The following is a 144,179-nucleotide window of genomic DNA, read 5'->3' as shown; positions in this document are numbered from 1 at the left end:
GTCCCAGAAGCTGAGGGCAAGGAGAAAGGGACAGAAGGTTTATTTCAACAAATTATAGCTAGCTGAGAAACTCCCTAATCTGGGGAAGGATACTATCATTCAAGTCCAGGAGGCACAGAGAATACCCCTCAAAATCAGTAAAAATTAGTCAACGCATAGAAATATAATCCTGAAGTTTGAAATTCAAAGACAACTAGAAAATCCTCAAAGAAGCTTGCCACAAGACGTCCTTCACCTCCAAGGGTAGGTACATGTGTCTGGTAGCAGACCTGTCCACAGAGACTTACCAGGGCAGGAAGGACAGGTAGGATGTACTTAATGTGCTATATGAGGGAAAAGAACATGCAGCCACAAATAGTGTATACACCAAGGCTATCATTCAGAATGAAGGGAGAGATAGAGAGTGTCTAGGACAAACAAAAAAGAAAGGAATTTCTGAACAATAAACCCTCCCTGCAAGAAATATTAAAGGAGCTCCTTTGAGTAGAGAGTGAGGGAGCCCAAATTCGAAAAAAAAAAAAAAAAGAAAGAAAGAAAGAAAGGAAGAAAGAAAGAGAAAAACAGTACACAGACGACATAAAGAAACAGTGACATTTCACGTTCTAAATGGCACTAACATCATACCTTTCAATAATTATTTGGAATTTAAAAAGACAAAATGCTCCTACCAGAAGACATAGGGTATAAGAATGTAATGAAAAAAAAAAAAAAAAAAGGAAACAAGAAGACCCTTTGATGTGGTCTGTACAAGAGACTCCTTTTAGAAAAATAAACTCTTCCAGATTCAACATGAGGGTTGGAGAACCATTTATAATGGTAGTTTACGTTAAAAGAGCATTGGATTATCCACCCTTATATCAGATAAAGAGACTGTAAACCCATAAAAGTAATAAGAGGTAAAGGAAGACCCTATATCATAATAAAGGTATCTATGCAATAAGAAGATCTATCAATTGCAATTGTTGATTCCCCTATCCTGAAAGCAGAACAAAATATAAACTAATTAATAACTAAATTAAATACACACTTTGATAAAAAAATACATGAAGAGTGGGATACTTTAACACCCTACTCACAGCAAGGGACATGTTGTCTAAGCAGATCGCCAAGGAAAAAAGGGCTTTAAATGACACATTGGACCAGATGAACTTCACAGAGATGTTCGGAGGATTTCACCCTAAAGCAAGGGAGCATACCTCCTTCTCGAGTGCACAAGGAACATTCTCCAGAATAGATCACGCACCAAGTCAAAAATCAGTTATCTTCTGGTTCACAAATATTGAGATCATACCCATACTTTTCTCAGGCCACATGGCATAGATATCTGAAGTCAACAAAAGGAAACATGTAGAAGGGCCACAAATACATGGAAGCCAAAGAACATCATACTAAAGAATGAATGGGACAACCAGAAAATTAAGAAGACTATTTGAAATACTTGGAAGGGAATGAAAAGTAAAACCATGACAGTGCAAAAGCTTCGGGGTGCAGCAAAGTCTGTCCTAAGAGGGAAGTGTGCAGCAATACAGGCCTTCTTTTAGAAACAAAAGTCTGAAATACACAATGTAACATCAAGGATCTGGAAAAATGACAGCAAAGAAAGCCAAAATCTAACAGATGGAGAGAAATGATAAAGATTAAAGCACTACACAATATATAGATGTTAAAAATATATATATATATATCATTGAAACAAAGAGCTGATTCTTTGAAATAATTAACAAGATTGAGAAACCCCTAGTCAGACTTATCAAAAAGAAGGAAAGCACACAAAATCAGGAATGAAAGAGGAGAGATAAAAACCAACCCCATAGATATAGAAACAATTGTGAGAGAATATGATGACCAATTTTGTCCCAACAAACCTTCCAAAGTCATTCCAAGAGGCCAGGAAAACCTGGATCCCCAAAGCAGATGAATACTCCACCAGAAAGGAGAATTATAGGCCAATATCCCTGATGAATATGGGTGTAGAACTTTTCACAAACATACTAGCCAAGGAGATCCAAGAGTACATTAGAAGGATTCTTCAACACGACCAAGAGGGATTAATTCTTGGTCTGCAGGAATGCTTTGATATCTGCAAACCCATCTGTGTCTTACTCATTAACATAAGAATGAACAAGAGCCATATGATCCTCTCCATAGATGGTGAAATGGCACATGAAAAAACACAGCATCTTTCTTGAAAAGATCCCACTGTGTGTTGGAATAGAGGGAAAACACCTCAATATCCTAAGTCACAGAGGAAAGGATGAGAGGTAATATCATTTTCCATGAGAAAACACTAAAAGCTTTCCCCCTAAGGTCAGAAACATAACGGGAATGTCCTCTCTCACCACTGTTGTTCCACATTGTACTGGAAATCCTAGCCTCAAGATTCAGACAACAAAAGGAAATAAAAGGAAACCAAATCGGCAATGAAGGAATTGACATTTACACTCTTCTGTCCTCATGAGAAGACAGATTGCTGGGTGTAGAGGACCGAAAAGTTTCCACCAAACATGGCAAGAAATGACCAAGGAATCCAGCAAAGCCATGGGGTATGACATCAATGTACATGGTATTGTGCTTGTATTTTTACTGTAGTGTATTTCTATACACTTACAATGAAGCAGCAGAAAGAGATATCAAGAAATTGATCCAACTGACAGTTACATAAAAACCTCGAAGATACTGAGGCATAAACCTACCAAAGCAGTCAAGAGATGGATTCTGAAAACTATAGAACACTTATGAAAGAAATGGAGGAAGACGCATACATGGGGGAAAACATTACATGCTCATGGGTTGGAAGATAAATTTTGTTAAAATATCATTATTACCCAAACATTCTAGGCATTTAGTGTAATCTCTATCAAAATGCTGTCAGCATTTTTCACAGAGCTGGAGAAATAATCCTCAAATTTTATGGAATCAGAAAAGACCCTGAAGGGCTAGAGGGACACTGAAAAATGAAACCAAACCCGGGGCGTCACAATGCCTGACTTCAAGGTGCATTACAAAGCTGTAGTCTGCACAACAATATGTTATGTGCACAAAAATAGACACAAAGATCCATGGAACTGAATGGACAACCCAGAAATGGACCCTCAACTCGATGGTCAACCAATCGTCAACTAAGGAGGAAGGAATTGCCAAAGGAAAAAGAAAGACATTCTCTTCAACAAGTGGTGTTGAAAAAGTTGGAAGTCCCATTCAGAGGAATGAAACTGGAACATTCTACTAGCACATACACAAGTTAAACACTAAATGGATGATACACATAAATTTGAGACACAACTACATCAAAATACAAGAGCAGAACGTAGGCAGCAACCACTTTGGGCTCACCTGCACAAACTTCTTGATAGATATATATTTGGAGAAAGGGAAAGACAACCAATAATGAACTATTGAAACTTCCTCAAGATTGAAAGCTTTTTCACAGCTAAGGGAACAGTCAACAAGACTAAAAGAAAAGCCATGACAAGGGAGAAGATAATTATAAATAACTTCTCAGATAAAGGGCTAGTATCCAAAACCTATAAAGAACTTCTCAAACTCAACAATAACAACAACAGAAACAACTACAATAATCATAATCAACTCAAGAAATGGGTTTAAGACTAGAACAGACATTTCCCGGGGAAGAGGTACAAATGGCCTACAGACAGATGAGAAAATGCTCAACATCGCGTATCATGAGGGAAATCCCAATCAAAACCAGAGTGAGATATCAACTCACACATGTCAGAGAGGCTAAAATTAACAAGTAAGGAAACAACAGATCCTGGCAATGGTGCAGAGAAAGGGGAGTCCTCTTACTGAATGGTGGGAATGCAAACTGGTGCAGCCACACTGGAAAACAGAGTAGAGGATACACAACATTTAAAAACAGAACCACCTTACAACTGAAGAATTGCCCAATTACCTTTCCAATGGATACAGCCTACTTATTCCAGTAGGCACCTATACCCCAAAGTTTATAGCAGAATTGTCGACAGTTGCCAAAATATGGACAAGTCCCAGGTGTCCATTGACAGATGTTTGGAACATATGTAACCGATGAATCACTAAAGTCTACCCATGAAATTTAAAATACACAATATGTAAACTAATTTGAATATCAATTAAAAATGATAAAGTCCCAAAAGTTCGTTTTCACACTGGTTTCTTTTGCCTTTGGAGACATGTCTTGAAAGAAGTTGCCCCAGCTGATGTCGAAGAGGTTAATGCCTATGTTCTCCTCTAGGATTTTGATAGATTCCTGTCTTACATGGAGGTTTTTCATCCATTTCAAGTTTATCTTTGTGTATGATGTGAGAGAATGGTCTAGTTTCATTCTCCTATATATAGCTGTCCAATTGTCCCAGCACCATTTATTGAAGAGACTCTCTTTTTCGCACTGGATATTTTTTCCTGCTTTGTGAATGATGATTTGACCATAGAGTTGTGGGTTCATATCTGGGCTCTCTACTCTGTTCCATTGGTCTATGTGTCTGTTTTTCTCCAGTACCATGCTCTCTTGGTGATCATAGGTTTATAGTAAAGCTTGAAATCAGTTAACGTGATGCACCCAGCTTTGGTTTTCTAATTGAATATTTCCTTAGTGATTTGGCATCTTTCCTGGTTCCAAACAAATATTAAGATTGTTTGTTCCAGCACTTTGAAGAATGCCACTGGAATTTTTATCGGGATGGCATTGAAAGTCTAGATTGCTCTGGACAGTATAGAAATTTTAACAATGTTTTTTCTTCTGATCCATGAGCATGGAAGGTTTTTCCAATTTTTGTGTCTTTTTCAATTTCTTTCATGAGTGTTCTGTAGTTCCTTGAGTACAGACCCTTTACCTCTTTCATTAGGGTTATTCCAAGGTATCTGATGGTTCTTGGCAAAGGAAACAAAAGCAAAAATGAACTTTTAGAACTTCATCAATACCAAAAACTTCTGCACAGCAAAGGAAAGGGACAAAACAAAACAAAACAAACAAACACAAACAAACAAACAAACAAAACACAAACAAACAAACAAAAACAAAGTGGCAAACCATAGAATGATAGAAAATTTTCGCAAATGACTCTTCAGAAAATGGGCTGATCTATAAAGAACTCCATAAACTCAACACCCAAAAAACAGATAATCATATCAAAAATGGGCAGATATCATGAACACATACTTCCCCAAAGAACACCTACAAATGGCTATGAAACACATGAAAAAAATGTTCATCGTCACTAGCCACCACGAAAATTCAAATCAAAAGCACTTTGAGTGGCACCTGAGTGTCTCAGTGTGTTGAGCCTCTGCCTTCAGCTCAGGTCATGGTTGCTGGGTCCTGAGATGGACCCCGCATTGGTCCGCTGCTTGGTGTGGAGCTTGTATCTCCCTCTCTCTCTGCCTTTCTCCATGCCTACTTGAGATCTCTCTCTATCTGTGTCTCTGTCTGTCCCTCTCTTTGTGTGTGTGTGCATGTGTGTGTGTGCGTGCGCACGTGTACCAAATAAATAAATAAATAAAATCTTAAAAAAAGAAAAAAAACATTGAGATACTACTTTAAACGAGTAAGAATGGCCAATATCAATGGGACAGGAAACAAAGGATGGAGGGGATGTGGAGAATGAGGGACCCTCTTACATTGTTGTTAGAATGCAAGTTTGTGGGGCACATGGGTGGCTCAGTGGGTTAAAGCCTCTGCCTTCGGCTCAGGTCATAATCCCAGGGTCCTGGGATTGAGCCCTGCATCAGGCTCTCTGCTCAGCAGGGAGCCTGCTTCCCCCGCCCCCTCTGTCTGCCTCTCTGCCTACTTGTGAACTCTGTCTGTCAAATAAATAAATTAAAAAAAAAAAAGAATGCAAGTTTGTGCTGCCACATTGGCAAACAGCATGGAGATTCCTCAAAAAAATTAAAAATAGAGCTATCCTATGAGCCTGCCATTGCACTACAGGGTATTTACCCCAAAGATACAGATGTAGAGAAAAGAAGGGCCATCTGTACCCCAATGTGCATAGCAGAAAAAATACTATCTAGCCATGAAAAATGCAAATGATAACCTGACTGAGTTGTCAGTACTACCCGCCTTTTAGGATAGTTGGTTAATATAAAACACAGTACAAATATCAAACATTGAAAAGAGCCAGCTCTCCTACATTGAAGGAGGAAGGGTCAATGGAAGAGCAGATCTGGTAAGACCATGTGTTGGGTTCTACAGAAACAAAACCTAAACCATGTAACCCAGCAAGCACTTTCCTGAACACAGAGAATGAAAATTTGAGATGCCATGAAACACAGTGCACAAGTTTTCACTTCATATTCTTTTGTAACTGCTGAAAAGAATGGAAGCAGCCAAAATGGGTGATGATTGCCTCCGTGAAGGGACCTCCTGAAGTACCTGCAGCTTCTCGGAATCTAGAAATCTACCTCTCTACCTCCCCCTTCCTATCTGTAGTAGTACTCTACCGGTCAGCACACCCCTAAGTCTAGTATCCCCCACCCTGGCTCACTGGAGTTGGAAATGTCCCTAAAGGCCCCAGAAACTTAAGGTGTGGTTGTCAAGCAACAGTGAAGGAGGCAGGATGGGTCTGGTGCTGGTCAGTGACTTGGCAGATGCTGTCCTGTGATGCCCTATAGCCCAAAGGGGCAGTGAAGTCTTGGTATGGGACAGAGCCATCTCACACACTGCCTTCCCAAAGCTGATATTTTGCTTTTGGGGTGAAAAGGCCGGAACAAGGACCCGGCTCACAGTCTACCATCTCCTCTTCCCTCAGTCCTCTAGACTGCATCTGTCCATGCTTTGTAGATCCCCTCCCCAAACCTGCCTTCTCCTGCCTCCTGCTCACACAATCACCTCCTACGAAATTTGCCCTCATTTTTGACATGAAGGAAGAGGGACTGAAAAGATGAGCAGCTCTGGGGTGCCAGCCCACGCAGGGGCCTGATGTTTGTGGAACTGTTGGTTCTGTGAGCATGATCTGAGCAGATAATCACAGGAATTTCTGAGTTCTAGCATCACATAAGCAACCCATACCCCCCTTACATTTAAGTGTCCTGGACTTTACCAGCCTCCACACAGGCTCCTGGAAGCAGCCTCCACCAATCAGCTCAGACATCATCCATCTTATGGTTGCAAGTCTCCCACTTTCCAAGTTTCCTTGAAGTTCATTTTGACCCCCAGAGGAAACTTCCTCATGGTTCCCATCTCTGTATGCCCAGGTGCTATGAGCACACTGTCTTTACTGAGCCCAGCCCAGGAACCACAGATCTAGACACTTCCCCTACAATCTCAGTTGGAGTCAAATGTAGATGCCAGATTATTTGCTCCCCACCTGCATTCCCACTTCACATCCCTGGAGCTAAAATGGAGCATAGCCCAGGAGGGGTCAGCCAGGAATCTCACCTTCCAACTCCATTCTGACCCCCTCCCCCATGTCCAGTTTATCAGAAGAGCAGCACTGACTCTTGGAAGCGGGCTCATTCTTTATAACCAAGCAGACCCTAAAGTCTCCAAAGGGCAACTTTTCCCACCTCTGTCCCACTGTGCCTTAATCTGTGCAAACCCCAATGCACATAAAGCACCTAATGTGAAACTCTCTTGACTCCCCAATTCCTGCAGTTCCTCTTTGGTCAGAATGGCACCCATCAGCCTGGCAACTCATACCATTCTGCTTCCTGCTTTGACCCCAAACCTATTCACCCAGAGACAGGGAATCATCCCCCACCTCTGGAGTCACTCTATCCTTCTTACCTGGTCTTGTCACATTTGTTCTTCTAAGGACTGCATCACAGATGAATCTCTCCTAGACCAACAGCTGTTTTCCTGGCCAAAATCTGAAGCCATAACATCAGGGGCCAACCTCCAACTTAGTAAAAATCTGAGAAATTGGTCTCTGCCAATACTTTAGGCAGAAATACCTGTGAAGAGACACACAGATTCTTTATTCCTTCCAATCAGAATGCTGCTGAACTTAGGTCCTCTGCTTTGTTTCTAGAGTTTAGTATATCTGAAAGTGGTGATGAGGTCAGGCAGTTTATACTCAATTTCAACTCTGCATACTTTATCGACATATTCTCAGAGCCATGGACACCCCAACCTCAGAAGAATGCAATGGATCTTAAGGGATAATAGTGACTCTAAGACAGGCTGCCCTTTATAATCACACAGAGTTTGTTTTTTGTAAATCAGTTATTTAGGAATAATCAATTTTGTAGTTTATTTTTAATCTTTTTTATTTTAAATGGCTTATTTCCTTAATATTTAAATTCATAATATACAAGCAATTGGGGAGATGAAAACCTATTTCCAAACTCCCCTTCAATGCTATAGTAGGTGGGTGCACAAACATTAACATTTGGGACCGTGTGTAAGGCAGAAATATTTAGGAAGACCTTCATTTGAATGAAGAAACTCTCCACATCATGGAGCTGAGCCTACCCCTAAGTGCACTGCTTGACTTCTTGCTTTAAGGCCTCCACCTCTCCCTTGAGGATGGAACACTACTCCTTCAACTGGAGGATTTCTGCAAGGACTCCACATAGTTCAGGGCCTAGGTCTCCTGCTCTATTTCCTCCCATTGCCCCTCTTCATTTCCTGCCATGAATTTGAAAACAACGTTTTCATACTACTGGCCTGTTTCATCTCCCTGGGCATGGCATAGTTTTCTTCTCAGGAGTAGACCTCCCCACAAAATGAATAATGCGGAGATAGCAGGCCACATGGACCTCAGGTGGAAGGACATCAAAAGTGAGAAGAGATTGAATGCTCACTTTTCTGCAGAGGTGGAAAGCATGCAGTCGTAGATTTTTGGACCAAGCTGGTGTCCCAGTGTCTTCTCAGCCCCGTGCTTTCCTAGGATGGATGGTTCATGGTTTGGAGACTTCCAGGTCTCCATGGCTGCATTCGACAAATTGGTGCAATGCTGAGCAGGTTTGCAGGTCTCCTAATCTGATGCCAGCTGGAAAGCCCAGTGTTTGAGTGCCCTGTACTCTGGGGAGAAGGAAGGATCTGTGTCCAAGACAACATGCTGAACTCACTGTCTAGCTGCCTTCTTGGCCTAGTGCAGAGCTACATTGTTGGTCTCCAGATCCATGGAAACACAGCGAAACTGCCATCCAGGTGTCTGCTAGGCCTATCAGACAGCTCACTTCTTTGTCTCCAGATCCAAGGGTATAAGGTGAACCCACTTTCATCATGCCAACTTCGCCTAACACAAAACTTATTTTTTTGATCTACTGGTTCAAGTTTCCATTGTAAGCCTGCTATCAACATTCCTAGTTGCTTGAGCACAGAGCTCAGCTGTTGGTTTTGAGGTCTAAGGGCCCATGGTGCAACTGTTTACCAGGAGCCTACTTGGCAAATCAGACAGCTGAGTTTGTCCCCAGGTCCAAGGGCACATGATGAGCCTGCTGTCCAGGTGTCTGTTTGGCCTACCAGGCAGCTCAGTTGTTGTTCTCCTGGCCCAAGGGCACATGGTGATCCCACTATCTATTTGCTTGGCCTGGTGCAGAACTGTTTGTTTCTTATCGCTGTTAAAGAACACATGGTGAGCCTCCTAATCAGGTGACTTCCTGGCCTAGCAAAGTCCTGTGTTGTTAGTTTCCAATTCCAAGGGTACATGATGATCCCACTCTCAAGATATGTGCTTGGCCTAGCCAAGAGTCCCTTTATGGTTGCTAGGTCCGAGGTCTATGGTAAGCCTGCTGTCCAAATGTCTGCTGGACCTAATAGAGAGCTGAGTTATTGATCTCGAGGTCCAACGGCACATGGGGAACCTGCTGGCCAGGTTCCTGATTGGCCAAGTAGAGAACTGATTTTGTGGCTTCCAGGTCCATTGGCACATGTTGAACCAGCTGTGAAGTTTCCTGCTTTGTTTGTCACAGAGCTTTATTGTTGGTCTACAGGGCCAAGGGCACATCCTTATCCCAATGCCAAGGAGACAGCTTAACCTAGCAGACAGCTCAGTTTCTGGTCTCCAGGTCCATGGGCCCATGATGAGCCTGCTGTCAACGTGTGCCAAGCTACGAGCTGAGATGTATGTCTTGAGGCCCAAGGGTACATTTTGAGCAACCTGTCTGGGTGTCTTGTTGGCCTAGCCAGAGTTCCTTTATTGGTCTACAGGTCCATGGGCACATTGTGGGCCAGCTGTCCAGGTGCCTGCTTGTCCTAGGGGAGAGCTGAGTTCTTGTACACTGGGAATAAAGGCCCATGGTAATGCTTCTGTTGAGTTGAATCATTTTCCCAATACAGTGCTGGGATGCATGACTCATGGTTTTTGGCACTTGGCAAGCCTCTTCTCGGGGCTTACTTGTCTTGTCCTACACTGGGCTAGCCAACTTGAGGTATGGTGGCTCTTTGTCCACCAAGTGTCTGTGTGACTCATTGGCTCAGTGTCAAATGGGATCAGAAGGATGCCAGTCTTTGGGTTCCTGACAGGTGCTCTGTTCTGAGGTCTGAATTTCTCTTTGTTAGTCTGTGTTTGAGGATTTATGGTCTGTGGTCTCAGGGTTAGCAAGATTTCTGGGGAATTATTTTGTCCACTGCTGAGCTGTTTTAGGCAGTCCATGGACTGAGGGCCAGTGTTGCAATGACTAACACTGCATACAGAGACGTGGTGATTCCTTTTCCCAGTACCTACTTGTTTCATAAAATTCCCTCTCTGCCTGATGTCTCCAGACATCCCCCACACTGTGCATTTCTGGGTTGGCTGGATGTTCAGAGGATTCATGTGCCCTGTGCCCAGTGATCCATCAGGATGTGGACTCAGCTTTCTTGTAATGAACATGCCTGTGACCGTGGGGGGCGGGGGCAGTTGGCTGAGAATCCATGGTACTCTGGTAGCCAGTGTCCCACTCCCACGTGCCAAATGAGAATGCCTCCCTGAGGACCTGGTTCATCCTCTTAGTATGAAATGGGTCTAGGAGTAGCTGTGGACAGGTTTGAGGACACTCCAGAACACAGAGGGGCACAAACATAGGTGCTAACATGAAGGTGGTGCATTGCATATTGGGGAGAGGCTCAGGGCAAGAGGAGTGGGCAGGATGCTTGCCATGGGCAGGGGCAGGGAACAGGACATAGAAGTCAAGGAAGAGCAAGAAGAGCTGTGAGTGAACTGCCATCACTCTCCTCACTGGAGCCTGGGCTGTTGCCAAGCTTTTATAACTGCCCTGGGATATCACAATGCCTTCTTCATGTGATGTCACCACCATGTGTTGTCACTAATGTGCGCTGGCCAATCACCAGGGATTTCTCAGATTGGCCTCATACTGGTGACCAACCACCAGGCAGGTCAGCTGGCCAATTACTGATGGCTTTCTCAGTGACACCCTTGATTGATATCATCACCTGGAAACTATGTTTTAAAGGAAAAGAGGTAAACAGTCCTTCAAGAAGAAAAAAAAATAATATTTTTAAATATTTATACTGATGGTCATAGTGAGGCTAAAAGACTCAAATACTACAAAGGTAAATGTGCCACACAGAGGCACCATAAATTAGAACACTGACATGGATATTAATGAAGACATGGTTCATTAGACCTCATGAAATGTCACAGTTGTACGTAAGTCAGACAACATGGCCGTAGAAAAAATGCTTCTCTCAGCTCGTCCATCAAAGCTTTTATAACACGTGGAGAAAATGGTAGGGATTATGTTTAGTACATCTTCCCACAATAAATGTCAACCTGGAAGGGATGAAGCAATGTCACCAGTAACTAAATGCTTGCCAATATCATAGTGGCATTAAGCTCTCATAGAAGGGAAACAACAAAATCCATCCTGTCACCAAGTTCATAGTCTTCATGTCCAATAACCAATCTGAAAATTCTGGGGTGTGTGTGGGGGCGAATTGCATTGTTCTCCTCTCACAAATACAAGTACATACTTACCAGATCATTCTGAACACTCAAGAAATCAATCAAATTTTTGATCATATAATTGCTGCAGGGGTACAAGTAGAAAAATTATCACCATTGGGAAGGCAGGATGATGGAAACTTGAATCTGTTGTGGTATAGCTGACGATAACATGGACGGAAGTGAGTCTGCTTCAGGAAGATACCACAAAGTATTATAAAGAGCTGGGTGCAAAAGCAGAACTTTTTAAAGTCTGGATAAAGAAGAGGTGGTACATAGATACAATGGAATATTACTCAGCCCCCAAAAAACTGACATCTTGTCATTTGTAAGGATGAGGATGGAGCCAGAGTGTATAATGCTAAGGGAAAGAAGTCAGTCACAGATGGGGCGCCTGGGTGGCTCAGTGGGTTAAGCCGCTGCCTTCGGCTCAGGTCATGATCCCAGGTCCTGGGTTCGAGCCCCACATCAGGCTTTCTGCTCAGCAGGAAGCCTGCTTCCTCCTCTCTCTCTGCCTGCCTCTCTGCTTACTTGTGATTTCTCTCTGTCAAATAAATAAATAAAATCTTAAAAAAAAAAGAAGTCAGTCACAGAATGCCAAATGTCATATGTTTTCTATCATAAGCATAGTATAAGAAACAAAACCAATGAACACAGGGGAAGGGGAGAAAAAAATAAAACAAGGTGCATATAAAGAGGGAGGCAAACCATAAGAGACTCAACATCTGGGAACAAACTGAGGGCTGCTGGAGAGGAGGTACCTGGGACATGGGGTAACCGGGTGGTGGGCACTACAGATGGCATTTGATGAAATGAGCACTAGATATTATATACAACTGATGCATCACTAAATTTCATCCACAAAACTTAAAAAAATAAGAATGTTTTCAGGGGCATTCCATAGCTCTTCCCCACCAGCACATAGGAAGTTCCTATAAAGTACTTGTTGAATGAATGAGCGGTCAGATGGAGCCGTCTCATCTGTGCAGATACACAGGCTCTAGAGCTCAGGGTAGAGAAGAGAAGAATATGAACAGAGAAGTACTCTCAAAAAAATGGGACCAGATGGACTTCCTCCATGTGGACCATAAAGAGAAGCAGAGCATGTGGCCTGGGACTGAACACCAAACAAAGAGGCACACAGGGAAAAGCTGGGAACAGATTCTGAAACAGAAATCTGCAAAGAAGTGAACTAGAAGTAAATTACCTCAGATGTGAAGAGTGGGGTCTCCCCAAGAGACCAGTTACCTGTCGCTGCTAGAATGGTGGAGTGAGGATAATTCCAGCTGGATTGCCTTTAGGTTGCTGTCACTCTGAGACAAACCCATTCCTGTTATATATGTATATTCTCTGACTCATTATTTTTTGAAGCATAGCTGACCTGCAATATTTTATTAATGTCAGTTGAACTTTATAATGACTGGGAAAGTTTTTATATTATATTATAATCACCAGAAGTGTATATACCATCCGTCACCAGAGACACTATACCAATACAATTGACCAAATTCCCTAAGCTGTGCCTTTCATTCATGTGACTTATTCAAACCACAATGGTAAGACAGCATCTTCTACACCCCTTCACCTATTTCTTCCTTGACCCCTCATGTCCCTTCTTAGAAACATCTTTTTGTTATCTATATTTACATTCTGATTCTGCTTTGTGTTTGTTTGTTTGTTTATTCATTTGTTTTGCTTTTCAGAATCCAGACATGAGTGAAATCCTCTAGTGTTTGTCTGTCATATCTTACCCATTTCACTTTAGTGTGTGCACTCTGGGTCCATCCATGTTGAAAAGGGCAAAGAATCTCATCCTTTTTTATGGTGGAGTAATTTTCCATTTCTTCCTTGTTGCTTAACTTATTGGCATATAGTCATTGATAATAATTTCTGATAATCGTTTCTATCTCTTTGGTATTAGTCCGAGTTCTCCCCTTTCATTCATAATTTTATTGATTTGAAACTTTTCTCTTCTCTTTTGGAATAGTTTGGCCAGTGGTTTATCAATGAAATATATTTTTTCAATGAACCAGCTTCTATGTTTGTTGATGTATTCTACTGTATCTTTAGTTTCTAACTCATTGTTCTCTGCTTTATTCTTGATACTTTCTGTGCCTTTGCGTGGTTTTGGCTTAATTTTTGTTGATTTTCCAGTTCTTTAATGTGTAAAGGAAGTTGCTGTATTTAAGGTTTTTCAATTCTTTTGAGTGAGGCTTGGACAGGTACCTATTTCCCCCTTAGGATTTGGACTAAGGACTGCCTTTGCTGGATCTCATAGATTTTTGACAGATATGTCTTTATTCTCACTGGTTTCCATAAATTGTTTAAATTCTCTTTGATTTCCTGGTTGATCTGGACATTATTGAGAAGGATGATCCTTAGTTTTCAAGTGTTTGAATTCCTTCCAAACTTTTTCTTGTATTTGAGTTCCAGTTCCAAAAAAATGTTGTCTGAGAATATGCATGGAATGATCTCAGTCTTTTGGTATCCATTTGAGCCCTGTCTTGTGACCTAGTATGTGATCTGTTTTGGCAAAAGTTCCTTGTGTGCTCAAGAAGTGTATTCTGTTGTTTTAGGGTGGAATGTCCTGTATATATCTATGATGTCCATCTAGCCTTATGTGTCATACAATGCTCTTGTTTCTATGTTGATTTTCTGCTTAGATGATATGTCTATTGCTGAAAGTAGTGTGTTACGATCCCATACAATTAACATATTCCTATCAATATGACTATTTATTTTTAAAATTTTTATTTATTTTTTTAATTTCTTTTCAGTGTTCCAGAATTCATTAAGCACAGCACCCAGTGCTCCATGCAATACATGCCCTCCACAGTACTCACCACCAGGCTCACCCAACCTCCCATAACCCTCCTCTCCATTACCCTCAGTTAGTTCCTCAGAGAAAATGACTTCTTATTTTGATTAAGAATTGGGTTATGTAGTTGGTTCTGTCATGTTGGGGTCATAAATATTTATAATTGTTAGATCTTCTTGGAGAATAGACACTTTCAGAATGATGTAGTGTCCTTCTCTATCTCTGACTACAGTCTTTAGCTTAAGATCTAATTTATCTGATATGAGAATCACTATCCAAGCTTTCTTTTGAGTTCCCTTGTTATGGAAGATGGCTCTCCATCCCTTCATTTGCAGTATGGATGCATCCTTAGGTTCCAAATGTGTCCCTTGTAGATAGCATATGGACAGGTCCTATTGTTACATACAGTCCATACCCTGTGCAATTTTGCAAAAGCCTTTATGCCATTCATGTTGAGAGTAATTATTGAAAGATAAGATTTATTGACATCCTGTTGCCTGTGAAGTCTGTTTCTATAGATTGTCTCTGTAAATTTATGTTCTATGTCACTCTTGCATTCTTTCTTCTTTTAAAGAATCCCCCTTAATCTTTCCTGTAGTGCTGGCTTGGTGGTCGTATAGTCTTTTAAACCTTGCCAGTCTTGAAAGCTCTTTATCTCTCCATCCATTCTGAATGTCAGTCTTGTTGGATAAAGTATACTTGGCCTTATGTTCTTCTCATTGAGTGCCCTGAGTATGTCTCACCAGGTCTTTCTGGCTTGCCAGGTTTATGTGGACAGGTCTGACATTATTCTGATGGTCCTTCCTCTGTACATAAAAAATCTCTACCCCCTAGCTTCCTGTAACACCTCCTTTCTAAAATGATGATTAACAAATTTCATAATTAAGTGTCTGGAGGACTTTCTAGATTTGCTGACCTTTGAGGGGGTCTCATTTCAGACTCTAGGACATGAGCACTTGTTCCATTCCCCAGATTGGGTAAATTTTCATCATGAATTTATTTAACTCTATCTTATAGTCTTCCTCTCCTTCTCCACCCCTTACGGGATCCCATTAATTCTTAGGCGTGGGCAGGGGTGTGTGCAGCCCTCACATAGGTGCAAACAGCAACATGCTGCATCCTCAGGGGCCACTCACAGGAGCCCCTGATGGTCACTCTCAGGTATGGTGGGTGCTGGTTGTGATTACCCTGGGCCATGGGCTTAGGTGCGTGCTTATGGCTGCCCAATTCCACCTAATGCCCCTTAAGAACCTTTGTTCCTTTTGGGTGCTTTTAACTAGGCTCTAAGTAAATGCTGGTCCTCAAGCACAGTGCACAATACAGTGCATTTTCGTATTGGAGTATTACTTTCCAGTGGGTCACTTCTGGTGTCTCTCTTCCCCTTCTGATATCCTTTCCTGTATCATTCCAAATGCTCTCACTCCATTGTACCTCTCCACTGAGGATCTCCTGCCCCTGGAGAGATCCAAAAGTGTATAATCCTACATTTCAGTCTGATTTCATGGGTGTTCACAATGTGCTGTTAAATATTTAACTCACCTCAGGGGACAAATTGGAACAGGGTCTCCTATTCTCAGCCATCTAGTCCCTCCCTCATTTTTTTTTTCATTTTTTAAATTAACATATAATGTATTATTAGCACCAGGTGTACAGGTCTGTGAATCATCAGGCTTTCACACTTCACAGCACTCACCACATCACACTAGTCCCTCCCTCTTTAACTATTATCTTCTTTTTGGTGTATATATGTTATAGAGTAGTGCTCCATAGCAGACCAGGTTTCATTCTACTCAACTTTATTTTGCTATATATCTAACTTCTGACTTCTTTGCAGTTTTGGAATACAGTAACTTCTAACACCAAAAATCAAGCAGGGACTGGCAGATCACCCTGCTCTTTCTACCCTGAGAGATTATAATTTCTCTTGTGGCTCCCCTTTGTCTCTCTCTCTCTCTCTCTCATTTATTCTTTCTTTTTTATTGTTTTGGGTCGTGTTAGCTTTGATGTTGTATTGGTTGTAGGTTGGGATAACATTGGAGTCATTTCATGGGTATATTTTGCTTGCATTGTCTTTGATATTTTGGACTCTGTATATTCCTTCAACCAGCCCTCAACAGAATGACAAGAGGAAAGAACACCTCTGCTAGGTCAGAACAGAAAGCCACCAGGGATGATGTTCACAATGTTCTCAATGAGTTCCAATCTAATCTAAATTCTCTAAAAGCTAGGGTAACTGAGACAGAAGACAGAATTAGTGATCTGGAAGACAGATAGAGAGAAAGGATCAGGAAGAATCTGAACAAACAGCTTAGAAGCCACAAAAACAGAATTAGGGAAATAAATGATGCCATGAAATGTTCCAAAGCCATAATTATTGGAATCCCTGAAGGGGAGGAGAAAGAAAGAAATCTAGAAGATATAATGGAACAAATTCTCCATGAAAATTTTCCCCATCTCGCAAATGGATCCAGCATTCATGTACTAGAGGCAGAACGGCCTTCCCCCAAGATAATAGAATCTCGAAAGTCCTCAAGACACGTGATAGTAAGAATGAGGAACCATAATTGTAGACAGACTCTCTTGAAGGCAGCTAGGGCAAAGAAGCTCCTTACATACAGAGGAAAGCCCACCGGAATAACGTCAGACCTCTCCACAGAAACATGGCAATCCAGAAAGGGGTGGCAAGATATATTCAGGGCACTAAATGAGAAGAACATGCAGTCAAAAATACTTTATCCAGCAAGACTGACATTCAAAATGGATTGAGAGATAAAGAGTTTGCAAGAACGGCAAGGCTTAAAAGAGTATGTGACCACCAAGCTGACACTGCAGGAAATATTAAGGGGGGTTTTATAAAAGACGAAAAATCCCAAAAATACCATTGAACAGAAATATGGAGACAATCTACAGAAAGTCTTTCTACAGAAAGTCTTTCTGTAGACTTTCTGTGGAGGTAACACGATGTCAATAAAAACGTATCTATCAATAAGCACTCTCAACGTGAATGACCTAAATGTGCCCATAAAACAACACAGGGTTGCAGATTGGATAAAATGACAGGACCCATCCTCATGTTGTCTATAAGAGACCCATTTCGAACCTAAGGATACACCCAGACTGAAAGTGAAGGGATGGAGAAGCATCTTTCATGCCAATGGGCCTCAAAAGAAGGCTGGGGTAGCACTACTCATATCAGATATTAGATTTTAAACTAAAGATTGTAGTGAGAGGTACAGAAGGACACCCCATAGTTCTTAAAGGGCCTATCCACCAGGATGATCTAACAATTGTAAATATTTATTCCCCCAATATGGGAGCAGCCAATTACATAAAAAAAAAAAACTATAAATCAAGATAAAGAGTCATACTGATATGAATAAATTAATATTAAGTAATCTTAATGTACCTCTCTCAGTAATAGATTATTCAAGCAGAAAATCAATAAAGAAACAAAAGCAATGCATGACACATTGAACCAGATGGGCCCCATAGATATATACAGAACATTCCACCCTAAAACAACAGAATACTCATTTTTCTCAAGTGTACAGGGAACCTTCTCCAGAATAGAGCATATGCTGGGTCACAAATCAGGACTCAACCAAGACCAAAAGACTGACATTATTCCCTGCATATTCTCAGATCACAATGCTTTCAAACTGGAGCTCAATCACAAGGAAAAGTTCGGAAGGAACTCAAACTCCTGGAAGCTAAAGAACCCTTAGCTTAAGAATGCTTGGATCAACCTGGAGATCAAAGAAGAACTGAAACAATTCATGGAAACCAATGAGAATGAAGAAGCTTCAGTCCAAAAAGTATGAGATACAGCAAAGGCGGCCCTAAAGGAGAAATACATAGCCATCCAAGCCTCCCTCAAAAAAAAAAAAAAAAAAAAAAAAAAAAAAAAAAAAAAAAATTGAAAAATCCAGAATACACCAGCTCTCTCTACACCTTAAAGAAGTGGAGAATCAACAACAAATTAAACCAACTTCACACACAAGAAGGGAGAAAATCAAGATCAGAGCAGAGGTCACTGAGATAGAAAATAGAGATACAGTAGAATGTATCAATGAAACTAGAACTGGTTTTTTGAAAGAATCAATAAGATCAAGAAACCATTGGCCACACTAGTCCAAAAGAAAAGAAAGAAAGCTCAAATTAATAAAATAATGAATGAAAAGGGAGAGATCACAACTAACACCAAAGAAGTAGAAACAATCATCAGAAGTTATTATCGACAGTTATATGCCAATAAGCTAAGCAACCTAGATGAAATGGATGCATTCCTGGAAAACTATAAACTCCCAAATATGAACCAGGAAGAAAGTGGCAACCTGAGTAGACTGGTATCTAGCTACGAGATTGAAGCAGTAATCAAAAACCTCCCAAAAAACAAGAGCCCAGGATCTGATGGATTCCCTGGGGAATTCTACCGAACTTTCAACAAAAAAAGAACACCCATTATCCTGAAGCTATTTCAAAAAATTGAAGCAGAAGGAAAAACTTCCAGACTCTTTCTATGAAGGCAGCATTACCCTGATCCCCAAACCAGGCAAAGACCCCACCAAAAAGGAGAATTTCAGTCCAATATCACTGATGAATATGGATGCTAAGATTCTCAACAACATACAAAGAAACAGGATCCAACAGCACATTAAAAAGATTATCCACCATGACCAGGTGGGATTCATCCCTGGGCTACAAGGATGGTTCAACATTCGCAAATCAATCAGTGTGATAGAACAAATCAATAAGAGAAGAGAGAAGTCCTCTCCATTGATGCAGAAAAAGCATTTGACAAAATCCAGCATCCGTTCCTGATTAAAACGCTTCAAAGTACAGGGATAGAGGGAACATTCCTGAACTTCATAAAATCTAGCTATGAAAGACCCACAGCAAATATCATCTTCAATGGGAAAAAGCTCGCAGCCTTCCCGTTGAGATCAGGAACACGACAAGGATCCCCACTCTCACCACCCTTGTTCAACATAGTATTAGAAGTCCTAGCAACAACAATCAGACAATAAAGAGAAATCAAAGGTATTCAAATGGGCAATGAAGAAGTCAAACACTCTCTCTTCACAGATGACATGATACTTTATATAGAAAACCCAAAAGACTCCACCCCAAACTACTAGAACTCATATAGCAATTCAGTAATGTGTACAAGTCAATGTACAGAAAACAGTGGCTTTCTTATACATTAACAATGAAAATACAGAAAGGGAAATTAGAGAATCGATTCCATTTACTATAGCACCAAGAACCATAAGATACCTGGGAATAAACCTAACCAAAGAGGTAAAGGATCTGTATTCGAGGATCAGAATACTCATGAAAGAATTGAAGTAGACACAAAAAGATGGAAGACCATTCCATGCTCTTGGATCAGAAGAATAAACATTGTTAAAATGTCTATACTGCCTAGAGCAATCTATATTTTAATGCCATTCCGATCAAAATTCCACTGGTATTTTTCAAAGAGCTGGAGCAAATAATCCAAAAATTTGTATGGAATCAGAAGAGAGCCCGAATCGCTAAGGAAATGTTGAAAAACAAAAATAAAACTGGGGGCATCACGTTACCTGATTTCAAGCTTTACTACAAAGCTGTGATCACCAAGACAGCATGGTACTGGCATAAAAACAGACACATAGACCAGTGGAACAGATATGGACCCTCAATCTATTGTCAAATCATTGTTGACAAAACAGGAAAAAATATATAGAGGAAAAAATATAGTGTCTTCAATAAATGGTGCTGGCAAAACTGGACAGGTATATGTAGAAGAATGAAACTTGACCATTCTCTTACACCATACACAAAGATAAACTCGAAATGGGTAAAAGACCTTAATGTGAGACAGGAATCCATCAGAATCCTAGAGGAGAACATAGGCAGTAACCTCTTCGATATCAGCCACAGCAGCTTCTCTCAAGATATGTCTCCAAAGGCAAAGGAAACAAAAGCCAAAATAAACATTTGGGACTTCATCAAAATCAAAAGCTTCTGCACAGCAAAGGAAACAGTCAAGAAAACAAAGAGGCAACCCACAGAATGGGAAAAGATATTTGCAAATGGCAGTACAGACAAAAGTCTGATATCCAGGATTTATAAAGAACTCCTCAAACTCAACACACACAAAACAGATAATCATGTCAAAAAATGGGCAGAAGATATGAACAAACACTTCTCCAATGAAGACATACAAATGGCTATCAGACACATGAAAAAATGTTCATCATCACTAGCCATCAGGGAGATTCAAATTAAAACCCCATTGAGATACCACCTTCCACCAGTTAGAATGGTCAAAATTACCAAGACAGGAAACAACATGTGTTGGAGGGGATGTGGAGAAAGGGGAACCCTCTTACACTGTTGATTGGAATGCAAGTTGGTGTAGCCACTTTGGAGAACAGTGTGGAGATTCCTCAAGAAATTAAAAATAGAACTTCCCTATAATCCTGCATTTGCACCACTAAGTATTTAGCCCAAAGATACAGATGTAGTGAAAAGAAGGGCCATCTGTACCCCTATGTTTATAGCAGCAATGGCCACGGTCTCCAATCTGTAGAACGACCAAGATGCCCTTCAATGGCTGAATGGATAAGGAAGATGTCCATATACAATATGGAGAATAATGCCTCTATCAGAAAGGATGAATACCCAACTTTGATGGGACTGGAAATGATTATGCTGAGTGAAATAAGTCAATCAGAGAGAGTCAAGTATCATATGGTTTCACTTATTTGTGGAGTATAACAAATAACATAGAAGACATGGGGAGATGGAGAGGAGAAGGGAGTTGAGGGAAATTGGAAGGGGAGGTGAACCATGAGAGACTATGGACTCTGAAAAACAACCTGAGGATTTTGAAGAGTTGGGTTGTGGGAGGTTGGGGGAGCCAGGTGGTGGGTATTAACGAGGGCATGTATTGATTGCACGGAGCACATGGTACATAAACAATGAATGCTGTTACACTGAAAAGAAATTTAAAAAATAGAGCAGAGTGTAGCAGGAAATAAAAATATATAAATGCATAAATACATAAATACATAAATCTGATTGGCTCTAAGAACAGTTTAAAGTATGCTTTTATTATAGAACTGTTGAATCACTATATTGTACACTTGAAACTAATATAACAATATATGTTAAGTAAACTGCAATTAAAATTAAAAATGAAATAAACTTAAAAATAAAATTAAAAAATTAAAAAAATAAAAAAATATTAAAAAAATACTTTAGAATATACTTAAGGTACTCAGCAATATCATCAAGTCTAATATCATTATTATGGGGATCTCAGAAGAAGAATATAAAGAAGTGGCAGAAAATGTATTTGATGAAATAATAGGTAATAATTTCCCAAATGAGGGAAAGAAAACAATTACAGATGCAGGAGTAACAGAGAGCACCTAACATAATCATTCCAAAATGTCCACATTAAGAAATGTGGTATTAATGGGGATCCTGGGTGGCTCAGTGGGTTAAGGCTTCTGCCTTTGACTCAGGTCATGATCCCAGGATCCTGGGATCAAGCCCCGAATCGGGCTTTCTGCTCCAAAGGGATCCTTCTTCTGCCTCTCTCTCTCTGCCTGACTCTCAGCCTACTTGTGATCTCTGTCTGTCAAATAAAGAAAACCTTTAAAAAAAGGAATGTGGTGTTAAAAATGGGATAAAGTAGTAAAAATTAATTAACAATTAATTAAAATGTCCAAAAGTGGTGATTGAAAATTTTAAACAGAGTAATCAGTATGTGATGTATATGTAAGTGATGACTCATTAAACCATATTAATGAAATCAATACTGAAATGTATATTAACCAACTAAAATTTAAATAAAAATTTGAACCAAACATTAAGTAAGTAGAATAAAGTAGAGTAAATAAATAAATAAATAAATAGCAGGAAGAAGAAAGAAAGCGGTTACATGCAGGAGACACCCCATCAGGATATCTGTTGGTATTTCAGCAGAAAAATTGTTGTCCCGAAGGGAATGACCTGATACATTCAAAGAGCAGAAAGGAGGAAAAATATAGCCAGTAATACTGTAACCATGAAGGGTATCATTCAGATTACAAGGAGAGATAAATAGTTCCCAGACATGCAAATTTAAAGGAATCAATGACCACTGAAATAACCCTACCAGAAAAGTTAATGGAGACCTACTGAATGGGAATGAAAAACTATAATTAAAAGTAAGAAAAGAAGAAAGCACAGAAGCATGAAAGATAAGTGTATTTCAAAATATCAGTCAGCTGTCTCAGAAAATTAAAGGATGTAAAATATGACCCCATACACCTAAACTGTAGAGGGAAGGGAAGTAACAAATTATATACCTGCATTACCTCACCTTAATATAGACTGGTATATGCTGAACAAGTTATAGAAAAACCAAAAGGTAACCACATACAAAACGACAATAATCAATATGCCAAAAATAGAGAAAATGAATTCACTGAAGAAAGCCAGTGAACTGTGAAAAGAACAAAAGAAAAAGATCAGAAAAGAACTGCAAAAAAATAAGATGACGTGGAGTAGGAGGACACTACACTTGCTTTGTCCCAGGTAAACAAAAAGATAAATATAAAATCATCATAAATACCCCAGAAATAGACACAAAGACTGAGAAAACAACTCCATGTCTAAAAGGACAGAGGAAACATCAGACATTGCTTAGAGGAGAAGTGGATCCTGAGTACTGTGTAGGAGAGGAACCTATGATCATAAACAAGAGAGGCTCTCACAGGATAACTCACAGAAATACTTCCCCCAAGACTCTGGCTTGCAAAATGAGAGGGGCTGAATATCTTGATTTCCTTCAACCAGTGAGACTTAAAGCCTGGAGTTTTAAAGGTCAGTGCGCTTGGCTGGGATGGAGCCCTGAGGGCACTGGAGTGCCACTCAAAGTAAGGTAGGCAAACAGCCTAGGACAAACACACATGCCTCTCCAGGAACAAAGGAGCTGCCTGGCACCTCACATAAACACAGAGCACCTGCAGGAAGGAATGCAGCCCCAAAACAGGTTGCCTAACTTGCTTACAATAAACTCCACACCCTGGTGTTCTGCTGTGATGCTCATATTTGTCCTGCTTTTCTCAGTTTCAGCATCATTGCCCCTCAAGCAGAAGACAAGCCCATGCCCCTGCCCACACCATGTTTCTTTACAACAGAGTTCCTCAGGTCCTCAGTTTTTAAAGAAGTGGTGTCAGTTCTCATCTCACAAGTAGACAAGGGAACACCCAGTTAAAACTCAGCACATTCAGACCCAGTACTGAACACTGCCCACTGCAGACAAGGAGCTCCTCTGGAGATGACTGGTCTGAAGGATGGATCAGCCAAAACAAAAGAACAGCATTCACAAAGCACACAACTGTATACGATGGCATAAAAAACCATGAGATACACAGGAGTAACCTTAACTGTCAGGGTGAGGTACCTCTACTCTGAAAACTACAAAACACTGATGAAGGAAATTGAAAAAAACACAAAGAATTGGAAAGATACTCCATGCTCTTACATAAGAAGCACTAAAATTCTTTTTTACTTTCTCATGTTTTTTATTGAAATTCTAGTTAGTTAACATATAATGGAATATTGGTTTTAAGAGTAGAATTTAGTAATTCATCCCTTATATTTTGCACCCAGTGCTCATAACAAAAAGTGCCCTTCCTAATAACCCTTTATACATTTGGCACATCTCCTGTCCACCTTCTCTCCAGAAACCCTCGGTATGTTCTCTATAGTTGTCTTTTTTTTTTTTTTTTTTTTGCCCATACCCCTATGTTCATCTGTTTTCTTTCTTAAATTACACATATGAATGAGATCCTATGTACTTATCTTTCTATTTCACTTAGCATAACTCACTCCAGCTCCATCCATGTTTTTGCAAATGGCAATATTTCTTTTTTTTTTTTTTTTTTATGGCTGAGTAACATTTCATTGTGTACATATACACCACATCTTCCTTAACCATTCATCAGTTGAAGGACATTTGGGCTTTCTCCATAATTTGGCTATTATTGATAAAGCTGCTATAAACGTCAGGGTATATGGACACCTTTGAATCTGCATTTTTTATCCTTGGGTAAATACCTAGTAGTGCAATTGTTGGATTGCAGGGTATTCCTGTTATTAACTGTCTGAGGAATCTTCATAATGTTCTCCAGAATGGAAAAACCACTTTGCATTCACACCAACGGAGTAACATGGTTTATAAACAATGGTATATAAATAATAAACATGTTGTTTATTATGTTGTTCATTTTTGCCATTATGACAGGTGTGATGTGGTATCTCATTGTGGTTTTCATTTGTATTTCCCTGATGATGAGTGATGTTGAGTATCTTTTCATGGGTCTTAAGACATCTAGATATCTTCTTTGCAAAAATGTCTATTCATGTCCTTTGCCCATTTCTCACCTGTATTATTTTTGGGGAACTGTTGAGTTTTATAAGTTCTTTACAGATTCTGTATACTAACCCTTTATTAGGTATGTCATTTGCAAATTTCTTCTCCCATTCTGTAGATTGCCATGAAGTTTTGTTGATTGTTTCCTTTTCTGTACAGACACAGTTTTTTGTTTGTTTTTGTTTTGTTTTGTTTTTCTGAAGAACTTTCAATAGATCATTTCTGCTTTGGTTTCCTTTGCCTCCGGAGATGTGTCTAGTGAGAGTTGCTATGGTGAATGTTAAAAATATTGCTCTCTTTGCACTCCTCATTTGATGGTTTCCTGTTGCATATTTATGCCTTTCCTCCATTTCAAATTTATTTTTGTGTATGCTGTAGGAAAGTGGTCCAGTTTCTTTTTCAATTGAGGATTTTATTACTTTATTTGCCAGAGATAGAGCACAAGCAGGGCAAGGAGCAGACAGAGGGTGAAGCAGGCTCCCTGCTAAGTAAGGTACCAAAAGCAGGGCTCAATTCCAGGACCCTGGGATCATGACCTGAGCCAAAGGCAGACCTTAACCAAAAGAGCCACCCAGCCATCCCCAGTTTTTTTTTTTTTGTTGTTGGTGTTTTGTTTTGTTTTTTAATGTATAGTTGATTAATTTATTTGAGAGAGAAATTGAAGGGGGAGGAGCAGAGTGAGAGGGACCAGCACACTCTCCGCTGTGCAGAATGCCTCATGCAGGGCTTGATCTCAAGATCATAACCTGAGCCAAAACCAAGAGTCAGATGCATAATTGACTTAGACACTCAGGTTCCCCAAAAAAATGATCCAGTTTCATTCTTCAGCATGTTGCTGTCCAGTTTTCCCAACACCATTTGTTAAAGAGACTGTCTTGTTTCCACTGGGTAGTCTTTTCTGTGTTTTCATAGATTAGTTGACCATAGAGTTGTAGGTCCATTTGTCGGTTTTACATTCTGTTCCATTGATCTATGTGTCAGCTTTTGTGCAAGTACCATGCTGCTTTAATGACTTCAGCTTTGTGATATATCTTGAAGTTGGGATCTTGATGCCTCCAGCTTCATTTTTCTTTTTAATGTTGCTCTCACTGTTAGTGGTCTTTTGTAGTTCCACACACATTTTAGCAATGTTTCTTCTATCTCAAGGGAAAACTGATATTTGTATTCTGACAGGGACTTTATTAAAAGTATTGTTGAGTTTTGGTAATATAGACCATTTTAATAATATTTTTTCTTCTATGAGCATAGGATTTTTTTTTTCATTTCTCTGTTTCATCTTCAATTTCTTTCATGAATGTTCTATAGTTTTAGAGTATAATTTTTTTACCTCTTTGGGTAGGTTTATTTCTAGGGTTCTTATGGTTTTTGTTGCAAATGAATCCTTAATTTTTCTTTGCTGCTTCATTATTGCTGAATAGATACATAACAGATTTCTGTGCATTGATTTTGTGTCCCATGACATTGCTGAATTCATGTGTTAGTTCTAGCAATTGTTTCGTGGTGACATTTGGGTGCTCTGCATAGAGTAACTTGTCATATGTGCATAGTGAATATTTGACTTCATTCTTTCCAATTCAAGGAAATTTACATAATTTTTGTCTGATTTCTGAAGTTAGGACATCAGTAATATGCTAAAGAATGGTGATAGTGGGCATCCCAGTGTTGTTCTGGACTATAGAGGAAAAGGTCCTAAAGTTTCCCCACTGAGGAGGAATTTAGTTATGAGGTTTTCATATATAGCCTTTGTGATGTTGAGGTATATTCTCTCTAGCTCTTCTTTTGGAGGGTTTTTATCAAGAATCAATGCTGTCAGGGTTCCTGGATGGCTTAGAGGGTTAAAGTCTCTGCCTTCACCTCAGGTTGTGATCCCTGGGTCCTGGGATCAAGCCCCACATCAGGCTCTCTGCTTGGCAGGGAGCCTGCTTCCTTCTCTCTCTGCCTACTTGTGATCTGTCTGTCAAACAAATTTTAAAAAAATCTTTAAAGAATCAATGCTGTATTATTTCACACATTTTTCTGCATGGATCGTGTCATTCTTATCACTTTTTAAAAATTAATGTGGTTTATCACATTACTTGATTTGCCAGTATTGAATGATACTTACAGTCCACGAATATATCCCACTTGAGCATGGTGAAAAAATCTTTAATTGTACTCTTTGATGTAACTTGTTAGTGTCTTTTTGAGAATTTTTGCATCAGTGTTCCTCAGGGATAATGGTCTGTAATTTTTAGTTTTTGTAGGATCTTTGTCTGCTTTGATAAGGGTGGCTTCACACAATGAGTTTGGAAGCTTATCCATCTCTATATTTTAAAACAATTTGGGAAGAATAGTTATTAAGTCCTCTTTCAATGTTTGTTAGATTTCTCCTGATAAATCATCTGGCCCTGGACTTTTGTTTGATCAGAGATTTTTGATTACTGCTTCAATTTATTTGCTGGTTATGAGTCTGTTCAATTTTTCTATTTTTTCCACTTTCAGCTTAAAAGTTTATGTATTTTTAGGATTCTATCCAATTCTTTCGAATTGCCAAATATGTTGGCAAAAAAACGTTTCCTAATGTTCACTTTGATTGTTTTATTTCTGTGGTGTTGGCAGTGATCTCTCCTCTTTCATACATGACTTTATTTATCTGAGTCCTTTTTTTTCTTTTTGATAAATCTGGCTGGGTTTTATCAACTGTATTAACCTTCTAAACTAACTAGCTCAGAGTTTCATTGATTTGTCCTTCTCTATTTTCTGTTTTTCTTTCATTTATTCCTGTTGTATTCTTTATTTTTTTCTTCTTTCTCCTGGATATAGGCTTCGTTTGCTGTTCTTTTTCTAGTTCCTTGAGGTATAAGTTGAAATTGTGTATTTGAGACTTTTCTTGCTTCTTCAGGTAAGCCTGCATTGCAATATCCTTCATTCCTTTGACCACTCTTGCTGCATCTCAAATATTTGGGGGTGTTGTATTTTCCTCTTTAATTTGTTAAATGTAATCCTTTAAAGATTTCATTCATTCATTCATTCATTCATCAGAGAGAGCACAAGCAGAGGGAGCAGCAGACAGAGGGAGAAGCTGGTTCTTTGCTGAGCAAGGAACCTGATGTGGGACTCAAACACAGGACCCTGGGATCATAAACCCAGCCAGAGGTAGACCCTTAATGATCTGAGTCACCCAGGTATCCCAAATTTTTTTTTTTAATTTCTTCTTTAATTTTGTGGTTAATTCCTTCATTCTTTTGTACCATGTCCTTTGATGCTCATTTATTTGTGGTCTTGTGGTTGGCCTCATATTTCATACTGTTGTGGTCTGATAATATGCTTGGTATGATCTTAATATTTTTGTACTTATTGAGAAATTATTTGTGACTGTGCAATCTATTCTGGAGAATGTCCCATGTACACTAGAAAAGAACATGTATTCTGTTTTGAGTCCATCTGTTCCAATGTGTCAAAGTCATCATTTCCTTGTTGACTTTATGCTTAGATTATCTTTCTGTTGTTATAAGTGGGGTTTTAAAGTCCCCTACTCTTATTGTATTTTGATCCACGACTTTTGTTATATTTGTAATTATTTTTTTTTAAATTGGGAGCTCCCAAGTTGGAGCACAAATATTTATAATTGTTAGATCTTCTCGTTGGATAGGCCCCTTAATTATGAATAATGCCCTTTTTCATTTATTTATGCTCTTTCATTTAAAATCTAGTTTTTCCAACATAGGTATGGCTACTCCAGCTTTCCTTTGACATGCATTAGCATGTTAAATTGTTCCCTATTCCCTCACATTCATTTTGCAGTTATATTTAGCTCTAAAAGGACTCTCTTCCAGGAAACATTATAGATTGGTCCTGCTTTTATATCTATTCTGACACACCATGTCTTTGATTGGAACCTCATCCATTTCCATTCAGGCCAGTTATTAATAGATCTGAATTTAGTAAGATTGTATTACCTATAAATTCATTGTTCTAGAGATTTTCTTTGTTTCTTTCTGAACTTTGTTAGTTTTGGTCTTCTTTTCCCACTCAAAGAGTCACCTTTACTCTTACACGACTGATTTAGTGGTTCTAAATCCATTGTAATTGTCTCAGAGAATCTTTATCTCATATTCTATTTTGAGGGACAACATTGTTGGATAAGATATTCCTGGCTGTATATTTTTCCCCTTCAGCATGTTGAATGTATTAGGCCACTCTCTCTTGGCCTGCCAAGTTTATGTGGACAGATCTGTTGCTACCTTTACGGGTTTTCCTTTATGAGTTTGGGGCCTCTTCTGTCTTGCTACTTTCCTTATCTCTGTATTTTGTAAATTTTACTAGACTGTCATCTTTCTGTTGGCTTTCTTTTGTTGAATTTGATGGGAGATCTCTGTGCCTCCTGGATTGGGATGTCTTCCTTTTCCCAGATTAGAGGTTTTCAGCTATAATTTCCTCAAATAAACCTGTCCTTTCCCCCTCCTCTTCTACTTTTGGGACTCTTATCATACAAGTATTAATTATTTAATGGAGTTGCTGAGTTTTCTAAGTTTTCCTTCATAATCTCTTTTTTTGTCTTCTTCTTTTCAGCTTCATGTTTTCCATAACGTTATCTTCTGTGTCAATTACCTTTTACTTATCTTTTTCAATCCATGTGTTCATTACATGCAGTCAGCTTTGCATCTCAGTTATAACATTTTATTTCAGCCTGACTTGTTTTTGAATCTTATAATTCAATAATAAGGGCCTCCTGGTATCTTCTTTGTTTTTATAAAGCCAGATTATATCCCTTTGATTGTTCCTTTAAATTCTGCTTCACATATATTACTTATGTCTATTTTGTTTAGATCCCTGTCCCTGATCTTGTATTCTTTCTATTGGGATGAATTCTTCCATCATATAATTTTGTATACGTGTCTGTCTTCTTTTCTATGTTAGGATAATGTATTATATTTCTGGCTCTGTGAATAATAGTTATATAAAAAAGAGGTCATATACTGTCTAGGACCTGACACTGGTGACTCCAATATTTCTGGTGTATGCTGTGCACATGCTGTTTCTGTGTTTTGATTGCTCTTTCCCTCAGGTCAGTCCTCTTCAGAATTCCTCTTTCCTATATTCATAAGTGTTTGACTGTGTGGCAAGTTTTAACTAAGTGTGTTTTGGTCTTCCTGCATAAGAGACATTATATCCTATTTCCCCTAGAGCCACAGCTCAAACAGCAGTCTTAGTCAGTACACATGGTACAAGGGTGGAGGGGGGTGTTGTGTTCTTCTTCTTGGGTGGGGCCTACTGCTACTCTGACTCTTAGGCACGCTTACCTAGTAAAAATGCTCCTGCAGACCACAAGGGGGCAGGGCTTTTTGTAAGGAACCCAAGCCTCCCACATGTGTGCTGTGGTGCTCCCTGAAGTCTGTCCTACTGATACATAAGGGTAAAAATGACATCGCCCAACTATATGGTCCCTAGAGAGGGGCGTTTGTGACCCCTGCTGTTCAGGAAGGCCTCACAGAACAGTGAACAGTCTCACCTTGTTCCTCCCAGTCTTCCCTCAAATTCCTGCTTGTGTCCTAAATTACTTCCCATCCAGTGGTCCAGTGTTACCATGTTTTATCTCAGGCTTTCTGGATGGATTTACCCTCCAAGTCTGACGGACTCACCATGGTGAGGATCCATGCTGATCCTCTTGGGGAGGGTCTTATCGTGCTATGACATGTGCCAGTTTTTCCCAGAAGAGCAGTCATCTGAACATACAGGGGCTCAGACTTTATGGTAAAGCAGAGAAGAAAGCTGTGTCCAGTTTAGCTGTCTCCAGTAGCTGCTTCTGTTACTCTGCTATTGGACTGGGCAGCTCAATGGTGTCTCTTGGTTATTTTGCCACTGGAGAAGCAGTCCACCCCTCTCAAATGCACACTAAGAAGGGAAGTTATGTCTCCCAGTGTGACACAGGATACTTCTGACCACACAGTACAGTCACTGGCCTCTGTCTTACTTCTCCACTATAGTACCTCTAGCACCACTAAGTTCCACACAGTTGATTGTTGCAAGCAATTTGGAAAACTATGGAGGTTCCTTAAAAAGTTAAAATTAGAATGGCCCTACTATCCAATCATTGAACTACTAGGTGCTTATGCAAGAATATAAAAGTACTAATTCAAGAGAATATAGTCATCAAGGAACTTATGGCATCATTATCTACTGTACTTAATTCTGGAGATAGCCCACCTGTCCACCAACTGGCGAATGGATGAATAATATGTCATATAGAGGGATATTACTCACTATAAAAAGAAAGACGTCTTTCCATTTACAACTGCATTTACAGTCTGCCATGCAACCATGGAGCTAGAGATTATAATGTTAAGCAAATAAGTCAGTCAGAGAATAGCAACTATGTTACCATTTCACTCATATGGAGAATTTAAGGGGAAAATGAGCAAACTGGAGAGAAAGAAAAAGAGAGAGAGAGAGAGAAAGGAAAACCAAGAAACAGACTCTTAACTCTAGAGAGTGAATAGATAACAAAATGGAGTTGGGTCGTGTTTTGGTAAACACAGGAGGCAGAGATTAGATAATGCATTTGCTGTGATGAATATTTTTTTAAATTTTAATTTATTCTTTCACTTCCAAGATTCATTGTTTATGCACCACACACAACACTGGGTGTTTTATGGAAATGTTCAAACCCTGTATTGCACACCTTAAACAAATTACACTGTTTATTAACTAACCACAATTTAAATGAAAACTTAAAAATGGGATAGTACTACAAATACAGCCATAATGCAATGAACAAAATGGCAATAAACACATATCTATCAAGAATTACTTTGAATTTAAATGAACTAAGTGCTTCAGTCAAAAGACATATGGTGATGGAATGGATTTTTAAAATAAGAAACCCAATCTATTTACTGCTTATAATGCTCTGATTTTGGATCTAAAGACTCATGCAAATTTAAATTGTATGGATTAAGAAGCATTTACTATTAAAATGTGTGTTAAAAGAAAGTAATGTTGGCAATTGTTATAAGGACAAAGGGTATAAAAGAAAAACTGTAAAAAGAGGTATAGAAGGAAACTATATAATTATGAAAGGGACAATCCAATGAGAAGATTAAAAAAATGTAAACATTTATGTACTCAACATGGGAGTACCTAAATACATAAAGTAATTAATAACAAACATAAATAAGCAATGAAGAGTAACACAATAATAATGGGGACACGAATTACTAAGGAAATGTAGAAAAACAAAAATAAAACTGACAGCATCAGGTTATCTGATGTCAAGCTTTACTACAAAGCTGTGATCACCAAGACATCATGGTACTGGCATAAAAACAGACACGTAGACCAGTGGAACAGAGTAGAGAGCCCAGATATGGACCCTCTACTCTATGGTCAATTAACATTTGACAAAACAGGAAAAAATATACAGTGGAAAAAATGAGTCTCTTCAATAAATGGTGCTGGGAAAACTGGGCAGCTATATGTAGAAGAATGTAACCCGACCATTCTATCACACCGTCCACAAAGATAAACTCAAAAGGGATAAAAGACCTCAATGTGAGACTGGAATCCATCAGAATCCTAGAGGAGAACATAGGCAGTTACTTCTTCGATACCAGCCACAGCAACTTCTTTCAAGATATGTCTCCAAAGGGAAAGGAAACAAAAGTGAAGATGAACTTTTGGGACTTCATCAAAATCAAAAGCTCCTGCACAGCAAAGGAAACAGTCAAGAAAACAAAGAGGAAACCCACGGAATGGGAGAAGCTATTTGCAAATGACAGTACAGACAAAAGTTTGATATCCAGGATCTATAAAGAACTCCTCAAACTCAACACACACAAAACAGATAATCATATCAAAAAAATGGGTAGAAGATATGAACAGACACTTCTCCAATGAAGAAATACAAATGGTTATCAGACACATGAAAAAAATGTTCATCATTACTAGCCATCAGGGAGATTCAAATTAAAACCACATTGAGATACCACCTTAGTCCAGTTAAATGGCCATAATTAGCAAGACAGGAAACAACATGTGTTGGAGGGGATGTTGGGAAAGGGGAACCCTTTTACACTGTTGATTGGAATGCAAGTTGGTGTAGCCACTTTGGAGAACAGTGTGGAGATTCCTAAAGAAATTAAAAATAGAATTTCCCTATGACCCTGCCATTGCACTACTGGGTATTTACCCCAAAGATACAGATGTAGTGAAAAGAAGGGCCATCTGTACCCCAATGTTTATAGCAGCAATGGCCACGGTCGCCAAACTGTGGAACGAACCAAGATGCCTTTCAACGGCCGAAAGGATAAGGAAGATGTGGTCCATATACACTATGGAGTATTATGCCTCCATCAGAAAGGATGAATACCCAACTTTTGTAGCAACATGGATGGGACTGGAAGAGATTATGCTGAGTGAAATAAGTCAAGCAGAGAGAGTCAATTATCATATGGTTTCACTTATTTGTGGAGCATAACAAATAGCATGGAGGAAAAGGTGAGATGGAGAGGAGAAAGGAATTGAGGGAAATTGGAAAGGGAGGTGAACCATGAGAGAATATGGACTCTGAAAAACAAACTGAGGGTTTTGAAGGGGCGGGGGGTGGGAGGTTGGGGGAACCAGGTGGTGGGTATTGGAGAGGGCACGTATTGCATGGACCACTGGGTGTGATGCAAAAGCAATGAATACTGTTATGCTGAAAAGAAATAAAATATTAAAAAAATAATGGGGACAATAAACACCCATTTACATCAGAGGATTCATCATCCAAACAGAAAATGAACAAGGAACCAATAGCTTTTATTTTTGGACTAGATAGATTTTACAGATAAATTCAGAACTCTACATCCTAAAACAGCAGAATGCACATTATTTTCAAGAGCATATGGAATACTCCCCAGAAGTGGTCACATGTTATGCCACAAAACATTATCTCCAAAATTTTAAAAAGATCAAAGTCATACCATGGAACCTTGAAGACCACTAGAAATCAAGCAAAGAATAATTCCAGGAAGAGCTCAAGTAAATGGAGGTTTAATAATGTGATTCTAAACAATGAATGGCTTTACCAAGAAATCAAGGAGGAAGTCATAAAACGCATGGCAACAAATGAAAATGAAAAGATAATGGCCCAAAATCTTTGGGGGGTAGGAAAAACTGTTTTAAGTGGAAAGTATATAGCAATACAGGCCTACATCATATAGCATTAATAAATCTCAAGTACAAACGATAACCTTACTTATGAAGGAGTAAAAAAGCAAAACAAACAACTAAAAAACAGTGGAAAGAAATAAAAGGGGACACCTGGGTGGCTAGGTGGTTTAGGCCTCTGCCTTTAGCTCAGGTCATGATTTCAGGGTCCTGGATTGGAGCCCCACATCAGGCTCTCTGCTCATTGGGGAGCCTGCTTTCCCTCTCTCTATGCCTGTCTCTCTGCCTACTTGTAATCTCTGTCTCTCAAATAAATAAATAAAATCTTTAAAAAATATATAAAAATGTAAAAAAGAAATAAAAGAATTAGAACAGAAATAAAGACAGAGAATGTAAAATTTAAGAAAGGAAAATATGGGACAGAACAGTAAAATTTGTGGGTAGTACTTTGAAAAGATCAACAAAATTGATAAATCCTTACCGAACTAAAAAAATAAATAAATAAATAAAATAAAATAAAGGACTAAAATGAATGAAATCATAAATAAAGGAGAAGAAATAACAACTGACATCACAGATATACAAAGAGTAACAAGAGAATATAATGAAAAATTATATACCAAGAAGTTGGAAAACCTAGAAGAAATGGTTAAATTCCTAAGGAGGCAAAATCTTCCCAAACTGAGTCAGGATGAAATAGAAAAATTTACAGACTGGTTACTAGCAATAAAATTGAATGAGCGTGGGGGGGGGGGGCAAGATGGCAGGGAAGTAGGAGGAGGCGCCTTTCCAACCTGTACCCTAAAGTGAGCTGATTACCTACCAAAGAACTCCGATCACCCATGAAATCAGCCTGCGATCAGAATTATACACATCTGGATCTCTACAGGGGCAGAAGACGCCAGTGGGCAGGGAAAGCTGAGTGGGAAAGGTGAACTGATATCAGAAGATAAACAAAAGGGGGAGGGAGCCACCAGAGGTGACCCTTTGGAAAGTAATACCCCTAATACAAGCGAGAGTGCCCTGTGACTGGGAACCAGCATTAACTTGGAGACTGGTTGAAAGCACTCCAAAACACCAAAAAATCACGGGGGGAAATTGTGGGAATCGGGGCGGGTAGGGACAGGGGCTTAAATCCCTGGTCCAGGACAGCCTCCCCTGGCGCTGAGCAAGAGAGAGTGCGGTGGAGAAACCAGGTCTTGTCCCTGAGCCGCCAGCATACCCGAGATTGAGTGGGTTCTGGCCCCTGTGAGGGGATGGGAGCCACGCCGTATGGCAGAATGTGCGAGCCCTGCTACAGAGCCTGAGATGAGCATGTCCCTCATCCTCCCCTGAGAGAGGTACAAAGGCCCAGCTGGCTCTCTTTGACACGCGCCATTGTTTCAGGCCTAAGACACGCGCCCAAAACTCTCCCCTGAGAGAGGTGCGCAAAAGCCCAGCCTGGTGCTTTCATACCTGCACCCCATTCTAAGAGACTGAGACTCACGCGTGACCCACAGCCTACCTTGAGGGTGCGCGAAAGCCCAGCCTGGTGCTTTCCTACCTGCACCCGGTTCTAAGAGACTGAGATTCACAAGCGACCCACAGCCTACCCTGAAAGAGGTGCGCCCAAGCCTGGCACTCTTAGACCCAGAAAGACCAGGCACTCACATCCCGGGCCAGCTGGAAAATTTCAGTGTGCGATTGCTCCTTGGAACCTCTCTGGTGGTCTGGAGCTGCCCAAACAGCTGCCACTGCTGCCCTGGTTTTGGGTACAACCAGAAGATCCTGCGTCCCCAGGGACCACGACTTGAAACCTGCTCTGCCAGCGGCCAAGGGGGGATTTATATGGGCTCTGCAACACCCACAGAAGAACAGACTGAGGATTTTCTCCGAGAGGGAGGTCAGGGTGCTGTTTGCTTTCCTCTAAACCTACAAAACCCAACAAAAGCAGTCAAGGTGAGAGGGAAAAAAAAAAAAAGGTGAACAAACATAAAAACCTCCAGAGAACAAAAGCCTGAAAAAAACTGTTTCCTCATAGCCTACCCCCTTGAGGGGTACTGGAGGACACAACGCAGGGAACATCATTGACTGAAAACCCACGTGGCAGGCCCCTCCCTCAGAAAACCAACCAGGAAAGAAAAAAAAAAAAAAAAGACTACAAGAGAACCACCACCACTAATTCATAGGACAACTTTTATTTTTAATTTGTTCCCACTATTCTGGCTCATTTTTTTATAGATAATTTTTTAACCTATTTACCATCACAGTGAGCAGTCCAGTACATCAAATTCCATAATAACATTCTAACCTGAACTTTTTGATACGTACACCCATGTTTTTCTTTTGCATTTCTATTTTTTGAATTTTTTAAATTTTAGTTTAGTTTAGTCTAGTTTATTCCTTTTTTATTTTTATTTTCTAATATTCATATAGAGTTAAACTTGAAAGTAATTCCCTTTCCCCAGTCAATACTACCCCTATAGGTAAACCAATTTTTAATCCCCCTTTAGCCTAGGAAAGTTGAATCCTTTAACAAAGGTATCAAGATACATCCAGGAAGAATCAAAACAACCTTCCTCGCCCACACTGAGAATTTATAATCACTCTCCCAACTTTTTCTTCCACCAGTGTTTCTGTGTTTTTGTGTTTGTCCTGATAGTATTTAAACCTTACACTTGGGGTACTTTTCGACAAGGTTCTTCATTTATTTGCATATATATATTTTTTCTCTTGTTATACACTTTTATCAGTTTTTTTGTTAGTCTGTTTTTGTTTCTATACTTCATAAATCTTACCTTGGGGCCCATTTGGGCTGAAACTTCTTTTTCATCTTCCCTTTCTTTCCTGTCTCTCTCTCTCTCTCTTTTTCTTTTCTTTTTTCTCTCATTTGGGTGGGGAATCCTGATTGCTCAGACGTGTTCCAGGGTGCACCCAGACTGCACCACGGTTGATACAACCAGCTACATCTGTTCAGTCATCTCTCATCAAAATGACTAGGAGGAGGAATGCCCAACAGAAGAAAAATACAGAGGATGGCCCTTCTGCAACAGAGCTAACGGCTATCAACATAGACAATATGTCAGAAAGAGAATTCAGGCTAACAATTCTCCAGGCAATAGCTAGGTTGGAGAAATCATGGATGACCAAACAGAATTGATTAGGGCCGAGCTGAAAGCAACCAGACAGGATGTTCACAATGTTAGGGCAGAGCTAAAAGCTACCAGGGCTGAGGTTCACAATGTTCTCAACGAATTCCAATCTAATCTAAATTCTCTCAAAGCTAGGGTAACTGAGACAGAAGATAGAATTAGTGATCTGGAGGACAAACAGATAGAAGGAAAGGATCAAGAGGAAGCCTAGAACAAACGGCTTAGAAACCATGAAAACAGAATCAGGGAAATAAATGACACCATGAAATGTTCCAATGTCAGAATTATTGGAATCCCTGAAGGGGAGGAGAAAGAAAGAAGTTTAGAAGATAGAGTGGAAGAAGTTCTTCATGAAAATTTTCCCAATCTCGCGATTGGAACTAACGTTCATGTACTAGAGGCTGAACGGTCTCCACCCAAGATTATAGATTCCAAAAAAACATCAAGGCACCTGATAGTCAAATTGGGGAATCATAATTGTAGGTATAAATTGTTGAAAGCCGCGAGGACAAAGAGGCTCCTCACTTACAGAGGAAAGCCCATCAGAATAACATCAGACTTGTCCACAGAGACCTGGAAAGTGAGAAAGGGCTGGCAAGATATATTCAGGGCACTAAATGAGAAGAACATGCAGCCAAGAATACTTTATCCAGATAGACTGACATTCAAAATGCATGGAGAGATAAAGAGTTTCCAAGACTGGCAAGGCTTAAAAGACTATGCAAACACCAAGGCAACACTGCAGGAAATATTAAGGGGGTTCTATAAAAGAGGAAAAATCCTAAGAGTAGCATTGAACAAAAATATAGAGACAATCTACACAAAGAAACACTTCAAAGGTAACACGATGTCAATAAAAACGTATCTATCAATAATCACTCTCAATGTGAATGGCCTAAATGCGCCCATAAAATGACACAGGGTTGCATGTTGGATAAAACGACAGGACCCATCCATATGTTGTCTACAAGAGACCCATTTTGAACCTAAAGATACACCCAAACTGAAAGTGAACGGTTGTAGAAGCATCTTTCATGCCAATGGGCCTCAAAAGAAGGCTGGGGTAGCGATTCTCACATCAGATAAATTAGATTTTAAACTAAAGACTGTAGTCAGAGATACAGAAGGACACTACATCATTCTTAAAGGGACTATCCACCAAGATGATCTAACAATTGTAAATATCTATGCCCCCCAATATGGGAGGAGCCAATTACATAAGAAAACTGTTAAGCAAGATAAAGAGTCATATTGACATGAATACATTAATAGTAGGAGATCTTAACACGCCTCTCTCAGAAATAGACAGATCATCCAAGAAGAGAATCAATAAACAAGAGCATTGAATGACACATTGGACAGATGGATCTCATAGATATATACAAAACATTCCACCCTAAAACAACAGAATATTCATTATTCTCAAGTGCACATGGAACCTTCTCCAGAATAGACCAGATACTGGATCACAAATCAGGACTCAACCGATACCAAATGACTGAGATAATTCCCGGCATATTCTCAGATCACAATGCTTTGAAACTGGAGCTCAATCACAAGGAGAAGGTCAAAAGGAACTCAAACACCTGGAAGCTAAAGACCACCTTGCTTAAGAATGCTTCGATCAACCAGGAGTTCAAAGAAGAACTCAAACAATTCATGGAAACCAATGAGAATGAAGATACTTCGGTCCAAAACCTATGGGATACAGCAAAGGCGGGCCTAAGGGCGAAATATATAGCCATCCAAGACTCCCTCAAAAACATTGAAAAATTCAGAAGACACCAGCTGTCTCTACACCTTAAAGAACTGGAGAATCAACAACAAATCAAACCACCTCCACACATAAGAAGGGAAATAATCAAGATTAGAGCTGAGATCAATGAGATAGAAACCAGAGATATGGTAGAACGTATCAATGAAACTAGAAGCTGGTTTTTGGAAAGAATCGATAAGATCGATAAACCATTGGCCACACTAATCCAAAAGAAAAGAGAGAAAGCCCAAATTCATAAAATTATGAATGAAAAGGGAGAGATCACAACGAACACCAAGAAAGTAGAAACAATCATCAGAGTTATTATCAACAGTTATATGCCAATAAGCTAAGCAACCTAGATGCAATGGATGCATTCCTGTAAACTATAAACTCCCAAATATGAACCAGGAAGAAATCGACAACCTAAATAGACTGATATCTAGTAACGAGATTGAAGCAGTGATCAAAAACCTCCCAAAAAACAGAGGCCTAGGACCTGACGGATTCCCTGGGGATTCTACCAAACTTTCAAAGAAGAAATAACACCCTGTTCTCCTGAAGCTGTTTCAAAAAATTGAAGCAGAAGGAAAACTTCAGCCTCTTCTATGAAGCCAAGCATTACCCTGATCCCCAAACCAGGGCAAAGACCCTACCAAAGGGGAGAATTTCAGACAAATATCACTGATGAATATGGATGCTAAGATTCTCAATAAGATCCTAGCAAACAGGATCCAACAGCATATTAAAAAGATTATCCACCATGGCCAGTTGGGATTCATTCCTGGGCTACAAGGAAGGTTCAACATTCGCAAATCAACCTATGTGATAGAACAAATTAATAAGAAAAGAGAGAAGAACCACATGGTCCTCTCCATTGATGCAGAAAAAGCATTTGACAAAATCCAGCATCCATTCCTGATTAAAATGATTCAAACTATAGGGATAGAGGGAAAATTACTGAACTTCATCAAATCTATCTATGAAAAACCCACAGCAAATATCATCCTCAATGGGAAAAAGCTTGCAGCCTTACCATTGAGATCAGGAACACAACAAGGATGCTGACTCTCACCACTCTTGTTCAACATAGTATTAGAAGTCCTAGTGATAGCAATCAGACAACAAAGAGAAATAAAAGGTATCCAAATTGGCAATGAAGAAGTCAAACTCTCTCTCCTCACAGATGACATGATTCTATATATGGAAAACCCAAAAGACTCCACCCCCAAACTACTAGAACTCATACAGCAATTCAGTAACATGGCAGGATACAAAGTCAATGTACAGAAATCAGGGGCTTCCTTATACACTAACAATGAAAATACAGAAAGGGAAATTAGAGAATCGATTCCATTTACTATAGCACCAAGAACCATAAGATACCTGGGAATAAACCTAACCAAAGTGGTAAAGGATCTGTACTCGAGGAACTATAGAACACTCATGAAAGAAATTGAAGAAGACACAAAGAGTTGGAAGACCATTCCATGCTCTTGGATCGGAAGAATAAACATTGTTAAAATGTCTATACTGCCTAGAGCAATCTACACTTTAATTCCATTCCAATCAAAATTCCACCAGTATTCTTCAAAGACCTGGAGCAAATAATCCAAAAATTTGTTTGGAACCAGGAGAGACCCCGAATCTCTAAGGAAATGTCAAAAAAAAAAAAAAAAAAAAAAAAAAAAAAAAAAAAAAAAAACCAGAAATAAAACTGGGGTCATCATGTTACCTGATTTCAAGCTTTACTACAAAGCTGTGATCACCAAGACAGCATGGTACTGGCATAAAAAACAGACACATAGACCAGTGGAACAGAGTAGAGAGCCCAGATATGGACCCTCAACTCTATGGTCAAATAATCTTCGACAAAACAGGAAAAAGTATCCAGTGGAATAAGGGCAGTCTCTTCAATAAATGGTGCTGGGAAAACTAGACAGCTATATGTAGAAGAATGAAACTCAACCATTCTCTTACACTGTACACAAAAATAAACTCAAAATGGATCAAAGACCTCAATGTGAGACAGGAATCCATCAGAATCCTAGAGGAGAACATAGGCAGTAATCTCTTCGATATCAGCCACAGCAACTTCTTTCAAGATATGTCTCCAAAGGGAAAGGAAACAAAAGCCAAAATAAACTTTTGGAACTTCATCAAAATCAAAAGCTTCTGCACAGCAAAGGAAACAGTCAAGAAAACAAGGAGGCAACCCACAGAATGGGAGAAGCTATTTGCAAATGACAGTACAGACAAAAGATTTATATCCAAGATCTATAAGGAAGTCCTCAAACTCAACACACACAAAACAGATAATCATGTCAAAAAATGGGCAGAAGATATGAAGAGACACTTCTCCAATGAAGAAATACAAATGGTTATCAGACACATGAAAAATGTTCATCATCACTAGCCATCAGGGAGATTCAAATTAAACCACATTGAGATACCACCTTACACCACTTAGAATGGCCAAAATTAGCAAGACAGGAAACAATATGTGTTGCAGAGGATGTGGAGAAAGGGGAACCCTCTTACACTGTTGATTGGAATGCAAGTTGGTGTAGCCACTTTGGAGAACAGTGTGGAGATTCCTCAAGAAATTAAAAATAGAACTTCCCTATAATCCTGCATTTGCACCACTAAGTATTTACCCCAAAGATACAGATGTAGTGAAAAGAAGGGCCATCTGTACCCCAATGCTTATAGCAGCAATGGCCACGGTTGCCAAACTGTGGAAAGAACCAAGATGTCCTTCAACAGCCGAATGGATAAGGAAGATGTGGTCCATATACACTATGGAGTATTATGCCTCCATCAGAAAGGATGGATACCCAACTTTTGTAGCAACAGGGACGGGACTGGAAGAGATTATGCTAAGTGAAATAAGTCAAGCAGAGAGCGTGAATTATCATATGGTTTCACTTATTTGTGGAGCAAAACAAATAGCATGGAGGACATGGGGAGTTAGGAGAAGGCAGTTGGAGGAAATTGGAAGGGGAGGTGAACAATTAGAGACTATGGACTCTGAAAAACAATCTGAAGGGTTTGAAGAGGTGGGGGTGTGGGAGGTTGGGGAACCAGGTGGTGGGTATTAGAGAGGGCACAGACTGCATGGGCCACTGGGTGTGGTACAAAAACAATGAATACTATTATGCTGAAAATAAATTTAAAAAATGAGTAAAAAAAATTGAATGAGCAATCAAGTAACTCACAAACAACAAAAGTACAGGTCCATATGGCTTCACAGGTGAATTCTACCAGCACTTAAAGAAAAGTTAATACCTAGTCTTCTAAAACTATGCCAGATATCAAAAGGAAGTGAAATGGCCACATTCATTTTATGAGGCCATCATTACCTTGATACCAAAACCAGATGAAGAAACAGTAAAAAATTAAAAAAAATAAACTAAAAAAATAAGAGAGAGAGAAAGAGAGATCGATCTACAGGGTAATGATTCTGGTGAACACATATGAAAATATTCTCAAGAAAATATTAGTGAAGATAATCTAAAAATACATCTAAAAACTAATTCATCACTATCAGGTTGGATTGATTTGTGAACTGCAAAGGCAGTACAATGGTTTCTAATCACTCAGTGTCATACATTACATCAGTAAGAAAGGAAAAAAGCCCTATGATTATTTCAATAGATGAAGGAAAAGTGTTTGACAGAAAATCACCTCGAACAATGGTGGTTTTGAGGAAACATAACAGTAGCTAATAAAGGATATATATGAAAAAAGAAAATAAAATAACAAATAAAAACACAGCTAATATCATACTCTATAGAAAAACTGAGAGTTGTTACCCTACAGTCAGGAATAAGACAAAGATATCCACTCTAAACACTTTGATTCAATGCAGGACTTGAAGCCCTAGCCACAGTAATGAGACAAGAACAAATAAATAAATGCATCATAATTAGTAAGGAAATAGTAAAACTTTAAACATTCACTGGAGACATAATATACATAGGAAACCATAAGGACCTCAGCAAACCATTACTATAAAATCACTAAACATCACAAAAAATGATAAAGGAATTCAATAAGGTTGTTGGACACAAAATAACCACACAGATATCCATTTCATTTCCATAAACTAATAACACGTAAGCAGGAAGCAAAAATTAAGAAAAAAAATTACATTTGCGATTGCACCAAAAATCACGAAATACCTAGGAATATATTTAAACAAGGCAGTGAAACACCTGTTCTCTGAAAGCTATAAAACATATACAAAAGAAATTAAAGATGACACAAACATAGGGAAAAACATTCCATGTTCATGGATTAGAAAAACTAATATTGTTAAAATGTATACTACCCAAAACATCTACACATGTAATGCAATCCCTATCAAAATGCCAGCAGTTTTTCCTTTCCCAGAACTTGAACAATCTTCAAATTTATATGGAATTAGGAAAAAGGATGCAGGGTAGGCAAAGCTGTCTTGAAAAAGGAGAATGGGGGTGCCCGGGTGGCTCAGTGGGTTAAAGCCTCTGCCTTCATTTCAGGTCATGATCCCAGGTTCAAGCCCCGCATCGGGCTCTCTGCTCAGCAGGGAGCCTGCTTCCCTCTCTCTCTCTGCCTGCCTCTCTGCCTGCTTGTGATCTCTGTCTGTCAAATAAATAAATAAAATGTTAAAAAAAAAAAGAAAAAGGAGAACGGAGTTGGAGGTATCACAATTCCAGATTTGAAGTTATCTTTTAAAGCTATAGTAATTAAAGACCATGGCACAGTTGGTCTGGAATTCTCCCTTTTGATGGTGTCTTTGTCTCATTTAGGGACCAAGATAATGCTGGTTTCATAGCAAGAGTCTGGACATTTTCCTTCTGTTCCCATTTTTTTAGATCTACCGGAGTTTAGGTATTATTTCTTCTTTAAATGTTTGGTAGAACTCCCCTGGGATGCCATGTAGGCCTGGACTCTTTTTTTTTTTTTTTTTTTCAGGGAGGTTTTTGATTGCTGCCTCAATTTTGTTACTGGTTATTGGTCTATTCAGATTGTCAGTTTTTTTCCTCTTTCAGTCTTGGTAGTTTATAAGTTTCCAGGCAGGCATCCACTTCCTCCAGGTAGCTTAATTCATTGGAATATATTTGCTGATAATAATTTCAAACAATTGTTTCTATTTCCTTGGTGTTAGTCGTGAACTCTCCATTTTCATTCATAATTTCATTAATTTGGATCCTTTCCATTTTCTTCTGGATGAGTCTGGCTGGAGGTTTATTGATCTTATTAATTCTTTTGAAGAACCAGTTTCAAGTCTTGTTGACCTGTTTTAATGTTTCCTTTTTCTGGTTTCTATTTCATTATTTTCTGCTCTCTTTATTATTTCTCTCCTGCTTCCTTTATGTTTTATTTCTTGTTCTTTCTCCAGTTCCTTTAGGTGTATGGTTAGCTTAGGGATCTTTTACTATTTTGAGTGAGACTTGCATGGCTAAGTACTTCTCACTTGGGACCGCCTTTGCAATATCCCACAGATTTTTGACCAATGTGTTTTGTTCTGCTTGATTTCCAAGAATTATTTACATTCTTCCTTAACTTCATGGTTAACCCAAACATTCTTTAGTAGGATGGTTTTTACTGTCCTTCTGTTTGAATTCCTTCCTTTTTTGGGGGAGGAGGGATTGAGTTGCAGTTTTAAAACACTGTAGTCTGAAAATATACAGGGGATATTCTCAATCTTTTGGTATTAGTTGAGACCTGATTTGAGACCTAGTGTCTGTTCTTTTCTGGGGTAAATTCTATGTGCATTTGAGAAGAGGACGCTTTGTGTTCTTTTAGGGTGGAATGTCCTGTATATATCAATGAAGTCCATCTGGTACAATGTGTCCTTCAAACTCGTTTCTTTGTTGATCTTCTGCTTAGATGATCTGACCATTGCTGAGAATGGAGGATTGAGGTTAAGGTATTAAATTAAAGTATTATTATCAATACGATTATTTGTTTTGGTTAATATTTGGCTTACGTAGTTAGCTGCTTCCACTTTGGGGACATAGATATTTCCAATTGTTAAATCTTGTTGGAGCAATCCTTCAAGAATGATATAGTGTCCTTCTGTATCTATAGTCTTTAGTATAAATCTAATTTGCCTGATATGGAAGTTGCTGCCCTAGCTTTCTTTTGAGGTCTGTTGGCATAAAAAATGGTTCTGTATCCGCCTACTTTCAGTTGTGATGTTTCATGGCATTATTAATCTCTCTCATTCTGATCTCTTTGGCTTTTAGGTGTTTATCCTAGGCCTCCGTAGTTTCCTTCTTTTCTATGATCTTACTTTTTGGTTCACTGATTCGTTCTTCTGGCCCATTTATTCTGGCTGTCAGAGTATCAATTTTAGACTGCATCTCATTCATAGAATTTTTTAAATATTTTATTTATTTATTTGAAAGACAGAGATCACAAGTAGGCAGAGAGGCAGGCAGGGAGAGAGGGGGAAGCAGGCTCCTGCTGAGCAGAGAGTCCAGACCGGGCTTGATCCCAGGACCATGGGATCATGACCTGAGCTGAAGGCAGAGGCTTTAACCCAGTGAGCCAGCCAGGTTCCCCTCATTTATAGAATTTTTAAGTTCAGCTTGAGTTGATCTCATTTCTGCCCATAAAGATTCTATATTGTCACTAACATATTTCTCAAGCCTAGCTATTGACGTCATGATAGCTACCCTGAAATCTATCTCTGACATCTTGCTTATATTCATATCCCTTAGGTCTGGGGCAAAGGGTCTGAATATTCTCTTTGTCTGGGGTTCATCCTCTTAGTCATTCTGTTGAGGGCTAATTGAGGGAATATACAGAATCCAAAGTATTAACTATGACCCAAGCAAGATGCACCATTTAATAGGGACCCAAATGTTTTTGTCCTCTTATTCTTCCAGACTGTATTCTGGGGGAGGGGCCTAGCATGCCTTTAGTCATGCAGCATTGCCTGGGCAGTTGCCCTGCCCCCTGTTTCTGGTGGTGGTCCAAGTGGAAACAAATTTTCTGTTCTCTGCTGGCTTTCTGCACTTCTTACATCTCTTACATCTCTTCTGAGAGATAAATTGTAGTCTGCTCTTCTGGAGACCTCCAGACCACACAGGATCCATTTCTGTCTGCACTGCTAAAAAGCAGCATCCTTCCTGCTGGTGAAACCCAACAGGTTTTCCCAAAATTCAATCCCAGAACTGTGGCCTGTCTCTTTGCCTTTGTGCTTCTAAACTGAGATGGCCTCAGTTCGTGCACCCACACCCCAACTTCTGGATCCCATCTGGGGACTGCACTAATGTCCTTTTCCCAACACATCCAGTCTGTCAATCTGTGCCGTGTCCTGTGTTCAGGACTCTTTTGTGCTCTGGTGTTACATCACCTTCCTGGCACCAGCTTATGACATCTCCCCCACCTCCTTCTGTTTGTCTTCTGATATGTGCCCACAGAATCATGGCTCCACCATTCAACCACATGACCGCCAGATATTTTCTGTTTGTAGAGATACAGATATATATTCTGACATCTTGGGCTGACTTTGTGGGTGTTCAGAATGGATTGGTAGATATTCAACTAGATTCAGGGAACCGGTTGAAATAGGGTACCCTACTCTTCCGTCTTGCCTCCCTCATCAATTTTATATAACAAAGAGTGCTCATTAAACACATACCTTCACAAATATCCATTACCAGTTACCCCATGCCATGGCCCCTCCCCTTCCGGAACCCTCAATTTGTTTCCTAAGATGAAGTATCTTGTTGTTTGTCTCCCTCTCTACTTTCATCTTGCTTCATTATTTTGACTCTTCCCCTATGATCCTATGACTTGCTTCTTATCACTGAGATCATATGATAATTGTCTTTCTATGACTAACTTATAATTCATATGGACCATTCTCCAGGATTGACCATATATAAGGCCATGAAATAAGTTGAAATAAGTTTAAAATAAGTTTAAAATATAAAAGCCATCTTTTCTGATAAAAGGCAATGAGACTTAGCAATGAATAACAGAAATACAGTAAACATAATATTATTTTAAATATTTTACTTCTTTTTTGTGAGAGACAGATCACATAAGTAGTGATAGGGGCAATGTGAGGGGTAGACAAAGATCCATCACATGCAGGTAACGCAATGTGGGGATGGATCCCAGTACCTTGGGATTTTGAGCTGAGCTGAAGGCAGACACTTAACTGACTAAGCCACACACTTGCCTCCAGAACTCATACTAAATTGATATTAAAGAATACACTATTTTAAAAATAAAATGCTTAAGAACTTACAATGGATATTAAAAAGAAAAGAAAACAGCTTGAGGCATACGGAAAAAGACAGAAATATACTGAAACCTATGAAGTTCACATAAATCTTTTTTAAAGAGAATTGCAGTAAAGATTTACATTTAACAAACAAAAAAGTTCTCAAATCAATAAATAAATGTTAGAATTTAATCAACTAGAAAATGGAAGTGAACGTTAAACCCAAAGCGTGAAAAGGGAGAAATATCAAAGATTACAGCAGAGATGATAACAGTATAGAAAAAGCAGCATAGAAAGATATCAAAACTAATAAAGGTTCTTTGAAAATTGACAAAACCTTAACTAGATCAAACACAACAACAACAAAAAAAAAAACACAAAGGCTCATGGGTGCCTGGGTGGCTCACATGGTTGAGCATCCGCCTTTGGCTCAGGTCATGATATCCAGGTCCTGGGATACAGTCCAACATCTGACTTCCAGATCAGCGAGGAGTCTACTTCTTTCTTCCTCTCCCTCTGCCTCTGCCCTCCCTGTGCTTGTACACTCTCTGTCTCTCTATCAAGCAAACAAATAAATAAATCTTTATAAAAGACGTCTCAAAATAGCAATATCAACAATTACACTGGTTAAATTATTATAAATTTTATAGATAGAAAACAAATATGAATGGGATTTGAATAATCATATATTAACAAATTGGATAACCAAAAATAAATGGATAAATTCCTAGAAGCAGGCACAAGACCAAGACTGAGGTATGAAGAAATGTAAAATTTGAGAAGTCCTACAATTTGTAAGAAAATTGAACAAGTAGTTAAATCCATGCAACTAAAAAGATCATTATGCCAAAATGACTTTACTGGTAATTTTTCCAAGTGTACAAACTATATTAACACATTTTTCTCAAACTTGCAAAAACCAGAGGAGAATAGAATACCTACTAACTCTTTCTTGGAGGTCAACATTGTCCTGATGCCAAAGCCATAAATGATATCAGTCTGGATATCCATCTTTATAAAACAGTTTCATAAAACACTGGCACTCCTGGGGCGCCTGGGTGGCTCAGTGGGTTAAGCCGCTGCCTTCGGCTCAGGTCATGATCTCGGAGTCCTGGGATCGAGCCCCGCATTGGTTTCTCTGCTCAGCAGGGAGCCTGCTTCCTCCTCTCTCTCTGCCTGCCTCTCTGCGTACTTCTGATCTCTCTCTGTGTCAAATAAATAAAATATTAAAAAAAAAAAAAAACAACACTGGCACTCCTAATTCATTAGTACATGAAAATTATTTTGCAGTATGACCTAGTTGGATTTATCCCTGGAATGCCAGGATTGTTCAACATATGAAAGTGAATATATACAATGCACCACAGGAACATAATAGAGGAACTTTCGTGCACCAAAACAACTTTGAAAAACAATAAGACGGAAAGACTTAAAGTTCCTGTTTAGAGAAATAAAAATAAGGCAATAGTAATCAAATAAGAATGGTACCCCATTAGCTAAGGCCATCTTGAGATAACAGAATGAAGCTGGAGGTATCACAATCCCAGATTTCAAGCTACCGCAATCCTAAATTAATAAAACAAAATAAAACAAACAAACAAACAAAAAACTATGGTGCTGGAACAGAAACTGACACATAGATCAATACAACAAAATAGCTCAGAGATAAACCCACACTTATAGGGTCAATTAATCTACAAAAGAGTTGATACGAATGCATGATGGGGGAAAGGATAGACTCTTCAGTAAATGGTGCTGTGAAACCTAAACAGCTTAATACAAAGGAATTAAACTGAACCACTTCCTACACCATACACAAATATAAACCCAAAATGGATATTCTCAAGTCTTCCTTAAAAAGGAAATTATTGCCTTGAAATTGACCATAAAAAACATATTTCTAAATGAGACTTCTCTGGAGAGAGAAGCAAAAATCCACACTAAACTCGTAGGACTACAGCATTTTTTTTCCTTATATGCAAAGTGAAAGAAACCATAAACAAAGGAAGAAGCCTAGCTTCTGTTTGGGAGAACGTATTTGCAAATGATATCTTCAATAAAGGACTAACATCCAAAATATATAAAGAACTTACACATGAGAGACATAATATTCAAAAACTCTGAATATATTTGTTTGCCCACTGACTTGATGTTTAACACAACTATTAAAACAGCTACAGAAATTATCAGAACTCATTTCTAAAACTTTGTCCTAAGGACATGCTGAGCTATTGGTGATTTAGCCTGCATTGTTCCTGTCTCAGTGGACATTCCCAAGGAAATATACAGAAAACACAAAACACCAGGTGTTATCCTTAATCTCCAAAGAGGTCCTGAAATCATGATTGTTGCTCAGTCTTTACAGAGTTATATAAAATGTCAAGGGCAGGGGTGAGAGATAAGTATAAACAGATTTGAAAAATACTCAGATCTATTAAGATAAATGACTTCATGCATATGATGATGGGAGGACCAATGTCAGTTATTCAAACCCGTAAGTTTGCAATTATGCATGTTAATAAAAGCACATGTCTTCCTTGTTTTTTATTTTTATTATCATTTTAAGTTGAGATACTTCTGTAATGGTTAAGACAATTTTTATTAGAATTAATAAAAAACTATTTTAATAAACTATTAGAATTAACAATTGATACATTCTAGCATTTAATTAACTGTGGAAATTCTGTGTTTGCTTCAGCAGCACATATACTAATTAAATATGGAAATTCAATGGGAAGTTTTATTTGACTGAAATTAATTTAAAAGATATATATATTATTTATATTTTTGTATATTTCATATGTATTAGATATATATTAAAACTTAAAATATAAATATATTGCTTACATACTGTGTACTTTGAAAAAAAACATGAAGCTCTCAAAACACAAAACAAAATATTATAGAATTCTTGAAAGAATTGGTGTACCTTATAATCTATTGTGAAATGGTAGTAAATACGATGGAATTGATATTCTAATCAACAGGTAATATTATCTACAAGCATTATGAACTTCTCTTCTGGATCTATGGTAAATAAAACTAAGGTGTACACTAAATGATAGTATATTCATATAAATAGGGTCACTTTAAAATAATAATTATTGGGTGCCTGGGTTGTTCAGTGGGTTAATGCCTCTGCCTTTGTCTCAGGTCATAATCTCAGGGTCCTGGGATTGAGCCCCACATTGGGCTCTCTGCTCAGCAGGGAGCCTGCTTTCCCCTCTCTCTCTGCCTGCTGCTCTGCCTGCTTGTGATCTCTCTCTCTCTGTCAAATAAATCAATAAAATCTTTAAAAAAGTTAAAAAATGAAAAAAAATAGTAATTCTCTCTCGGAAAATATATACTAAATATATGAATGCAAATTAAAGTGAAAATGTGAGAATTTATTTGATCCAAGGGATTTTTTAGAAAAATAATCATTGAATTTGTAACATACATATTATTCATTGAGAAAGGAAATGTATATTGAGTCCAGAGCCTGTAATAAACCCCCTGAATATGGGGGAGATTACAGCTGAATAAAGAATACTTTAGTATGGCTTATGTAGAGTAAGTTTTATTTTACAGAACAAGAAATGTTTTCATGCAAGCATAGGTTGTGGTCACATAGCTGTTGATACTATTGGGTTAATTCTTTTGGCATTATAGATTATTTACTGGACTGAAATCATCCCTAATTTAGATTTTCAGTTTAGGCAATGAGTGATGTAATCTATGTAAGAGTTGGAGAAGTTTGGAAATATAAGATTTTAACTGGAGTTTGAGTGAGAATAGCTGAACTGTTTACAATAGAAAATGATTTAAGGAGTCTCTGGTTGGGAAGGAAATGAAGGTCTTCATAAGACAGTGTTGAGTTATATTGGATAGGCTTTAGGTGGGCTCAGTGAAAAGAATAAAGCTAGCATGTAGAAATCCAAATCATCAATAATACTTATAGGGGGAAAAAAATTCCTATTTCTTTCCTGGATTTGAAATGGGGGCTATTTTGCCAATGAGTGCAAAGTGGCTAAATGATTCCCAGTACAAACATCAATTGCTTGTGCAGGGCTTTTCCTTATATGAATCTGGCTTTTCTAATTAAATGACTTCTCGCCTATATTTTACTGAAATGTGTAAGATGGAATTTGCAATAATAGTCAAATGGTAATGGCTATATCTGTGTATGGAGGCAACTTTTTTTAAGATTCTATTTATTAATTTAACAGAGATAACAAGTAGGCAGAGAAGCAGTCAGAGAGAGAGGGGAAGCAGGCTCCCTGCTGAGCAAAGAGCCCAATGTGGGGTTTGATCCCAGGATTCTGGGATCATGACCTGAGCTGAAGGCAGAGGCTTTAACCCACTGAGCCACCCAGATGCCACTGGAGGCAATATTTTTTAATGCAAATTACACTTTCTGGAAATAATTCAGGCATTCATAGGAATAGTAATACGTTATGATTATTTTTAATACAAATTTTGCCCAATTGTACTGCTCTCTGTATTTACCTATTGTATTTAAATAAATTTGTCTTTGGGCACACCCAGGTGGTTCAGTCAGTAAAGTGTCTGCCTTATGCACAGGTCATGATCCCAGGGTCCTGATATTAAGCCTTGCATCATTAACCTGATTGGCAGTGTGCCTGATTCTCCTTCTCCTGCTCCCCTTAATTGCGTTTCAAATATACAGTGTTCTTAACTATATTTAAACTGCTGTACAATAGATCTTATTCAACATGTATACTGGGAGGTATAGCATTTGACTCACATCATCCCTTTTTCCCCTCCATTTAGACACTGACAACCCCCATTCTAATCTGTACCCCTGTGTTTGGCTTATTTCACTTAGCTTCGTGTCCTCTAGGTTGATCCATGTTGCTGTTGTTGTGAGGTATATATATATATATATATATATATATATATATATATATGCACATTTATCCTTTTGTCAATGCATACATAAAATTAATATTCATATTTTATTTATTATTAATAATACTGCAATAATGATTATAAGAGTACAATTATATGTTCAAACTTGATTTAATTTCATTTTCTTTGGATGTTTATCTAGAAGTGGGATTGTTGGATCATATGGCAATTTTACTTTTAATTTCCTCAAGAACATCTATACTACTTTCTTAATGGCTGTACTAATTAGAATTAGTGCATATATATATGCACATTTATCCTTTTGTCAATGCATACATAAAATTAATATTCATATTTTATTTATTATTAATAATACTGCAATAATGATTATAAGAGTACAATTATATGTTCAAACTTGATTTAATTTCATTTTCTTTAGATGTTTATCTAGAAGTGGGATTGTTGGATCATATGGCAATTTTACTTTTAATTTCCTCAAGAACATCTATACTACTTTCTTAATGGCTGTACTAATTAGAATTCCCATTAATAGTGTTCAAGTGTGTGTTTTTCCACACTCTCCCAAACACTCATTTTTTTTTTTAATAATAGACATTCTAAAAAGTGTCAGGTCATATCTTTTGATTTTGATCTGTTCTAGTGATGAGGTAAAATCTCAGAGAGCTGAATTCACTAATTCAAGTTTACACATCTAGTACATGACAGAACTAGAGTTAGATCTAGAATTGTCTACAATCTGCAATTTGTTTCTTTTTCTTTTTTTTTTGCAACATGTTTCTTACAATAAAGCAAAATAAACTTCCCTTCAATCTTAATCTAAACTCAGAGTATATACTGATCAATCAGATATCTCTCAAAATATGTGTCTGCCCACTTTCCTATTTATCTATCAATGCTGATTCACCTTTGTTGTATTTCATGCAGGTATATATAGAAGCACACAGATATGTGCACATTCTAAAGTCTATACTGTTGGTCCTTTCTAATAGAATCTGTTTTGGAAACTTGAGAAGGCATGAAAAATTCTATGTATGACTCATTGCAGACATAGTGTAGGGAACTGTCATTGGCTAGTCTCTAAGGATTCTTCTCTCAGTAATATGGTTATTCTAGGAAAGTCATTTTACCATGGTGTGAAATCCAGACAATGGATAGCAATGCAAATAATTATTATCTATGAACATACCAATACAATTATGAATGAAATTTTCTAAGAACTGAGGTAGACTTTGTGGATCCAATAGTTACAAGGTAGTCCTGGGGGGTGAGTGGGGAAGATCTGATAGGTCTTTTATAGAATTCTTCCCCTAGAGGTGAGTAAAGGAAGTTCCTTTTTTTGAAGTTCACTCAAAAATATGACTGGGTTCTTGAAAAGAAAGGAACCCAAATTTACAAGGAAAAGGTGGCGATTATTTGTAACATTCAGATGGTTTTGAACATTTAGTCTGAGATTTCTTAAAAATTTTCAGTAAGACATAGAAAGCTTCTAAATGTACATTCTTGTTGCATCTATGCAACAATCACACAAAATCTAATGTGAACAGACTCATTTAATTATCTGAAAGAGATTCCACAGAGATTCATTTGCTTCAGAAGAAAAGTCTATATTGTCTGTTACCTAGAGGACACATTTCTACATTGCCACTAGATCACTAAATGGCATTTTATTTTATTTTATTTTATTCTTTCAGTGTTCCAAGATTCATTGTTTATGCAACACATCCAGTGTCCCATGCCGTGTGTGCCCTCCTTAATACCCACCACCAAACTCATCGAACCCCCCACTCCCTCCCCTCCAAAACCCTCAATTTGTTTCTCAGTTGCCAAAGTCTCTCATGGTTCCTCTCCCCCTTCAGTTTCCCCCAACTCACTATATAGCTTTAAGCAATCTATTTCTCATCACATGGAATCCATTTTTCATCTTTATGATAGTGATCTTATATATGAAGTATCTCTTTATTTTCTAAATATGTGAATCACTACAGTGATTTTTTTATGTATTATTTGCAGTTGAATAGGAACATGGGAAACATGGGAAAAAGAATATCTGCAATATTAATATTGCTTATTACATGTTATTAAACTAAATTAAATATGTCAATATGCAAATTTAAAACTGGATACTATTTAGAGAATCTTCCTTATTATGATGTAGGAATGAGCTGAGTATTTGCATAAACGGACCAATTTACATCGGTGATAAGACAGAGGAGAATGCTTCTTTGTAAGCAAAATCACCAAGGGAAACTTTGGTATTAGAGCAAGACATTGTTTAGAGTTCATCTAGAGGATCTCTGAGTGATGTGTGTATTTTCTACACCATTGATTAAAGTAGAATTGTTGCAGAGAACAAGAGAAGATATTAAGATTCCAAATAGGAGGAAACAATAAGCATCTTGAAATGAAGAAAATATAAGCACTCACCCGATTTATTTAGGCATGAAGGAACTTAAATACATTCTTGAATCTGTTTCATCTACAGTAAATTTTTAATTAATAGATTTACATATTTTTTCATTTCTACTTAGGTTTGATTGTTAAGAATAATCATTTTTATTTCTTAATTTTTGCCTAAACATATTTAGTGTTAAGTTAGGATTATTTTAAACACAAATTTAATGCATAAAATCTGCATCTATCTAGCATCTAAGTTAAGATAGGAAATCCAAAGAATTTCCTTAAATGTCTGAGACTTCATTTAATGTCTGCAAATATCTATAGCCATTTTGATGGTTGTGTCAACCTCAAGAGCATTGCTTCATATAGACCCAGAGCACTGCTGTAGGTATTTCATAGTAGGTTTGAAAATTCACATCTGCAATAATTTCAGTATATGCACATTACTAACTGAAATAACTTTTATATCACTTTAATATATTATTCCAAGAATGCATGGACATGCCATCCAAAAACCACAGGATAAAATGTTGGTCCCATAATCTTGTCCTCTAAACACCCAAGGCAATTACTTCAAATTCTTTATCAATTTTTCCCAGAACTTCCTCAATATTTTTTTAAAGCTTTTATTTATTTATTTGAGAGAGAGACATTGAGAGAGAGCATGAGAGAGGAGAAGGTCAGAGAGAGAAGCAGACTGCCCATGCTGGGAGCCCAATGCGGGATTCGATAACCTGGGATAATCTGGGACCATAACCTGAGCCAAAGGCAGTCGTCCAACCAATGAGCCACCCAGGCGTCCTGAACTTCCTCAATATTTTAAACAATATGCTCATCTTCTAATGCTTGGTTCTTAAATCCTAAATATCAGGTCATAATTTGTAACTCAGGGCAATGTGGATGAAGTGTCATTTGCTCCCTATATCATTAACATTTTCTCCTCCCCTCCTTATTCTGTCAACATAGTTACATCCCATGCTATGTTTGAGGATATGCATTGATAGCTTTCTTCCATTTCCTAGAATTTATTGTTTGCATATAAAATATATAACCAATTTCAAAACATTATGTTATTTTATATACATTACATCATATATTTATTCTCATATTACCATAATTTCCCTCAAGGAGAATTTAGGACATCTATCCACCTGATATTGGGAATTATCAACACATTCTTTTCAAGACAATACTTGATATTTTTTTTAAAGATGCACTCTTCCTTGTTAATTCAATTTTTTTTTAATTTTATTTTTTATAAACATATATTTTTATCCCCAGGGGGACAGGTCTGCGAATCGCCAGGTTTACACACTTCACAGCACTCACCATAGCACATACCCTCCCCAATATCCATAACCCCACCCCCCCTCTCCCAACCCCTCTCCCCCCATCAAACCTCAGTTTGTTTTGTGAGATTAAGAGTCACTTATGGTTTGTCTCCCTCCCAATCCCATCTTGTTACATTTATTTTTCTCCTACCCCCTTAAACCCCCATGTTGCATCTCCTCTCCCTCATATCAGGGAGATCATATGATAGTTGTCTTTCTCTGATTGACTTATTTCGCTAAGCATGATACCCTCTAGTTCCATCCACGTCGTCGCAAATGGCAAGATTTCATTTCTTTTGATGGCTGCATAGTATTCCATTGTGTATATATACCACATCTTCTTTATCCATTCGTCTGTTGATGGACATCTAGGTTCTTTCCATAGTTTGGCTATTGTAGACATTGCTGCTATAAACATTCGGGTGCACGTGCCCCTTCGGATCACTACGTTTGTATCTTTAGGGTAAATACCCAGCAGTGCAATTGCTGGGTCATAGGGTAGTTCTATTTTCAACATTTTGAGGAACCTCCATGCTGTTTTCCAGAGTGGTTGCACCAGCTTGCATTCCCACCAACAGTGTAGGAGGGTTCCCCTTTCTCCGCATCCTCGCCAGCATCTGTCATTTCCTGACTTGTTAATTTTCGCCATTCTGACTGGTGTGAGGTGATATCTCATGGTGGTTTTGATTTGTATTTCCCTGATGCCGAGTGATATGGAGCACTTTTTCATGTGTCTGTTGGCCATCTGGATGTCTTCTTTGCAGAAATGTCTGTTCGTGTCCTCTGCCCATTTCTTGATTGGATTATTTGTTCTTTGGGTGTTGAGTTTGCTAAGTTCTTTATAGATTTTGGACACTAGCCCTTTATCTGATATGTCATTTGCAAATATCTTCTCCCATTCTGTCAGTTGTCTTTTGGTTTTGTTAACTGTTTCCTTTGCTGTGCAAAAGCTTTTGATCTTGATAAAATCCCAATAGTTCATTTTTGCCCTTGCTTCCCTTGCCTTTGGCGATGTTCCAGGAAGATGTTGCTGCGGCTGAGGTCGAAGAGGTTGCTCCCTGTGTTCTCCTCGAGGATTTTGATGGATTCCTTTCTCACATTGAGGTCCTTCATCCATTTTGAGTCTATTTTCGTGTGTGGTGTAAGGAAATGATCCAATTTCATTTTTCTGCATGTGGCTGTCCAATTTTCCCAACACCATTTATTGAAGTGGCTGTCTTTGTTCCATTGGACATTCTTTCCTGCTTTGTCGAAGATGAGTTGACCATAGAGTTGAGGGTCTATTTCTGGGCTCTCTATTCTGTTCCATTGATCTATGTGTCTGTTTTTGTGCCAGTACCATGCTGTCTTGATGATGACAGCTTTGTAATAGAGCTTGAAGTCCGGAATTGTGATGCCACCAACTTTGGCTTTCTTTTTCAATATTCCTTTGGCTATTCGAGGTCTTTTCTGGTTCCATATAAATTTTAGGATGATTTGTTCCATTTCTTTGAAAAAAATGGATGTTACTTTGATAGGAATTGCATTAAATGTGTAGATTGCTTTAGGTAGCATAAACATTTTCACAATATTTATTCTTCCAATCCAGGAGCATGGAACATTTGTCCATTTCTTTGTGTCTTCCTCAATTTCTTTCATGAGTACTTTATAGTTTTCTGAGTATAGATTCTTAGTCTCTTTGGTTAGGTTTATTCCTAGGTATCTTATAGTTTTGGGTGCAATTGTAAATGGGATGGACTCCTTAATTTCTCTTTCTTCTGTCTTGTTGTTGGTGTAGAGAAGTGCAACTGATTTCTTTGCATTGATTTTATATCCTGACACTTTACTGAATTCCTGTACAAGTTCTAGCAGTTTTGGAGTGGAGTCTTTTGGGTTTTCCACATATAGTATCATACCATCTACAAAGAGTAAAAGTTTGACTTCTTCTTTGCCGATTTGGATGCCTTTAATTTCCTTTTGTTGTCTGATTGCTGAGGCTAGGACTTCTAGTACTATGTTGAATAGCAGTGGTAATAACAGACATCCCGGCTGTGTTCCTGACCTTAGCAGAAAAGCTTTCAGTTTTTCTCCATTGAGAATGATATTTGCGGTGGGTTTGTCATAGATGCTTTGATAATATTGAGGTATGTGCCCTCTTTCCCTACACTTTGAAGAGTTTTGATCAGGAAGAGATGCTGTACTTTGTCAAATACTTTTTCAGCATCTATGGAGAGTATCATATGATTCTTGTTCTTTCTTTTGTTAATGTTTTGTATCACATTGATTGATTTGTGGATGTTGAACCAAACTGCAGCCCTGGAATGAATCCCACTTGGTCGTGGTGAATAATCCTTTTAATGTACTTTTGAATCCTATTGGCTAGTAATTTGGCGAGAATTTTTGCATCTGTGTTCATCAAGGATATTGGTCTGTAGTTCTCTTTTTTGATGGGATCTTTGTCTGGTTTTGGGATCAAGGTGATGCTGGCCTCTTAAAATGAGTTTGGAAGTTATCCTTCTATTTCTATTTTTTGGAACAGTTTCAGGAGAATAGGAATTAGTTCTTCTTTAAATGTTTGGTAGAATTCCCCCGGGAAGCCATCTGGCCCTGGGCTTTTGTTTATTTGGAGATTTTTAATGACTGTTTCAATCTCCTTTCTGGTTATGGGTCTGTTCAGGCTTTCTATTTCTTCCTGGTTCAGTTGTGGTAGTTTATATGTCTCTAGGAATGCATCTATATCTTCCAGGTTGTCTACTTTGTTGGCGTAGAGTTGCTCATAGTATGTTCTTATAACTGTCTGTATTTCTTTGGTGTTTGTTGTGATCTCTCCTCTTTCATTCATGATTTTATTTATTTGGGTCCTTTCTCTTTTTTTTTTGATAAGTCTGGCCAGGGGTTTATCAATCTTATTAATTCTTTCAAAGAACCAGCTCCTAGTTTCCTTGATTTGTTCTATTGTTTTTTTTTTTTTTTTTTTTTTTTTTGGTTTCTATTTCATTGATTTCTGCTCTGATCTTTATGATTTCTCTTCTCCTCCTGGGTTTAGGCTTTCTTTCTTGTTCTTTCTCCAGCTCCTTTAGGTGTAGGGTTAGGTTGTGTACCTGAGACCTTTCTTGTTTCTTGAGAAAGGCTTGTACCGCTATATATTTTCCTCTCAGGACTGCTTTGTTGTGTCCCACAGATTCTGAACCGTTGTGTTTTCATTATCTTTTGTTTCCATAAATTTTTTCAATTCTTTTTTAATTTCCTGGTTGACCCATTCATTCTTTAGAAGGATGCTGTTTAGTCTCCATGTATTTGGGTTCTTTCCAAATTTCCTCTTGTGATTGAGTTTTAGCTTTAGAGCATTGTGGTCTGAAAATATGCAGGGAATGATCCCAATCTTTTGATACCGGTTGGGACCTGATTTAGGACCAAGAATGTGATCTATTCTCGAGAATGTTCCATGTGCACTAGAGAAGAAGGTGTATTCTGTTGCTTTGGGATGAAATGTTCTGTATATATCTGTGATGTCCATCTGGTCCAGTGTGTCATTTAAGGCGTTGATTTCCTTGTTGATCTTTTGCTTGGATGATCTGTCCATTTCAGTGAGGGGAGTGTTAAAATCCCCTACTATTATTGTATTATTGTCGACGTGTTTCTTTGATTTTGTTATTAATTGGTTTATATAATTGGCTGCTCCCCGTTAGGGGCATAGATATTTAAAATTGTTAGATCTTCTTGTTGGACAGTTCCTTTGAGTATGATATAGTGTCCTTCCTCATCTCTTATTATAGTCTTTGGCTTAAAATCTAATTGATCTGATATAAGGATTGCCACTCCTGCTTTCTTCTGATGTCCATTAGCATGGTAAATTCTTTTCCACCCCCTCACTTTAAACCTGGAGGTGTCTTCGGGTTTAAGATGAGTTTCTTGTAGGCAACATATAGATGGGTTTTGCTTTTTTATCCATTCTGATACCCAGTGTCTTTTGATTGGGGCATTTAGCCCATTAACATTCAGGGTAAGTATTGAGAGATATGAATTTAGTGCCATTGTATTGCCTGTAAGGTGACTGTTATTGTATATTGTCTCTGTTTCTTTCTGATCTACTACTTTTAGGGTCTCTCTTTGCTTAGAGGACCCCTTTCAATATTTCCTGTAGAGCTGGTTTGGTAAATGCAAATTCTTTCAGTTTTTGTTTGTCCTGGAAGCTTTTAATATCTCCTTCTATTTTCAATGATAGCCTAGCTGGATATAGTATTCTTGGCTGCATGTTTTTTCTCGTTTAGTACTCTGAATATATCATGCCAGCTCTTTCTGGCCTGCCAGGTCTCTGTGGATAAGTCTGCTGCCAATCGAATATTTTTACCATTGTACGTTACAGACTTCTTTTCCCGGGCTGCTTTCAGGATCTTTTCTTTGTCACTAAGACTTGTAAATTTTACTATTAGGTGACGGGGTGTGGACCTATTCTTAGTGATTTTGAGGGGGGTTCTCTGAACCTCCTGGATTTTGATGCTTGTTCCCTTTTCCATATTGGGGAAATTCTCTCCAATAATTCTCTCCAACATACCTTCTATTCCCCTCTCTGTTTCCTCTTCTTCTGGAATCCCAATTATTCTAATGTTGTTTCGTCTTATGGTGTCACTTATCCCTCGAATTCTCCCCTCGTGGTCCAGTAGCTGTTTGTCCCTCTTTTGCTCAGCTTCTTTATTCTCTGTCATTTGGTCTTCTATATCGCTAATTCTTTCTTCTGCCTCATTTATCCTAGCAGTGAGAGCCTCCATTTTTTATTGCACCTCATTAATAGCTTTTTTGATTTCAACTTGGTTAGATTTTAGTTCTTTTATTTCTCCAGAAAGGGTTTTTATATCTCCCGAGAGGGTTGCTTTAATATTCCATGTATTTTTCAAGCCCAACTAGTACCTTGAGAATCATCATTCTGAACTGTATATCTGACATATTACCAATGTCTGTATTGATTAGGTCCCTAGCCTTTGGTACTGCTTCTTGTTCTTTTTTTTGTTGTGAATTTTTCCACCTTGTCATTTTGTCCAGATAAGAGTATATGAAGGAGCAGGTAAAATACAAAAAGGGTGGCAACAACCCCAGGAAAATATGCTTTAGCCACATCAGAAGAGATCCCAAATCATGAGGGGGGATAAAGGGGATAAAAAGGGGTTCGAAAGAAAAAAAAAGAAACTTTAAAAAAAAGAATGCCAATAAAAAATATAAAAAGGAAAAAAAATATATATATATTAGATAATCTATTTAAAAAACGTTAAAAAAGAAAACGGTAAAAGTTAAAAAAAATTAGCAGAAGAGAAAAAATATTGAAAATGAAAAAAAAAAATTAAATTAACTGCAAGGCTAAAGAATCATGGGGAGAAAGCCATGAGTTCCATGCTTTGCTTTCTTCTCCTCTGGAATTCCGCCACTCTCCTTGGTATTGAAACTGCACTCCTTGGTAGGTGAACTTGGTCCTGGCTGGGTTTCTCGTTGATCTTCTGGGTGAGGCGCCTGTTGTAGTGATTCTCAAGCATCTTTGCCCCAGGCGGAGTTGTACTGCCGTTACCCCGGGCCGGGCTGAGTAATCTGCTCGGGTTTGCTGGGTTTGCTTTCGGGAGCTTTTGTTCCCTGAGCACTTTCCTTAGAGTTCTGGAAGATGGGAATGAAGATGGCGGCCTCCCGGTCTCTGGCCCGGAGGAGCCGAGAGCCCGGGGCCCCACTCCTCAGTGTGCCCTCAGAGAACAGTGCCCAATGACTCCCGTCATGCTGGCCTCCGGCCATGCTCCGAGCTGACCGAGCCTGCGACCGGTTCAAGGTAACCCCGAGTTTAGAGCTTACTCTTCAGCTCCTTCTCTGTAGCTGGCTTCCCCGTTCTAATACCGGTAAGCTCTGCGACACTCAGACACCCCCGATCCTTCTGTGACCCTGTGGGACCTGAGGCCACGCTGACCCCGCCTGGGCTTCACCCCAGTTAAGCCTCTGGAGCGATGTCCCTCAGTGGAACAGACTTTTAAAAGTCCTGATTTTGTACTCCGTTGCTCCACCACTTGCCGGGAGCCGGCCCCTCCTCCCGCGGTCTATCTTCCAGTCGCTTTGGAATCACTTCTCCGCCAGTCCTACCTTTCAGATAGTGGTTGATTTTCTGTTTCTAGAATTGCTGTTCTTCTTCTCTTCAATCTCCCATTGGATTTGTAGGTGTTTACAATCTTTAGATAAGCTATTTAGCTGATCTCCCGCTACCTGAAGTAGTCTCAGCCTGCTACTTCTCCGCCATCTTGACTCCTCCTCTGTTAATTCATTTTAATCCAACTACTAATTCCTTCAAAGTACTTTTAAACCAATGCGTGCTCTTTATTTTAGAGATGAATTCTCTTTCTTCTCCTCCAGCGCCAGACTCGCCGGGAAGTGCGCGGCCAGCAGGACCAGGAGCGCAGCTCCCGCTGTCCCGGAGGGTCACCAATACTTGGTATTTTTAAGGAAGAACCATTTTTTTATTTTTTTAAGATTTTATTTATTTATTTGACAAACAGATCAGAAGTAGGCAGAGAGAGAGGGTGAAGCAGGCTTCCTGCTGAGCAGAGAGACACACCCTGGGATCATGACCTGAGCCAAAGGCAGAAGCTTTAACCCACTGAACCACTCAGGTGCCCCTAAGGAACCACCATTTAATAGATTATTTATTTTATTTTCCTGGTTTTTTTTTTTTTTTTTTTGCATCCTATTTGAATATTGTAGCTCATAAATAGTGGTTCTGAAAAAGTTTATTTTTTTCTTTTAATATTTTATTATTTTTTAATAAACATATAATGTATTTTTATATCCTGGGATACAGGTCTGTGAATCGCCAGGTTTACACACTTCACCACACTTACCATAGCACATACCCTATCCAATGTCTATAACCTTACTACCCTCTACCAACCCCCCTCCCCCCAGCAACCTTCAGTTTGTTTTGTGAGATTAAGAGTCTCTTATGGTTTGTCTCCCTCCCGATCCCATCTTGTTTCATTTATTCCTTTCCATCCCTAAGACCCCCCACATTGCCTCTCCACTTCCTCATATCAGGGAGATCGTATGATAATTGTCTTTCTCTGATTGACTTATTTCGCTCAGCATAATACCCACTAGTTCCATCCATGTCGTCACAAATGGCAAGATTTAATTACCTTTTTTTTAAAGTTTTTATTTATTTGACAGAGAGAGAGAGAGAGAGAGAGAGAGATCACAAGTAGGCAGAGAGGCAGGCAGAGAGAGAGAGGGGAGGAAGCAGGCTCCCTGCTGAGCAGAGAGCCGGATGTGGGGCTCGATCCCAGGACCTGGGATCATGACCTGAGCTGAAGGCAGAGGCCTTAACCCACTGAGCCACCCAGGCGCCCCAGATTTAATTACTTTTGATGACTGCATAGTATTCCATTGTATATATATACACACCTCTTCTTATCCATTCATCTGTTGATGTACATCTAGGTTCTTTCCACAGTTTGGCTATTGTGGACATTGCTGCTATAAACATTCAGGTGCATGTACCACTTCGGATCACTACAATTGTATATTTGGGTAAATACCTGGTAGTGCAATTGCTGATTCATAGGGTAGCTCTATTTTCAACTTTTTGAGGAACCTCCATGCTCTTTTCTAGAGTGGTTGCACCAGTTTGCATTTCCACCAACAGTGTAGGAGGATACCCCTTTCATCCTCGCTAGCATCTGTCATTTCCTGACATGTTCATTTTATCCATTCTGACTGGTGTGAGGTGGTATCTCATTGTGGTTTTGAGTTGTATTTTCCTGATGCCCAGTGATGTGGTGTACTATATCATGTGTCTGTTGGCCATTTGGATGTCTTCTTTGCAGAAATGTCTGTTCATGTGCTCTGCTCATTTCTTGATTGGACTATTTGTTTTTTGGGTGTTGAGTTTGCTAAGCTCTTTATAGATTTTGGAAACTACCCTTTATCTGATATGTCGTTTGCAAATATCTTCTCCCATACTGTCAGTTGTCTTTTGATTTTGTTAACTATTTACTTTGCTGTGCAAAAGCTTTTGATCTTGGGGCGCCTTGGTGGCTCAGTGGGTTAAGCCTCTGGCTTCTGCTCAGGTCATGATCTCAGAGTCCTGGGATCAAGCCCCACATTGGGCTCTCTGCTCGGCAGGGAGCCTGCTTCCCCCCCTCTCTCTGCCTGCATCTCTGCCTACTCATGATCTCTCTCTCTGTGTCAAATAAATAAATACATTTTTTTAAAAAAATCTCTCTCCTTTAAAAAAAAAAAAAGGCTTTTGATGTTGAGGAAATCCCAATAGTTCATTTTTGCCCTTACTTCCCTTGCTTTTGGCAATGTTCCTAGGAAGAAGTTTTTGTGGCTGAGGTCGACAATGTTGCTGATTGTGTTATCCTCAAGGATTTTGATAGATTTTTTTCTCACATTGTGGTCCTTCATCCATTTTGAGTCTATTTTCAGGTGTGGTGTAAGGAAATCGTCCAATTTCATTTTTCTGCATGTGGCTGTCCAATTTTCCCAGCACCATTTGTTGAAGAGGCTGTCTTTTTTCCATTGGACATTCTTTCCTGCTTTGTCACAGATTAGTTGACCATAGAGTTGAAGGTCTATTTCTGGGCTCTCTATTCTGTTCCATTGACCTATGTGTCTGTTTTTGTGTCAGTACCATACTGTCTAGATGATGACAGCTTTGTAATAGAGCTTGAACTCTGGAATTATGATGCCACCAACTTTGGCTTTCTTTTTCAATATTCCTTTGGTTATTCGAGGTCTTTTCTGGTTCCATATAAATTTTAGGATTATTTGTTCCATTTCTTTGAAAAAATGGATAGGATTTTGATAGGGATTGCATTAAATGTGTAGATTGCTTTAGGTAGCATAGACATTTTCACAATATTTGTTCTTCCAATCCAGGAGCATGGAACATTTTTCCATTTCTTTTTGTCTTCCTCAATTTCTTTCATGAGTACTTTATAGTTTTCTGAGTACAGATACTTTGCCTGTTTGGTTAGGTTTATTCCTAGGTATCTTATGGTTTGGGATGCAATTGTATATGGGATTGACTTATTAATTTCTTTTTCTTCTGTCTTGTTGTTGGTGTAAAGAAGTGAAACTGATTTCTGTGCATTGATTTATTATCCTACACTTTACTGAATTCCTGTACAAGTTCTAGAAGTCTTGGAATAGAATCTTTTTGGTTTTCCACATAGAGTGTCATATCTGCAAAGAGTGGTAGTTTGACTTCCTCTTTGTCAATTTGGATGCCTTTAATTTCTTTTTGTTTTGTGATTGCTGAGGCTAGCACTTCTAGTCCTATATTGAATAGCAATGATTATAATGGACATCCCTGCCGTGTTTTTGACCTTAGCAGAAAAGTTTTCAATTTTTCTCCATTGAGAATGATATTTGCAGTGGGTTTTTCATAGATGGCTTTGATAATATCGAGGTATGTTCCCTCTATCCCTACACTCTGAAGAGTTTTGATCAGGAAGGGATGTTGTCAAATGCATATTCAAAATCTATTGAGAGCATTATATGTTTCTTGTTCTTTCTTTTATTAATGTATTGTATCGCATTGATTGATTTGCAGATGTTGAACCAAACTGCAAGTTTGCCCTGGAATAAATCCTACGTGGTTGTGATGAACAATCCCTTTAATGTACCATTGGATCCTATTGGCTAGTATTTTGGTGAGAATTTTTGTATCTGTGTTCATCAAGGATATTGGTCTGCAATTCTCTTTTTTGATGGGATACTTGTCTGGTTTTGGGATCAAGGTGATGCTGGCCTCATAAAATGAGTTTGGAAGTTTTTATTCCATTTTTATTTTTGGAACAATTTCAAGAGAGTAGGAATTAATACTTCTTTAAATATTTATTAGAATTCCCCCAGGAAGCCATCTGGCCCTGGGCTTTTGTTTGGAGATTTTTAATGACTGTTTCAATCTCCTTACTGTTTATGGGTCTGTTCAGGTTTTCTTTTTCTGCCTGGTTCAGTTGTGGTAGTTTATATGTTTCTAGGAATGCATCCATTTCTTCCAGATTCTCAAAATTGTTGGTATAGTGTTGCTCATAGTATGTTCTTATAATTGTTTGAATTTCTTTGGTGTTCGTTGTGATCTCTCCTCTTTCTTTCATGATTTTATTTATTTGGTTCCTTTATCTTTTCTTTTTCATAAGTCTGGCCAGGGGTTTATCAATCTTATTAATTCTTTCAAAGAACCAGCTCCTAGTTTCATTGATTTGTTCTATTGTTTTTTTTTTTTTTTTTTTGGGGGGGGTTATTTTGGTTTCTATTTCATCGATTTCTTCTCTGATCCTTATGATTTCTCTTCTCCTGCTGGGTTTAGGCTTAATTTGTTGTTCTTTCTCCAGCTCCTTTAGGTGTAGGGTTAGGTTGTGTGTTTGAGACCTTTCTTGTTTCTTGAGAAAGGCTTGTATCGCTATATATTTTCCTCTCAGGACTCCTTTGTTTTGTCCCACAGATTTTTAGCCGTTGTGTTTTCATTAACATTTGTTTCAATTATTTTTCAATTCTTCTTTAATTTCTTGGTTGACCCATTCATTCTTTAGAAGGGTGCTGTTTAGTCTCCATGTATTTGGGTTCTTTCCAAACTTCCTCTTGTGATTGAGTTCTACTTCAGAGCAATTTGGTGTGAAAATATGCAGGGAATGATCCCAATGTTCTGATACAGGTTGCTACCTGATTTATGACCCAGGATGTGATCTATTCTGGAGAATGTTCCACATGCACTAGAGAAGAATGTGTATTCTGTTGCTTTAGGATGGCATGTTCTGAGTATATCTGTGATGTCCATCTGGTCCAGTGTGTCATTTAAGGCCTTTATTTCCTTGTTGATCTTTTGCTTGGATGATCTCTCCATTTCAGTGAGGAGAGTGTTAAAGTCTCCTACTATTGTACTATTGTTCATGTGTTTCTTTGATTTTGTTATTAATTGGTTTATATAGTTGACTACTCCCATGTTAGGGGCCATAGATATTTAAATTTTTAGAGCCTCTTTTTGGACAGATGCTTTGAGTATGATATAGTGTCCTTCCTCATCTCTTATTATAGTCTTTGGCTTAAAATCTAACTGATCTGATACAAGGATTGCCACCCCCACTAGCATGGTAAGTTGTTTTCCACCCCCTCACTTTAATCTGGTGGTGTCTTTGGGTCTAAAATGAGTTTCTTGTTGGCAGCATATTGATGAGTTTTGTTTTTATCCATTCTGATACCCTGTGTCTTTTCATAAAAGCATTTAGCCCATTTACATTCAGGGTAACTATTGAAAGAGATGCATTTAGTGCCATTGTATTGCCCGTAAGTTGACTATTACTGCATATTGTCTCTGTTCCTTTCTGATCTACTACTTTTAGGCTCTCTCTTTGCTTAGAGGACCCTCTACAATATTTTCTGTAAAGCTGGTTTGGTGATTGTAAATTCTTTCAGTTTTTGTTTGTCCTGGAAGCTTTTTATCTTCCCTTCTGTTTTTAATGATAGCATAGCTGGATATAGTATTCTTGGCTGAATATTTTTTCTCAGTTAGTGCTCTGAATATATCATGCTTGTTCTTTCTGGCCTGCCAGGTCTCTGTGGATAAGTCCACTGCCAATCTAATATTTTTACCATTTTATGTTATAGACTTCTTTTCCTTTGCTGTTTTCAGGATTTTCTCTTTGTCGCTAAGACTTGTAAATTTTACTATTAGGTGATGGGGTATGGACATATTCTTTTTGATTTTGAGGGGGGTTCTCTGTACCTCCCGGATTTTGATGCTTGTTCCCTTTGTCATATTAGGGAAATTCTCTCCAATAGTTCTCTGCAATATACCTTCTGGTCCCCTTTCTCTTTCGTCTTCTTCTGGAATCCCAATTATTCTTGTCATTTTGTCTTATGGTGTCACTTATCTCTCGAATTCTCCCCTCATGATCCAGTATTTGTTTGTCTCTCTTTTGCTCAGCTTCTTTATTCTCTGTCATTTAGTCTTCTATGTCACTAATTTTTCCTTTTGCCTCATTTTTCCTAGCAGTAAGTGCCTCCATTTTTTGTTGCCCATCATTAATAGCTTTTTTCATTTCAACTTGGTTAGATTTCAGTTCTTTTATTTCTCCAGAAAGGGCTTTTATTTCTCCAGAGAGGGTTTTTCTAATATCTTCCATACCTTTTTGAGCCAGGCTAGAACCTTGAGAATCATCATTCTGAACTCTATGTCTGACATATTACCAAGGTCTGTATTTGTTAGGTCCCTAGCCTTTGGTACTGCCACTTGTTTTTTTTTTTTTTTTTTTTTTTTTTTTTTTTTTTTGTGGTGAGTTTTTATGCTTTGTCCTTTTGTCCAGATAAGAATATATGAAGGAGCAAATAAAATACTAAAAATGTGGGAAAGACCCCAGGAAAATATGCTTTAACCAAATCAGAAGAGATCCCAAATCATGGAGGAGAGAAAGGGGATAAAAAGTTCAGGAAGAAAAATGTTAAAAAAAAGAAAACAAATAAAGAAAAAATATTAAAAAGAGATATATATATATATATGATATGTTATATTATATATATCATATATGTAATATATATTATAATATATAAAATATTATGTATATTTCTTTTTTATATTTATTTTAGATAATTATATTTATATTTATATTATATATTTATATAAATATATATGATATATTATATATAATATATAAAATATAAATATTTATATTTATATTAGATATTGTATATCTAATATATGTTAGATATATAGTATCTATATCTATAACTATATCTATCTATGTATCTATCTATTTATTTATATATATTAGACTGGTGACTAGAACAGGGTCACCCACTTAATTTGGGGAGTATTTTGGTTTCTTAGAAGAAACTACTTCCCAAAATTTTAAAAATGATAAACATGTATGAGGGTAAACACAATGAAGGGATGGTATATGCCTATAAAGATAAAAAAAAATTATTTTCTAAAAAAGTAGTTGATAAAGTAAGTTGGTTGGGAAAATCAAGAAAAAGAAAGTGGAGAGAATTTGCTTGGGCTGGAGACTAAAACAAGCCTGGAGCTAGATTTAGGGTATATTTTGATCTATTAGAAGAAGTTGTACCCCAAATTTTTTAGAAGAAAAAAGTCTATGTGTATACAAAAAATAATGTTAGATCCAATAAAGGATAAAATATGACTATAATAATGAAGGTTCAAAAAAGATTATTTTTTATGTAAGGTATTGTTAAAATAAACTAGTTAAACATTAAAAGAGGAATGCATAAAAGTTAAAAAAATTAGCAGAAGAAAAAAAAATTAAAAAAAAATTAACTGTAAGACTCAAGAATCACGGGGCAAAAGCCATGATTTCCATGCTTTGCTTTCTCATCCTCTGGAATTCCGCTGTTCTCCTTTGCAACTGACCCTCAGAACAATGTATTACTTAAAATATTACTCATGGGAAATTTTACTAGTAGCAAGCAAATTTAGATATAGCCTTAAGAAAAAACACATACTGGCAACAGGCCTCTGGGGGCGAGGACGATACACAACCTTGAAGCTGAGCAGCTGGGGATGCCTGGCTAGGTCAGGGCAGAGCACTGCCTGCTTCATGGAAGCCAAGCAGCTGGGAATGCCTGGCCCACTCAGGGCGGAGTGCCGACTGCTTCATTTTTCTGTTATCTCCCCCCCGCCCCACCCGCCAGAGAGCAACTGTGGCTACTTAGATAAGTCATTTGAATGTGCTTTTTCAACTATAAACTTGATACTGCTTGTACAGACAAATTTTGCCCTCCTTCTTGTTTATCTACAAGACATGTGACTAATGTTTGGCCTTCTTTGGCTCTCCTGTTGGTTACTGTTTCTAATAAAAGCGAGACTGAGGAGTTGTTCGGGGCAACAGTCTTTTCTACTGTTGTCCCCTGGTCCCTTTCTCTTGCAGCTGATTTGTTTGTGCCTCATTCTTCTCCCGTTTGCCGACTGGAAGCGGCACTCCTTGGTAAGTGAACTTGGTCTTGGCTGGATTTCTTGTTTATCTTCTGGGGGAGGGGTCTGTTGAAGTTATTCATAAGTGTCGTTGCCCAAGGCAGAATTGCACCACCCTTACCAGGGGCCAAGCTAAGTAATTTGCTCTGGTTCACTTTCAGGAGCTTTTGTTCCCTGGATGCTTTCCGTAGAGTTCTGGAGGACAGGAATGAAAATGGCAGCCTCTCAATCTCCGGCCCAGAGGAGCTGAGAGTTTGGGATCCCACTCCCCAGTGCACCCTCAGAGAAAAGTGCTCAATCACTCCCCTCTCCCTGGCCTCTGTCTGTGCTCTGAGCTCACCCAGTCTTTGACTGGTAACCCCAAGTTGAGAGCTCACTCCTTGGCTCTGTCTCTGTAGCTGGCTTCCCCACTTTAATACCTGTGAACTCTGCAACACTCAGACAACCCTAATCCTTCTGTGACCCCACGGGGCCTGGGGCCACGCTGGCCCAATGTGGGCTTCACCCCGGTTTAGCCTCTGGAGCAATGTCCCTCAGTGGGGCAGACTTTTAAAAGTCCTGATTTTGTGGGGTGCCTCGGTGGCTCAGTGGGTTAAAGCCTCTGCATTCAGCTTGGGTCATGATCCCAGGGTAGTGGGATCGAGCCCTGCATTGGGCTCTCTGCTTGGCAGGGAGCCTGTTTCCTCCTCTCTCTCTGCCTGTCTCTCTACCTACCTGTGATCTCTATCTGTCAAATAAATAAATAAAAATCTTAAAAAAAAAAAGTCCTGATTTGTGATCGTTTGTTCTGCCGCTTACCGGGAGCCGGCCCCTCCCCACGCGGTCTATCTTCCTGTCCCTTTGGAATCACTTCTCTGCCAGTCCTACTTTTCAGAAAGCCATTGATTTTATGTTTCTAGAATTGTTGCTCTTCTTTTCTTCAATCTCCTGTTGGATTTGTAGGTGTTCGTAATGGTTTGATAAGCTATCTAGCTGATCTCTTGCTACATGAGGTCGTCTCAGCCGACTACTTCTCTGCCATCTTTACTCCAAAAAAAAGTGTTTTTAATAATAATATATACTTAAATATGTTTTTGACAATGTATCAATGTCATATATATTTATAGAAATGCCCATAATTATATGTTGAGTCCTCTTATATTATTCTTCTCATTCTCTTATGTGTTCTAAACCTCAAAGTTTTTTGTTTCAGTTTTGTTTTTTGGTAGATTTTCATCAAATTATTTTTTGAAATTTCCATTAAATTTATTATATGAATTATTAGTATTTATTTTCAAGAAGTTTTTTATTGTTATTTAGCACTTCATTTTAAACAACACATGACATTTATACTTTGGATTTAACAACTTCTCATACTGCTCTGATGACATCAGATTTTTGTAAAGGGAGCTTTCATTGTTACCAATCATTTTTAAGTCCATTTGTGTGTCTGTCTGTCTGTCTTTCATATAAACACTTCTTCAACTGTCTGATGGTTTTGGTCTTAGAAATGTCTGAAAGACTGAGGTACATTAATTCTCTTTTTTTTCTCTTAACATGTAATGTATATTTGTTTGAGGGGTACAGGATTGTGATTTATAAGTCTTACACAATTCAAAGCACTCACTATAACACATACTCTCCCCACTGTCCATCACCTAGCCACCCCATACCCCCTCTCCAGCAATCCTCAGTTTGTTTGCTGAGATTAATAGTCTCTTATGGTTTGTCTCCCTCTCTGCTTTCATCTTGTTTCATTTTTTTCCCACCCAGTGAGATCATATGATAATTGCTTTTCTAGGATATACTTATTTTGTTTAGCATACTACCCTCTCATTCCATCCATCTCACTGCAAATAGCAAGATTTTTTTTTGATGGATGCATACTATTCCATTGCAATATATACCACATCTTTATCCATTCATCTGTTGAAGGACATCTAGGTTCTTATCATAATATGGCTACTGTGGAGATTGCTGCAATAAACATTTGGATGCATATGCCCCTTTGGATCACTACATTTGTATCTGTAGAGTAAATATCCAGTAGTGCAATGGCTGGGTCATGGGGTAGCTCTATTTTCAACTTTTGGGGGACCATTCATACTGTTTTCCAGAGCGACTGTACCAGCTTGCATTCCCACCAACAATTTGGGAAGCTACCCTTTTCTTGCATCCTCGCCAACACCAGTCATTTCCTGACTGGTTAATTTTAGCCATTCTGACTGGTGTGAGGTGGTAACTAATGATACTTTTGATTTGTATTTCCCAGATGTCGGGTGATGTTGAGTGTTTATTCATGTGTCCAATGACCATTTGATTGTCTTCATTGCAGAAATGTCTGTTCATATCTTCTGACCATTTCTTGATTGGATTATTTGTTCTTTGGGTGTTGAGTTTGAGGAGTTCTTTATCAATTTTGGAAACTAGCCCTTTATCTGATACATCATTTGGAAATATCTTCTCCCATTCTGTCGGTTGTCTTTTGGTTTTATTGACTGTTTCAATTGCTGTGCAAGTGTTTGATCTTGATGAAATCCCAATAGTTCATTTTTGCCCTTGCATCCCTTGTCATTGGCAATATTTCTAGGAAGAAGTTACTGTGGCTGAGGTAGAAGATGTTACTACCTGTGTTCTCCTCAAGGATTTTGACGGACTCCTGTCTCACATTGAGGTCTTTCATGCATTTTGAGTCTATTTTCTTGTGTGGTGTAAGGAAATGGTCCATTTCCATTCTTCTGTGTGTGGCTGTCCAATTTTCCCAACATTTGTTGAATAGACTGTCTTTTTTCCATTGGACATTCTTTCCTGCTTTGTCAAAGATTAGTTGACTATAGAGTTGAGGGTCCATTTTTGGGCTGTCTATTCTGTTCCTTTGATATGTGTGTCTGTTTTTGTGCCAGTACTCTACTATCTTGATGACTACAGCTTTGTAATGAAGCTTGAAGTCTAGAATTGTGTGGTGCCAATATTTTTTTTTCAACATCCCTCTGGCTATTGGGGGTATTTTCTGGTTCCATATAAATTTGGGGATTATAGTTTTTCTGTTTCTTTGAAAAAAGTTGATGATACTGTGATAGGGATTGCATTAAGTGTGTAGATTGCAATAGGTAGCATAGACATTTTCAAATTATTTTTTATTTCAATTCATGAGCATGGAAGTTTTTTCCATTTCTTTTTGTCTTCCTCACTTTCTTTCATCAGTATTCTGCAGTTTTCTCAGTACAGAATCTTTGGCTCTTTGACTAGATTTATTCCTAGGTATCTTATGGTTTTGGGCACAATTGTAAATGGGATTGACTCTGTAATTTCCTTTTCCTCTGTTTTCCTGTTGGTGTATAGAAATGCAACTAATTTTTGTGCATTGATTTTATATCCTGACATTTTGCTGAATTTCTGTATGAGTTCTAGGAGTTTGGGAATGGAGTTTTGTGGGTTTTCCATATAAAGAATCATATCATCTACAAAGAGTGACATTTTGATTTCTCCTTAGCCAACTCAGATGCCTTTTATTTCTTTTTGTTGTCTGATTGCTGAAACTAGGACTTCTAGTACTATGATAAATAGCATTGGTGATAGAGGCCAGCCCTGCCACATTCCTGACCTTAGGGGAAAAGCTCTCAGGTTTTCCTCCATTGTGGATGATATTCGCTGTGGGTTTTTCATAGATGGCTTTTATGATATTGACATATGTACCCTAAATCCCTGCACTGTGAAGAGTTTTGATTGAGAAAGGATGGTGTACTTTGTCAAATGCTTTTTCAGCCTCTATTGAGAGGATCATATGGTTCTTTTTCTTTCTTTTATTAAGGCATTATATCACATTGATTGTTTTGCAGATGTTGATCCAACCTTGCAGCCCAGGAATGAATCTCACTGGGTCGTGGTGAATAATACTTTAGTTGTACTGTTGTATCCTATTGGCAAGTATTTTGGTGAGAATTTTTGCATCTGTGGTCATCAAGGATATTGGTCTGTAATTCTCTTTCTTGATGGGGTCTTTGGTTTTGGGATCAAAATAATTCTGGCCTCAAAAATGAGGATGGAAGTTTTCCTTCCACTTCAATTTTTGGAACAGTTTCAGGGGAATAGGTATTAATTTTTCTTTAATTGTTTGGTACAATTCCCCCGGGAAACCATGTGGCCCTGGGCTCTTGTTTATTGGGAGATTTTTGATGACTGCTTCAATCTCTGTACTGGTTAAAATTCTGTCCAGGTTTTCTATTTTTTTCTTGGTTCAGTTTTGGTAGTTTATATATCTCTAGGAATGCATACATTTATTCCAGATTGTCATATTTGCTGGCCTATAGTTGCTCATGATATGTTCTTATAATTGTTTGTATTTCTTTGCTGTTGGTTGTGATCTCTCCTTTTTCATTCCTGATTTTATTTATTTGGGCCCTTTCTCTTTTCTTTTTGGTAAGTCTGTCCATGGGTTTAACAATCTTATTAATTCTTTCAAAGAATCAGCTACTCATTTCGTCAATTTGATCTATTATTCTTTTGGTTCCTATTTCATTGATTTCTGCTCTGATCTTTATTATTTCTCTTGTCCTGCTGGGTTCAGGCTTTCTCTGTTGTTCTTTCTCCAGCTTCTTCAGGTGTAGGTTTAGGTTGTGTACTTGAGAACTTTCTTGTTTCTTGAGAAAGGCTTGCATCGCTATGTTCTTTCATCTCAGCACAACCTTTGCTGTGTCCTAAAGATGTTTGAGCAGTTGTGTTTTCATTTTCGCTTATATCCATGAATTCATCAATTCTTCTTTAATTTCCTAGTAGATCCATTCATTCTTTAGTAGGATGCACATTAATCTCTATCTGTCTGAGTTCTTTCCAACTTTCCACTTTTGACTGAGTTCAAGCTTCCGAGCATTGTGGTCTGAAAATATGTAGGGAATGATCCCAATCTTTTGGTACAGGCTGAGGCTTGATTTGTGACCCTCATTGTGATCGATTCTGAAGAATGTTCCATGCACACTAGAGAAAAATGTGTATTCCGTTGCTTTGGGATGAAATGTTCTGAGCATAACAGGGATGTCCATCTGGTCCAGTGTGTCATTTAAAACTTTATTTTCTATGTTGATCTTTTGCTTAGAAGATTTGTCCATTTCAGTGAAGGGGGTATTAATGTCACCTACTATTATTGTATTATTGTTGATGTGTTACTTTTATTTTGTAATTAATTTGTTTATACACTTGGCTGCTCCCATGTGAGGGGCATAGATATTTAAAATTGTTAGAGGCTCTTGTTGGACAGACCCTTTGAGTATGATATAGTGTCCTTCCTCATCTCCTATTATAGCATTAGGCTTAAAATCTAATTTATCTGATATAAGAATTTCCACTCTAGCTTTCTTTTGATGTCCATTAGCATGGTAAATTGTCTTCCATCCCCTCACTTTAAATCTAGAGGTGTCTTTGAGTATAAAATGAGTTTAAATGAGTTTCCTGTAAACAGCATATTGATTTTTTTTAATCCATTCTGATACCCTGAGTCTTTTGATTTGGGGCATTTGGCCCATTTACGTTCAGGATGACTATTGAAAGATATGAATTTAGTACCATTTTATTGCCTGTAAGTTGACTGTTACTGTATATTGTCTCTGTTCCTTTCTGGTCTACTACTTTTAGGCTCTCTCTGCTTAGAGGACACCTTTCAATATTTTCTGTAAGGCTGATTTGGTGTTTGTAAATTCTTTTAATTTTTATTTGTCTTGGAAGCTTTTTATCTCTCCTATTTTCAGTGATAGACAACTTTTGTACTCTTGGCTGCAATTTTTTTTTTTTCATTTAGTTCTCTGAATATATCATGCCAGTTCTTTCTGTCCTGTCAGGTCTCTGTGGGTAAGTCTGCTGACAATCAAATATTTCTACCATTGCATGTTGCAGGCTTCTTGTCCTGAGCTAATTTCAAGATCATTTTTTGTCACTAAGACTTGTAAGTGTTACTATTAGATGACAGGGCATGTACCTATTTTTATTGATTTTTTTAAATTTTTTTATTTATTTTTTTAATTTTTTATTATTTTTTTAATAATTTTTAAAATTTATTTTCAGCATAACAGTATTCATTGTTATTGTCCCACACCAAGTGCTCCATGCAGTCCATGCCCTCTCAAATACCCACCACCTGGTTCCCCCAACCTCCCACACCCCCACCTCTTCAAACCCTTCAGATTGTTTTTCAGAATCCATAGTCTCTCATTGTTACCCCCTTCCAGTTTCCCCCAACTGCCTACTCCTAACTCCCCATGTCCTCCATGCTATTTGTTATGCTCCACAAATAAGTGAAACCATATGATAATTTACTCTCTCTGCTTGACTTATTTCACTCAGCATAATCTCTTCCAGTCCCATCCATGTTGCTACAAAAGTTGGGTATTCATCCTTTCTGATGGAGGCATAATACTCCATAGTTTATATGGACCACATCTTCCTTATCCATTCGTCCGTTGAAGGGCATCTTGGTTCTTTCCACAGTTTGGCGACTGTGGCCATTGCTGCTATAAACATTGGGGTACAGATGGCCCTTCTTTTCACTACATCTGTATCTTTGGGGTAAATACCCAGTAGTGCAATTGCAGGGCAATAGGGAAGTTCTATTTTTAATTTCTTGAGGAATCTCCACACTGTTCTCCAAGGAGGCTGCCCCAACTTGCATTCCCACCAACAGGGTAAGAGGGTTCCCCTCTCTCCACATCGCCTCCAACACATGTTGTTTCCTGTCTTGCTAATTTTGGCCATTCTAAGTGGTGTAAGGTGATATCTCAATGTGGTTTTAATTTGAATCTCCCTGATGGCTAGTGATGATGAACATTTTTTCCTGTGTCTGATAGCCATTTCTATGTCTTCATTAGAGAAGTGTCTGTTCATATCTTTGCCCATTTTTTGATATGATTATCTGTTTTGTGTGTGTTGAGTTTGAGGAGTTCTTTATGGATCCTGGATATCAACCTTTTGTCTCTACTGTCATTTGCAAATATCTTCCCCCATTCTGTGGGTTGCCTCTTTGTTTTGTTGACTGTTTCCTTTGCTGTGCAGAAGCTTTTGATTTTGATGAAATTGCAAAAGTTTATTTTGGCTTTTGTTTCCTTTCCCTTTGGAGACATAGCTTGAAAGAAGTTGCTGTGGCTGATATCGAAGAGATTACTGCCTATATTCTCCTCTAGGATTCTGATGGATTCCTGTCTCATGTTGAGGTCTTTAATCCATTTTGAGTTTATCTTTGTGTACAGTGTAAGAGAAAGGTCGAGTTTCATTATTCTACATATAGCTGTCCAGTTTTCCCAGCACCATTTATTGAAGAGACTGTCTTTTTTCCACTGTATATATTTTTCCTGTTTTGTCGAAGATTAACTGACCATAGAGTTGAGGTTCCATATCTGGGCTCTCTACTCTGTTCCACTGGTCTATGTGTCTGTTTTTATGCCAGTACCATGCTGTTTTGGTGATCATAGCTTTGTAGCAAAGCTTGAAATCAGGTAACGTGATGCCCCCAGTTTTATCTTTTTTTTTTTTTTTTTCAACATTTCCTTAGCAATTTGGGGTCTCTTCTGGTTCCATACAAATTTTTGGATTATTTGCTCCAGCTCTTTGAAGAATACTGGTGGAATTTATATTGGAATGGCATTAAAAGTATAGATGCTCTAGGCAGTATAGACATTTTAACAATGTTTATTCTTCTGATCCAAGAGCATGGAATGGTCTTCCATCTTTTTGTGTCTTGTTCAATTTCTTTCATGAGTGTTCTGTAGTTCCTAGAGTACAGATCCTTTACCTCTTTGGTTAGGTTTATTCCCAGGTATCTTATGGTCTTGGTGATATAGTAAATGGAATCGATTCTCTAATTTCCCTTTATGTATTTTCATTGTTAGTGAATAAGAAAGCCACTGATTTCTGTACATAGACTTCTGCCACGTTACTGAATTGCTTAATGAGTTCTAGTAGTTTGGGGGGGTAGTCTTTTGGGTTTTCCATATAAAGAATCATGTCATCTGCATAGAGAGAGAGATTGACTTCTTCATTGCCCATTTGGATACCTTTTATTTCTCTTTGTTGTCTGATTGCTGTTGCTAGGACTTCTAATACTATGTTGAACAAGAGTGGTGAGAGTTGGCATCCTTGTCGTGTTCCTGATCTCAATGGGAAGGGTGCGAACTTTTTCCCATTGAGGATGATATTTGCTGTGGGTCTTTCATAGGTAGATTTGATGAAGTTCAGGAATGTTCCCTCTATCCCTATACTTTGAAGCGTTTTAATCAGGAATGGATGCTGGATTTTGTCAAATGCTTTTCTGCATCAATTGAGAGGACCATGTGCTTCTTCTCTCTTTTTTTATTAATTTGTTCTATCACATTGATTGATTTGCAAATGTTGAACCATCCTTGTAGCCCAGGAATGAATCCCACCTGGTCATGGTGGATAATCTTTTTAATATGCTGTTGGATCCAGTTTGCTAGGATATTGTTGAGAATCTAGGCATCCATATTCATCAGTGGTATTGGTCTGAAATTCTCCCCTTTGGTAGGGTCTTTGGTTTGGGGATCAGTGTAATGCTGGCTTCACAGAAAGAGGCTGGAACTTTTCCTTCTGCTTAAATTTTTTGAAACAGCTTCAGGAGAATAGGTGTTATTTCTTCTTTGAAAGTTTCGTAGAATTCCTCATTGAATCCATCAGGTCCTGGGCTCTTGTTTTTTGGGAGGTTTTTGATCACTGCTTCAATCTCGTTACTAAATATCAGTCTATTTAAGTTGTCGATTTCTTCCAAGTTCAATTTTCGGAGTTTATAGTTTTCCAGGAATGAATCCATTTAATCTAGGTGGCTTAGCTTAACATATAACTGTTGATAATAACTTCTGATGATTGTTTCTACTTCCTTGGTGTTAGTTGTTATCTCTCCTTTTCATTCTTAATTTTATGAATTTGGGCTTTCTCTCTTTTCTTTTGGATTAGTGTGGCCAATGGTTTATTGATCTTATCGATTCTTTCAAAAAACCAGCTTCTAGTTTCATTGATACATTCTGCTGTGTCTATGGTTTCTACCTCATTGTTCTCAGTTCTAATCTTGATTATTTCCCTTCTTAAGTGTGGAGTTGGTTTGGTTTATTGTTGATTCTCCAGTTCTTTAAGGTGTAGAGACAGCTGCTGTGTTCTGCATTTTTCAATTTTTTTGAGGGAGGCTTGGATGGCTACATATTTCCCCCTTAGGACCGCCTTTGCTGTATCCCATAGGTTTTGGACCTAAGTGTTTTCATTCTCATTGGTTTCCATGAAATATTTCAATTATTCTTTGATCTCCTGGTTGATCCAAGCATTCTTAAGCAAGGTGGTCTTTAGCTTCCAGGTGTTTGAGTTCCTTCGGAACTTCTCCTTGTGCTTGAGCTCCAGTTTCAAATCATTGTGATCTGAGAATGTGCAGGGAATCATCTCAGTCTTTTGGTATCAGTTGAGTCCTGATTTGTGACCCAGTATGTGGTCTATTCTTCTGAAGGTTCCATGTGCACTTGAGAAGAATGAATATTCTGTTGATTTAGGGTGGAATGTTCTGTATATATCTATGAGGTCCATCTGGTCCAATGTGTCATTCAATGCTCTTGTTTCTTTATTGATTTTCTGCTTTGATGATCTGTCTATTTCTGAGAGATGCGTGTTAAGATCTCCTACTATTAATGTATTCATGTCAATATGACTCTTTATCTTGCTTAACAGTTTTCTTATGTAATTGGCTCCTCCCATATTGGGGGGCATAGATATTTACAATTGTTAGATCATCTTGGTGGATAGTCCCTTTAAGAATGATGTAGTGTCCTTCTGTATCTCTGACTACAGTCTTTAGTTTAAAATCTAATTTATCTGATATGAGAATCAGAACCCCAGCCTTCTTTTGAGGCCCATTGGCATGAAAGATGCTTCTCCATCCCTTCACTTTGAGTCTGGGTGTATTTTTAGGTTCAAAATGGGTCTCTTGTAGACAGTATATGGATGGGTCCTGTCGTTTTATCCAATCTGCAACCCTGTGCCATTTTATGGGTGCATTTACGCCATTCACATTGAGAGTGATTATTGATAGATACTTTTTTATTGACATCATGTTACCTTTGAAGTATTTCTTTGTGTAGATTGTCTCTATATTTATGTTAAATGCTATTCTTAGGATTTTTCCTCTTTTATAGAACCCCCCTTAATATTTCCTGCAGTGTTGCCTTGGTGTTTGCATAGTCTTTTAAGCCTTGCCAGTCTTGGAAACTCTTTATCTCTCCATGCATTTTGAATGTCAGTCTATCTGGATAAAGTATTCTTGGCTGCATGTTCTTCTCATTTAGTGCCCTGAATATATCTTGCCAGCCCTTTCTCGCTTGCCAGTTTTCTGTGGACAGGTCTGACGTTATTTTCTCTGTAAGTAAGGAGCCTCTTTGTCCTAGCGGCTTTCAAGAGATTATACCTACAATTATGATTCCTCAATTTGACTATCAGGTGCCTTGATGTTTTTTTGGAATCTATAATCTTGGGTGGAGACAGTGGGGCCTCTAGTACATGAACGCTGGTTCCAATCACGAGATTGGGAAAATTTTCATGAAGAACTTGTTCCACTCTATCTTCTAGACATTTTTCTTTCTCCTCCCCTTCAGGGATTCCAATAATTCTGACCTTGGAACGTTTTATGGAGTCGTTTATTTCCCTGATTCTGTTTTCATGGTTTCTAAGCTGTTTGTTCCAGGCTTCCTCTTGATCCTTTCTCTCTATCTGCTTGTGTACCAAATCACTAATTCTATCTTCTGTCTCAGTTACCCTAGCTTTGAGAGAATTTAGATTAGATTAGAACTCATTGAGAGCATTGTGAATATCATCCCTGGTAGCTTTCAGCTCTGCCCTAACATTGTGAACATCATCTCTGGTTGCTTTCAGTTCAGCCGTAATCAATTCCGTTTGGCCATCCAGAGCTTTCTCCAACCTAGCTATTGCCTGGATAATTGTTAGCCTGAATTCTCTTTTTGACATATTGTCTATGTTGAGACCCATTAGCTCTGTTGCAGAAGGGCCATCCTCTGTATTTTTCTTCTGTTGGGCATTCCTCCTCCTAGTCATTTTGGTGAGAGATGACTGAACAGATGTAGCTGGATGTATTGGCCATGATGCAGTCAAGGTGCACCCTGAAAAACTTCTGAGCAATCAGAATTCCCCACCCAAATGAGAGAAAAAAGAAAAGAAAAAGAAAAAGAGAGAGAGAGAGAGACAGGAAAGAAAGGGAAGATAAAAGAGAAGATTCAGCCCAAATGGGCCCCAATGTAAGATTTATGAGGTATACAAACAAAAACAGACTAACAAAAAGACTGATAAAAGTATGTGAGAAGAGAAAATTATATATATATATATATATATATGCAAATAAAGGAAGAACCTCGTCAAAAAGAATACCAAGTGTAAGATTTATATACTATCAGGACAAACACAAAAACACAGAAACACTGGTGGAAGAAAAAGATGGGAGAGTGGTTATAAATTCTCAGTGTGGGCCAGGAAGGTTATTTTGATTCTTCCTGGATGTATCTTGATATCTTTGTTAAAGGACTCAACCTTCCTAAGATAAAGGGGGATTAAAAATTGATTTACGTATAGGGGTAGTATTGATGGGGAAAGGGGATTACTTTGAAGTTTATCTCTATATGAATATTAGGAAATAAAAATAAAAAAGGAATAAACTAGACTAAACTGAACTAAAATTTAAAAAAAGAAATTTAAAAAATAGAAATACAAAAGAAAGTCACAGGTGTACGTATCAAAAAGTTCAGGTTAGAAGGTTATTATGGAATTTGATGTACTGGACAGCTCACTGTGATGGTAAATAGGTTAAGAAATTATCTATATAAAAAAATGAGCCAGAATAGTGGGTACAAATTAAAAATAAATTTTGTCCTTTGAAGTAGTGGTGGTTGTTCTCTTGTAGTCTTTTTTTTTTTTTTTCCCTCTCCTGGTTGGTTTTCTGGGGAAGGGGCCTGCCACGTCGGTTTTCAGTCAATGATGTTCCCTGAGTTAAGTCCTCCCGCCTCCCTCAAGGGGGTGGGCTCTAAGGAAACCCATTTTTTCAGGCTTTTGTTCTCTGGAGGTTTTTATGTTTGTTCACTTTTTTTTTTTCTCTTGCCTTGACTGCTTTTGATGGTTTTCGTATGTTTAGAGGAAAGCAAACTGCACCCTGACCTCCCTCTCAGAGAGAAGCCTCAGTCTGCTCTTCTGTGGGTGTTGCAGAACCCATATAAATTCCCACTTGGCCCCTGGTAGAGCAGGTTCTGAGTCGCGGTCCCTGGGGATGCAGGATCTTCTGCTTGTACCCAAAACCACGGCAGTGGCAGCTGTCTGCGCAGCTCCAGACCACCAGAGATGTTCCAAGCAACGATTGCACATTGAGATTTTCCCGTTGGCCTGGGCTGGGAGTGCCTGGTCCTTCTGGGTCTAAGAGTGCCCAGCTTGTACGCACTTCTCTCAGGGGAGGCTGTGGGTCGCACACTTGTCTCAGGCTGAGAGTGGTGTGCAGGTCCGAAAGCACCAGGCTGGACCTTCTCACACCTCTCTCAGGGGAGAGTTTGGGGCATGGGTCTCAGGCTCTGAAACAATGGCACGGGTCTTAGAGGGCCGGGTGGGCCTTTGCGCATGTCTCTCAGGGGAGGGTGAGGGGCGCGCTTGTCTCATGCTCTGTAGCAGTGCTCAGCATTCTGCCATCTGGCGTGGCTCCCAGCACCTCACAGGAGCCAGACTCCATGCAATCTCAGGCACGCTGGCAGCTCAGGGACCAAGACCTGTTTTCTCCACTGCACTCTCTCTGGCTCAGTGTCAGGGGAGGCTGTCCTGGGTCTGGGGACTTAAGCCCCTGTCCCTAGCCGCCCCCATTCCCACAATTTCCTCCCACTGATCCTTTGCTCTTTTGGAGTGCTTTCAACCAGTCTCCAAGTTAATGCTGGTCCCCAGATGCAGGGCACTCTCATATTACTGGTATTATTTTCAATGGGTCACCTCTGGTGGCTCCCTCCCCCTTTTGTTTATCTTCCGATATCAGTCCAATGTTCCCACTCTGCTTTACCTGCCCACTGGCATCTTCTGCCCCTGTAGAGATCCAGACATGTATAATTCTGATCTCAGGCTGATTTCATGGGTGATCGGAGTTCTTTGGTAGGTAATCAGCTCGCATTAGGGTACAGGTTGAAACAGCGCCTCCTCCTACTTCCCCACCATCCTGTCTCCCCCTATTTTTTTAATTTTTTTCAGTGTTCCAGAATTCATTAAGCATGACACCCAGTGCTCCATGCAATACATGCCCTCCATAGTACCCACCACCAGGTTCACCCAACCTCCCAAAACCCTCCTCTCCTTGCCCTCAGTTAGTTCCTCAGAGAAAATGAATCCTTATTTTGATTAAGAATTGACTAATGTATTTGGTTCTGCCATGTTGGGGTCATAAATGTTTACGATTGTTAGATCTTCTTGTAGGATAGACCCTTTCAGAATGATGTAGTGTCCTTCTGTATCTCTGACTATATCTTTAGCCTAAGATCTAATTTATCTGATATGAGAATCACTACCCAAGCTTTCTTTTCAGTCCCCTTGTTATGGAAGATGGCTCTCCATCCCTTCACTTGCTGTATGGATGCATTCTTTATGTTCCAAATGTGTCCCTTGTACATATCATATGGACAGGTCCTATTGTTTTATACAGTATGTACCCTGGGCAGTTTTATGAGAGCATTTAGGCCATTCACATTGAGAGTAATTATTGAAAGATAAGACTTATTGACATCCTGTTGCCTGTGAAGTCCGTGTTTCTATAGATTGTCTCGTAAATTTCTGTTCTATATCACTATTGCATTCTTTCTTCTTTTAAAGAACTCCCTTTAATATTTCCTGTAGTGCTGGCTTGGTGATCATGTAGTCTTTTAAACCTTGCCAGTCTTGACAGCTACTTATCTCTCCATCCATTCTGAATGTCAGTCTTGCTGGATAAAGTATTCTTGGCCTCATGTTCTTCTCATTGAGTGCCCTGAATATGTCTCACCAGGTCTTTCTGGCTTGCCAGGTTTCTGTGGACATGTCTGACATTATTCTGATGGTCCTTTCTCTGTACATAAAGAATCTCTACTCCCTAGATTCCCTTAAGACCTCCTTTCTAAAATGATGATTAACAAATGTCAGAATTAAGTGTCTGGAGGACTTTTGAGAGTCACTGACCTTGGGGGGAATAGCCTTTTTGACTCTAGGACATGAGCACTTGTTCCATTACCCAGATTGGGGAAATTTTCATCCAGAATTTGTTTAACTATACCTTCTAGTCTCCCTCTCCTTCTCCACCCCCTAAGGGATCCCAATAATTCTTAGGTGCGGGCAGGGGTGTGCAGCCCTCACATAGGTGCAAACAGCAAAATGCTGCATCCTCAGGGGCCACTGACAGGAGCCCCTGATCATCACTCTCAGGTATGGTGGGTGCTGGTTGTGATTACCCTGGGCCATGGGCTTAGGTGCGTGCTTATGGCTGCCCAATTCCACCTAATGCCCCTTAAGAACCTTTGTTCCTTTTGAATGCTTTTAACTAGACTCTAAGTAAATGCTGGTCATCAAGCACAGTGCACTTTCTTATTAGAGTATTACTTTCCAGTGGGTCACTTCTGGTGGCTCCCTTCCCCTTCTGATATCCCTTCCAGTATCAGTCTGACTGCTTCCACTCCATTTTACCTCTCCACTGAGGATCTCCTGCCACTGGAGAGATCCAAAAGTGTATAATCTTACATTTCAGGATGATATCATGGGTGTTCACAATGTACTGTTAAATATTTACCTCACCTCAGGAGACAAGTTGGAACAGGGTCTCCTATTCTCTACTGTCTAGCCCCTCCCTCCTTTTTTTTTTACATTTTTAAAATTAACATATAATGTATTATTAGCCCCAGGGGTACAGGTCTGTGAATCATCAGGCTTACAGACTTCACAGCACTCACCATATTACACTAGCCCCTCCCTCTTTAACTATTATCTTCTTTTTGGTGTAAATATGTTTTAGAGTTGTGCTCCATAGCAGACCATTTTTCATTCTACTCAACTTTATCTTGCTATATATCTAACTTCTGCCTTCTTTGCAATTTTGGGACACAGCGACTTCTAACACCAAAAATCAAGCAGGAATTGGCAGATCATTCTGCGCTTTCCACCCTGAGAGATTATAATTTCTCTTGTTGTTCCCTTTCATCTCTCTCTCTCGTTCCTTTATTCTTTCTTTTTTTTTTTTTATTGTTTTGGATCATGTTGGCTTTGATGGTGTATTGGTCTTAGGTTGGGATAACATTGGATTTTTTTCATGGGTATATTTTTCTTGTGTTGTCCTTGATAATTTGGACTCTATATTCCCTCAACCAGCAATGAACAGAATGACAAGAGGAAGGAACACCTCTGTTAGGGCAGAACTGAAAGCCACCAGGGATGATGTTCACAATGTGTTCAATGAGTTCAAATCTAATCAAAATGCTCTAAAGGCAAGGGTAACTGAGACAGAAGACAGAATTAGTGATCTGGAAGAGAAACAGATAGAGAGAAAGGATCAGGAGGAATCCTGGAACAAACAGCTTAGAAGCCACGAAAACAGAATTAGGGAAATAAATGACGCCATGGAACGTTCCAATATTCGAATCCCTGAAGGGGAGGAGAAAGAAAGAAGTCTAGAAGATAGAGTGGAACAAATTCTCCATGACAATTTTCCCAAACTCGCGAATGGATCCATTGTTTATGTACTAGATGCAGAACGGTCTCCCCACCAAGATAATAGAATCTCGAAAGTCCTCGAGACACGTGGTAGTAAGAATGAGGAATCAAAATTGTAGACAGGCTCTCTTGAAGGCAGCTATGGCAGAGAAGCTCCTTACGTACAGAGGAAAGCCCATCAGAATAATGTCAGACCTGTCCACAAAAACCTAGCAAGCCTGAAAGGGCTTCCAAGATATATTCAGGGCACTAAATGAGAAGAACATGCAGCCAAAAATACTTTATCCAGCAAGACTGACATTCAAAATGGATGGAGAGATAAAGAGTCTCCAAGACAGGCAAGGCTTAAAAGAGTATGTGAACACCAAGCCGACACTACAGGAAATGTTAAGGGGGTTTCTATAAAAGAGGAAAAATCCCAAGAATTTCATTGAACAGAAATATGGAGACAATCTACAGAAAGAAAGACTTCAAACCTAACACGATGTCAATAAAAACGTATCTATCAATAATCACTCTCAATGTGAATGGCCTAAATGCACCCATAAAACAATACAGGGTTGCAGGTTGGATAAAATGACAGGACCTATCCATATGTTGTCTGCAAGAGACCCATTTCAACCTAAGGATACACCCAGACTGAAAGTGAAGGGATGGAGAAGCATCTTTCATGGCAATGGGCCTTAAAAGAAGGCCGGAGTAGCAATTCCCACATTAGATAAATTAAATTTTATACTAAAACTGTAGTCAGAGATACAGATGGACACCATATATTTCTTAAAGGGAATATCCACCAAAGTTATCGAACAATAGTAAATATCTACGCCCCCAATATGGGAGCAGCCAATTACATAAGAAAACTGTTAATCAAGATAAAGAGTCATATTGATATGAATACATTAATAGTAAGAGATCTTACCATGCCTCTGTGAGTAATAGACAGATCATCCAAGCAGAAAATTAATAAAGAAACAAGAGCATGGAATGACACATTGAACCAGATGGATCTCATAGGTCCATACAGAACATTCAACCCTACAACAACAGAATACTCATTCTTCTCAAGTGCACATGGAACCTTCTCAAGAATAGACCACATACTGGGTCACAAATCAGGACTCAACCAATACCAAAAGACTGAGATTATTCCCTGCATATTCTCAGCTCACAATGATTTCAAACTGGAGCTCAATCATAAGGAAAAGTTCAGAAGGAACTCAAACACCTGGAAGCTAAAGACCACCTTGCTTAAGAATGCTTGGATCAAACAGGAGATCAAAGAAGAACTGAAACAATTCATGGAAACCGATGAGAATGAAGACACTTCAATCCAAATCCAATGAGATACAGCAAAGGCGGTCCTAAGGGGGAAATACATAGCCATCCAAGCGACACTAAAAAAAAAAAAAAAAAAAAAAAAAAAAAAAAAAAAAAAACTTTTGAAAAATCCAGAATACACGACTCTCTATACACCTTAAAGAACTGGAGGATTGGGGGAAGTGAAGAGCGGCTGTTCGCAGTCGGGAGGTGAGGCGGAACTCTGAGGTGGTACACAATGGCTGACATGCAAAATCTGGTAGAAAGACTGGAGAGGGCAGTGGGCCGCCTGGAGGCTGTATCCCATGGCTCTGATGTGCACTGTGGGTATGGTGACAGTGCTCCCAAAGCAGGAGCAGCTCCATATGTGCAAGCATTCGACTCACTGCTTGCTGGTCCTGTGGCAGAGTACCTGAAGATCAGTAAAGAGATTGGGGGAGATGTGCAGAAACATGCGGAGATGGTCCACACAGGTCTGAAGTTGGAGCGAGCTCTCTTGGTTACAGCCTCTCAGTGTCAGCAGCCAGCAGGCAATAAGCTTTCCGATTTGTTGGCACCCATCTCAGAGCAGATCCAGGAAGTGATAACCTTCCGGGAGAAGAACCGAGGCAGCAAGTTGTTCAATCACTTATCAGCTGTCAGCGAAAGTATCCAGGCCCTGGGTTGGGTGGCTATGGCTCCCAAGCCTGGTCCCTATGTGAAAGAAATGAATGATGCTGCCATGTTTTATACAAACCGAGTCCTCAAGGAGTACAAAGATGTCGATAAGAAGCATGTGGATTGGGTCAAAGCTTACTTGAGTATATGGACAGAGCTACAGGCTTACATTAAGGAGTTCCATACCACTGGACTGGCCTGGAGCAAAACGGGGCCTGTGGCAAAAGAACTGAGTGGATTGCCATCTGGACCCTCTGCCGGATCTGGTCCCCCTCCTCCCCCACCAGGCCCACCTCCCCCACCAGTCCCCGTCAGTTCAGGCTCAGATGAGTCTGCTTCCCGCTCAGCACTGTTTGCGCAGATTAATCAGGGGGAGAGCATCACACGTGCCCTGAAACATGTGTCTGACGACATGAAGACTCACAGGAATCCTGCCCTGAAGACTCAGAGCGGTCCGGTACGAACTGGCCCCAAACCATTCTCTGCACCTAAACCAGGAGTCAGCCCATCCTCCAAACCAACCACAAAGAAGGAGCCAGCTGTACTGGAACTGGAGGGCAAGAAGTGGAGAGTGGAAAATCAGGAGAACATTCCCAACCTGGTGATTGATGACACAGAGCTGAAACAGGTGGCTTACATATACAAGTGTGTCAACACGACATTGCAAATCAAGGGCAAAATAAACTCCATTACAGTAGATAACTGTAAGAAACTCGGTCTAGTGTTCGATGATGTGGTGGGCATTGTGGAGATAATCAACAGCAGGGATGTCAAAGTTCAGGTAATGGGTAAAGTGCCAACCATTTCCATCAACAAAACAGATGGCTGCCATGTCTACCTGAGCAAGAATTCCTTGGATTGCGAGATAGTCAGTGCCAAATCTTCTGAGATGAATGTCCTCATTCCTACAGAAGGCGGTGACTTTAATGAATTCCCAGTCCCTGAGCAGTTCAAGACCCTATGGAATGGGCAGAAATTGGTCACCACAGTGACAGAAATTGCTGGATAAGCGAAGTGCCACCGGGTTCTTTGCCCTCTCCCTCACACCATGGGATAAATCTGTATCAAGACGGTTCTTTTCTAGGTTTCCTCTACCTTTCTGCTCTTCAACTGCTTTTCTGCTTTGAGAAGCACAGCTACCTGCCTTCACTGAAATATACCTCAGGCTGAGATTTGGGGCGGGAGAGCAGGTCAGTTCATCTTCTGCAGGAAGGTGCGGCTTTTCTCTATCGGCTCAACCACACCACCAGTCCCTCCTTAAGGAACTGCACACCAGCACTGGTGTGTCTAAGCTTTCAGCCTTTGCAGGCTATTTGACCAACAGTCTTTGGGAAGACTAAAGCAGTCCCCGGGGATTAACAGATCAGAATGTTCACACAGGTTCACCTTTTTCTAACAATGAGCGTGAAGGTAGCAGAGGCAGGTGTGATTCTAGCGGGTTCTTCTAACCGAACTAATTTTTCACTATTGACAAGTGAGGCAGGGGTTGTACCTGACCAAAGGCTGAAGCTGGCCAGCTAGCATTCCAAGCAGAATTGTTTCCCATAAGCATTCCTTTCATTCTGCATTCCATCCTGGCTCTGCCTGAACCTGGGAGAGTAGGTTCTTCCATGTCAGCCGCTGTGGCAGTGCCCTGTACCCAGGCCAGTTAAGGGAGTCTTGGCCCCTTCCTTTCACTGGGATCCCTGCCCAGCACCTTCCTACAGAGACGACTTAAACAAGAAAAACAAAACAAACAAACAAACAAAAAAAACGGAAAACACACCATTCCAAGGGATCTGGAATTCCTTCATCCTTCCATGCTGGGTGCCTGTCCTCCACCTTCACTGCCTCCTTTGCCCTGTCATGCTCAACTGCTTTTGGCTTCTGTCCAGGCACCTGAACAAAGGACTAAAATCTCCACTGCAGCCTGGTTTTAGGTCTTATGTAAGAATCTTGCACAGCACTGCTAATGTAAATTACAGTTTTTCTCTCTAGGACACTTACCAAAATAATGCAACTTTTTTGGTGGGAAGAGAGATTGTCCTGTGACTTCTACCCATTTCCTGAGGCCTGTGGAAATAAACCTTTATGTACTTAAAGTTATACAGAAAATAGAATAAAATTAATACCAAACTTGAAAAAAAAAAACAAAACTGGAGGATTGGGGCACCTGGGTGGCTCAGTGGGTTAAGCCTCTGCCTTCGGCTCGGGTTGTGATCTCAGGATCCTTGAATCAAGTCCCGCATCATGGTCCCTGCTCAGCGGGGAGCCTGCTTCCCCCTCCCCTCTACCGTTCCCCCCATTTGTGGTCTCTCTCCTTCTCTCACTCTCTGTCAAATAAATAAATTCTTTAAAAAAAAAAAGAAGACATATGTGTCTTCTTTAAAAAAAAAAAAGGAACTGGAGGATCAACAACAAATTAAACCAACTTCACACGCAAGATGGGAGATAATCAAGATTAGAGCAGAGATCAATGAGATAGAATCTAGAGATACAGTAGAACATATCGATGAAACCAGAAGCTGTTTTTTTTAAAGAGTCAGTAAGATTGAGAAACCATTGGCCGCACTAATGCTAAAGAAAAGAGAGAAAGCTCAAATTAAATAAATTATGATTGAAAAGGGAGAGATCACAACTAACACCAAAGAAATAGAAACAATCATCAAAAGTTATTATCAACAGGGGCGCCTGGGTGGCTCAGTGGGTTAAGCCGCTGCCTTCGGCTCGGGTCATGATCTCAGGGTCCTGGGATCAAGTTCTGAATCGAGCTCTCTGCTCAGCGGGGAGCCTGCTTCCCTCTCTCTCTCTCTCTCTCTCTCTGCCTACCTCTCTGTCTACTTGTGATCTCTCTCTGTCAAATAAATAAATAAAATATATAAAAAAAGTTATTATCAACAGTTATGTGCCAATAAGATAAGCAACCTAGGTGAAATGGATGCATACTTGGAAAACTATAAACTCCCAAAATTGAACCAGGAAGAAATTGACAACCTGAATAGACTGCTATCTAGTAACAAGATTGAAGCAGTGATCAAAAACCTTCCCCAAAACGAGAGCCCAGGACCTGATGGATTCCCTGGGGAATTCTACCAAACTTCCAAAGAAGAAACAACACCTATTCTCCTGAAGATGTTTCAAAAAATTGAAGCAGAAGGAAAACTTCCAGACTCTTTCTATGAAGCCAGAATTACCCTGATCCCCAAAGGCAAAGACCACACCAAAAAGGAGACTTTCAGACGAATATCACTGATGAATATGGATGCTAAGATTCTCAAGAAGATCCTTGCATATAGGATCCAACAGCACATTAAAAAGATTATCCCCTAGGACCAGGTGTGATTCATCCCTAGGTTACAAGAATGGTTCAACATTCACAAATCAATCAATTTGATAGAGCAAATTAATAAGAGAAGAGAGAAGAAACACATGGTCCTCTCAATTGATGCAGAAAATGCATTTGACAAAATCCAGCATCTGTTCATGATTAAAACGCTTCAAAGTACACGGATAGAGGGAACATTCCTGAACTTCATAAAATCTATCTATAAAAGACCCACAGCAAATACCATCCTCAATTGGAAAAACCTCACAGCCTTCCCGTTGAGATCAGGAAGACCAGAAGGATGTCCACTCTCACCACTCTTGTTCTACATAGTATTAGAAGTCCTAGTGATAGCAATCAGACAACAAAGAGAAATCAAGGGTATCCAAATTGGCAATGAAGAAGTCAAACTCTCTGTCTTCACAGATGTCATGATTCTTTATATGGAAAACCCAAATGACTCCACCCCCAAACTACTAGAACTCATAAAGAATTCAGTATCATGGCAAGATACACAGTCAATGGACAGAAATCAGTGGCTTTCTTATACACTAACAATGAAAATACAGAAAGGGAAATTAGAGAATCGATTCCATTTACTATAGCACCAAGAACCATAAGATACCAGGGAATAAACCTAGCCAAAGAGGTAAAGGACCTGTACTCGAGGAACTACAAAACACTCATGAAAGAAATTGAAGAAGACACAAAAAGATGGAAGAGCATTCCATGCTCTTGGATCAGGAGAATAAACATTGTTAAAATGTCTATACTACCTAGAGCAATCTATAATTTTAAAGCCATTCTGATCAAAATTCCACCGGTATTTTTCAAAGAGCTGGAGCAAACAATCCTAAAATTTGTATGGAACCAGAAGAGACCCCAAATTGTTCAGGAAATGTTGAAAAACAATAATAAAACTGGTGGCATCATGTTACCTGATTTCAAGCTTTACTACAAAGCTGTGATCACCAAGACAGCATGGTACTGGCATGAAAACAGATACATAGACCAGTGGAACAAGTAGAGAGCTCAGATATGGACACTATGGTCAAATAATCTTTGACAAACAGGAAAAAATATATAGTGGAAAAAAGACAGTCTCTTCAATAAATGGCACTGGGAAAATTGGACAGCTATATGTAGAAGAAGGAAACTCCACCATTCTCTTACACCATACACAAAGATAAACCAGGAATGGATAAAAGACCTCAACGTGAGACAGAAATCCATCAGAATCCTAGAGGATAACATAGGCAGTAACCTCTTCCATATCAGCCACAGCAACTTCTTTCAAGATATGTCTCTGAAAGCAAAAGAAAGAAAAGTGAAAATGAACTTTTGGGACTTCATCAAGATCAAAAGCTTCTGCACAGCAAAGGAAATAGTCAACAAAACAAAGAGGCAACCACAGAATGGGAGAAGATATTTGCAAATAACAGTACAGACAAAAGGTTGATATCCAGGATCTATAAAGAACTTCTCAAACTCAACACACAAAACATAAAATCATGTCAAAAAATGGGCAGAAGACATAAACAGACACTTCTCCAATGAAGACATACAAATGGCTATCAGACACATGAAATAATGTTCACCATAATTAGCCATTAGGGGGATTCAAATTAAAACCACATTGAGATACCAACTTACACCACTTAGAATGGCCAAAATTAGCAAGATAGGAAATGACATGTGTTGGAGAGGATGTGGAGAAAGGGGAACCCTCTTACACTGTTGGTGGGAATGCAAGTTGGTGCAGCCACTTTGGAGAACAGTGTGGAAATACCTCAAGAAATTAAAAATAGAGCTTCCCTATGACCCTGCAATTGCACTACTGGGCATTTACCCCAAAGATACAGATGTAGTGAAAAGAAGGGCCATCTGTAACCCAATGTTTATAGCAGCAATGGTCACGGTCGACAAACTGTGGAAAGAACCAAGATGCCCTTCAAGGGATGAATGGATAAGGAAGATGTGGTCCATATACACTATGGAGTATTATGCCTCCACCAGAAAGATGAATACCCAACTTTTGTGTCAACATGATGGGACTGGAGGAGATTATGCTGAGTGAAATAAGTCAAGCAGAGAGAGTCAATTATCATATGGTTTCACTTATTTGTAAAGCATAACAAATAACATCGAAGACATAGGGAGATTGAGTGGAGAAGGGAGTTGAGGGAAATTGGAAGGGGAGATGAACCAAGAGAGACTATGGACTCTGGAAAACAACCTGAGCATCTTGCAGGGGTGGGGGGTGGGAGGTTGGGGGTGCCAGGTTATGGTTATTATGGAGGGCACATATTGCATGGAGCACTGGGTGTGGTGCATAAACAATGAGTTCTGTTACGCTATAAATAAACAAACAAACAAATAAATAAATAAACTGAAACATCATGCAGCCTAAAACAAAACAAAACAAAACAAAACAAAAAAGACCCTCATTTGACAACAACCCAATTCAAATACTATACTTAAAGTCACGCTGCCTGAAAATAAAGTAGCCAGGTGAAAAATGTCTAAATAAATAAATAAATCTGATTGGCTCTAAGAACAATTTAAAGTATGCTTTTACTATAGAACTGTTGAATCACTATATTGTACACTCGAAACTAATATAACAGTATATGTTAACTAAACTGGAATTAAAATTAAAAATGAAATAAAATTAAAATAAAATTAAAAATTAAAAAAATTTTAAAAATTAAAAAATAAACACTTTAGAAAAAACTTAGGGAACTCAGAAATATCATCAAGTCTAATATTATTATGGGGATCTCAGAAGAAGAATATAAAGAAGTGACAGAAAATGTATTTGATGAAATAATAGGTAATAATTTCCCAAATAAGGGATAGAAAACAAATCCAGAATCAGGAGGCAGAGAGAGCACCTAACAAAATCATCCCCAAATTGTCCACATTAAGAAATGTGGTATTAATGGGGCTTCTGGGTGGCTCAGTTGGTTAAGTCTTCTGCCTTTGGCTCAGGTCATGGTCCCAGGGTCCTGGGATTGAGCCCCAAAATGGGCTCTCTGCTCCAAGGGGAGCCTTCTCTGCCTCTCTCTCTCTGCCTCACTCTCAGCCTACTTGCGATCTCTGTGTGTCAAATAAATAAATAAAATTAAAAAAAAGAAATGTGGTATTAAAATGGGAACAAGTAATAAAAATTAATAATTAAAATGTCAAAAGGTAGTGATAGAAAATTTTAAACCGAGTAATCACTATGTGATGTATATGTAAGTGATGACTCATTAAATCATATTAATGAAGTCGATATTGAATTGTATATTAACCAACTAAAGTTTAAGTAAAAATTTGAAGAAAACAATAAATAAGTAGAATAAATAAATAAATAAATAGCAGTAAGAAGAAAGAAAGCAGTACATGCATGAGACACCTCATCAGGCTATCAGTTGATATTTCAGCAGAAAAATTGTTGTCCAAAAGGGAATGGCCTGATACATTCAAAGAGCAGAAAGGAGGAAAAATATAGCCAAGAATACTGTAACAATGAAGGGCATCATTCAGATTATAAGGAGAGATAAATAGTTCCCAGACATGTACATTTAAAGGAATCAATGACCACTGAAATAACCCTACCAGAAAAGTTAATGGGGACATACTGAATGGGAATGAAAAACCATAATTAAAAGTAAGAAAAGTAGAAAGCACAAAAGCATGAAAAAATAAGCATATTTCAAAATATCAGTCAGTGGTCTCAGAAAATTAAATGATGTAAAATATGACCCCGTACACCTAAACTGTAGATGGAAGGGAAGTAAAGAATTATATACCTGCATTACCTCATCTTCATATAGACTGCTCTCTGCTGAACAAGTTATAGAAAAAAAAAAAAGTAACCACATATACAACGACAATAATTGATATGCCAAAAATAGAGAAAATGAATTCACTGAAGAAAGCCAGTGAACTGTGAAAAGAGCAAAAGAAAATGATCGGAAAAGAGCTGCAAAAAAATAAGATGAAAGTGGAGTAGGAGGACACTACACTTGCTTTATCCCAGGGAAACAAAAAGATGACTATAAAATCATCATAAATACCCCAGAAATAGACACAAAGACTGAGAAAACAAACTCCATGCCTAAAATGACAGAGGAAACATCAGACATTGTTTAGTGGAGAAGTGGATCCTGAGTCCTGTGTAGGAGAGGAACCTGTTATCATAAACAAAGGTAAGAGAGGCTCTCACAGGATAACTCACAGAACTATTTCCCTCAAGGCTCTGGCTTGCAAAATGAGAGGAGCTGAATATCTTGATTTCCTTCAACCAGTGAGACTTAAAGCCTGGAGTAGTAAAGGTCAGTGGGCTTGGCTGGGATGGAGCCCTGAGGGCACTGGAGTGCCCCTCAAAGGAAGGTAGGCAAACAGCCTAGGACAAACAGACTGAGAGGCAACATTCACAGAGATGCCTCTCCAGGAACAAAGGAGCTGCCTGGCACCATCCTTACATAAACACAGAGCACCTGCAGGAAGGAATGCAGCCCCCAAACAGGTTGCCTAACTTGCTTACACTAAGCGCCACACCCTTGTGTTCTGCGGTGATTCTCATCTTTGTCCTGCTCTCAGTTTCAGCATCATTGCCCTTCAAGCAGAAGACAAGCCCATGCCCCTGCCCACACCATGTTTCTTTACAACAGAGTTCCTGAGGTCCTCAGTTTTTAAAGATGTGGTGTCAGTTTTCATCTCACAAGTTGACAAGGGCACACCTAGTTAAAACTCAGCACATTCAGGCCCAGTACCAAACACTGCCCACCGCAGACAAGGAGCTCCTCTGGAGATGACTGGTCTGAAGGATGGATCAGCCAAAACAAAAGAACAGCATTCACAAAGCACACAACTGTATATGATGGCACCAAAAACCACGAGATACACAGGAATAACCTTAACTGTCAGGGTGAAATACCTCTACTCTGAAAACTACAAAACACTGATGAAGGAAATTGAAGAAAACGCAAAGAATTGGAAAGATACTCCATGCTCTTACATAGGAAGCACTAAAATTCTTTTTACTTTCTCAAGTTATTATTGAAATTCTAGTTAGTTAACATATAATGGGATATTGGTTTCAAGAGTAGAATTTAGTAATTCATCCCTTATATTTTGCACCCAGTGCTCATAACAAAAAGTGTCCTTCCTAATAACCCATTATACATTTGGCATATCTCCTGTCCACCTCCTCTCTAGAAACCCTCAGTATGTTCTCTATAGTTACTTCTGTCTTTTTTTTTTTTTTAGCACATACCCCTATGTTCATCTGTTTTCTTTCTTAAATTACACATATGAATGAGATCCTATGTATTTACCTTTCTATTTGACTTAGCATAACTCACTCCAGCTCCATCCATGTTTTTGCAAATGGCAAGATTTCTTTTTTTTTTTTTTATGGCTGAGTAACATTTCATTGTGTACATATACACCACATCTTCCTTAACCATTTATCAGTTGAAGGACATTTGGGCTTTCTCCATAATTTGGCTATTATTGATAAAGCTGCTATAAACATCAGGGTATATGGACACCTTTGAATCTGCATTTTTTATCCTTGGGTAAATACCTAGTATTGCAATTGTTGGATTGCAGAGTAGTCCTGTTTTTAACTGTCAGAGGAACCTTCATATGTTCTCCAGAGTGGAAAAACCACTTTGTATTCACACCAACGGAGTAACATGCTTTATAAACAATGGTATATAAATAATAAACATGTTGTTTATTATGTTGTTCATTTTCGCCATTCTGACAGGTGTGAGGTGGTATCTCATTGTGGTTTTCATTTGTATTTCCCTGATGATGAGTGACATTGAATATCTTTTCATGGGTCTTAAGACATCTGGATGTCTTCTTTGCAAAAATGTCTATTCATGTCCTTTGCCCATTTCTCACCTGGATTATTTTTGGGGAACTGTTGAGTTTTATAAGTTCTTTACAGATTGTGGATACTAACCCTTTATCAGGTATGTCATTTGCAAATGTCTTCTCCCATTCTGTAAATTGCCATTAAGTTTTGTTGAATGTTTCCTTTTCTGTACAGACACAGTTTTTTGTTTGTTTTGTTTTGTTTTGTTTTTCTGAAGAACTTTCAATAGATCATTTCTGCTTTGGTTTCCTTTGCTTCTGGAGATGTATCTAGTGAGAGCTGCTATGGTGAATGTTAAAAATGTTGCTCTCTTTGCTCTCCTCCTTTGATGGTTTCCTGTTGCATATTTATGCCTTTCCTCCATTTTTGAATTTATTTTTGTGTATGCTGTAGGAAAGTGGTCCAGTTTCTTTTTCGTTTGAGAATTTTATTACTTTATTTGCCAGAGAGAGCACAAGCAGGGCAAGGAGCAGACAGAGGGTGAAGCAGGATCCCTGCTAAGTAAGGTACCCAAAGCAGGGCTCAATTCCAGGACCCTGGGATCATGACCTGAGCCAAAGGCAGACGCTTAACCAAAAGAGCCACCCAGACATCCCAAGCTTTTTGTTTTGTTTTAGTTTTTTTTTAATGTATAATTGATTAATTTATTTGAGAGAGAAAGTGCAGGGGTGGGATCAGAGGGAGAGGGACCAACTCACTCTGCACTGTGCAGAATGCCTCATTCAGGGCTTGATCGCAAGATCATAACCTGAGCCAAAACCAAGAGTCAGACGCACAAGTGACTGAGCCACTCAGGTTCCCCAAGAAAATGATCCAGTTTCATTCTTCAGCATGTTGCTGTCCAGTTTTCCCAACACCATTTGTTAAAGAGACTGTCTTGTTTCCACTGGGTAGTCTTTTCTGTGTTTTCATAGATTAGTTGATCGTAGAGGTGTGGGTCCATTTGTGGGTTTTACGTTCTCTTCCATTGATCTATGTGTCTGCTTTGGTGGAAGTACCATATTGCTTTAATGACTACCGCTTTGTGACATATCTTGAAGTCTGGAATCTTGATGACTCCAGCCAGCTTCGTTTTTCTTTTTAATGTTGCTCTTGCTGTTAGTGGTCTTTTGTAGTTCCACACACATTTTAGCAATGTTTCTTCTATCTCTAGGGAAAACTGATATTGGTATTCTGGCAGGGACTTTATTAAAAGCATGGTTGAATTTTGGTAATATAGACCATTTTAATTATATATTTTCTTCCATGAGTATGGGATTTTTTTTTCCATTTCTCTGTATCATCTTCAATTTATTTCATGATTGTTCTACAGTTTTAGAGTACATTTGCTTTTACCTCTTTGGGTAGGTTTATTTCAAGGTTTCTTATGGTTTTTGTTGCAAATATAAATGGAATTGAATCCTTAATTTCTCTTTGTTGCTTCGTTATTGCTGAATAGATACATAACAGATTTCTGGGCATTGATTTTGTGTCCTGTGACATTGATGAATTCATGTCTTAGTTCTAGCAATTGTTTGGTGGTGACATTTGGGCTATCTGCATAGAGTAACTTGTCATATGTGCATAGTGAATATTTGATTTCATTCTTCCCAATTCAAGGCAGTTTATGTCATTTTTGTCTGATTTCTGAAGTTAGGGCATAAGTTACATGCTAAACAATGGTGATAGTTGGCATCCCAGTGTTGTTCTGGACTGTAGAGGAAAAGGTCATAAAGTTTCCCCACTGAGGAGGAATTTAGTTATGAGTTTTTCATATATAGCCTTTGTGATGTTGAGGTATATTCTCTCTAGCTCTACTTTTGGAGGGTTTTTATCAAGAATCAATGCTTTATTATTTCACACATTTTTTTTTTCTACATGGATAGTGTCGTTCTTATCACTTTTAAAAAAATTAATGTGGTTTATCATATTACTTGATTTGCCAGTATTGAATGACACTTATAGTCCAGGAATATATCCCATTTGAGCATGGTGAAAAAAATCTTTAATTGTACTCTTCGATGTAATTTGTTAGTGTCTTTTTGAGAATTTTTGCATCAGTGTTCCTCAGTGATACTGTCCTGTAATTTTAGTGGGATCTTTGTCTGCTTTGATAAAGGTGGCTTCACACAATGAGTTTGGAAGCTTATCCATCTCTATATTTTAAAACAATTTGGGAAGAATAGTTATTAAGTCCTCTTTCAATGTTTGTTAGATTTCTCCTGATAAATCATCTGGCCCTGGACTTTTGTTTGATCAGAGATTTTTGATTACTGCTTCAATTTATTTGCTGGTTATGAGCCTGTTCAAATTTTATATTTTTTCCTCTTTCAGTTTTAATAGTGTATGTATTTTTAGGATTCTATCCAGTTCTTTTGAATTGCCAAATATATTGGCAAAAAAATTTTCCTAATGTTCTCTTTGATTGTTTTATTTCTATGGTGTTGGCAGTGATCTCTCCTCTTTCATACATGACTTTATTTATCTGAGTCCTTTTTTTTCTTTTTGATAAATTTGGCTGGGTTTTATCAACTGTATTAACCTTCTAAACTAACTAGCTCAGAGTTTCATTGATTTGTCCTTCTCTATTTTCTGTTTTTCTTTCATTTATTCCTGTTGTATTCTTTATTTTTTTCTTCCTTCTCCTGGATATAGGCTTCGTTTGCTGTTCTTTTTCTAGTTCCTTGAGGTATAAGTTGAAATTGTGTATTTGAGACTTTTCTTGCTTCTTCAGGTAAGCCTGCATTGCAATATCCTTCATTCCTTTGACCACTCTTGCTGCATCTCAAATATTTGGGGGTGTTGTATTTTCCTCTTTAATTTGTTAAATGTAATCCTTTAAAGATTTCATTCATTCATTCATTCATTCATTCATCAGAGAGAGCACAAGCAGAGGGAGCAGCAGACAGAGGGAGAAGCTGGTTCTTTGCTGAGCAAGGAGCCTGATGTGGGACTCAAACACAGGACCCTGGGATCATAAACCCATCCAAAGGTTGACCCTTAATGATCTGAGCCACCCAGGCATCCCATTTTTTAAAAATTTCTTCTTTAATTTCCTGGTAAATTCATTCATTCTTTTGTACCATGTCCTTTGATGCTCATTTATTTGTGGTCTTGTGGTTGACCTCATATTTCATACTGTTGTGGTCTGATAATATGCATGGTATGACCTTAATATTTTTGTACTTATTGAGAAATGAATTGTGACTGGCTGTGTGATCTATTTTGGAGAATGTCCCATGTACATTGGAAAAGAATATATATCCTGTTTTAGGAAGAAATGTTCTGAATATGTCTTATGAGTCCATCTGTTCCGATGTGTCAGTCAAAGCCATCATTTCCTTGTTGACTTTATGCTTAGATTATCTTTTTGTTGTTATAAGTGGGGTTTTAAAGTCCCCCACTGTTATTGTATTTTGATCCAGGATTTTCATTTCATTTGTAGTTTTTTTTTTTTTTTTTTTTTAATTTGGAAGCTCCCAAGTTGGAGCACAAATATTTATAATTGTTAGATCTTCTCATTGGATAGGCCCCTTAATTATGAATGGTGCTTTTTTTCATCTCCTTATGCTCTTTCATTTAAAATCTAGTTTTTCCAACATAGGTATGGCTACTCCAGCTTTCCTTTGACATGCATTAGCATGATAAATTGTTCCCTCTTCCTTCACCTTCATTTTGCAGTTATATTTAGCTCTAAAAGGACTCTCTTCCAGGCAACATTATAGATGGGTCCTGCTTTTATATCTATACTGACACACCATGTCTTTGATTAGAACCTCATCCATTTCCATTCAGGCCAGTTATTAATAGATCTGAATTTAGTAAGATTGTATTACCTATAAATTCATTGTTTCTAGAGATTATCTTTGTTGCTTTCTGACATTTGTTTCTTTTGGTCTTCCTTTCCCACTCAAAGAATCACCTTTACTCTTACTTACACGACTGATTTAGTGGTCCTAAACTCCGTTGTAATTGTCTCAGAAACTTTTTATCTCTTATGCTATTCTGAGTGACAACATTGTTGGATAAGATATTCTTGGCTGCATATTTTTCCCCTTCAGCATGTTGAATATATTAGGCCACTCTCTCTTGGCCTGCCAAGTTTATGTGGACAGATCTGTTGCTACCTTTATGGGTTTTCCTTTATGAGTTTGGGGCCTCTTCTGTCTTGCTACTTTCCTTATCTCTGTATTTTGTAAATTTTACTAGACTATCATCTTTCTGTTGGCTTTCTTTTGTTGAATTTGATGGGAGATTTCTGTGCCTCCTGGATTAGGGTGTCTTCCTTTTCCCAGATTAGAGAGGTTTTCAGTTATAATTTCCTCAAATAAACCTATCCTTCCCCCCCCTTCTTCTTTTGGGACTCTTACCATACAAGTATTGATGATTTTATGGAGTTGCTGAGTTCTCTAAGTTTACCTTCATGATCCATTTTCTTTTGCCTCTTCTTTTCAGCTTCATGTTTTCCATAACGTTATCTTCTGTATTAATTATCTTTTACTTATCTTTTTCAATTACACGTGTTCATTACATCCAGTCAGCTTTGAACCTCAGTTATAACATTTTATTTCAGCCTGACTTGTTTTTGAGTCTCATAGTTCCATAATAAGGGCTTCGTGGTATCTTCTTTGCTTTTATAAAGCCAGATTATATCCTTTTGATTTTTCCTTTAAATTTTGCTTCACACATATTACTTGCAACTATTGTGTTTAGATCCGTATCCATGACCTGGTATTCTTTCTATTGGGATGAATTCTTCCATCTTATAATTTTGTGTAGGTGTCTGTCTTCTTCTCTGTGTTAGGATAATGTATTATCTTCCCGGCTCTGTGAATAATAGCTATATAAAAAAGAGGTCATATACTGTCTAGGACCTGACACTGGTGACTCCAATATTTCTGGTGTATGCTGTGCACATGCCATTTCTGTGTTTTGATTGCTCTTTCCCTCAGGTCAGTCCTCTTCAGAATTCTTCCTTCTTATATTCAGAAGTATTTGACTGTGTGGCAAGTTTTAACTAAGTGTGTTTTGGTCTTCCTGCTAAGAGACATTGGATCCTATTTCCCCTAGAGCCACAGCTCAAACAGCAGTCTTGGTCAGTACACATGGTACAAGGGTGGAGAGGGTGTTGTGTTCTTCTTCTTGGGTGGAGCCTACTGCTACTCTGACTCTTAGGCATGCTTGCCCAGTAAAAATGCTTCTGCAGACCACAAGGGGGCAGGGCTTGTTGTGAGGGACCCAAGCGTCCCACATGTGTGCTCTCATGCTTCCTGAAGTCTGTCCTACTGATACATAGGAGGAAAAATGGCATCACCCAGCTATATGGTCCCTAGAGAGGGGTGTTTGTGACCCCTGCTTTTCAGGAAGGCCTCACAGAACAGTGAACAATCTCACCTTGTTCCTCCCAGGCTTCCCTCAAAGTCCTACCTGTATCCCAAATTACTGCCCATACAGTAGTCCAGTGTTACCATGTTTTATCTCAGGCTTTCTGGATGGATTTACACTCCAAGTTTGATGGACCCACCATGGTGAGGATCCATGCCAATCCTCTTGGGGAGGGTCTTATCGTGCTGTGACATGTGCCAGCTTTTTCCCAGAAGAGCAGTCATCTGAACATGTACGGGCTCAGACTTTATGGTAAAGCAGAGAAAAAAGCTTGTGTCTAGTTTAGCTGTCCCCAGTGGCTGCCCCTTTTACTGTGCTATTGGACTGGGTAGCTCAATGGTGTCTGTTGGTTATTTTGCCACTGGAGAAGCAATCTCACCCCTCTCAAATGCACACTAAGAAGGGAAGTTATGTCTCCCAGTGTGACACAGGACACTTCAGACCACAAAGTCCAATCCCTGGCTTCTGTCTGGTACTGTACAATAGTACCTCTAGCACCACAAAGCTCCACACAGTTAATTTTTGCAAGCAATTTGGAAAACTATGGAGGTTCCTTAAAAAGTTAAAATTAGAATGGCCCTATTATCCAATCATTGAACTACTAGGTGCTTATGCAAGAATACAAAAGTACTAATTCAATGGAATACAGTCATCAAGAAATTTATGGCATCATTGTCTACTGTAACCAAATTCTGGAGATAGGCCACCTGTCCACCGACTGGTGAATGGATGAATAATACATCATATAGAGGGACATTACTCACTATAAGAAGAAATACGTCTTTCCACTTACAACTGCATTTACAGTCTGCCATGCAACCATGGAGCTAGAGATTATAATGTTAAGCAAATAAGTCAGTCAGAGAATGGCAGCTATGATACCATTTCACTCATATGGAGAATTTAAGGGGAAAAATGCAAAAACTGGATAGAGAGACAGAAAGAGAGAGAGAGAGAGAGAAATGCAAACCAAGAAACAGACTCTTAACTCTACAGAGTGAATAGATAACAGAAAGGAGTTGAGTCGTGTAATGGTAAACATAGGGGACAGAGAATAGCGAATGTATTTGCTGTGATGAATATTTTTTTTAATTTTAATTTATTCTTTCACTGTTCCAAGATTCATTGTTTATGCACCACACACAACACTGGGTGTTTTATGGAAGTGTTCAAATCCTCTACTGCACACCTTAAACAAATTACACTGTTTATTAACTAACCACAATTTAAATGAAAACTTAAAAATGGGACAGTACTACAAATACAGCCATAAAGCTATTAACAAAATGGCAATAAACACATATCTATTAATAATTACTTTGAATTTAAATGAACTAAATGCTTCAGTCAAAAGACATATGGTGATGGAATGGATTTTTAAAATAAGAAAACCAATCTATTTACTGCTTATAATAGTCTTAATTTAGATCTAAAGACTCATGCAAATTTAAATAGGGATTAAGAAGCATTTACTATTAAAATGTGTGTTAAAAGAAAGTAATGTTGGGGAGACAAGATGGCGGGGAAGTAGGAGGAGGCGCCTTTCCAACCTGTACCCTAAAGTGAGCTGATTACCTACCAAAGAACTCCGATCACCCATGAAATCAGCCTGAGATCAGAATTATACACATCTGGATCTCTACAGGGGCAGAAGACGCCAGTGGGCAGGTAAAGTGGAGTGGGAAAGGCTGACTGATATAGGAAGATAAACAAAAGGGGAAGGGAGCCATCAGAGGTGACCTGTTGGAAAGTAATACCCCTAATACGAGTGAGATGCCCTGCTTCTGGGCACCAGCATTAACTTGGAGACTGGTTGAAAGCACTCCAAAACAGCAAAAGATCACGGGGGGTGGGGGAATTGTGGGAAACGGGGTGGCTAGGGACAGGGGCTTAAGTCCCCAGTCCCAGGATAGCCTCCCCTGGTGCTGAGCGAGAGAGAGTGCAGTGGAGAAACCAGGTCTTGGTCCCTGAGCCGCCAGCATGGGATGGGAGCCTCAATGGACAGCAGAATGCAGGAGCCCTGCTACAGAGCCTCAGATGAAAGCGCCCCTCATCCTCCCCTGAGAGAGGTACAAAGGCCCAGCCAGTGGTCTTTGACATGCGCCATTGTTTCAGAGCCTAAGACTTGGCCCCAGACTCTCCCCTGAAAGAGGTGCCCACAAGCTGGGCACTCTTAGACCCAGAAAGTCCAGGCACTCACATCCCGGGCCAGCTGGAAAATTTCAGTGTGCTATCACAGCTTGGAACCTCTCTGGTAGTCTGGAGCTGCCCAGACAGCCACCGCTGCTACTGTGGTTTTGGGTACAAGCAGAAGATCCTGCATCCCCAGGGACCATGACTCAGAACCTGCTCTGCCAGCGGCCAAGGGGGAATTTATATTTGTAAATGTAAATGGGAATTTACACCCACAGAAGAACAGACTTAGGCTTCTCTCTGAGAGGGAGATCAGGGTGCAGTTTGCATTCCTATAAACCAACAAAAACCATCAAAAGCGGTCAAGGCGAGAGAAAAAAAAAAAAAAAGGTGAACAAACATAAAAACCCCCAGAGAACAAAAGCCCGAAAAAACCTGTTTCCTCAGAGCTCACCCCCTTGAGGGGGACTGGAGGACTTAACTCAGGGAACATCATTGACTGAAAACGCATGGCAGGCCCCTCCCTCAGAAAACCAACCAGGAAAGAAAAAAAAAAAAAAAAAAAGACTACAAGAGAACCACCACCACTACTTCATAGGACAACTTTTATTTTTAATTTGTTCCCACTATTCTGGCTCATTTTTTTATATAGATAATTTTTTAACCTATTTACCATCACAGCGAGCTGTCCAGTACATCAAATTCCATAATAACCTTCTAACCTGAAATTTTTTATACATACACCTGTGTTTTTCTTTTGCATTTCTATTTTTTGATTTTTTTTAAATTTTAGTTTAGTTTAGCCTAGTTTTTTTTTATTTTTATTTTATAATATTCATATAGAGTTAAACTTCAAAGTAATCCCCTTTCCCCCATCAATACTACCCCTATATGTAAACCAATTTTTAATCCCCCTTTAGCCTAGGAAAGTTGAGTCCTTTAACAAAGATATCAAGATACATCCAGGAAGAATCAAAACAACCTTCCTCGCCCACACTGAGAATTTATAACCACTCTCCCATCTTTTTCTTCCACCAGTGTTTCTGTGTTTTTGTGTTTGTCCTGATAGTATATAAATCTTACACTTAGGGTTCTTTTCGACAAGGTTCTTCCTTTATTTGCATATATATAATTTTTTCTCTTGTTATATAATTTTATCAGTCTATTTGTTTGTCTGTTTTTGTTTGTATACCTCATAAATCTTACCTTGGGGCCCATTTGGGCTGAACCTTCTCTTTCATCTTCCCTTGCTTCCCTGCCTCTCTCTCTTTTTTTCTTTTTCCTTTCTTTTTTCTCTCGTTTGGGTGGGGAATCCTGATTGCTCAGAAGTGTTCCAGGGTGCACCCAGACTGCACCATGGTTGATACAATCAGCTATATCTGTTCAGTCATCTCTCACCAAAATGACTAGGAGGAGGAATGCCCAACAGAAGAAAAATACAGAGGATGGCCCTTCTGCAACAGAGCTAATGGCTATCAACATAGACAATATGTTGGAAAGAGAATTCAGGCTAATAATTTTCCAGGCAATAGCTAGGTTGGAGAAAGCCATGGATGACTAAACGGAATTGATTAGGGCCGAGCCGAAAGCGACCAGACAGGATGTTCACAAAGTTAGGGCAGAGCTAAAAGCTACCAGGGCTGTGGTTCACAATGCTCTCAATGAGTTCCAAACTAATCTAATTCTCTCAAAGCTAGGGTAACTGAGAAAGAAGATAGAATTAGTGATCTGGAGGACAAACAGATAGAAGGAAAGGATCAAGAGGAATCCTGGAACAAACAGCCTAGAAACCATGAAAACAGAATCAGGGAAATAAATGACGCCATGAAACGTTCCAAAGTCAGAATCATTGGAATCCCTGAAGGGGACAAGAAAGAAAGAAGTCTAGAACATAGAGTGGAAGAAGTTCTTCATGAAAAATTTCCCAATCTCACGATTGGAACTAGCGTTGATGTACTAGAGGCTGAACGGTCTCCACCCAAGATTATAGATTCCAGAAAAACATCAAGGCACCTGATAGTCAAATTGAGAAATCATAATTGTAGGTATAAATTCTTGAAAGCCGCAAGGACAAAGAGGCTCCTTACTTACAGAGGAAAGCCCATCAGAATAACGTCAGAACTGTCCACAGAGACCTGACAAGCCAGAAGGGGCTGGCAAGATATATTCAGGAAACTAAATGGCAAGAACATGCAGCCAAGAATACTTTGTCCAGCAAGACTGACATTCAAAATGGATGGAGAAATAAAGAGTTTCCATGACTGGCAAGGCGTAAAAGACTATGCAACCACCAAGCCAACACTGCAGGAAATAATAAGGTGGGTCCTATAAAAGAAGAAAAATCCTAAGAATAGCATGGAACAGAAATATGGAGACAATCTACAGAAAGAAAGACCTCAAAGGTAACACGATGTCAATGAAAACGTATCTATCAATAATCACTCTCAATGTGAATGGCTTAAATGCGCCCATAAAATGGCACAGGGTTGCATGTTGGATAAAACGACAGGACCCATCCATATGTTGTGTACAAGAGACCCATTTCAAACCTAAAAATACACTCAGACTCAAAGTGAAGGGATGGAGAAGCATCTTTCATGCCAATGGGCCTCAAAAGAAGGCTGGGGTTCTGATTCTCATATCAGATAAATTAGATTTTAAACTAAAGACTGTAGTCAGAGATACAGAAGGACACTACATCATTCTTAAAGGGACTATCCACCAAGATGATCTAACAGTTGTAAATATCTATGCCCCCAATATGGGAGCAGCAAATTACATAAGAAAACTGTAAATGAAGATAAAGAGTAATGTTGATATGAATATATTAATAGTAGGAGATCTTAACACGCATCTCTCAGAAATAGAAAGATCATTAAAGAAGAAAAACAATAAAGAATCAAGAGCATTGAATGACACATTGGACCAGATGGACCTCATAGATATATACAGAACATTCCACCCTAAAACAACAGAATACTCATTCTTCTCAAGTGCACATGGAATCTTCTCGAGAATAGACCACATACTGGGTCACAAATCAAGACTCAACTGATACCAAAAGACTGAGATTATTCCCTGCACATTCTCAGATCACAATGCTTGAAACTGGAGCTCAATCACAAGGAGAAGGTCAAAAGGAACTCAAACACATGGAAGCTAAAGACCACCTTGCTTAAGAATGCTTGGATCAGAGGGAGGAGTCAAGATGGCGGAGAAGTAGCAGGCTGAGACTACTTTGGGTAGCGGGAGATCAGCTAAATAGCTTATCTAATGATTGCAAACACCTACAAATCCAACGGGAGATTAAAGAGAAGAAGAACAGCAATTCTAGAAACAGAAAATCAACCACTATCTGAAAGTTTCTTTTTTTTTTTCTTTTTGAACCCCTTTTTATCCCCTTTCTCCCCCCTCACAATGTGGGATCTCTTCTGATTTGGCTAAAGCATATTTTCCTGGGGTTGTTGCCACCCTTTTAGTATTTTACTTGCTCCTTCATAAACTCTTATCTGGACAAAATGACAAGGCGGAAAAATTCACAACAAAAAAAAGAACAAGAAGCAGTACCAAAGGCTAGGGACCTAATCAATACAGACATTGGTAATATGTCAGATATAGAGTTCAGAATGACGATTCTCAAGGTTCTAGCCGGGCTCAAAGAGGCATGGAAGATATTAAAGCACCCTCTCGGGAGATATAAAAGCCCTTTCTGGAGAAATAAAAGAACTAAAATCTAACCAAGTTGAAATCAAAAAAGCTATTGATGAGGTGCAATAAAAAATGGAGGCTCTCACTGCTAGGATAAATGAGGCAGAAGAAAGAATTAGCGATATAGAAGACCAAATGACAGAGAATAAAGAAGCTGAACAAAAGAGGGACAAACAGCTACTGGACCACGAGGGGAGAATTCGAGAGATAAGTGACACCATAAGACGAAACAACATTAGAATAATTGGGATTCCAGAAGAAGAGGAAACAGAGAGGGGAATAAAAGGTATGTTGGAGAGAATTATTGGAGAGAATTTCCCCAATATGGCAAAGGGAACAAGAATCAAAATCCAGGAGGTTCAGAGAACCCCCCTCAAAATCAATAAGAATAGGTCTACACCCCGTCACCTAATAGTAAAATTTACAAGTCTTAGTGACAAAGAAAAGATCCTGAAAGCAGCCCAGGAAAAGAAGTCTGTAACGTACAATGGTAAAAATATTAGATTGGCAGCAGACTTATCCACAGAGACCTGGCAGGCCAGAAAGAGCTGGCATGATATATTCAGAGTACTAAACGAGAAAAACACGCAGCCAAGAATACTATATCCAGCTAGGCTATCATTGAAAATAGAAGGAGAGATTAAAAGCTTCCAGGACAAACAAAAACTGAAAGAATTTGCAAATACCAAACCAGCTCAACAGGAAATATTGAAAGGGGTCCTCTAAGCAAAGAGAGACCCTAAAAGTAGTAGATCAGAAAGAAACTGAGAAAATATACAATAACAGTCACCTTACAGGCAATACAATGGCACTAAATTCATATCTCTCAATACTTCCCTTGAATGTTAATGGGCTAAATGCCCCAATCAAAAGACACAGGGTATCAGAATGGATAAAAAAAAACAAAACCCATCTATATGTTGCCTACAAGAAGTCATCTTAAACCCGAAGACACCTCAAGGATTAAAGTGAGGGGGTGGAAAAGAATTTACCATGCTAATGGACATCAGAAGAGAGCAGGAGTGGCAATCCTTATATCAGATCAATTAGATTTTAAGCCAAAGACTATAAGAAGAGATGAGGAAGGACACTATATCATACTCAAAGGAACTGTCCAACAAGAAGATCTAACAATTTTAAATATCTATGCCCCTAACGTGGGAACAGCCAACTATATAAACCAATTAATAACAAAATCAAAGAAACACATCGACAAGAATACAATAATAGTAGGGGATTTTAACAATCCCCTCACTGAAATGGACAGATCATCCAAGCAAAAGATCAACAAGGAAATCAAGGCCTTAAATGACACACTGGACCACATGGACATCACAGATATATTCAGAACATTTCATCCCAAAGCAACAGAATACACATTCGTCTCTAGTGCACATGGAACATTCTCCAGAATAGATCACACTCTTGGTCCTAAATCAAGTCTTAACCGGTATCAAAAGATTGGAATCATTCCCTGCATATTTTCAGACCACAATGCTCTAAAGCTAGAACTCAGTAACAAAGGAAATTTGGAAAGAACCCAAATACATGGAGACTAAACAGCATCCTTCTAAAGAATGAATGGGTCAACCAGGTAATTAAAGAAGAATTGAAAAAAATTATGGAAACAAATGATAATGAAAACACAACGGTTCAGAATCTGTGGGACACAACAAAGGCAGTCCTGAGAGGAAAATATATAGCGGTACAAGCCTTTCTCAAGAAACAAGAAAGGTCTCAGGTACACAACCTAACCCTACACCTAAAGGAGCTGGAGAAAGAACAAGAAAGAAACCCTAAACCCAGCAGGAGAAGAGAAATCATAAAGATTGGAGCAGAAATCAATGAAATAGAAACCAAAAAAACAATAGAACAAATCAACGAAACTAGGAGCTGGTTCTTTGAAAGAATTAATAAGATTGATAAACCCCTGGCCAGACTTATCAAAAAGAAAAGAGAAAGGACCCAAATAAATAAAATCATGAATGAAAGAGGAGAGATCACAACGAACTCCAAAGAAATACAGACAATTATAAGAACATACTATGAGCAACTCTACGCCAACAAATTTGACAATCTGGAAGAAATTGATGCATTCCTTGAGACATATAAACTACCACAACTGAACCAGGAAGAAATAGAAAGCCTGAACAGACCCAGAAGCAGTAAGGAGATTGAAACAGTCATCAAAAATCTCCAAACAAACAAAAGACCAGGGCCAGACGGCTTCCCGGGGGAATTCTACCAAACATTTAAAGAAGAACTAATTCCTATTCTCCTGAAACTGTTCTAAAAAATAGAAATAGAAGGAAAACTTCCAAACTCATTTTATGAGGCCAGCATCACCTTGATCCCAAAACCAGACAAGGATCACAGCAAAAAAGAGAACTACAGACCAATATCCTTGATGAACACAGATGCAAAAATTCTCGCCAAAATACTAGCCAATAGGATTCAACAGTACATTAAAAGGATTATTCACCACGACCAAGTGGGATTTATTCCAGGGCTGCAAGGTTGGTTCAACATCCGCAAATCAATCAATGTGATACAACACATTAATAAAAGAAAGAACAAGAACCATATGATACTCTCCATAGATGCTGAAAAAGCATTTGACAAAGTACAGCATCCCTTCCTGATCAAAACTCTTCAAAGTGTAGGGATAGACGGCACATACCTCAATATTATCAAAGCCATCTATGAAAAACCCACCGCAAATATCATTCTCAATGGAGAAAAACTGAAAGCTTTTCCGCTAAGGTCAGGAACACGGCAGGGATGTCCGTTATCACCACTGCTATTCAACATAGTACTAGAAGTCCTGGCCTCAGCAATCAGACAAAAGGAAATTAAAGCATCCAAATCGGCAAAGAAGAAGTCAAACTATCACTCTTTGCAGATATGATACTCTATGTGGAAAACCCAAAAGACTCCACTCCAAAACTGCTAGAACTTGTGCAGGAATTCAGTAAAGTGTCAGGATATAAAATCAATGCACAGAAATCAGTTGCATTCCTCTACACCAACAACAAGACAGAAGAAAGAGAAATTAAGGAGTCGATCCCATTTACAATTGCACCCAAAACTATAAGATACCTAGGAATAAACCTAACCAAAGAGACTAAGAATCTATACTCAGAAAACTATAAAGTACTCATGAAAGAAATTGAGGAAGACACAAAGAAATGGACAAATGTTCCATGCTCCTGGATTGGAAGAATAAATATTGTGAAAATGTCTATGCTACCGAAAGCAATCTACACATTTAATGCAATTCCTATCAAAGTACCATCCATTTTTTTCAAAGAAATGGAACAAATCATCCTAAAATTTATATGGAACCAGAAAAGACCTCGAATAGCCAAAGGAATATTGAAAAAGAAAGCCAAAGTTGGTGGCATCACAATTCCGGACTTCAAGCTCTATTACAAAGCTGTCATCATCAAGACAGCATGGTACTGGCACAAAAACAGACACATAGATCAATGGAACAGAATAGAGAGCCCAGAAATGGACCCTCAACTCTATGGTCAACTCATCTTCGACAAAGCAGGAAAGAATGTCCAATGGAAAAAAGACAGCCTCTTCAAAAATGGTGTTGGGAAAATTGGACAGCCACATGCAGAAAAATGAAATTGGATCATTCCTTACACCACACACGAAAATAGACTCAAAATGGATGAAGGATCTCAATGTGAGAAAGGAATCCATCAAAATCCTCGAGGAGAACACAGGCAGCAACCTCTTCGACCTCAGCCGCAGCAACATCTTCCTAGGAACATCACCAAAGGCAAGGGAAGCAAGGGCAAAAATGAACTTTTGGGATTTTATCAAGATCAACAGCTTTTGCACAGCAAAGGAAACAGTGATCAAAACGAAAAGACAACTGACAGAATGGGAGAAGATATTTGCAAATGACATATCAGATAAAGGGCTAGTGTCCAAAATCTATAAAGAACTTAGCAAACTCAACACCCAAAGAACAAAGAATCCAATCAAGAAATGGCCAGAGGACATGAACAGACATTTCTGCAAAGAAGACATCCAGATGGCCAACAGACACATGAAAAAGTGCTCCATATCACTCGGCATCAGGGAAATACAAATCAAAACCACCATGGGATATCACCTCACACCAGTCAGAATGGCGAAAATTAACAAGTCAGGAAATGACAGATGCTGGCGAGGATGCGGAGAAAGGGGAACCCTCCTACACTGTTGGTGGGAATGCAAGCTGGTGCAACCACTCTGGAAAACAGCATGGAGGTTCCTCAAAATGTTGAAAATAGAACTACCCTATGACCCTGCAATTGCACTGCTGGGTATTTACCCTAAAGATACAAACGTGGTGATCCGAAGGGGCACGTGCACCCGAATGTTTATAGCAGCAATGTCTACAATAGCCAAACTATGGAAAGAACCTAGATGTCCATCTACAGACGAATGGATAAAGAAGATGTGGTATATATACACAATGGAATACTATGCAGCCATCAAAAGAAATGAAATCTTGCCATTTGCGACGACGTGGATGGAACTAGAGGGTATCATGCTTAGCGAAATAAGTCAATCGGAGAAAGACGACTATCATATGATCTCCCTGATATGAGGGAGAGATGATGCAACATGGGGGCTTGAGGGGGTAGGAGAAGAGTAAATGAAACAAGATGGGATTGGGAGGGAGACAAACCATAAGTGACTCTTCATCTCACAAAACAAACTGAGGGTTGATGGGAGGATGGGGTTGGTAGAGGGGGGTAGGGTTATGGATATTAGGGAGGGTATATGCTATGGTGAGTGCTGTGAAGTGTGTAAACCTGGCGATTCGCAGACCTGTACCCCTGGGGATAAAAATATATGTTTATAAAGCTGTAAAAAAAAAAAAAAAAAAGAAAGGATGAATACCCAAGTTTTGTAGCAACATGGACGGGACTGGAAGAGATTATGCTGAGTGAAATAAATCAAACAGAGAGAGTCAATTATCATATGGTTTCACTTATTTGTGGAGCATAACAAATAGCATGGAGGACAAGGGGAGATGGAGAGGAGAAGGGATTTGAGGGCAATTGGAAGGGGAGTTGAACCATGAGAGACTATGGACTCTGAAAAACGATCTGAGAATTTTGAAGGGGTGGGGGGTGGGAGGTTGGGGGCACCAGGTGGTGGGTATTGTAGAGGGCACAGATTGCATGGAGCACTGGGTGTGGTGCAAAAATAATGAATACTGTTATGCTGAAAAAATAAAAAAATTAAAATATATATATATATAAAACTCATGGGAAATTTTACTATTACCAAGCACATTTAGATATAGACTTAAGAAAAACACATACTGGCAACAGCCTTCTGGGGAAGAAGACAATATACAGCCTCAAAGCTGAGTAGCTGGGAATGCCGGCCGCTCAGGGCAGAGTGTCACCTGCTTCATTTTTCCGTTATCTCCTCTTCCCCCACCCCCAGAGAGCACCTGTGGCTACTTAGATAAGTCATTTGAATGTGCTATTTCAACTATAAACTTTATACTGCTTTTACAGACATATTTTGCCCTCCTTCTTTTTTATCTACAAGGCATGTGACTACTGTTTGGCCTTCTTTGGCTCTCCTGTTGGTTACTGTTTCTATCTAATAAAAGCGAGACTTAGGAGTTGTTCAGGGCAACAGTCTTTTCTACTGTTGTCCCCTGCTCCCTTTCTCTTGCAGCTGACTTGTTTGTGCTTCATTCTTCTCCCGTTTGCCGACTGGAAGCAGCATGCCCTGGTACGTGAACTTGGTCATGGCTGGATTTCTTGTTGATCATCTGGGGGAGGAGCCTATTGAAATGATTCACAAGTGTCCTTGCCTGAGGTGGAATTTCACTGCCCTTACCAGGGGCCAGGCTAAGTAATCCGCTGGGGTTCCCTTTCAGGAGCTTTTGTTACCTGAATGCTTTCCATAGAGTTCTGGAGGACAGGAATGAAAATGGCAGCCTCCTAATAGGCCCAGAGTAGCCAAGAGTTAAGGTCGCTCTCCTCAGTGCGCCCTCAGAGAAAAGCACTCAATCAGTCCTGTCTCCCTTGCCTCCATCTGTGCTCCTAGCTCACCCAGCCTTTGACCGGTAACCCCGAGTTGAGAGCTCAGTCCTTGGCTCTGTCTGTGTAGCCAGCTCCCCTGCTCTAATACCTGTGAGCTCTGCAACACTCAGACACCCCCGATCCTTCTGTGACCCCGCAGGACCTGGGCCCACACTGACCCCACGTGGGCTTCACCCTGGTTTAGCCTCTGGAGCAATGTCCCTCAGTGGAGCAGACTTTTAAAAGTCCTGATTTTGTGATCCTTTGTTCTGTAGCTTGCCAGGAGCTGGCCCCACCCCATGCAGTCTATCTTCCCATTGCGTTGGAATCACTTCTCCACCAGTCCAACCTTTCAGAAAGTTGTTAATTTTCTGTTTCCTAGAATTGTTGCTCTTCTTTTCTTCAATCTCCTGTTGGATTTGTAGGTGTTCGCAATGGTTTGATAAGCTATCTAGCTGATCTCCTGATACCCGATGTCATCTCAGCCTGCTACTTCTCTGCCATCTTGACTCCAATAAAAGTGTTTTAATAATAATATACATAAATATTTTTTGAAAATGGATCAATGTCATATGTTTTTATAGAAATGCCCATAATTATATGTTGAGTCCTCTTATATTATTCTTCTCATTCTCATTTGTGTTCTAAATCTCAAAGTTTGTGTTTCAGTGTTGTTTTTGTTAGATTTTCATCATTTTTTGAAATTTTCATTAAATATATGAATTATTAGCATTTATTTTCAAGAAGTTTTTTATTGTTATTTAGCACTTCATTTTAAACAGCACATAACATTTATACTTTGGATTTAACAACTTCTCATACTGCTCTGAAGACATCAGATTTTTGTAAAGGGAGCTTTCATTTATGCCAATCATTTTTAAGTCTGTTTGTGTGTGTGTCTGTCTTTCATATAAACACTTCTTCAATAGTTTGATGGTTTTGGTCTTAGAAAAATCTGAGAGACTGAGGTACATCAATTTTTTTTTCTTAACATATAATGTATATTTGTTTCAAGGATACAGGATTGTGATTCATCAGTCTTCCACAATTCAAAGCACTCACTGTAGCACATACTCTCCCCAATGTCCATCACCTAGCCACCCCATAACCCCTCTCCAGCAACCCTCAGTTTATTTCCTGAGATTAAGAGTCTCTTATGGTTTGATTCCCCCTCTGCTTTCCTCTTGTTTCATTTTTCCCTCTCAGTGAGATCATATGATAATTGCTTTTCTCAGATTTACTTATTTTATTTAGCATAATATCCTCTCACTCCATCCACCTCACTGTAAATGGCAAAATTTTTTTTGATGGATGCATAGTATTCCATTATAATATATACCACATCTTTATCCACTCATCTGTTGATTGACATCCAGGTTATTATCATAATTTGTCTATTGTGGAGATTGCTGCAATAAACATTTGGGTGCACATGCCCCTTTGGAACACTACATTTGTATCTGTAGGGTAAATATCCAGTAGTGCAATGGCTGGGTCATGGGGAAGCTCTATTTTCAACTTTTGGGGGACCATCCATACTGTTTTCCAGAACGGCTGCACCAGCTTGCATTCCCACCAACAATTTGGGAAGCTACCCTTTTCTTGCATCCTCGCCAACACCAGTCATTTCCTGCTGGTTAATTTTAGATATTCTGACTGGTGTGAGGTGGTAATTAATGGTACTTTTAATTTGTATTTCCCTGATGTCGGGTGATCTTGAGTATTTATTCACGTGTCTATTGACTATTTCCATGTCTTCATTGCAGAAATGTCTGTACGTGTCTTCTGCCCATTTCTTGATTGGATTATGTGTTCTTTGGGTGTTGAGTTGAGGAGTTCTTTATTGATTTTGGAAACTAGCCCTTTATCTAATATGTCATTTACAAATATCTTCTCCCATTCTGTCGGTTGTCTTTTGGTTTTATTGACTGTTTCAATTGCTGTGCAAAAGTATTTGATCTCGATGAAATCCCAATAGTTCATTTTTGTCCTTGCATCCCTTGCCATTGGCAATATTTCTAGGAAGAAGTTACTGTGGCTGAGGTAGAAGATGTTACTACCTGTGTTCTCTTCAAGGATTTTGACGGACTCCTGTCTCCATTGAGGTCTTTCATGCATTTTGAGTCTATTTTCGTGTGTGGTGTAAGAAAATGGTGCATTTCCATTCTTCTGTATGTGGCTGTCCAATTTTACCAACATTTGTTGAATAGACTGTCTTTTTTCCATTGGACATTCTTTCCTGCTTTGTCAAAGATTAGTTGACCATAGAGTTGAAGGTCCATTTTTGGGCTCTCTATTCTGTTCCTTTGATATGTGTGTCTGTTTTTGTGCCAGTACTCTACTATCTTGATGACTACAGCTTTGTAATGGAGCTTGAAGTCTAGAATTGTGTGGTGCCAATATTGTTTTTCTTTTTTTTTTTTTTTTTCTTTTTCAACATCCCTCTGGCTATTGGGGGTGTTTTCTGGTTCCATATAAATTTGAGGATTAGTTTTTCTGTTTCTTTGAAAAAAGTTGATGATACTGTGATAGGGATTGCATTAAATGTGTAGATTGCAGTAGGTAGCATAGACATTTTCACAATATATTTTCTTCCAATTCATGAGCATGGAAGTTTTTCCTTTTTTTTTTTTTTTTTTTTTGTGTGTGTCTTCCTCAATTTCTTTCATCAGTATTCTGTAGTTTTCTGAGTATAGATTCCTTGCCTCTTTGGTTAGATATATTCCTAGGTATCTTATGGTTTTGGGCACAATTGTAAAAGGGATTGACTCCTTAATTTCTTTTTATTCTGTCTTCCTGTTGCTGTATAGAAATGCAACTGATTTTCGTGCATTGATTTTATATCCTGATACTTTGCTGAAATTCTGTATGAGTTCTAGGAGTTTGTGAATGGAGTCTTTTCGGTTTTCCACATAAATAATCATATCATCTGCAAAGAGTGATATTTTGATTTCTCCTTAGCCAATTCGGATGCCTTTTATTTCTTTTTGTCGTCTGATTGCTGAAGCTAGAGCTTCTAGTACTATGATAAATAGCATTGGTAATAGAAGTCAGCCCTGCCATATTCCTGACCTTAGGGGAAAAGCTCTCAGGTTTTCCTCCATTGTGGATGATATTCGCTGTGGGTTTTTCATAGATGGCTTTTATGATATTGATGTATGTACCCTAAATCCCTGCACTGTGAAGAGTTTTGATTGAGAAAGGATGGTGTACTTTGTCAAATGCTTTTTCAGCCTCTATTGAGGATCATATGGTTCTTTTTCTTTCTTTTATTAAGACATTGTATCACATTGATTGATTTGCAGATGATCCAACCTTGCAGCCCAGGAATGAATCTCACTGGGTCGTGGTGAATAATACTTTAGTTGTACTGTTGTATCCTATTGGCAAGTATTTTGGTGAGAATTTTTGCATCTGTGGTCATCAAGGATATTGGTCTGTAATTCTCTTTCTTGATGGGGTCTTTGGTTTTGGGATCAAAATAATTCTGGCCTCATAAAATGAGGATGGAAGTTTTCCTTCCACTTCAATTTTTTTGGAACATTTTCAGGGGAATAGGTATTAATTTTTCTTTAATTGTTTGGTAGAATTCCCCTGGGAAACCATGTCGCTCTGGGCTCTTGTTTATTGGGAGACTTTTGATGACTGCTTCAATCTCCTTACTGGTTAAGGGTCTGTCCAGGTTTTCTATTTCTTCCTGGTTCAGTTTAGGGAGTTTATATGTCTCTAGGAATGCATCCGTTTATTCCAGATTGTCACATTTGCTGGCCTATAGTTGCTCATAATATGTTCTTATAATTGTTTGTATTTCTTTGCTGTTGGTTGTGATCTCTCCTTTTACATTCCTAATTTTATTTATTTGTGCCCTTTCTCTTTTCTTTTTGGTAAGTCAGTCCAGGGGTTTATCAATCTTATGAATTCTTTCAGAGAACCAGTTCCTATTTCTGTAATTTGATCTATTATTCTTTTGGTTCCTATGTCATTGATTTCTGCTCTGATCTTTATTATTTATCTTGTCCTGCTGGGTTCAGGCTTTCTTTGTTGTTCTTTCTCCAGCTCCTTCAGGTGTAGGGTTAGGTTGTGAACTTCAGACCTTTCTTGTTTCTTGAGAAAGGCTTGCATTGCTATATTCTTTCATTTCAGCAACACCTTTGCTGTGTCCTAAAGATGTCTGAGAAGTTGTGCTTTCATTTTAACTTATACCTATGAATTCATCAATTCTTCTTTAATTTCCTAGTGGGATGCACTTTAGTCTCCATATATGTGAGTTCTTTCCAACTTTCCTCTTGTGACTGAGTTCTAGCTTCAGAGCATTGTGGTCTGAAAATATGTAGGGAATGATCCCAATCTTTTGGTACTGGCTGTGGCCTGATTTGTGACCCTCAATGTGATCTATTCTGGAGAATGTTTCATGTACACTAGAGAAGAATGTGTGTTCTGTTACTTTGGGATGGAATGTTCTGAATATATCTGTGATGTCCATCTGGTCCAATGTGTCATTTAAAGCTTTATTTTCTATGTTGATCTTTTGCTTGGAAGATCTGTCCATTTCAGTGAAGGGGGTGTTAATGTCACCTACTATTATTGTATTATTGTTGATGTGTTTCTTTGATTTTGATATTAATTGGTTTATACAGTTGGCGGCTCCCATGTGAGGGACACAGATATTTAAAATCATTAGATCCTCTTGTTGGACAGATGCTTTGAGTATGATATAGTGTCCTTCCTCATCTCCTATTATAGCATTAGGCTTAAAATCTAATTTATCTGATATAAGGATTTCCACTTTAGTTTTCTTTTGATGTCCATTAGCATGATAAATTGTCTTCCATCCCCTCACTTTAAATCTGGAGGTGTCTTTGGGTATAAAATGAGCTTAAATGAGTTTCCTGTAAACAATGTATTGACTTTTTAATCCATTCTGATACCCTGTGTCTTTTGATTGGGGCATTAGCCCATTTACATTCAGGGTGACTATTGAAAGATATGAATTTAGTATCATTGTATTGCCTGTACAGTGACTGTTACTGTATATTGTCTCTGTTCCTTTCTGGTCTACTACTTTTAGGTTCTCTCTTTGCTTAGAGGACCCCTTTCAATATTTCCTGTAGGGCTGATTTGGTGTTTGTAAATTCTTTTAATTTTTGTTTGTCTTGGAAGCTTTTTATATCTCCTTCTATTTTCAGTGATAGCCTACCTCTTGTATTCTTGGCAGAATTTTTTTTTTTTCATTTAGTTCTCTGAATATATCATGCCAGTCCTTTCTGTCCTGCCAGGTCTCTGTGGATAAGTCTGCTGACAATCTAATATTTCTATGATTGTGTGTTACAGGCCTCTTGTCCTGAGCTGTTTTCAAGATCATTTCTTTGTCACTAAGACTTGTAAGTTTTACTATTAGATGACAGGGTGTGTGCCTATTTTTATTGATATTGAGGGGGGTTCTCTGTGCCTCGTGTATTTTGATGCTTGTTCCCTTTGCCATATAAGGGAGATTCTCTACTATAATTTGCTCCAATATACCTTTTGCCCCTCTCTCTCTTCTTCCTCTGGAATCCCAATTATTCCAATATTACTTTGTCTTATAGTATTACATATCTCTGAATTCTCCCCTCATGGTCTAGTAGTTGTTTGTTTCCCTTTTGCTCATCTTCTTTACTCTCCATCATTTGATCCTCTATGTCACCAATTCGCTCTTTGGCCTCATTTATCTTAGCAGTTAGAACCTCCACTTTTTTATTTATTTTTTTTTATTGCACCTCATTAATTTTTTTTTTTATTTCAAGTTTGTTAGATTTTCATTCTCTTATTTCTCCAGAAAGGAATTTTATTTCTTAAGAAAGTGTTTCTCTAACATCTTCTGTGCCTCTTTTGAGCTCAATGAGCACCTTGAAAATCATCATTCTGAACTCTAGTTATGACATATTACAAATGTCCGTATTGATTAGGTCCCTAACTCTGGGTACTGCCTCTTATTCTTTTTTGTGTGTGATGAGTTTTTCTGCTTTGTTATTTTATCCCAATAAGAATATATGAATGAGATTCCGACCAGGGGGAGGAGTCAAGATGGCAGAGAAGTAGCAGGCTGAGACTACTTCGGGTAGCGGGAGATCAGCTAAATAGCTTATCTAAAGATTGCAAACACCTACAAATCCATCGGGAGATTGAAGAGAAGAACAGCAACTCTAGAAACAGAAAATAAACCACTTTCTGCAAGGTAGGACTGGGGGAAAAGTGAATCCAAAGCGACGGGAAGATAGACCGCGGGGGGAGGGGCCGGCTCCCGGCGAGCGGCGGAGCAACGGAGCACAAAATCAGGACGTTTAAAAGTCTGTTCCGCTGAGGGACATCGCTCCAGAGGCTGAACCAGGGTGAAGCCCAGGCGGGGTCAGCGTGGCCTCAGGTCCCGCAGGGTCGCAGAAGGATCGCGGGTGTCTGAGTGTTGCAGAGCTTACTGGTATTAGAACGGGGAAGCCGGCTATGGAGACAGAGCCGAGGAGTGACTCGCAGCTTGGGGTTGCCTTGAACCGGTCGCAGGCTCGGTCAGCTCGGAGCGCAGCCAGAGGCCAGGGTGACGGGAGTCATTGGGCGCTGTTCTCTGAGGGCGCACTGAGGAGTGGGGCCCCGGGCTCTTGGCTCCTCCGGGCCGGAGACCAGGAGGCCGCCATCTTCATTGCCGCCCACCAGACTCTAAGGAATGCGCTCAGGGAACAAAAGCTCCCGAAAGCAAACCCGAGCGGATTACTCAGCACGGCCCTGGGTAAGGGCGGTGCAACTCCGCCTGGGGCAAAGACGCTTGAGAATCACTACAACAAGCCCCTCCCCCAGAAGATCAACGGGAAACCCAGCCAGGACCAAATTCACCTACCGAGGAGTACAGTTTCAATACCAAGGAGAGCGGCGGAATTCCAGAGGAGAAGAAAGCAAAGCACAGAACTCATGGCATTCTCCCCATGATGTTTTAGCCTTGCAGTTAATTTAATTTTTTTTTCTTTTTCAATTTTTTTTTCTTTTTCTCTTCTTCAGCTAAATTTTTTTAACTTTTACCGTTTTCTTTTTTAACGTTTTTTTAAATAGTTTATCTAATATATATATATATATTTTCCTCTTTTTATATTTTTTCTTTATCGGCTTTCTTTTTTTTAAATAGTTTCTTTTTTTTTTCTTTTTGAACCCCTTTTTATCCCCTTTCTCCCCCCTAACAATGTGGGATCTCTTCTGATTTGGCTAAAGCATATTTTTCTGGGGTTGTTGCCACCCTTTCAGTATTTTACTTGCTCCTTCATAAACTCTTATCTGGACAAAATGACAAGGCGGAAAAATTCACAACAAAAAAAAGAACAAGAGGCAGTACCAAAGGCTAGGGACCTAATCAATACAGACATTGGTAATATGTCAGATATAGAGTTCAGAATGACGATTCTCAAGGTTCTAGCCGGGCTTGAAAAAGGCATGGAAGATATTAAAGCAACCCTCTCGGGAGATAGAAAAGCCCTTTCTGGAGAAATAAAAGAACTAAAATCTAACCAAGTTGAAATCAAAAAAGCTATTAATGAGGTGCAATAAAAAATGGAGGCTCTCACTGCTAGGATAAATGAGGCAGAAGAAAGAATTAGCGATATAGAAGACGAAATGACAGAGAATAAAGAAGCTGAGCAAAAGAGGGACAAACAACTACTGGACCACGAGGAGAGAATTCGAGAGATAAGTGACACCATAAGACGAAACAACATTAGAATAATTGGGATTCCAGAAGAAGAGGAAACAGAGAGAGGAGCAGAAGTTATATTGGAGAGAATTATTGGAGAGAATTTCCCCAATATGGCAAAGGGAATAAGCATAAAAATCCAGGAGGATCAGAGAACCCCCCTCAAAATCAATAAGAATAGGTCCACACTCCGTCACCTAATAGTAAAATTTACAAGTCTCAGTGACAAAGAAAAGATCCTGAAAGCAGCCCGGGAAAAGAAGTCTGTAATGTACAATGGTTAAAAATATTAGATTGGCAGCAGACTTATCCACAGTGACCTGGCAGGCCAGAAAGAGCTGGCATGATATATTCAGAGTACTAAATGAGAAAAACATGCAGCCAAGAATACTATATCCAGTTAGGCTATCATTGAAAATAGAAGGAGAGATTAAAAGCTTCCAGGACAAACAAAAACTGAAAGAATTTGCAAATACCAAACCAGCTCTACAGGAAATATTGAAAGGGGTCCTCTAAGCAAAGAGAGACCCTAAAAGTAGTAGATCAGAAAGAAACAGAGACAATATACAATAACAGTCACCTTACAAGCAATACAATGGCACTAAATTCATATCTCTCAATACTTACCCCGAATGTTAATGGGCTAAATGCCCCAATCAAATACACCGGGTATCAGAATGGATAAAAAAACAAAACCCATCTATATGTTGCCTACAAGAAACTCACCTTAAACCCGAAGACACCTCCAGGTTTAAAGTGAGGATGTGGAAAAGGATTTACCATGCTAATGGACATCAGAAGAAAGCAGGAGTGGCAATCCTTATATCAGATCAATTAGATTTTTAAGCCAAAGACTATAATAAGAGATGAGGAAGGACACTATATCATACTCAAAGGAACTGTCCAACAAGAAGATCTAACAATTTTAAATATCTATGCCCCTAACGTGGGAACAGCCAACTATATAAACCAATTAATAACAAAATCAAAGAAACACATCCACAATCATACAATACTGGTAGGGGATTTTAACACTCCTCTCACTGAAATGGACAGATCATCCAAGCAAAAGATCAACAAGGAGGGACGCCTGGGTGGCTTAGTGGGTTAAGCCGCTGCCTTCAGCTCGGGTCATGAACCCAGCGTCCTGGGATCGAGTCCCACATCGGGCTCCTTGCTCAGCAGGGAGCCTGCTTCTCCCTCTGCCTCTGCCTGCCACTCTATCTGCTTGTGCTCACTCTCTCTCTGACAAATAAATAAATAAAACCTTAAAAAAAAAAAGATCAACAAGGAAATAAAGGCCTTAAATGACACACTAGACCAGATGGACATCACAGATATATTCAGAACATTTCATCCCAAAGCAACAGAATACACATTCTTCTCTAGTGCACATGGAACATTCTCCAGAATAGATCACATTCTTGGTCCTAAATCAAGTCTCAACCGGTATCAAAAGATTGGGATCATTCCCTGCCTATTATCAGACCACAATGCTCTAAAGCTAGAACTCAATCACAAGAGGAAATTTGGAAAGAACCCAAATACATGGAGACTAAACAGCATCCTTCTAAAGAATGAATGGGTCAACCAGGAAATTAAAGAAGAATTGAAAAAATTTATGGAAACAAATGATAATGAAAACACAACGGTTCAGAATCTGTGGGACACAACAAAGGCAGTCCTGAGAGGAAAATAGATAGCGGTACAAGCCTTTCTGAAGAAACAAGAAAGGTCTCAGGTACACAACCTAACCCTACACCTAAAGCAGCTGGAGAAAGAACAAGAAAGAAAGCCTAAACCCAGCAGGAGAAGAGAAATCATAAAGATCAGAGCAGAAATCAATGAAATAGAAACCAAAAAAAACAAAAAACAAAAAACAAAAAACAATAGAACAAATCAACGAAACTAGGAGCTGGTTCTTTAAAAGAATTAATAAGATTGATAAACCCCTGGCCAGACTTATCAAAAAGAAAAGAGAAAGGACCCAAATAAATAAAATCATGAATGAAAGAAGAGAGATCACAACGAACACCAAAGAAATACAGACAATTATAAGAACATACTATGAGCAACTCTACACCAACAAATTTGACAATCTGGAAGAAATGGATGCATTCCTAGAGACATATAAACTACCACAACTGAACCAGGAAGAAATAGAAAGCCTGAACAGACCCAGAAGCAGTAAGGAGATTGAAACAGTCATCAAAAATCTCCAAACAAACAAAAGACCAGGGCCAGACGGCTTCCCGGGGGAATTCTACCAAACATTTAAAGAAGAACTAATTCCTATTCTCCTGAAACTGTTCTAAAAAATAGAAATAGAAGGAAAACTTCCAAACTCATTTTATGAGGCCAGCATCACCTTGATCCCAAAACCAGACAAGGATCACAGCAAAAAAGAGAACTACAGACCAATATCCTTGATGAACACAGATGCAAAAATTCTCGCCAAAATACTAGCCAATAGGATTCAACAGTACATTAAAAGGATTATTCACCACGACCAAGTGGGATTTATTCCAGGGCTGCAAGGTTGGTTCAACATCCGCAAATCAATCAATGTGATACAACACATTAATAAAAGAAAGAACAAGAACCATATGATACTCTCCATAGATGCTGAAAAAGCATTTGACAAAGTACAGCATCCCTTCCTGATCAAAACTCTTCAAAGTGTAGGGATAGACGGCACATACCTCAATATTATCAAAGCCATCTATGAAAAACCCACCGCAAATATCATTCTCAATGGAGAAAAACTGAAAGCTTTTCCGCTAAGGTCAGGAACACGGCAGGGATGTCCGTTATCACCACTGCTATTCAACATAGTCCTAGAAGTCCTAGCCTCAGCAATCAGACAACAAAAGGAAATTAAAGGCATCCAAATCGGCAAAGAAGAAGTCAAACTATCACTCTTTGCAGATGATATGATACTATATGTGGAAAACCCAAAAGACTCCACTCCAAAACTGCTAGAACTTGTGCAGGAATTCAGTAAAGTGTCAGGATATAAAATCAATGCACAGAAATCAGTTGCATTCCTCTACACCAACAACAAGACAGAAGAAAGAGAAATTAAGGAGTCGATCCCATTTACAATTGCACCCAAAACTATAAGATACCTAGGAATAAACCTAACCAAAGAGACTAAGAATCTATACTCAGAAAACTATAAAGAACTCATGAAAGAAATTGAGGAAGACACAAAGAAATGGACAAATGTTCCATGCTCCTGGATTGGAAGAATAAATATTGTGAAAATGTCTATGCTACCGAAAGCAATCTACACATTTAATGCAATTCCTATCAAAGTACCATCCATTTTTTTTCAAAGAAATGGAACAAATAATCCTAAAATTTATATGGAACCAGAAAAGACCTCGAATAGCCAAAGGAATATTGAAAAAGAAAGCCAAAGTTGGTGGCATCACAATTCCGGACTTCAAGCTCTATTACAAAGCTGTCATCATCAAGACAGCATGGTACTGGCACAAAAACAGACACATAGATCAATGGAACAGAATAGAGAGCCCAGAAATGGACCCTCAACTCTATGGTCAACTCATCTTCGACAAAGCAGGAAAGAATGTCCAATGGAAAAAAGACAGCCTCTTCAGTAAATGGTGTTGGGAAAATTGGACAGCCACATGCAGAAAAATGAAATTGGATCATTTCCTTACACCACACACGAAAATAGACTCAAAATGGATGAAGGATCTCAATGTGAGAAAGGAATCCATCAAAATCCTCGAGGAGAACACAGGCAGCAACCTCTTCGACCTCAGCCGCAGCAACATCTTCCTAGGAACATCACCAAAGGCAAGGGAAGCAAGGGCAAAAATGAACTTTTGGGATTTTATCAAGATCAACAGCTTTTGCACAGCAAAGGAAACAGTGATCAAAACGAAAAGACAACTGACAGAATGGGAGAAGATATTTGCAAATGACATATCAGATAAAGGGCTAGTGTCCAAAATCTATAAAGAACTTAGCAAACTCAACACCCAAAGAACAAAGAATCCAATCAAGAAATGGCCAGAGGACATGAACAGACATTTCTGCAAAGAAGACATCCAGATGGCCAACAGACACATGAAAAAGTGCTCCATATCACTCGGCATCAGGGAAATACAAATCAAAACCACCATGGGATATCACCTCACACCAGTCAGAATGGCGAAAATTAACAAGTCAGGAAATGACAGAGGCTGGCGAGGATGCGGAGAAAGGGGAACCCTCCTACACTGTTGGTGGGAATGCAAGCTGGTGCAACCACTCTGGAAAACAGCATGGAGGTTCCTCAAAATGTTGAAAATAGAACTACCCTATGACCCTGCAATTGCACTGCTGGGTATTTACCCTAAAGATACAAACGTAGTGATCCGAAGGGGCACGTGTACCCGAATGTTTATAGCAGCAATGTCTACAATTGCCAAACTATGGAAAGAACCTAGATGTCCATCTACAGACGAATGGATAAAGAAGATGTGGTATATATACACAATGGAATACTATGCAGCCATCAAAAGAAATGAAATCTTGCCATTTGCGACGACGTGGATGGAACTAGAGGGTATCATGCTTAGCGAAATAAGTCAATCGGAGAAAGACGACTATCATATGATCTCCCTGATATGAGGGAGAGGAGATGCAACATGGGGGCTTGAGGGGGTAGGAGAAGAGTAAATGAAACAAGATGGGATTGGGAGGGAGACAAACCATAAGTGACTCTTCATCTCACAAAACAAACTGAGGGTTGATGGGAGGATGGGGTTGGTAGAGGGGGGTAGGGTTATGGATATTAGGGAGGGTATGTGCTATGGTGAGTGCTGTGAAGTATGTAAACCTGGCGATTCGCAGACCTGTACCCCTGGGGATAAAAATATATGTTTTTAAAGCTGAAAAAAAAAAAAAAAGAAAGGATGAATACCCAAGTTTTGTAGCAACATGGACGGGACTGGAAGAGATTATGCTGAGTGAAATAAATCAAACAGAGAGAGTCAATTATCATATGGTTTCACTTATTTGTGGAGCATAACAAATAGCATGGAGGACAAGGGGAGATGGAGAGGAGAAGGGAGTTGAGGGCAATTGGAAGGGGAGGTGAACCATGAGAGACTATGGACTCTGAAAAACGATCTGAGAATTTTGAAGGGGTGGGGGGTGGGAGGTTGGGGGCACCAGGTAGTGGGTATTGTAGAGGGCACAGATTACATGGAGCACTGTGTGTGGTGCAAAAATAATGAATACTGTTATGCTGAAAAAATAAAAAATTTAAAAAAAAGAATATATGAATGAGAGAATAAAATAATAAAAGGACAAAGACCCTAGAAAATGTACGCCAACCAAATCAGAAGAGATCCAATGCAGGGGGGAGAAGAAGGAGTGAAAAAAGGAATTATATATACAAGACTGGTGAATAGCACAAAACCACCTACTTGATTCTGGGTGTATTTTGTTCTACTTGAAGAAACTACTTCCCAAAACTTTAAGGAAAGAAAAAATACACACACACACACACAAAATTAAGTGTAAACACATTGCATGGATGAAATATGACTGTACAGATGAAAATTATGAAAATTCTAAAAATAGAATTGATAAGATAACTTGGTTGGACAAACAAAGAAAAAAAGGAGAAGAGAAATGTGCTCAGGCTAGAGACTAGAAAAAGCCACGTGCTAGACTTAAGATATAATTTTATCTATTAGAAGAAATTGTATCCCAAAATTTTTTTTAGCAAAAAAAACCCTAAATGTATACATAAGAAAAGTTAAATACAATGTAGGATAAAATGTGACTATAATAGTGACTGTTTAAAAAATTTTTAATAAAGATATGTTAACATAAACTTGTTAAAAAGAATCAAAAGAGGCAAGAGGAAAGTTAAAAATTAGAATAAGAAAAAAATGAAATAAATTAATTTAACTTTTCAAGACTAAATGATCATGGGGAAAAAGCCATGAATTACATGCATTGATTTCCCATAGCTCTAGCTACATAGCATTGATTTCCCCTAGCTCTAGCATTCTATTTTCTTTGATCAGTGTGCTTGGTCCTGACTAGATATTTAACTAATCATCTGGGGGAGGGACCTGTTGCAGTGAGTCTCAAATGTTTTTGCCCAAGGCAGAATTACACTGCCCTTTCCAGGAGCCTGACTAAGAGATCTGCTCAGGTTTGCTCTCAGGATCCTTTGTTCCCTGAATGCTTTCTGTAGAGCTCTGGAGGACAGGGATGAAAATGGCAGCCTCCCAATCTCCAGCCCAGAGAAGCCGAGACCTCAGGGTCCCACTCCTCAGTGTGCCCTCAGAGATAAGCAGTTACTCCTCCTCTGGACACAATCTGAGCTCACCCAGCCAGTGACCTGTCTCTGGGGCACAGCCCCATTTGTAGTCTCCAAACTCAGCATATTATTGCTGTGCTGCTCCTTCTGGGGGAGAAAGATGAGTTTCCCCAGATCTCCCACTTGTGGGGTCCTTACTTGAAGAGCAAGTGTTCCAACTACACCACGGATCAAGGTTTAAGGTAACCCCAAGCTGAGAGCTCACTCCTCGGCTCTCTGTAGAGGGCTTCTCTTCTCTGATACCTGGGAGCTCTGTCACAGTCAGACACCCCCGCTCTTTCTATGACCCCGTGGGACCTGTGACCACACTGTTCCTGCGAGGTCTCCACCCCTGCTTAGCCTGTGGAGCAATGTCCCTCAGTGGAGCAGAGGTCTAAATGTTCTGATTTTGTGCTCCACTGCTCCACCACTTGCCGCATGCCAGCCCATCTCCGTTGCATCGGATTCCCTCCTCTTTTCATCCAACCTTTCAGAAAACACTTTCAGAAAGTGATTGATTTTCTTTTCCTAGATTTAGTGCTCTTCTTCTCTTCAATCTTCTGTTGAATTTGTAGGTGTTTGATATCTAGCTGAACTCCTGCGACTTGATGGCATTTCAGTCTGCTATTCCTCTGCCATCTTGCCTCTCCCCAACTGAAGCTAATATACTATTTCATTTCAATTTGCTTCAGTTAAAAAATGAGTCTGTCTATCTATCTATCTATCTATCTATCTATCTATCTATAGATAGATATATAGGGGTGCCTGGGTGGCTCAGTGGGTTAAAGCCTCTGCCTTTGGCTCAGGTCATGATCTCAGAGTCCTGGGATCGAGCCCCACATTGGGCTCTCTGCTCTGCAGGGAGCCTGCTTCCCCCTCTCTCTCTCTGTATGCCTCTCTGCCTACTTGTGATCTCTGTCTGTCAAATAAATAAATAAAATCTTAAAAAAATGAGTCTGTATATCTATCTATCTATCTAGATATCTGTAGATATCTAGATAGATAGATATTAACCTTAATATAGTATGGATATATATATATATATATATATATATATATATATATATATACACACACACATATACACACACATATATATGTGGTTTGTCTGAGAGTCATGGAGACCCAAATGCAATCCAGCTGGAATTAGCCTCAATCAGCCTGTCTAGGAGCCGCAGGTAACACTGTTCCCTTGGGGACACCCTGGCTTCACTTTTGTGACAATTTTACTTCCTGTTCTTTCTTTGACGATCTCCGTTTCAGCTTCTTCTGACAGCTTTTTCCTGTATGGCCCTTTGGTTGGTATTCAGTCCTAGACCACATGCTCCTCTTCTTTTCTCATAGGGAAGCCCAACTATCCCCCTGGAATAGAGAACAACTATCTGCTCCTTATTGTTCTCTCTCCTGAGCACAGTAGCCTGTTTATCTGGTCTGTGAGGAGATAGCTCTATCTGAGCTCACTCTTTCAAGAAGTAATTAATGGGACCTTCCTCTATGCTAGTGGGGAACAAATACAGAAGGTTCCTGAACACATTTTTGTTTTTGTTTTTGTTTTTTCTTTTTCTCTATTTCAGAGGAAGAATTTAGTGATGCATCAGTTGCCTAGAACAGCCAGTGCTCATTCTATCAAGTGCCCTCCTTAATGCCCATCCCTGTTTACCCTATCCTCCCACCAGGCCCCATCCAGCAACCCTGTTTGTTCCCTGGTTAGGAGTCTCTTATGGTTTGCCTCCCTTTCTGTTTTCATCTTATTTTTATTCTCTCCCTTCCCCTATTGTCATCGGTTTTGTTTCTTAAATGCCACCTATGAGTGAAATCACATGACATTAGTTTCTTGCCGATTTATTTCTCTTACCATAATACTATCTAGGTACATCCACATCACTGTAAATGGTGAGATTTCATTCTTTTTGATGCTATGTAACATTCCATTGTATGTATAGAGCATACCTTCCACATTCAGACTCTAAAAAGTTCTGATTTCTCATCCCACTTCTGATAATACTTTACGGTAGATTCTTCAGACTCTCTCCCCTCAACTGTATCTTCAGCTATATCAGACCCAAATCAAGTCTCCACACCTCCTACCTTCCAAATATTGGTCACTTTTCTACTTTCAGCCTTTTGACATTTATTTTCTGACATCTGTGATTGATTTCTTGGGAGTTCAAGATGATGTTCACTGTATTTGAGGAAAGAGAGAAGCTTAATACCTCCCCCTAGAACATTATGACTGGATGCTGCACACTGAGGCTGTGAAGCTTAAACTAGATTTTGTTGTCCCCTTCTAGGAGAGCTGAAAGTCATTTTGGCAAGCAGATAATGACATGTGACACAGCTTCATCCTTTCTAGGTTTAGGTTTATTGTGGGAAGATGTGAGAATCATGATGCTTACCATTTCCTCCACTTATATTTAAGCTTTGACAAATGAGTTGAGTGTAGCATTTGCTCTAGTGCTTTGTGGTCTGACTTACCCCACAGCCGTGGCCTTCATGGGGTCTAATGGCCCATGTCTTCATTTACACTGGTGTTAGTGTTTTAGCGGAAGGCAGCACTGAGTGACACATTTAGCTTTGTACTGGCTAAGTCTTTCAGCCTCTCCATGATCTTCAGTATAAATATAATCCAAATATGAATTTTTCATCTTAAAGTGTACCTGTTTTCCATAAAAACATGGTTTCCAGACAACGATGTCATAAGGGACATTAAGAAAGCCATCAGTCATTAGCCAGCCAAACTGCCTGGTGATTGGCCACCCATATGAGACCAAACTGACAGCACCCTGGGGATTGGATAAGGCAGTGTGGTGACATCACAAGAAGGCTTTGTGATATCCGGGTCTGTTATAAAAACACTTCAGGATCCCAGGCCACACTGAAGAGAGAGATAGCACTGTAACCACAACTTTTCCTGCTATTCCTAAAATTCTCTGCCCTGTTCTCTTCCCCTTCTCATGGCAAGCACCCTGCCCACTCCTTCCCTGAACCTCCCACCAGGCCTCTGCATATCACCTTCATATATGTGTTTACTTTTGTGACCCTATGTGCTCTTGAGAGTCCTCAAGCCAGTATTCAGTGACTCCTGGACCCATTCCCCCATGTGTGGATGGCCCAGGTGCTGAGGATCACATTCCATTTGGTGCAGGTGAGTGGGCCACTGGAAATCAGAGTAGTGTAGGTTCCTAGCCAGCTGGATCCCAAAATTTTGGGATCAAAATCTGGGTTCAGTACAGGAAAGCTGATTCCATGTCCTGAGGGATGACTGGACCTACTAATCTGAGCCCTCCAATTTGGCCCAGCACAGGAAAAATTAGTGCCCTAAGCATCCAGCCATCCCTGATGTTCACAGTGTCTCCAGACAACAGAAAGAGAGGACTTTTTTAAAAAAATATTTTATGTATTTGACAACAGAGATCACAAGTAGCCACAGAGGCAGGCAGAGCTAGAGGGAGCAGACTTCCTGCCAAGCATAGGGCCCAATGCAGGCGCTCAATTCAAGGACCCTGAGACCATGACCTGAGCTTAAGGCAGAGACTTAACCCACTGGGCCACCCAGGTGCCCCAGGAAGATGGGACTTTTATGACACCAGGACTGGGAGGAGGAATCACCACACCTTGGAACCCAGGTCCTCAAACCACAAGTAGTCTGACCCAGTTCAGTAGTGGACAAAATAATTCCCCAGACTCCTGGCCAAGTAGGAGTCTACAGACCACATACAGTTCAACACAGTATAACACAGGCAAATTCAGGCCCCAGAACAATGCACCAACCAGGATCTCAGAGACTGGGAGCTTTCTGAATGCATTTGACCCAGGGCAAATGAGGCACACAGCCATTGTTTTGACAAGGAGTCCTCATAACACACCTTGCCTAACCAGTGCAGCACAAAGCAAGTAAGTCCAGAGAACACCAAGCTTGCCAAGTGCCAAGAAACCGTGTATCCTGCATCCCAGGACAATATTGGGAAAATTGATTCACCTGAACAGCAACATCACAATGTGGCCTTAGACTGGATACCAAGAAAGAGCCTTGGGCCAAGCCAAGACGACACTTAACGAGCTAGTCACCATATGTGCATTGACCTAGAGACCAAAATATCATGTCTCTACTAGGCCAAACAGGAACTTGGATAGCAGGCTCACTATGTACCCCTGCACCTGGACACCAACAAGACCGGTCTGTGCTAGGCCAAGAGGGCACAGGTACAGAAGGCTGACAATTTGTCCTTTAACAACCAAAACAATAACTCAGCTCTACACTAGGCTCTACAGGCATGAGGAGAGTGAGACCATTATGTGCCCTTGGACCTGAAAACCAACAACTCATCTCTACCCTGGGCCAAGCAGGTACCTTTGGACAGTGGGCTCCCCATTCACCCATCAAGCTGGAGACCACCAATGCAGCTCGTCATTAGGCCAAGCAGGCACGTGGACAGTGGGCTCACCATGTGTCTGTGGAACTAGAAACTGAGAACAGATATCTTGCCTAGGTCAAACACCTGCACCAAGTCCTCACAAAGTTGCAACTCTGCTTACTCCTAGTCAAAACAGGCACCTTGACAGTATTTTCACTGTATGCCCTTGTACCTGGAGACCAATAACAAATCTCTGCACTAGGCCAACCAGGCATCTAGAAAACAGGTACTCAATGTATTTAGATATAACAACCAACAACTGAGCTCTATGCTAGGCCAAGCATTCATCTTGAGGGTGGGATCATCATATACTCTTGGACTTGGAAAGGAACAATGGAGCTGTTGATAGGCCAAGCAGGCACCTGGATAGAGAGAAATAATCCTCAAAATCATTTATAAGCTATTTCCTTTGCATCTGTGTGTGGTTGACTGACATTTTTATCAAATTAGTCTGGGGGGAAATTTGGAGAAATTTTTTATGCTCGTTCAGATGAACATATGCAATGGTGAATTTGTTGCTTCACTTGTGATGTAACATGGAGTGAGAACTTTCACCAATGAGGATATAGTTTGGTGTTTTTTTGTTTGTTCTCTCAATTTCCAAATAAATGAACTGTATCTTTCATTTGTGCCATTAGCCAAGAGTGGTCACAAAAACAACATGGAAATAAAACAACAGTGAAGACAGTAGACATCCCTACAAGGTGTTTTATTAAGATCTGGCATTTCTTCTTTTCTGCAATACAAGGTGTCTGGAAGGAGTTTTATATCATCCTGCTGACAGTGACTAGAACTCCATGAGAGTAAGTCAGCTCTGAACAATGTGACCCTCCCCATCGGTATTCTAGGTACCATCCATGTAGCAGAACAGTAATGCTTCCCAATAATGGGCTTGCCTAAGATATTCTCATTCCCACTAACCTTTGGAAGCATAGTCACTCCCTTGTCAGCATAGACCATCATCTTATCGCGCCTCTCTTGCAGCATATGAAGACTACTCAGGGGCACACACCATTCCCTCCCAGAATAATTCTGGATGTTTCCCTAGACTAAAAGGACTAAGCTCCCAAGGACAATGTCTGGTGTGCAACAGGCACTCAAAGCTGAGTGACAAGAAGACATACTTGAAAAAAACAGTACATCTTTTGTAAAGGGCTACAGAAAAACCACCAGTTTTAATCTTTGTCCCAGCTTTGAGGTTCCTCTGGACTTAACCAGCATGTCAGCATCTGGATCCTCATCCTATGCCTTACATCCCACACCACAGCAAATTCTTGACAGAATGGGACACAATTAATGCTTAGGAAAGAGTGAGCATACTCTTACATTGCTGAATTCATAAGCCCACCTGTGAAAGCAGACCAAGGATTGATTTTCAGTCCAGAATAAACTTTTCCAGAGAGTGCAGGCTCATCCTGTTTCCTTGCTCAGACTGACAGACTCCCCAGCAGTGGCTCTCCGGTCTCCCTCTTTTTCACAGTAAGAACCACTGGGCTTTCTTGCTGAAAATCCTCCTTCACAATCAGCATGATTGTATATCTGATTTTCATGATATATCTGAGTTTTCATCACCCCACTCAGCAGCTGCCTGCTCCCACAGGGACTCAGCCTTGCCAGCATTGCCTGAAGATGCCCTTAACCACTTGTCAAGGACCATGTAAGGTATCAAATGGTTATTGTCATCAAAGGTAAAAAGCAACACACACAGGGTAAACTATTCTGAATGAAAAGAGAATCCAGTACCTGCTTCTTCCCTTAACATATGTGACTTGAAGATGGGAAAGTGGATACAACTGCTTTTATGAAAACTGTAGTTAATGATGAAAATGGATAAATGTTGTGAAAATGGATAAAACTGGTTTTATGAGAACTGTCATTAATGATGACTACAGTTAATCATATATGATTGTAAATTGTATGCTATATTTGAAAACTTCTATAACAAAATATCTTAATTTTCTTATTACAAGGAAATATGTAACAATGGGGAGAGATGTTAACCTGAAGTCAGTGGTGATCCTTTCATCATACATACATATATGACTCTGATACACACCTGAGAGAAATAGAAGGTTCCATGTTAATATTATCTCAGTTTTTTAAAAATAAATGAATAAACTGGAATTGGCAAAAGGTAAAGTCTATGCCACCTGAAATAATTGATTTTACACATGGTCTTGGAGGAGAAATAGGAAAAGTGAAAGTCAAAGGAAAGAATCTGGTTCTGAAAATCAAGGAACACTCTGCAGAAGAATCTTTATCAATTACACTGTTTTGAGAACAAAAGTTTTCCAGTTTGGGAGGGTAAGGCCTGGTGGGAGAGCCTGTATAACCACACGTATCAATCAAGACACTGTAAATAATCTTTCTTCGCTCTTAACGAATCATAACTATTCCTTGAGAGGTACAAAAGACCCTTCTCTGTTCTAGGCTCCCCTATCTCTTGATTTTCCCAGCTATTCTCTACAATATCTACTACTCAAGACTCATTTCAAGACTTTAATTTCTTTGTTTCTCTTCTTGTCAGTCCACAACTGCCCTGACCACTGTCTGCTTTACTTGGCTGGCATTTTAGTGAGGTTTGTTATAGTCTCCAATCCCACTTATTAGTTCCTTGTCCCATCATATTGTTGGTTTGGTTTGCGAGCTTTATCTCCTGAAAGCAGTGATACCTCAAGTTTTTAGTGTTTGTCTAGGAAGGTATGAACATATGCAATAGATCATTTGTTACACAAATGACAATTTTCTTAACAAAAGTAAAGGTGAATTTAAGTGTAATTTAAGCTACAAGTAACACAATCATTGTAATGAATAGCACAGATGGTAGGGCCCACCACGGTCATCCCATGAATTTAAAAATACATTTATTTATCCTTAAAGTGAAAATGAAGGCAGTTCTTCAACTTTCCTTCATTGTATCTTCACAAGATCACCTTCACACCAGTACTCCTCTTTAGAAAACAGATTGAGAGCTTATTGTCAAGGTAATATTTTCTAGCAACATGCTAATATCTCCATCCTCAAGCTCCCCAATGTACCACAAATTTGAAACATATCTCAATAGCAGCCTTTAGAAAAACATATTGAAATCCAATTTAATTAGCATATACTATATTACTAGTTTCAGAGGTAGAATTCAGTGATTCATCAGGTGCATATAACACCCTGTTCTCATTACATCAAGTTCCCTCCTTAAAGCCCATCACCCGGTTAACCCATCTCGCAATGACCTCCCTTCCAGTAACCCTTAGTTTTTTTTTTTTTTCCCTACAGTAAAGTGCCTCTTAAGGTTTGCCTTCCTGTCTTATTTTATTTTATTTTTCCTTCCCTTCTATGTTTATGTGTTCTGTTTCTTAAATGCCCCAGATGAGTGAAATCGTATGGTATTTCACTTTCCCTGACTAACATATCTCACCTAGCATAACAACCCCGCTTTCATCCATGTGGTTGCTAATGGCAAGATGCTCTTCTTTTCTGAAGGTATAATAATATTCCATTGTATATAAACAAATGGCCAACAGACATAGTCAAAAAAGTTTAACATCACTCAGCATCAGGGAAATAAATACCCAAAGCATTAACAGATAGCATCTCACACTGGTCGCTTTGGCTAAATTTAAGAAGACAGGAAACAACATATGATGGTTAGGATGAAGAAAGAGGGGAAGCTTCTTTCAGTGTGGGTGGATATGTCAGTTGGTACAGCCACTCTGGAAATGGTATAGAGGTTTCTCAGAAAGTCAAAAATAGAAGTACTCAGGTCTCCTAGGTGGCTCAGTCAGATAAACATCTGGCTTAGGCTCAGGTCATGATCCCAGGTTGAGCCCCACCATGGACTTCCTGCTCAGCCACGACTGTGTGTCTCCCTCTTCCCCTCCCTACTCATGGTGTCTTTATCAAATAAATAAAGTAAAACTTAAAAAAAAAAAGAACTATCCTATGATTCAGCAATTGCTCTACTATGCATTTATCCAAAGGATAGAAACATAATAATTCAAAGCCGTGCTTGTTTCCCCAATGTTTATAGGAGAAATGTCCACAATTGTCCAAGTATGTAATGATCTCAAATGTCCACATACAGATGAATGGAGAAAGAAGATGTCAGATATTCATTTAATACCAGTTTTAAGCTCATCTTTCTTAACACTTATGCTCCATCTAGAACAGCAGAATCCAATCCATTTGGATGCTCTGGAGATCTCTTCCCTTTCAACACTTTCCCCTGATTCTAGGGTCCCTGGGGGAGCAAGGGAAGTTTGCAGTTGTATCATCTGGTGAAGGGCCAAATGAACTCATATTCTGTATTACCAAGACCCACGAACAAACTCCAACCACTACCCCCTGTTTGCCACTCTACCATTTTCTAAGTTAAGAAAGGGGAACTAGAGAATACCAGCATATACCCCACACCACTTATTTCACTTGAGGACTGAAACTGCAGCTTGTCCCCAGCACGTCTACAACAGTTCCAACCAGAAGACAATGGCAAACTTAGTGGATACCAAAGAACACTCAAGTGTGAGTCCTGGGCGTGGAAGTGGCTCTGTCTCCTGCACTCACCAGGCTGACTGCATCTGGTTATAACAGGCAGTAGTTTCAGCCACAATAATGACCAGACCTTCCTTTTCTTCAGTTTTCACCTCAAGTTATATACAGCATTAATATGTCTGCAAGTGGGTGAAGGCATAGATAGGGGAAGCACATCCTGTGAACTTTAATCAATGACTAGGGGCTGCAAAGTGCAGAGGACAACCATAAGAGAGTTGTCCTACTCCTAGGAAATGTTCACATTAATCAGGAATGCAACTGTGGTGCTGGCGCAGGTGTACCCAGGTCCTCTGGCTTCCTGCCCTGCCCAGAGGACAGGAAAGGAGACTTCAGTTAGTGCAACCCTGTACAGTTCCTGGGGTGGGGGGTGAACTGGTTAACCTCCCTCAGGTACTGGGGAGATCTCCCTTCCCCTTGAGCACTTCCTTTGCTCAGGTTTGGACACTGGACAGATCTAGGTGGCTGAACTAGGGAGAAACGTCAGGTGGGGTGATGAATTTGCTCTTGGGTGTCGGCAGGAGACCTTGCCACACAAGATGGTTGTCCCCATGGGGAGAAGTGCACAGATGGGCAATACCTGCCCCAATATGAAACAAAAGGTAAATGTCCACCCCAACCCAGTCTGGTGTCCTGAGGTTCATTAGGGACCCCTGGGGACCCACACCTGAACCCTGACCTGTATCTGAGCTGACTGGGCTCCTCTCACCATGGCACACCCTACCTGAGGGGGGAGCAAGTTGGGCAGCAAAAGCATAGGGAGCCTAGTGCACCATCAGGAAAGAGAGAATGAATGGGTGATGACCCCATTCCCTCCCACCCCTTGCTATGATGACCCACTAGGAATATGTGCAAAACTCTTCTCCAGCAATGCCTGTCAATCCCTGGCCCAGCTGTGATGCTTACTCCAGTCCACACTTAACTCCTCAGTCAGGTTGTCCTGTTCACACTAGCCAAGACCCTCCAATCCATAGATGTAACTCTGTGTGACCTGGGCAGTGTAGTTCAGAGGCCCAGTCAAAGGAGGCACTGGCCCTGTTTCCTGCTGAAGGGGCTCAAGGTGGCTGGATGGTGGAATCTCAGAAGCCTCCCTGACTGCACCAGGGCTCATGTTCCTGGTAGCACCTGCTTCTCTCCTCCAGCATCAGATCTCATGCACAGCTGGGTCCCACTGTGCTCCATCCCTGCAGGGTTGGTAGTCTTGCATGTGGGATGGAGGTGGCTGTAGCCCTCTTTTGAAGTGCATCTCTCTCTTTATTTGTCCCATGGGAAGGAATTCCAGGACTCTTGGCTGCTTTCTGCCAGACCCTTCCACACTCCCTCAGTGCTAGGCTCACTTGCCAACTGCTCTTTCCTCTGTGAAATCCTCTCTGTCCTGCTTCTACTTCTGGTTCTGGAACCTCCCCTGTGGTGACATTTTCTGGTTCTTGACTTTGTTCCTTGCACATTCTTGGTGACCACTTCAAAATAAAGAAAAATGAAATAAAAGGCATACATACAATACATAATAACTCTCTCCTAGTGGGGAGAAACAGTATCTACAGACCGGCTCTACTTGTTAGAGACTGAGCAGGAAGCAGGAGGTACTGATCTCCTGCCTTCATGTAAATCCCAATCTTCCTGGTTCAAAGCAGACTTTCACAAAGCTTTGCTCCCAGGCTACAGACATACTTATTAAGTCACATAGTTTGATTTACAATTAAAAATAGCTGGTAATTGATAATAATACTTTTTGAATTTTTCATTATTTTAATTTCTTGGAGGTGTCATGTTTAAATTCAATTCTGGAAATAATACTTGGAAGGTATAAAATATCACTTTTTTGCTTCCAGCATGAAATTCAGTAATCATGATTAGCAATTGTCACTTCAAAAATGATCTTTTGGTTTGCTGTTGACTAGTGTAAACCAGGAAATGAATCAGTTTTGTTTATCAGGTTAGACTGTTTCTTTGATAGAAGCTTATTTTGATGGTGCTATCAGAGAGAGAAATAGAAAACACTCTCTTAAAGCAGTTTTTTCAGTTTGCAGCCATAATTATTGAAACGTATAAAACCAACACACACACAATCTGTGTCAGATGCTCCAATCAGTTAGGAACAGTATTATGGGGCAAAGAGAAAAAGAAACGGAAGGAAGAGGCATCCACACCAAGAGAACATTTAAACACGTCTAAGGAAATGGTGCATATCATTTCATTTCCATTTCACATGTTTATTCCCAAGACTTTATAGCCTTATGGTGTGTTTCTGTGACAGGAACAACTTCAGGGGACCCTTTGGCATACCTCTTCCTTGATGGTATGAAACTCGATTGGTACCCAGTGGGTGGGTGAGAACTCCCCTCCCTGCACTTCCCTGAGCATGGAGAGCATTTCTGGTGAAGGACAAGTGCCTCAGCTACTGCTGTGTAACCCCAGTCCTGCCTGCTGGTACTGTTCATGAAAGACAATAAGTCTCTGGGATCTAAACTTCAAGGTGTTCCCAGCGCAGAAAAGGGAAGGGCATTTCTGATTTCACTCAGTCACTTTAAAAAATATATATATTATTAGTAGGAATCTAACTAAGATAATTCTGGATTGAAGGCCAAATACAGAAATTTATATAACCTTGTCACCCCCCCCATTTTTTGAAATAGATTACTATAACATGTTTATTGAATATATTGGGCTTACCTTTATGAAAATGTGAACACAGTTTTCCTGTGCTAGATTTTAAAAAAGGTGGGGTTGTACCAATAAAACAGGTGACCTGGCTTGGGAACTTCATCCTGGATTACTTAAATGGAGATCTGTGAGTTCCTAGTGTTGACACAATGCTGGCATCTCTCTTTTTTTTTTTTTAAGATTTTATTTATTTATTTGACAGACAGAGATCACAAGTAGGCAGAGAGGCAAACAGAGAGAGAGGAGGAAGCAGGCTCCCCGATGAGCCGAGAGCCCGATGTGGGGCTCAACCCCAGGACCCTGGGATCATGAACTGAGCCAAAGGCAGAGGCTTTAACCCACTGAGCCACTCAGGCGCCCCCTGGCATCTCTTTTAAATGACACAGTTTTTTTCAATTACATGTGAGAATTAAACATCTGAATGCTTTTTAATTTTTATTATACTTTTTAATTTTAGGGGGATAAGTGGAGGAGCAGAGTGAGAGGGAGTGAGAATCTTAAGCAGGTTCCACACCATGCTTGGAGCCCAGTATTGGGGCTACATCTCAGAAGACCTGAGGTGAAATCGAGTGTTAGATGCTTAACCCACTGAGTCACCCAGGGAACCCAATCACTGGTAGATTTATTTAAAAAAAAAATGTTGGAAATGCTGTTGTACTAAATCCCTTTTATGTGAATGGCTACAGATTACAATGGCCTAAGCCACATTGGTGAGTATTATAAGGTGACTAATGTTACTTTAAGAACAATGGGCTAGGGCGCCTGGGTGGCTCAGTTGGTTGAGCGACTGCCTTTGGCTCAGGTCATGATCCCAGACTTCCAGGATCGAGTCCCGCATCGGGCTCCCAGCTCCTTGGGGAGTCTGCTTCTTCCCCTGACATTCTCCTCTCTCATGCTCTCTCTCACTCATTCTCTCTCAAATAAATAAATAAAATCTTATATAAAAAAAAGAACAATGGGCTATAGAACACGGATGGTTAATAGGTATTTTCTGTTTATAATTCTACTGAATATGATAAGCTCTAAGGATCAAAGTTGATGTTGTCCAGACAAAAAAAGGATGGCTATTATTTTGATAGGAACCTCTGGTGGTATGAAGAACAGAGAAGAGCCCCTTTCTGAAAGTCATCAAAATTTCATAGAACCACCATGGTTCTGTAACATTTCTGTCTACTGTAGGTGGAAATGCAATCTCGCAAAACCCTATCTATGAGAGGGATTTGCTTTAATCCAGGAACACTCCACTTTTAAGTGTGCTAAATTAATCTCTTTCAATATAATTCAGGGTTTTACATTTTATCTTTATATGTTATACATATATGTGTCTATGTGTGTGTTATTTTATGTATATATTTACATTCACTTTTCCAAGGATAATTATGTTATATTGCTTTATTAATTGATCAGTAGTACAATTGATCATTGACGAAGAATATTTTTTAAACTCCTGTTTCCAGGCATAAACACTGAGAATTATTTGCAAAAATTAAAGGCAAAGTGAACTCCATTACACACTTCAGTGTTATTGAAGGGAATTAATTTAAAAGCAGTCTATGCTTGCTACACCAATTGTCCACTGTAGATACAGTTTTATCATTGGTCACCACTTAAGATTTAATTTTAATTCCAGTTAGATAATATACAGAACAATATTAGTTGCAGGTATATAATATGGTGATTCATCACTTCCATTCAACACCTGGTACTCATCACATGTGTACTCCTTAATCCCCATTCCCAATTTAACCCATTCCAACCACCCTCCATTAGGTGACCTTCTGCTTTTTCCTTAGAGTTACAGATCTGTTTATTGATTTGCCTCTCTCTCTCTTTTTTTCCCCTTTGCTCCTTTTATGAATTCACATATGAGTGAAAACTCAATGATGTCTTTCTCTGACTTATTTTGCTTGGAGTAATACTCTCTAGCTTCATTCGTGTCACTGCCAATCACAAAAACCCATTCTGTTTTCATGGCTTAGTAATATTATATTATATTATATACCTATATATCTGATGTCTAATATGTATTACATATCTCTATATATAACATATGTTATATATCTATACATTATATCTGTATATCTATAGAAATATACACATGTATAGATACAATTTATATATAGATCTATACATATATGATCTATACATATATATAGATTTTATATAATGGTATATATAACATACTTTCTTTAGTCATGCATTTGCCAATGGACAATTAGACTCCTTCCATATTTTGGCTACTGTGGTCCAATTTACTGTATTGCTTAGGTACCCAAACTATTGAGAATATCCGTGGCTTTTAGACTTCAACCTACATTTAATAAATTGTTTGGAAAAAAAAGAAAGAAAAAAGAAAAATTACCAGAAAAATAGAGTGATTGGTAACATATAATTATTTTGTCAAATCTTTATTATTTATTTTCTGGATTATGAAATCTTCATCTTAAATCCTGGAATGACATTGTTCTAAAAGAGTGTAGAAGGTGAAATTAATGGACTTCTAAGCAGCAGGGCTCATTGAGAACTTTGTTACATTTTTACACAGCAGATCCTCTGAATTACTCCTCTCAAGGTCCGCTTCACCCTGTTTCTCAGGCTGTAAATGATCAGGTTGAGCACTAGGGTCAAATGGTGTAGAAAACAGCAAGGATGTTGTCCTCTGTAGGAGATTGGAAGGATCTAGGGCATAAGTATGTGTGAACAAAGGGTGCATAGTAGAAAGTCACTACAGTGAGATGGGTGATGCAGGTCAAGGAAAAACAAGGAAGAGGGTGATGCTTAACAAAAACTGTGTACTCATAGACACAGGTGTCCATGCAGGACATGGCTGGGACATCATAAAATAAATTGTTGATGGCTCTGCATCTATAAAAAGGGATACATAAATCATATGCCGTGTGGGCCCAGGAGTTGATTGAGCCCATCATTCAAGAGCCTCTTATGATCACCACACACTCTCTTTTGATCATACAAGTAGCACAGTGGAGAGGAAAGCAAGTTGCTGCATAATGATCATAGGCCACAGAGGTCAATATTAATCCTTCTGCAATTGATAAATCAATGAAGAAGAAACTTGGAATTGCAGATGCAATGAAAAAATATACTTATTTCCAGACTGATTATCAGAAACCATCTTGGGAACCATACTGGAGATGTAGTTCAGGTCCTTGAGGGACATGACTAAGTAGGAAATACATGGGTATATGGAGATGGGTATTCAGAACGATTAGGATGTTCATGGACAAGTTACCAAACAGAGCCATTGGGAAAATAAGAAAACTGAGAGTGAAGAAACACAGGCCAATACTTGATGGTGGGAATAACCCCAGTAAGAAGAATCAGTTAATGCTTGGTTAATATTTTCCATGGGACAGTAACTTCATTTTCCCTAAAGAGAGGCACATAGTAGGTACTGAAAAATAATCTCTTATTAATTCATTATTTTAGTCCCACTGTGATTTATTCAGGACACATTGCAGCTCTTAAAAAAATTAACACATATTTTGAAAAAAAATTTCCTCATAGTTAAAATCTTGATGACATATAAATGTCCATCCCTGGAATATTTCATGGAAATGAGTAAATTTTTAAGGATAATATATTTTTGTGACTTTATTAAGATACACATATTTTATTTTCCTGTGTAAGTTTAGTTATTATCAATATCAGCCTTTATACTTGTTAAATATGCATTATAAGGCAGTGTAAATGCATAAATTATAGACCCATACTTGAGTATATTTTACTACATTTTGACAGTGTCATGTTGTAGATATATATCCTTTTGGTTTGGTCACTTGGTTGTTTTGATGCCAAGACTTAGTATCTGCTTCTTTTTCCCCCAGAAATCTACAATGAAGTGTTATTGACAACTATAAATTATAGGAAGCAGATTTCGTCCTCCTCACTCAATATTCAAATGCTTTAAAGAAACTACTTTCCTGACAATTTTCTCTAGCATTTTATTGTAGTTCCTTGACTCTGCTTACACTCTCTGAAAACATCTGTATTGTTCTTCTGCTCCTCAATAATTATATAACATTATGCATTGCTTTATGGCATCTTTCCTTTTTCTGCTTGACTTCTTGCTTTTGTGTACTGGAAACTCTTTCCATTTTTTGACACGTGTGAGTTTAGCTCCTATATGTATCACACTCTGTCATAAAACTCAACTCACATAATAATAAAGCAGTAAATCTGCATAAGTTAAAATAGAATAGGAAACAGAATAGAGGGTGGGATCGGAGATAAGAACATTTGGAGTGAAGACATTTTAAGGAACAGACACTTAAAAGGAGTAGGAGAAATGGTATTTTGAGAATATTCTAACTAAGAAGGAGTGGAGGGAATCTTCTCCAGAAGGAATGCCAACTGGGAGGAAAGACCAACAAAGGACTATATGTTTCAATCTCATACTTTTCTAGGACCAAAGCCATCAGAATATTGAGGAATTCATTATATGAAAGACACACACACACACACACACACACACACACACACACACGTACACTGAATTAAAAATGACTTACATAAATGCCTCGCTATGGGTATTAAG

General features: G+C 39.1%; 1 protein-coding gene across 1 annotated transcript; it reads left to right on the top strand.

Moving 5' to 3' along the window:
• Positions 1-87,047: 87,047 nt before the first annotated feature.
• On the top strand, positions 87,048-89,654 carry LOC125100077 (adenylyl cyclase-associated protein 1-like). Its single transcript, XM_047729907.1, has one exon. The coding sequence runs from the start codon at positions 87,106-87,108 to the stop codon at positions 88,531-88,533; it is 1,428 nt and encodes a 475-aa protein (XP_047585863.1). The 5' UTR covers positions 87,048-87,105; the 3' UTR covers positions 88,534-89,654.
• Positions 89,655-144,179: the final 54,525 nt, after the last annotated feature.

Source organism: Lutra lutra, chromosome 5 (genome assembly GCF_902655055.1).
Source record: "Lutra lutra chromosome 5, mLutLut1.2, whole genome shotgun sequence".
NCBI classification, from domain to species: Eukaryota; Metazoa; Chordata; class Mammalia; order Carnivora; family Mustelidae; genus Lutra; species Lutra lutra.
This window is presented reverse-complemented; position numbering and strand designations above follow the sequence as displayed.

Excerpts from the sequence above, each read along its gene's own strand:
- LOC125100077 (XM_047729907.1), top strand. The coding sequence starts at position 87,106 with ATGGCTGACATGCAAAATCTGGTAGAAAGACTGGAGAGGGCAGTGGGC.